At 25.9% G+C, this 136,066-nt stretch overlaps 1 protein-coding gene across 2 annotated transcripts; it reads right to left on the bottom strand.

The window, feature by feature from the left end:
- Positions 1–42,131: 42,131 nt before the first annotated feature.
- On the bottom strand, positions 42,132–125,943 carry LOC112603877 (lachesin-like). 2 transcript variants are annotated; one of them, XM_025352674.1, is made up of 9 exons: positions 125,839–125,943; positions 106,238–106,347; positions 80,193–80,302; positions 72,917–73,102; positions 71,235–71,427; positions 61,917–62,045; positions 52,083–52,202; positions 46,335–46,505; positions 42,132–43,827 (listed from the first exon to the last, which is right to left on the bottom strand). In XM_025352674.1, exons 2-9 carry the CDS (start codon positions 106,275–106,277, stop codon positions 43,550–43,552), a joined length of 1,227 nt encoding a protein of 408 aa, XP_025208459.1. In that variant the 5' UTR covers positions 106,278–106,347; positions 125,839–125,943; the 3' UTR covers positions 42,132–43,549. The 2 variants fall into 2 exon arrangements, with proteins under 2 accessions (XP_025208459.1, XP_025208460.1); XM_025352675.1 differs by lacking the exon at positions 61,917–62,045.
- Positions 125,944–136,066: the final 10,123 nt, after the last annotated feature.

The following is a 136,066-nucleotide window of genomic DNA, read 5'->3' as shown; positions in this document are numbered from 1 at the left end:
AATAAATAATAATTATTATTATGTAGTGAGTTATTTCTATTATTAGTTTTCATTTTTGCTCTAGGTCCTAATATATTTACATGTATATTTTAAATACTGAATAATATTTAAATTTTTTTTTTTTGTGGTAGTTGTATGTTTTTAGAGGCTAAGTATATTACACGTTTTTTGATTCGTTTGAAATTATACTCTGTTATCAACACACATTTTTTGTACTTATCTAAATGCCCATTAATCTTATTTTAGATAATGAATTAGTATTATTTATTTGAATTTTTTTTTATTGCTCATCTACGGTGAGAATAATCAAAATCATCACCGATGCACGTCCCCGAGGTACTGTTCAATATTTATGTATATTATATAACCGTCGTTCGATTATATCACAATTCCAAACAGCCGAATTAACACCCCCTAGACGATTATTCTAAACATGAAACTACAAATTTAGTTTTGGACTAGCTTAAAAATTATTTTTGTTACGATTAATTTATTACCGTGTGATGATCGTCCTAGGTTTAGAGGGAATTTTAAATTCCGAATTTCGATATATTGACACAATAATCGGTTTCACGTACGGTATTCGGGATTTTCACAGGATATTTTGTGAGACAGGTACGTCGGAAATGTAGGCGGTGCAACACGATTGTGCACCTTTTACCTAGTTATCTTTAAGTTCTTGTTTTTGTTGAAGGTTCAGCTTCAGTTGCCCATAAAATCGGTGGAAAAGCGACATCAGATGATTTATAATTATTGAGTATATAATCAGTTGATTCAAAATTATCAGTAGGGTTATTTTCAATTAAATAAGCAAAAGCATCTAAGTGAAAAAAATTATGTTGTATTTTTTCAAATATAAAAAGGTAAAAAGTGCGCAATTGTGTTACGCCCAGGTGTAGGTATACTTGGCATACTTTCTTTTTGATACTCTAATTTTCGTGTGGTTTTATTTGTTCATCGTTATTTACAATAATAATATGTTGTTGTTACAATACTGTATGATAATAGTAATAATAATTTCTGGTTTTTGTTTTTTTTTTTGTTTAAATGCGTTATTTTTAAAATAAAATGTATGAATAAGATAATTATTTACAAAAAAAGTTTTATAAAAATATATCCGGTACTTGAACATTCATTACACTACGGAGTTGATAATTAGATCGTGTTTAAAGTTTTTGACTAGGTACCTACTATTTTATTATAATTATTTCAAGACACCTTTTTTTGGCACCTCCGCTTTTTCTACGATCTTGGTTTCTGTGATTTCGCAGCTGCTATTTTTCGCTCGTTTGCATAAAAAAGTGTGAGGCCAAACTTCTGTTCTAATTATGCACGTTATACAGTACACCTACTGAAACGTACCAGAGCTATTAAATAATAAAAAAAATAAGTCGTACAAGCTATAGTGCTTAACCCGTAAGTTCAACCAAATTCTAAAATTTATTAAAATAATGTCAATGATAGGCACAGCGTATGTACACTTCAAGACTAGTCTTAGGATTTTTTCGCAAAATTCAACTAAATGAAGGCACTGCGATCAAAATAGTTTGTAAATTTTCTCTGTGACTGTTGATTTGACATGATTTTCACTTTAATCACTAAATATATATAATTATCGTACAATTTAAATCAGTTGACGTCGTCCTAAAAATGCAGTATAATATATGATTATTACATATCGAATTTAATCGTAAAAATCCGTAAATAGTCAATATAATAATATGCTTATTACTGTGTGAACAATAATTATTGTGTATTATTTTTTTTAGTTTCGTTACCACGGAGGTGAAATGTATGTAATTTATTTTTTAATTTTTACACTTAAAAAATTTAAACTATGATTTACCTTATAAGACATGTTTTAATGTAGAAAAAAAATGGTTTTACAATTTCATACTGCAATGACAAAGTGCCAATAGCATTTTTAAATAGTATCCAGCATTGAGATTTTAAAGGGGATTGATCAGTATATATTTAGTATTGGAATATATGTTAATATGAAAAGGAAATTTTTCTGAGATTTGAAAATCATTCTACTCGCCTTCTCCCCCTGTATTTTTTTAGTGTATTGGAAGGTTGGAATTGGATACAATACTTCTCAGTTCTCACCAATATTTAGAAAACTGTTCTAAATGGTTTTTCCTTCACATTCCGCCATCAATATCTTAAATTTTGATCAAGTAAATAAACGGTTATTTTTCTAACATCATATTATGAACAGTGATATAATAACTAAAAATAAAATCATAGCAAACAACTAAATTCGTAAATTTTACGAGAATCGTATCAAAAACGAATTTTCACACATAACTTAACACTATTTTTACTACAACAATAATATCATAGTGCTCGTTTACTTGAAATTAATAATTTAAAATAATTATTCAAATATTTTTGTCATTTAAGTTGAACCAATCGATCTAGTAAATAATAACGTTGGCTCTAATCGATATTTGTTTTTGTTCAATATTGAATTTTGCCATAATATCCAGGTTTCCTCAAAAGCATTAGATTTGTTAGCATAGTTGTAAGAAACAAACATACTATAACTTAAATGCTCTCCGTCATTGAAATTAGAAGTGACTTTGACCACTTGAAGGATCGTCTTCTAAAATCAAATAATCGTTCCGAAGATAGGTATACTCGTATACATAACAGATTCTGTGCATCATTAATGTGATATAATATATTATTTATGACGTTCAATTGAAATAAGTAGGTACTTAATATTATGTATTGTGCTATAAAGTACTTTCAATAATAAATTTCTTGTAAACATTATTATATTATATTGTAGGTATATATAAATATGTATAGGTACCTACAAAAGGCATAAGTAGTATTAAACTTGTCTATACTATAATACGAATATTGCAAAAATATAGGGGAAACAAATTTGTTTAGTTGAAGTTTTCATAATGTATGTTTAAAAAAATATCTATGAATTATAAATAATTGAATAGAAAAAGTAATTCTAAGTGGATATATTATGTCAAATTCCATTTCTAAAAATACTTCATTCCTTATTAGTTTATATTATGTGAGTATATTTTCTTAATTTACTTAATATAATATAAGTAATTTATTTTTCTATAAAAATTAAGATAACCAATTCTTGCCAAAAGTATTGTAAATATTAAATTTTTAATTATTACGTATAGTAAATATTTGTTAATAATTATACATTATACTTTATTAACTTAAGCCAATACAGCATATAGTATAAATAGATTTGAGATGTAAATGTATAGTTAGCTTCAAATAGTTTATTTTGTGTATAAAATAGGAGCATATTAAATATATGTTACTATAAATTAAATTTTTTTATAGTTATAAGTATCATAAAAATACAACATGTACACATAAATAATTCATATAATATTTATTCGATAAATGTTGTGGAGTTTATTAATTACTTATACCTACTTAATTCTATTTGTCGGATTACACGTATACCTTAAATATACAATTTTCTATGAATGAGAGAAAATTCGTTTATTTTGAGAAGTTATGCACCGAAATATCCTAAGTCATCAAAATTTTAATTCACGTCTAATACTTTTATTTATACTACAACTCTTACAGTGTATCATCTCTATTGTCATTTTAATATTGTTAATACTTAAAGATCAAAACTCTTAAAATACAATATTTGTTAATCGAAATAAATTCATAACAAGTTTGATTATATCATGATAAATATGGTAATATATCATATAGGTAAAAAAAACACGATAACCGTTGTTAAAATAAAATAGATTTCATTTATGTAATATACGGAATCATTAGAATAAAAAAAATAAAATAGTTAACTAATGATATAAAGTTATATCCCGTTAATTGTATTTAATTTATTTCATCGTTATTTTTATATTTTTGCTAAACTTTTAAACTACTATGTTTATAAATGAAATAAAAGTTTATTAAATTATTAGTTATATAATTAAATATTGAATAATATTTAAAAGTATGAATAAATAAATAAATAAAAAAAATATAAAATAAAATTAGATTTTTATAGAAAGTAATAAAACCAATTTCAAATTTTATATAACTCGGGCAATGAAAAAGTTGTCATAAAAATATATAAGTACTCAATCGAATTTTAGCTTTTCTAATTAATTAATTTTATTTTTAATCAAATAAAAATATAATTGGTTAATAAAATACAAATTTATTTGTCATAAAATTATAGTGTACTAGCTTTTTGATCAATTTAATTCTCGAGGTGTGATCTCTCCCATGTTTTATTTGTTTACCCTGCTTTGCAGGCCAATCGCCTAATTTGAATAAATTCCTTTAAAATTTTTATTAATTCGTTCAACCTCCACTTAATTTTCAATACAACACATTAATTTTTATATAAATTATAATAATTTTTATTTTGAAATTTGGTTATATCATAATAATATTAACTACTAGTTTTATTTTATGTATAATATAGATTAATATTATATTTAACTGATTCAAGACTTTAGAATTAATAAGATTATTATTTTAATATTAATTGTGATATAATAATAATATGAAATTAGTGTTTTTTTTTTCTGTTTTCTTGTAGAGTTATTAAAAAATTCTTACAATAGTTAATTATTTTAGTCTTGTAAAACGGTTATCAAAATAAAATGTTGTACATAATTACATTATAATTGACAAGCTATCGTAGTTAGTAAGCTAGTAGTTATCACAGATAAAAGAATAATAAAAAAAATTATCAAGGTATGTAAATAATAAAAAGATAATAATATCAGATGTACAATTTTTGTTTTGATATTATCCATAAATTCATGAATACTATAATTATTTTTAAACATGCTGTGATAAATACCTGTAGTTGACTCTCTAAGTCATCGTACAACTACAAAATAGATTAAATTAATCTATCGGAACATATTAATGTTCTGGAGTATAATTATTAAAGAACATATAAAATAATATTTAACGAATAATTACGAAATCATTTTAATCCGTTTCGTACTCTAACTTTTGTATTGAGTGTAGTTCATTGTACATTTTTGTATCACCGTCGTCATTTGCCAACATGTTTACCTATATTATTCACCAACGTTATTGGTTCACAAATAAGATTTTCTATGTGTCACTTACCATTTTTACGCGTGTCACGTAGGTATCGTTTAGAACCTAAACTTAGATCCATTTGCTTGCACACACTGAGCAAAACACCAGATAAAACGTCGTATCCATAGTCAAAACCCCGTAAATTTAAAATTTTTGCATCACATCAGTTAGAATTAAATTAATACACGACTGATGTATACGATTGTTTTCATATGATCCTAATATTATTTATGGACAATTCAATTATGTATAAGTCATGATGTGCTGTCGACTCGCAAGAGGGATAACGATACAACGTCAAAAAGTTCTAAAAGTCATTATACTTCACTGAGTTGTATTAAGTGCTGTGCAGATAATGTACGTAATATACGCGCCTTTATATTGTATATGCTTATCCAGATCATTTATATTTAGCGCGTAACATTGTAATACGTTCGTATTCACTATTTCAAGAATTATAATATACGTTATTCAGTTTTAAACAAAAAATGTCTGTAATTGTGATAAATAAAAAAACAAAAGAGATATCTGGTAGAAATTCAGTATTATTTTGTTGATGATTACTCATACATACTTATATTTTAAACATTTTAATTACCTATTACTTATAAGACATACATTGTTGTTAAAAATATGCCATACATGATAATATGTTCTGTAGAGTATATGATATATGCATTACCCAACAATTGAGTTGACGGATTGGTTATCTTATAATTTATCAAAATAAATATTAATTATTATTTTAAATGACTTTGATTCATTAGTGAATTGGATTTTAATTTTCAAATCACATTTTTTTTAGAAATAGGTTTTAAAGACTTCTTTTAGAATAAGTCGTGCAAATAAAGTAGTGGGTAAAAGTACCCAAAGGGTCTGCTCACTGGTCAACGAAAACTATCCAATACGACATTATTATTATCGGACTATGGTCGAGTTCATCTCAGGACAAAATGGGTCACTGTAATATATTATAATGCATAATTGGTGAGTCGTTTCAAACTACATAAGATAGAGGAAAACAATCGTTTCGTTTATCACAGAAGAACCAACGGGCACGACGGAAAACGTTTGCTACATAATATTATTATGTTAATAATATTTCACCCCCTGGCGAACGAACGACTGTCTGTATGTTTTTTTCGACGAATATGAAGGCCCGCGGATTGACGACGGATGCGTTGCAACCGCTACCGCCACCACCGACTTATGCCTAGATAGTAAATTGTGAGTCCTACACGAAGTGTACTAATATTACATAGGGTGATCCTTTTAACGTTAGACACTCGATGTTTTAAGACCCGTTTAATTTTTAGAAAATATTGTCTTGTGTATATATTTAAACAATTACAAGACAACGTTAAAAACACAAATTATAATTTATTATATATTATTGTTACCGTTTATTTATTTGTAAAGTTATTATTAGTTTTAAATGTTCACTAATAGTAACATACATATTAAATTTTATACTCCAAAGCCATAAAGGTACTTTCCTAGGAATTTAAACAAAAAATCGAATTTCAAACTATTAAAGTTGTTAATTAGTTGCACAGCTTATAACTTATAAGTAGGTATAATTAAAATTATGGTTAAGTTGACCAACATGCTGCCCAATATTTCTCTGCTTATAAACTCTATCACGCATCAAAACTTTAAATACTTGTGAAGTTATAACTACCTAGTTAACTGATCGATTGAAATCCGATATTTGTACAACGAAAAATACTCGAAAAAACTTTCAGTATTGTGGTAAAATATTAAAATTAAATTATATCTGGTCATTGAAAAAAAGTAAATAAATTTAAAGTTTTTTATGAAAGTATATTTCTTTTTATTAAAAATGCTGTTTTCATTCCACTATTTTTCAATTCGTGACAATATTTCTTAAACTCGTCAATAGTCTTGGAAATCACTTTTCAAATGTGCTTTACATCAAAGTTCACCCTGTATATTATCATAATGTACGAGAAGTCCCAGATCCAACGATATTGGATAAACGCACGTGCTATATTAAAACGTAGGTATCTGGATATTAATATTATATACATATGAATTGAAACGACGACGCGGTGAAATAATATTATAGTTCGCGCCTTCCTGGCCCCATATATACACCTAAAGGTGCACATTGTATGTATAATATTAATATATCATGATCATACATATACCGGTGTTGTGCGTCGTTAATATTTCGAATTTCAAACGTGTTTCTGTGATTTGACGTTTATTATTTAATATAACAGTTGTTTTGCGCTCTGAATAAAGTGATGGATACGCATACTTACATGTACGCAACACGATATTGTAAGTCTTTCAGCGATTCGTTTTTCTTCGCCGGTTGAGTATGGTTTTCGGATGGCGGTTTCCAGCATCATCACGCGTTGAAGTCGATCGTGATCGGCGACTCTAATTAATGATTTTCCGTATTGCTGTAGATAAAATATAGATAATTGTATGATAATTTAGGTCTCATGATTCGCGCGTATAATGTACACGATGAGAAACTTTCGGCGAGTTCGATTTCCTTCCGGGTTCACAACAATGAGCCTACTAAATTCGCTACTATTTGCCACATGCCACGCTGAGGTATGCAAGTGGATTTTTCGAAATATTTCCTATGTGAGATGAATAATTTATTTCCGAGCTAAATAATACTACATAAAGTTGAAAAGATTTTTATATTTTCTGTGGAAAAATCAATGGTACTTGTTTCTGACGTCTAAAATTATTTACAGAAATAATCGTAATACATACATTATACTTACTAACCACAATAACGTATTGATTGCGACATGTTTAATAATCACTTAAAAAATACAATTGTAATTCAAATTATTTACTGATTCATTACAATGATTGTAATTACAATTTTTGCGTAGTCTTGATCACGAATTCAGATAACCATTTTTTTCCTTTTCTCATGCGGTCTCTAATAACAGGTAGAACTCGCTTGAATGTTTTCCGAAACTACATTACTTTTTCTTACGTACTTAGATTTTGACCGCAGTACTTACGACGTACAATTAAAAAATATAAATTACTTTTGCGCGTTTTCGTAATACAATCAACATATTTTTAAATATTTATTCAGTGAATGATATTATATTATTAATAAAGGACGTTAAACACGATGCTCTCAAATAATAACATAAGTCGGGAGTGGTTAATTATTTTTTTTTATTCACACCACATACATATATAAATATATATATATACTTATATATTATAAAAAATATGGTCATAAAACTTGATATTGTTATTATTTCAATTAACAAGTGTATTTTTTATGTATAGTTTACGATGTGGGGCGTTTTTAGAGAGAATTGCAAATTGTCAAAATCGATGTAGAAGGATAACAATATACAGCGTTGCATGAAGTCATTTATTTATTATTGCGGTCCCGGCGGCGTCGAAGGGTTTTGATGTTGTTATTGTTTTTTTTTTTTTTTTTTATGAATAATCGCGTAATGCGTATACATACGTCGTACACGACGAGTAATAAAAAAATTAAACAAAAAAAAAAAAAAAAAAACGTGTACAGCAGGCGAAAACATCCGAACTTATACTCAACACATTCATGTCACGTATGTTTATCAATCGCAGTGTTTCTCTGATTGGTCTCAAAACTAAAACGTTTTACCACTATATCATCAAAACAACACCCGGCATATCTTGGTCGCTGAAGTGTTTACACATAATACGGTCGTCCCTGTGCAACCACAACGCTCTAAGTTAATTTAATATATTATATTGAATTGTATCTTGACCGGAGACAAACAAAATTATTATCCTGCGTGTTTGTTTCGCACACAGACAAAGAGACAGTCGTCTTTATAGTACAGAGCTTAGAAAGATATTTGGTACTGTGTAGATAATAATAGATATTTTTTCTACATATTTGAACGACGAATTGACTTATTCTTTGCTATTTGAAATTGAGAGATAGCCAATAAGGTTGGGAAATAGATTTTTCAAAAAAATAAAAAAAAAATATATATATATTAATTTACTCAAAAATAGTATACGAGAATGATTCAAAACTAAAATATAGCATACAATTACATTTAATGTATATTAAAATATAATTATAATCTCAATGCCGAAATACTTCATCGTCTATACAACCAGTTAAAAAATCGATTTAAATTCTAAGCGGAGCGATAAAGGTATTTTACAATGATGTGTGTGTGTGTGTGTTGTTTATTTTGTTGAGTGTATGTAAATATAATAAATTACTTATGAAATTATTTGATTTTTAAGATCGGAAATGATTTCTAGCAGAAAATTGGATACATTTATACTTTAGAGAGGTCGAAATAAAAATTCTCACTACCTTTTTTGTAATCTAGTTGGTAAAAAAAGTAAACAAAATCGATTTTGTTTTTTTGGTGTAATTCGAGAACAAATAACCGAAGATATTAAAAATGTTTATGTTTCTATTATTATTATTATTTAATATTTATGATTAAATTTTCAAGATATTTTGACTCTTTTTTTTTTAGCTATTCATAGACACAGACATTTTCGATTTTTTTTTTTTTAAATCTCGATTAAAATGTATTCACTAATTAGAAATACTTGAAAATTAAGAATCACGCATGTTTTTTTTATACTCGCATAAATATATTAAGAATATACAGGCACAATATTTTTATATATATTTAAAGTTAGAATTTTGACTAAATTTATCAAAATTATTAAACATTGCAAACTATTTTGTAGTTGGAAAATTATAAAAAATTTTGTTTTATACCATCAGTTTTGAAAAATAAATACGAGATTTCTTATAAGTAATTTAAAATGGAACCATATAATTAAAAAAAAAACTTAGAACGACAATTATTTTTAAAGATATTTTACACTAAAATTTAAACGATCAATAACGGTATTAATTATTTTATTGTAGTTTAAAAACATTATTCCTGAGAACTTAAAACTTATGTAGGTACCTATATTACATTACTATACATTTTTTTTATACACAATGATTTTCTTAATTAATATTAAGATATTATCTATTTATATTATGAATTTATTTTTATAACTTTATAGTATTTACAGAAATATATTATTATATTTTGAGTTATATGAGTTGATAATATATGATTTAAGTATGATTATTAAATACTAATAACATAATTTGTATATATTTTCAGAAAAATTAAATCAACCTATAGTAATGCTAAAAATAAAATAAATAGTTTTGATAGTTATATAAAAAATCACTTTTTCTGCTAAGAATCGTTTCCTTATACGAGTACAATGGTTAATAATTGAATTTAAGTTTAACACACCCATATAATGGTGATCCATTCGATACTTAATGTACAATAAAGCGATGCTCGCTTGCTTACCTTTTTTTTTTCTATACCCTAAATTTAAATTTTTTCTGTATTATTATTATATATCTTTATATATTAACAACATTGTTAACTTAATAAATATAATAATCTGAAGTTTTATTAAAATTGTGCTGACTTAAAAATACTTGTTTTAAATCCATTTATTTAGTTTCCATATCAATTGGGTCTTAAATGTAAATTAGAAAAATTTTACCCAAAATTTTTATGATTCTTCTAATTTACATCCTTTAATTATAGCCAAAAAAACTGCATTCGTACTTTATAAATGTTATCAATTATACTAACATTGAAATACTGGAACTATGTAATTTGCGATTTGACTTATACTTTTCGTACACGATTTTTGCCGAAAATATTCACTTTCTTTAGTACTTATGTCATTGTTTATTTCTTATACTCTTACTCGTAACACTAGGTTTAATAATACATTTTATTTTGATACAAATACGCAAGAAATAAAATAAAATCAGTAAAAGAATAATAAAACTACAAACGAATTAAAAACTAATTTGTCTGTATCATTAGACTATGAATCTTCTAAATCTTTTAAAACATATTAAATTTCATACTTGTTAATGCATAGTTATAATAGTATTTTATATTATTTTGTATTGTGATTCTTTGTGTAAGGGATACAAAAAGCAATTGAATGTACAATCTAGATGTTTCAAACTTGAATATAGATGTTTATATAAATTTACGATTTTAATTTTAACTGATATTTAATTCAATCTTCGATCAAACCAAGTCGTTACAGTATTCTAATAAATGCGCATATTGAATTGTCAGATAAATCTCAAACATCCAAATGATACTCGGAAACAAAGCCGAAAATATTATTATTCAAACAGACTAAATCGAAGCTAAAAACCATAAAGAAAACTATCGTATTCTCAGACCATTTTTGGAATTATACCGCCCCCCATAAAGGCTGTTAATGGTAAAACATTCAATCGTGTGTGTACGTACTCGTATGCAGTATAATACTCGTATTATTGTACGCAAAATGCGTTTGATAAACATTTCCTTTAATTTATATATATAATATATATTTATTAAGTAAAATATAATATTGTGTTTTATTTTTGAAATTAGATTTTCCATCGTAGACGAAAAAAAATATTATCATTTACGCCGTCAAACAATATGCTCGCCACAGTCTAAAAACGTGTTATTTTATCGCAAATAAAAGTTTATAGACGTTAGTTTCCTGCGAATCGAACGAAAAACCTGTCGGTTAATGGTATGATAATAATATACGTCACATGTACGCTCGTTCAAGCCATTTACGGAAAACGGATGGAACCGTTCGACCGCCGCTGAAACAGACGTCGTAAACATTGGAAACTTTTCAGCTCGTAAACACATTTGACCGGCGACGGGCGACGTTATTGCTATACTGCTGTTATCGCCGAACGATCAAATACTTGATAAATCGTGGCATAGAATCACGTATTGAAAGTAATATTCTACGAGTGATTTTTAGTTTATAAATACATTTAGATAAAAATAAAAAGGATTAAGTTTTAATTGACAGAGTTAATTCATACAATTTTACTGACACATGTTGATAAATAACTAAAATAACTGAAATCACAAAACCCAATCATGACAAGAATGAATATCGTTATGATCATTATGTTATATTTTAAGTAGATATCTTAAAATCATTAATCTTAACAAAAAATTCTCTGTTTAAATTAAATTATAAAGTATTTTAAAAACTGTACTGAACCTTTCATGTTAAAGATCCCTTTGAATCAAAAATCGAAGTATTATGCCATTGATGCGTTTACAATAATTTTACGTAAAACCTATGTACAAAGGTATACTTGCCGTGTGATCAATGTTCGGAAATTGCTTGCATAACATTCCTAGAACTGTACCCAACGCTGTCCAACCACGTCAATAATTCCACACGGCTACATCATTATAATTTTTTTTCATTTTTCGTACTTTTCACGATCTATTAAAAGTTTTCAATAAGTAAAATTAACGACGTTGTAAAATCAGATAACTAAAATTAAAACTAAAGTATTAAGGTTAATGATAATTAATTGATAACACAATATCGTATGATCATATAAATTATTTTCATTAAATTTAATTTTACAAATTATTAAAATTTTAATTTCCATTATTTGGTGAGTATGAAATAGATTAACATTCTATTATGGGTTTGTAAATAAATATTATTACTTAATGAATAATATAAAAAAAATGATTTTAAGAAATGTAATGTTATAGCTTTTATTAGGTATACCGTATTATATAAAACGAGTAGGTACATACATTCGAGGAAAAAAAAACCCGATCAGAATATAATATGATTGTATATTTTTTGTTTAAACTATTTAAAATCATAATATATTTATTTTTATAGGATTTCAAAAGAAAAAAAAATAATAATTATAGGTTACTATTTTTTTTTTATAATTTATTTAATACACTTTAAAAGGGCGAATGTAAGTTCCTACACGAGAGTAGCAGGTAAAAAAAATACACACGTTAGTTCCTACACGGCGGAAAAAGGTACGTATGTAAGTTCCTACACGGTAAAAACCAGGTACCTATGTTAGTTCCTACATGGCGGAAAAAAGGTGTAAATATGTATATTCGATGTATATACGAATAAATACATATATGATGATTATACAATATAATAAAAATCGTATAATGCATTTTAATTTTAAAAATTGAATATAATATAATATAAAAAGTAAAAAATATAATAAAAATGAAAACTTATATTTTATGAGGTTTATTTCTATAACTTAATAATTTAACATAATCGTATTTATTTATTTTGCTTATCTATAATCTGAAATTTTTTCATTTATAAAATCTTCTTTTTCGGCGTATTTTTTACTGATTTTTGGTTTTGGGTTATTTATTCTTATTTTTATATACGTATTTACTTGAAAGAGTTTGAGAATTTCAATAATTTTAAAAATATTTGGATGTTGGTGATAAAAATTAGAGTTAAAATCTGAATGAAAACTTTCACAAGCGTTTGTCGTATGGACTCTATCAGAACATTGCCGCGCCCACATTTTCGGAGGAAAGATTGATTCATTTGATATATAATTGTCTACCAAATAATTACAAAATTCGGTTATAGTTGCATTTTCAGGTTTGTCTGCCATAAAATATTCTGTAAAACATTCTGCCACTTCCTCTGGATTGAGAAAAGGAAGTCCAAAAATATGTACTAACCATTTTCCTACATCGTCATTTGCAGAATTAAATTGTGGTGCGTAACCTAAATTTTGAATTTTGCGGTACCAAGCTTGGCCCAAATGAAAACGACATCCAAACACCTCTGTTTCCGGAAAAATTTCAAAAACTGCTTGATGCATTGCTATTTCAAAATCTAAAATAATTTTTTTAGGTATTACTCCAGCTATTTTTATTGTTTTCAATAATGCAATGTAAGTCTTTTTTTCTTTATTTGGCAATAAACAAAACATTAACGGAATGTACACTCCATTTTTAATGCCATGAATCGTGTATAGTTGCGTATAATATTTATCACTATAGTTAAAAGTACCATCCATATATAAAACATCTAATTCTTTTAACAAATCTATATTTGTTTTACATGAAAAAATAACTATTTCATTTAGCGCGTCATTTTCATATAAAAATAACTCACCTCTATTTGTTTTTATGTCTAATAAACTTAATATTTCGTGAACTTCTTTTCTTGATGTTGGCAGTTTGGGGAAACAATGCATTCTTGCATTATGAATATTCCTTGCTATGAGTTTTAAGTCGGGTGCAATCAAATCTCCTTCGTTAACATAATTTGATACTTCTTTTCGTATTATTTTTGACGGTTTTTCAACTATAGAGTCTACAGCTTTTTAGCATTGCTTATTTGTTGCCGATTTAAAGTGCTATCACTTGCATGGCGGTGATCAAAACACGATTTATCTGTATTAATTAATTGGGCATTTTGACCCAAAGTATAAACTTTTGCACTACACTTATTTATTACACAACGCCACGTAATTTCATTTTTTTTTAGATGTATGATGCTTAAAAAATTTAAAATTATTCAAAACTAGTAGTTGTTTGCCTTTTTCACTCAACATGAATGATACATTCTCGCTCATTGTGAATTTGTATAACTGTATATGATTAGTATAAACGGATATGTACGGACACTCAGATGTTTCGAACAATACTAACAAAACTTTTAAGAGAAATAACTAGATGTACATTTTACTGTGTATAGTTATAAGACTTATAACTAATTTTAAGATTATCAAATCAAAATCAAGTTCTGTATCATTTTTATCGATGATGAAAAGTCATAAATATTTTGTATGTCAAAAATATAGATAATAAGATATTTTATCTTTTTCCTTACGTCGAGTCGGTATAGGGGAAAATATTATCAGCTTGTAGCTTGTCGTATTTTCCAGTGATTTCGTATATACATTTATAAGTATTATTTATAAGTATATTTGAATGTAGTTACCTATATTAAATAGCTATACCAGCGTATAAAGTTTCAATAACAAATCTAATTATTATAATATGCTTATTTGTGAAAATGTGTTATGCGATTTGTATTATATAATATATAATCATCATATATTTATTCGTATATACATATTTACACATATATACACATATAGGTACACTTACATGTGTACCTTTTTCCGCCGTGTAGGAACTAACATAGGTACCTGGTTTTTACCCTGTAGGAACTTACATATGCCCGTGTAGGAACTAACATATGTAATTGTTTACCTGCTACTCTCGTGTAGGAACTTACTATTCCCCCTTTAAAATTGTGTTCTAGATTCGACAGTATTGAATATTCCATTTGAAGAATAAAATACAATATCTTTCAATGCGTTAAAAATACTTAAAAGTATTTTTACAAAAATAAGTTACTAAGTTGCAATAAGTAAGTTTAAGTTTGTTAAAAATTTGTTTGAAAACTAAAGCGCTTATGATGATTTATGTTTGAAGATTTTTTTTATTTTGACTTAAATTTTTTTCATTTAGGTTTGTGAAATATCATAATAAAATATAATATTTTTTAAACAATTCTTAATGAGAAAATATATTAATATTAAGTTCATGGTATTATTATTTTATAACCATAAATATTTCTATGACCAACCACAATATTTATAACAAAAAAAGTACACTTTTATAGATTTACGTTAAAAGTGTATAGATATTGCGTATTATACAATACGAGTATTTTAATGTTATATGTGCCCATTTTTCGGAAAATTTGTGCATAACATGTGATTTTTACTATAGACACAAATTTCCGATTTCAATTACGGAGAAAGGAGTGTAAAGTGATAACAAAAAACATGTTTATAAAAATTAACCGTGACGATAATATGTTATGTAATGATAGTACGATAAACATAGTCAGACAAATGAAAGAAAGAAAGATTGAACTTAACAAAATATCATACTGGCCACGCGACAAGTGGTGTTGTTGTTGTTATTATTATTATACTAGGGTGGTTTAACATACTGACTTTTTATCACTACAGAACTGTTTTAATATTTATAAACCTTCGAAGTTTTTGTTAGCCAACTTTTGAAACACAGACGATACAATTCGTGGGCCAAGTAGGACGATGTAAACAATTTAATCACGAAAAAAAATAAAATAAAAATAGAACGATAAAATTTATCACGCGCTCATTCGCAAATAGAATTTCGCCGACTACATCGACGCATTCTTAAAAGCAGCTATTGTGTAATTAAACGAATAAAATTGAGAGACAATTTGCGAATTCATTGTAATTTTGATAAAAAAAAAAAAAAAATAATAATAATAAAAATCTGTGTTGTAGAAAGTATTTACTACTTATAGGAATTGTACTGCTATTGAAGTAGAAAATAAGAAATCAAATTAATGAATAACATCTGCGGGTGTTAAAAAGCATGACGTTACAAGACTATTGCAGATTGCAGTAGAGAAAATAAAATCAAAATACTGAGTACGTATATAATAGGAATTTTCGTCATTTCGTGAATGGTACAGAATAGTGTGAATTTATTTTATATTAATAAAATTATTCGTGTTTTTTTATTGAAGATGATGAATTTTTTGTAGTGCTCACAATGTTGTTTCAACTGCAAAAACTGTTTTAAAATATATATATATATATTATATTGTATACAATAATATAAGAGAATGCATCGTGAAAGTTTTTTTTTGTCGTTTCATTATTGTGATTGATTGATATAGTTTGATAAAAATACTTATCAACGTTCAAATTTTGAACTTGATATAAATTGTCTGTCTAAAAATTCATATTTTCAAAGCAGACTGCAACGATGTACGGATTATTAAATGTGCGTAAATCGGTTAAAATTGTATTTTCATTTAGTTTTGAGATGTTTACAAAAATTTAAATAAAAATGTTTAGTTTATTTAATTCGCTATATTTTGTATTACATTTTTAAACATATGCTAATTTACTTTTTGGCAGTGAAATATTCAAAAATGAGCAATAACTAGTCACCATAAACGAACACAATGATCCTAATTAAATAATATATACAAGTCATAAACTAGTAGGTACCAAAACACGGTGTTATATATAGACAAAACAAGTACAAAACTATTAAAACATTTCAAAACGTTTCAACTACATATTTTTAAAAACATAAGATTACAGCTCTTTTTGCATATTGTTTTTTTTTTTTTTTTTTTGTTTCGTTTTGTGCCCGTCAAACCATATTTGGGAGATCAAAAGAATAAATTGCAGCAAATCGTTTAGATATTTACGATTGACAACACACAATGCCGATGGAAATCGACTGGGACCGTAATAACGCTGGCCGATCAACTTCAGTGCGAGGGAGTAGAGTATATGGGTTTCCGCTCCACAGGGAAATTGTTTGGGTGATGGTGGAGGCTATAGAAAATAGCGTCCTGTTTTCACGAGTCCCCGTCGGCTACCAACGACGTAGTCGTGATCATACGGGGAATTCATATTCCGCTCAATTCATAATAAGTTTACGTGTGCTACACAAAGGTCGTTGGTTAATGAAACAACCGAAGCAGAATTACACGTGTAATAATTCAATTAAGCTGGCTCTGATCCTATGCGCATGCATTTGGTCTCGTATGGAGATCTTCAGCCGCCGCCGTCACCGTATGTATTACAATATGTCATAATATTGTGTGTGAGCCACCGCCATTAAAGCCACAGACATTTAGGTCGACAATACGGTACCATATAATCTCACGAAGCTGTCACATCCATTGAGTATTATCTACGTTTTATACGATACATACATTTCGATTGTTCTGCAGTATTTTACAAACGACCTGAAAACGATATCGTGATTATTGTGTGTCGAACCCATTTGAATTGACAAAAAAAAAAAAAGAAGTATTAAAGGTATGCAAAATCATCATCTAACGATAGTTTTTATTCCAGAATATTTATGTGTAGATAACATATAAAATTGTATTTGATTGCAAAGTAAATAATCATAATTTGTACTTGGGCTTATAAATACATTATATACGTGATAATATATACACAAAAAAAAAAAAAAAATACAATTACAGATTATGTTATGTTTTCGTATACTTGTATGATTGTATTTTATAAAAAAATACAACAAAATATTATTTGTGTTGAAATTCCAAAAATTTGGTCTAAGAATATTGTTACCTATGTTGGTTTTGCATCAAATACAAACGTTCTGTATCAACTGCATTGATGAGCGAATAAACTTAAAAACTTAAATACAATTCTAAGGCTCCAGCTTAAAAGTAATTTTAATTATTTAAAGAATGTATAATAACGCAATATTTTTTTATTTTTGAAAAATGTATTTTTTTTCCTATTTTACCTATTGCCACGGTAGTCTCAATATCCAAACTATATAAGTTATCTGACATCATAATAATATTATACGGTTTAAAAGGTTAGAGTGGATAAACTAAAATATTTGTATACTTTTTTTTTGAACAGAGAGTACCTTACAGTCCAATCCTTACATAAATTCAACCCTTCGCTACTCACATAAACGTCGTTTCAATCCATTCATTTGCATATTTAAGAGTGGGAATATATATATATATATATGTATGTGTGTGTGTGTGTGTGTGTATGTGTGTATACGCGATTGTTAGAAAAGTATCGAAAAATCCGTACAGTGCATACGTGCTCTTAGAATTTGACCAGACATCGTTTCCGCAACGCCGGACAAAAATTATCCGTACACGATTTATGGTGATTGAAATAAAATGTAATGTATTTATAACAATACAAAATAATATATATATATATATATGTATATTATATTGCTGTGTTGTTATATATGCATAAGTGCGCAGTCAACCGATGGCTGCACCTCGACAAACGAAGTTTACACGGGTGAAAAGGTACTTGGGTATTAAATGCGATTGTATAAATATATATTTCACGCGTGAATCGAATGGTGCTATTTTTTTCCGTCCGTTTTTATTTTATTTCATTGGTGACATGCGTCTCAAACACATGATCTGAAGGGTTTGACGATACGATTTGTTTTGAACACATCGAGACGAAAAAATTTATTATTATAAACCGCGTCGGTTCACGTTTTCATATCGCCGCAAAAATATTACAAATAGATTGTTATTATCGTTATGGGCGACTGCTACCGCTGCTGCCGACATCGCTTTCATATCATTTAAATCGATTGACGATAATTTCATTACCATAAACAGCAGCAACCGTCATCGCCACCGTCCGAACCGAACAGATGATAATGTTTTTTTATTACGATATATATATTTTATATTATATAGGATGTCCGGTAATAGCGCTGAATTACGAAAACACAATTAAATTCGTACGTTTTTTTTCGAAATTCAATTTTCATATTGTAACTATTGTAATCGGTAACATATCCGATTTAACTATGAATAATAACACTGGATATAAGGTCACCTATAAAGAGACGCGACATCATTATACCTACATACATATGCAGTTATAGAGTCGTTTTTCTTTGAAAATAAACAGGGAGTTTCCGTCACTACGAACGAAAATTGTCACAGAAATGTGTTTTCTGAGTGACTGGCCTGTTTTGAAAGGTATGGATATTAATGATTTTTTGGTTCAAACAAGATGTGAAACAACTTGTCACCGGCTGTACTAAACGAAGAATTTACCGAGCGCAACATCTCATTACGTGCGACAACCGTTTATGATATATACAGTGGAGTAAGGCGTTTGTGAACGGGTCACAGAAAGCTTTAAAAACCGCCGACTTCAATACCACGCCCAAGAAGGTGTGAGATGTTATTCTTTACACTTAAATCGGAAGCTCTACACTTCTACAGAATATTATAATTTACGTAATTTTTTTTTTTTTTAAATTTATGCGTGCCGTTGCGTTTTCTAACTCGGTACTACACATCGAACATCCTGTATAATACAGATTGTACATTAAACGACACTATTCACGCTATAGTTTTCGAGTTTATATTTTATATACGTGCGCGCGTTATTGCAGTACAAACATATGTTTATATATATATATACATTAAATTTGAACACGTGGCAAGCGAAGGTAGATATGTTTCGTATAATATAATATGAGCTTTAATAATAATAATACGACACACAACATATTATATGGTACGGATGTGCCAAAACATAATAATAACGATGATTAAAATAAAACATCAACAAATAACGCATTTATGTATATAGTAATAATAATAATAATAATAATATAGTCATATAGTGCGTTCATGTACAACAAATGTGGACGAACGTTGTAGTAATGGATATTACAAAATTACGTCGAACCGTGTATCGCGAAAACGTGGAGCGACAAAATCAACTCGCCTGTTTTCACGCTCTAAGTACCTACCAGTAATACAGTCACGATATAATAATATATAATATCGTTATTATCTCTCCCCCGTCGCAATATCGTAACCTCTCTGCGCTCCGGCAGTATTTTCAGTAGCTCACCCGGAATTCTCTCTGGGACGTGCCGAGGAGTAGTTATTCAAAAATGGCTGCGAATAAATCATGTATTTTATGATGTGCGTATGTAAATATTATACAATAATGTATTACAATACGTCTATACATATATTATACCAGGTAGTGTTTATCGGAAACTTGTAGACCGCGGTTTTGAAATGGCGGTCGTGCGATACTACGAAAACGATAACAATATTCGACAGTAGGCTAACAATACTGTTCTACGTATTTAAAACAAAAAATTATAACGATTTAACCGTATTGAGGGGGAAAAAAATTAAAATGATACTTATAGTATGCTTTGATAATGTTTGATGTTTCGAAAAAAAAAAAAAAAAAAAAAAAAAATGTTGATACGTACAACGGAAACCGATTTCATAGGCGGAATGGAAATTCGACGAAGAAAAATATCACAACGATATAATATATTTTAATGTTTTATTTTATGCGATATAATTTTTATTATTGGCCGTATCGTCTTATTCCGCTTATTTTTTTATACTGTTTGACTTAAATGATCATTTGTTGTTTTTTTTTCTATTAAACGACTCGGTGTCTTGCGCGTTTTACGTTCAGAAATATAGTATTACGGTTTTCAAACGTTCCGGGAAATACAATATTGGACTTACAGTTTTCCATTTCAAAATTTGAAAATAAATATAAAATACTATGCAATTATTCGTTTACATTTTTCGGATCATTTGATGATAACTATTGAACAATAAAATCGAATTTAATATTAAATTCTTCACAAACAATCGATAATGGTAAAATGGTCATTCGCGGTGTGGATTCACAATATACTTAGCATTAAGCACTATAGGTATTAGGTACATATATTATTTTGTGTGTTATAGAGTATTCGCGGTGTTTTAGAAGCGGATTTTGACTTCACCCCTCCTCCTATCGCTGATATTAATTTCGCATACTGAAATATGATTTGTTATTAAATCGGATTTGTATTTTCTTTGAAAATATTTTGCCGACAGCGCGCGTTAAAGCCGATAGTGTAGTGAACAGAAATTAATCGTAAAATCGAATCGGACGTAGAATACAGTTTTAGAAGACACAGATCGAATAAAATATATTATGTTAAAACGTGTTCAGAGATACTTACCGTGAGCCATATCGTATCCGTTAAAAATAAAAAATAAAACACAATATTTTAAGATCAAACGTTCGTTTTCACTATAATCGATTTGCTAAGTTAAACAAATATTTAAACATCGAGTGCATGCAAATACGCAGTGGTCAAAGAGCGACAGCGATTTGGGTGAACCTATACTGCCAAGTGCCTGCCTATATTGGTACTGCAATCCGTGGACCATTTAACGTCTCGCTTCATTTGGCTCTGTAGGAAATTATAATGCGTTCCCACGGGAATCACATTTTGGGTACCGTATCAACGTTAATTTTTTTTTTTCAAATTTGAAAACGATTTATTATCATATCTAAAAACATTCCCAACCGAAACTCAATGTGTCACGAATTTTGATCGGTCTTAAGTTTTTTTTTTTACAACAGAAAAAAGTAAAAATGTTGATCCACACCTAGCGGTTTGGTTATTACTATTATTATCTATTTAACGTTAAGTGTCGAGCTTAGTGTAATTATCTTACGGGATGGCTGTGCGCTTTAATGAATTTATTTCCGATCAAATAAAACTGATTTTTTTTTTTACATACATTTTACTGATGATTTATTGTTTATTATTATGCTGTAAATACATGTATTTTTTACTCTATTATTTAAGAATATTAATTATTAAATTTAAATTAATTTACATGACGTGTATTAAATCGATAAAATTACGTATTATAATAATTTATAACTAGTAACTAATAAGTTAGGCTAGGAACTCCCAACTTCTATAAGTTTGCATGTTTTTCAATAATTTTCAATATATAGCTAAGTAATATCAAAATGTGTTTTTCAGTACTAGAAGTGTTTAAAGCATTCATTTTTATTTTGCATATTTTGCATATACAGCTATGTTTTCCTTTTAAGTGCATATTTTGTTATATTTGTATTTGAAGTACATATTTCAAATATTTTATTAAAACAAAAAAAAATAATAATAATAATAAAACAATATAACGTAACGTAGAAAATAATATTTTCTATGTTCTATACAATATTATTTAATATTAATTTTTTAGGAATTGAAAATAAATAGATTAAAATAATTAAATAATCTATCTACTGTGTGTTTTCCCAACTATTTGTGTGTTGTAAAAAACATAGTCAGTCAATAAGGAATACACAAAAATATATGGTCAGTTGATGTAAATTCGTTTGTTAGTGCCGTTGTTGTACTTAAGTATTTTCGTCTAGTGTTAATATATTTAGTATAATATTCTAAAAACAATTTTTTTATTGTGAAAATTAAATTAAAAATGTCTTATTTAATAAACAAATTTATATTTTTGATTTTTTAATAAAAAATATGATATTTTTAAGAGCATTTCTAGAGCATTTATTATAATTGTTAAAGGCATTAACGCATGCATATTTTAAGGTTTTTAAAGTATAAAGTCCCTTGTTCTACTAATAATTATTAATAAGTATATAATATACACCGTATAAATTGATCTAAATTTTTTTCTAACACAACTTGAACTAATTATTATTCTAAATTATAATTTTTTTTCTTGCATAAAGTACTACTTACTACTCGTAATAGTAAGCATAGGTCCTACACCGAAGCAAATACATCCGAAAAACAACAAATCTACTGCTATAGCATATGAACACACAATAATATGCACAAACGATTATAACGTCTCAAATTGACCATTCATCTTATAGCAATAGATACGGAGTGTATTTTTTGATATTTTTAAAGGTATTCACTATATATGCGTTTTATTTGATTGATTATAGTTTTTTTTTTTCAAATTGAGGAAAAAACCTGAAATATATAGTTACTAATTTGATGAGTTTTTCACATTTTATATAAATAAATTTTTTTATCTATTCGACAAATGTGACTGATTCCGTGGTGATAAAATTAAAAAAAAAAGAAGAAATTTGTTAAATCAAATATAAGGTATAGTTATTATTTCATTAATTCAATATGATAAAAGTATTATGATAATAATAATGTCTGATTAGTGATTTGACACACACCAATGCCATTTGTGGGTCAAAATAATTAACGAATTCACAGTATATTACATTTTTTTTAAATTATTTTTTCGATTTTTAAATGTTTTTCAAAAAAAAAAAACGATTTATACATAGGTAGGTACTATCGTGTAAAAATTTTAGCGAACGGGAATAGGCATGAACACCATTATATTATATATTATAAACGTGACAATGTAAAATTCAGAATAATTTCATAACCATATTATGAATGCTTATTTTGATACCACATTATTATATGCATATATAATATATACTGTCGATTCTTCTATATATTTAATTGGAGCAAAGGATATGGAATTTTTACGATTCCATGACCGATTCCCGCGAAATTCGTAATATCACGTGGCCACAGATGCCAATCGTGTTTTTTTTATAGCAAAAACTTTTTTTTAATATAAAAAAAAAAAAAAAAAAAATTATCTTAAAACAAATAAATAAACGATTATATTATAAATATAATATACTACATACATGTACGATATGCCATAAAACTAAACTAATATAACAACAGGTTTTTATTTTTAATTTAAATAAAAATGAAAATGCTGATTTGACCGTAGTAGTTTAATATTGGTGACATATACAAGTATTACGATGTACAGATGAAAGGTCGAAGAAGCTGTGTGCAACGTATACAATTTATTTCAACGTGGTGGTTATGAATTCGTAAAACAAAAGAAAAAAAAAATAATAACTCGAACAAATTGAAAGAAGTTTTGAGTATTTTTTATTGTCTTATAAAAAATGTTTACTAGCCGAGTGGTGATATTTTCCGTTTAGGCGTGAACAGAATCCCAAAATATGACTTCATAATGTGACTTGTAAAATTTTGCGGGAAATCGTTATCGCATTCATTTACACTACGCCAATACGTTTCAAATCGGAATAAATTCGTTCAAAATACAACGGCTCGCCGCATAATCGAAACGATGCAATAATAATATCAATAATAATATTAGTCGATGAGATGTACTTTATAAATAAAATATATTATATTATGATATCGTTATTGTGTCGGTGCAGTGTTACATTACTAAACGCAATAATGTTATTATTATATTATGTACGCTATGGTATAAAATAGCAATGGGGCAAGACGTAGCTTCGCCACAGTCGTTTAGCGCGATGTCATGTAACTATTATTGGCGATATCGATAAATCGTCATATTTCGCGTTGTGTGACCGTAGTTATATCATATTTGATTCAGTCCTATCGGATTTGCACGTCAAACGGTGGAGACGCGGAAATACGTTCGGAAATTGCACGGAAGTGTCTAAATTTATATAGGTGTATTACACACATGGACGTATATATATATATATGTTTACAGATACACGCCTATGACCGTTGTGAATCGACGTAAGTGCTCTGTGTCACATAACACAAGCACACACAGATGCTCCTCCTGGTCCAGTATAAATACGACCGCGTGACTTACGATCTGATATATATTGCTCACGTTCATATACGATACACGTCATGCGATTATTATTATATACTATGTGTGCGCTTCGGTTCAGAATGAAATTACCGTCGATGAATTGCGTGATATGCTCGTTGTCGGTACAGCCCGGAGAGATCTATGCGCGGAAATGGAGACACGTGCATACCTGAGCACTGATCGACCCACAGTGATGGGGGGGGGAGGATGAAAAAGAGGAAGAAAGAAGTAGAGTTATTATAGGTGGTGAAGATTTAGACGACAACCGAAATAGATCTAAAGGATGGAAAAAATGCAATTCGAACCAAACCTACGCTAGTTATAATATAATGAGTTTTATTCGGTTGGATTATTGTCAGACCAGTATAGTCGCGTTTTTAAATACCCTACCGTATACATAATATACTCTTTACTAAAATCGCTACATTTCACTTGTTGAGTAAAATAATTAGGAATTTGTTTTGTGTATTATATGTCGCAGCAGCAAATTATCTATCACGAACACTCTTCAAAACGCTTTAATCGTGTATGGTGAGATTTTCATCAAACCAACTAAAAAAATTCGACCACGAATATACTTAAATAATGACGTTTGATATTACGTGGGAAAAAATACAGGAATAAAATAAAAATATAAATGCGTTTATGATTTTCAAATTAATGTTAGACGACAATCACATAGTATGAATGAATTAAGATTAAAATTAATTTCCGGTCTGAAAAATTAAAGTCGAGCGCGTTATTGAAATGTTTGGTGTGAAATATACCAGGCTATCGGATAAGCTATTATTAACTTGCTAGAGAGTATTAAATTCAAAGGTGAATATATATAAATTAAGAACAACAACTGTAACGGCATTGTATAGTTGTTATTTAGATCAAACTTTGATCATTTTATCAAAATAACACCCCTATTACGAGTCTGTATATTCTGTTTCATTGTAGAGGATGATTGATCTATCAGTAAGGTATATTATTGATCACAGGTGACGGGACAAAAAAAAAAAAAAAAAAAAAAACAATGATCAATAATGATTTTCCGTGATGTGGCAAAAACCAGCTGGAGGATTTTTTGACGTCGGAGACGGGTTGCAATGAAAATATTACTGATCGGCGGGGGTAGACGCCGTGAAATATGATTTTACTAAACCGTTTACCGGGTTAACTGCCGGCACCGTGCGGTCGATTTTGGACGATCTCCAAACGACAATTAACGCGCGTGTGTTATCTGCAGCTCGGGAGACGACGTGTCCGCACTCAGCTCGGGGACTCCACACCACCGATCATCGCCACCACCGCAGCGATGTCGTGTACATTCTCAGAGAGAGGTTTTTAAGTGATAATAGTAATAATAACAAAATGTGACACGGTGCGCGTCGGAAATTTCGTCCGATCGCAATGTTACGTATAATGCGTATTTAGTATTATCATTATTGTTATACGGGATAGCGGGTTGAAGATGTCGGTGAGTATTTTGAATTGCGACGCGGTCGATTAACGTGTCGCACGGCGAACGCGATGCTGATAATGATGACGACGACGATTATAATGAAATAATAAAACTATGCGATGTGTGGAAAGAAAGAACGAGTGGGCGGCGTGGCGCTGCAGTTATTCATCAATTTGGCTTTGGAACATTTAACGCCGCCGTTTCGGGAGAGACTTTGGCAATGCCGCACCGTCCATCCGCGGGGGGGGGAGAACCATTCGCGCGCTGCTTAACGTCTGGCACGGGCCCAAAGGAAATTGAATGAATCTTGCGGTTTTCCGTAACCGATACAGTTGTTCGGTCGGTCTTTTTTGAATAATAATAATTCTCGGCCGAGAAAATAGATAAGGCGCGCCGCCACTGTATCGACGGGGGCGAACGTGAGTTATTGTCGTCCGCGTTCGACACAATATGCCGCAGCGGTAAAGTTGGGGCGGCAAAGACACGTGTGACCGGGCACGTTAGACCGGAACAAGCCGATTTCGGTTTTATCATGATAATAACATTGTGTTTTGTATATCGCTAAAATAGCGTCTCGTCAATACGATACGCACGCGAGTGAGGTTAGGTTGTATAATTTGTCGTTGTAATTACCGAACGCGCATAATAATATTATGCTCGATATAATTATATTAGTGCACAGTTATTAATATACACATAGGTATTGGTATTACCAGTGCGATATCGTGATATACGTATTAGCTCGTCGGTGAATATTAAACACGCAGTGAGGCGTCTTATTTCGTCTCGTGTCGATTTGTAAAACGACACAACGCCAACGCATTTGTCACCCTTTCGAAGTCCCGACTTAATATTTCGAATCATTTCGTCTTGCGGTACCCAGCGTTTCGCGCGCGTATAAGTACTTTTAGAAAAAACGTGTTATAATTAATGCAAAAAACCACAGCGCGTTTAACGGTCATATAATTATAATAATAATGTCCATTGTGTGCAATATTATCATACCGCGATTTTTCACAATCTCGTTTTGATATTTTCACAAAAAATTAAAACAGCGAGGCACGTAGGAAGTCTCGTAAGTACTTTTTTTGTTGGAAGTAAATTCTATCGGTGTTATGATACTTTGTGTGTACTGTCTTCGGTCGACATTGTTTCTGATCGCCAGTTTCGTGTTATGTGAAGAACGTTTTAAATGAGACTCAATTTTATTTTCAACTGTTTTATTTGATTTGGTTTGATTGTCTATATATATATATATCGTTGTACGTGTACACATATCATGTTTCGGAGCCATCTCCAGCTGTTTATTTTTGTCAAAGAACTTTCGATGTAATAATAAAATGTTTTGTATTCTCGTATATTTCAATAAAATAATAATTCTACATTATGGATGTATGAGTATTACGTAAATAATTATGGTATAAACAAAGTGTAATGTAGCGTAATACGTATAATATAGTTTTAAAATAATCCACTGAGAGTGGCGTTACGGTGACTTCGCTCAAATAAAGTTCGTATATATTAAATATATATATAAAAAAAAATTATCGAACTATTCATTTTGCTTAATGCTGTATAGATTTGTGTATCATATTTCTTAAATCAAATGATTTAAGAATTTAAGATAAAATAAAATAGATCTGCGTTACAGCGATAAGTCGAAACGGTTTTATATCTATCTACCTATGCATTAGATTATAAAGTTTTCAACCACTAACGCGATTAATATTTGTTATTATTATATTACGAAAATCATCGAGTTAGTTGTTAGATTTATTAGTACTATACTTAGAATGGTGATTCACCAAGTATGTTCATTTATCTTTTGATAATAAAGTCATTCAAATTCTGATTTTTTGATTTTTTTTAAGTATAATTAAAGACCATATTTTTAAATACCGAGATTCTTATACCATTTTAGGAGTGTCCTGTGGTGATAAAAACTTATTTTTTCAAACAAGAATCACCCTTTGTCTTGTAAATTATTAAGCAGATGACTTTTTTAAAAGAAATGTTGATGTATATACAAATCGAAAGAATAGTTTCTAAGTGGTTCATTTTTAAATATCAAGAATGAAGCCTAAGAGTTGAAGACGTTTTTGGTTTTAATTTTTTAAATTACCTAATAGTGACTTCCTAGTTAGTATAAATTTGTTGCAATTTTATAATTTAATAACATTTACACATTAAAATAATATTTAAACTAAATAATAATACATATTTTTATATTTTATATAACATCGTGATTATAGACCATTATCTTCAGATATTAACACATATAATTTAATAACTATAATAGGTACTACTAATTTTTTTGTTTACAACTTGTTTATGACTGTAATATACAGTAAAAAAAGAAAGTTTTTATTTGAAAAAAGTTTGTATTAATACAGAACACTCTTTAAATGGTAGAAAAAAAAATATTTGAAAATATGAATATAATTATAATTTATAATTAAAAATTCCGAAAATTAAAACTTTAATTAATAAATCATTAAATTATAAAAGTGTAGTGAGTATTACTATTTACTTTGAGAATAATTCCATACATTAAACAGAACTCAAATACAAAAATCAACTTTCTTTTACTTAAACACAATATACTATAATTAAAAAAATGTCTCAATCAATATGAAATACGTTCTTTATTTAATTATTTTCTGATAAAAATGGATACATTTTTATAAATTCGAAATTGTATGTATTTATTTTTTATTATATCATCACAGATGTATAATCATAAATAATTTAATTTTTTTACTATTTTATTGATAATCTAGTTGATTTTGAGGAAAAGGGTTTTATATTATTAGAACAAACCTATAATTATTGTCAGATGGATATAATATTATATTACGATTTTGGCAAATTCACATTATGTGTTTAACAAGTTTTCTACTTAACAGGATCTTTAAAAATAACATAATTTAGGAGTAGGATTAAGTATAGTAGTATACACCTATCCATAAAGTCAATTCAAATGGTACAACTAAAAAATTAGATCCTGAATTCCTTTTTTCGACCAGACATTAGAACAATCGAACAAATTTCAATTTTATTTTATTTTTTTTTAATTAGGTACTAAAAAAAATATAACATAGCAAAATAATATATAAACTTGTATATTATATTTGATTAATCGGATATAAATAAAATAAGAAACGGTGGGGGGCGGTTATAGGACGTAGACATTAAATTGTAACTGGAATTATTAATCAATCATTATTTCTATTACTTACTGTAAATGTTTATGTTAAAATTTGTAATTTAAAATAAATAAATATAAATCCGATAAACAGAACACAAGACATCACTCCCGTTTTTTAATAACCATCACGAGATGTTGGTGACAATATATAGGTAACACACAAAATATCAATCCCATAATAAACTGAGAAAACCGTTTTTCTTATGATATAAATATACTTTTCTAGTGTTTTGTTTGTAATCAGTAAGTATAATATATCATTATAATATCAGATACGTGTGTGAAGTAGAGTACACGTGCGTGGTTTTATACGGCATTATAATGTACTCTGTGTATACACGAGACATACGAATCCAATTAACTACGACGTTTCTATGATATAATGCAAAGGTATATTATATGACGCAACCGTATTTGAGTATCCTGATCGCTTCTTCCGAAAACAACGACGGACTTTGTATTTAATCCGATTGCGGACACCTTCCGTCTGTTAAGACCAGGACGTCAATTCAGTGCTGTATTTAGGCACTGTTATTAATTGTCTTTAATCTTTCGGACCGGGTAAATCTTGACATTAAGGCCGTCCGAACATACATTGCAGAGTTGTACGACATTGTGAGGGCGCGCTCACCCACCATCACAGCCGTTCAACGAACTTAGTTGAATATTTAATTGAACAGACTTTGCGACTTTCTAAAACGATGGCGCCCATTTGGATTATCTCCATAAATCCTACCATTCACTTTATGAGAAACGAATTGACTTCACGCTTAGAACGGTTTCTTTTAGGAAGTGAAACGCAGTGGTCTCGTATAAGTACTCTTGGATACATTTTTATTGTTTATGTATGCATGTGTTTGTTTGTGCGTGTTAATGATAAGAAAAAAAAATGTCACGTTTTATTTTATTTCCGTCATGAATTTCCCATTAACGCAAACTTGTCTACGTCGTCAGGAATAACGTTAAAGACGTCCCTTATTCATTTTAGTGACTTATTTTTTCACACACTAATATTAAAAAGTTCGTATTATTGACACATTTTTATAACATTAAAAAAAAATTATTAAATTAGATACTATTATAATAATATATATTTTTACTATATTATATTTTATTGTTATTAAATTGTAAATGAATAACACTTTACCGTAATATAGTATGAATTATGAATAGGTTTATGTATATATAAGTATTATCTTAACTAATCTTAACATTTTGAAAATTCTATTGTGTACCTATATCAAAATGAATAATATTTACATACCTACAAGTTTTAAGTCCTTTCTGAATAATGTTTTTGAATTATAAAAAAATAATTAACATATTTTTATTTATTGTTAAATAAGTAACTTTGTCCATACTTACACTTAAGATGTCTATAAAAGTAAAAAATTGTGTTTATATAATTTTTAAACATAAGACTCGTGTCTTAGCTGAATATATAAATCAGCATACAGACTTATTGTAATAAATGAATTACTGATTGTTTATTTAAAAAAAAATAAAAATATTATTTTCTAAATTGTTGGTTCTACTTATGAACTATTTATGAGGAATCTTATATTAAACTCAATATTTAAAAAAATATATATTAAGTTATAATAACATAAAAGTTTGGATTTTTTTTTAATTTTTACGAATTTATTCGAAATTCTAACTTCATAAGCATATAAAAAGAAAAATGTATTTATGTTATTTTAATTTTTTAATACACATATAATATCAACTTATGAGAGATTTTGTATACATTTTTTAAGCTTATTGACTATGAGAAACTTATTTAATTTTAAATAATTAAAAAAATTGCCTAAATGTAAAAATTGATTTATTTACATAATTGACACATAATTACACAAATTGTACATCAATTTATTTTACTATTACTTTATTGTTTTAATTACCATTTTTTCTTTTATTAATGTAGTATAATCGTAGAATTATTATTATTTTTTAAGTTAACTACATGTGTAAAATACAGCTAAAAAATATAATTTCATTAAAAAGTAATCTGGAAATCAATTATATTAATAGTAAAGTTTTTTGTTTGTGCCATTTTATATTGATTGATATTGTGATTTTTTTTTTTTTTTGATATAGCGATACAATTTCAGTAATTATAATATTATACATAATACGTTCATTATGTCATATGCCCATTCACGGCGTAGCTATTGAAAATGTGAAATGATCAAATGTTTGAATATACGTGTAAACACATAAACAATATTCATATTTCATAGTCCTCAAACGTGAGCACTCATTAGGTATTTTCTAAATTTAATGTTTATACATATTTAAAAAAAAAATTATACACGTATTACAGTAAACCATCTAAACTAATATAGAAAGAAAAACTATTTGAATCATTTATCTGAATAATATTGTAAATAATGTAAATACTATAAATACATATTGAAAATTTTAGTTAAAATAATTGCGAAATTATAAACTATACAATATGATTATACATAAATTATAGTGATTATGATTTTTTATTAGGTGCACTTTAAATTTCTATTCGCCATTTGTCTTTATTTGTTTTTGATCCATGTGCTGTTCTGGTTTAATTTAAAGGTTGACATCCTTTCACATAATTTATACGCCTAGAGTTTCAAGTAATTTTATTCGTCTAATGTTATATTCGCATATGTATACATTATGCATATCAAAAGGATCTTGTAACTTATATTATATATCACACATTTTGTTATATATATTTATATATGATTTTCGTTTTGAAATGTCCATGTTCATAATATAAAGCTATATATTTCTCGCAGTATTTATTTCACCGTGAATAAACAGATTCTGTTATTTTTTATTTTATTCCACAGCTTAGAGTTGAGATATTTATTTATATTATTAAAATGTAAAATATTGTCGTAGGCTGTGATTATTCATACCGAACGCTATATATTTATTTATCTTGTCGTTATGATAATATAATATCACCCTAGGGTATAACAAAACTAATAATTGGAACCTGCTTAGATTGTTTGCGATCAATTCGTTCAAAACCATAAACAATGCAATATTTTTTATGATTCCAACTATCATATTCCCGATGAGCACATAACTAACCAAATGCTTTGATATTTAATTATTTGATTTTAAGACTAGGATTCACTTTACTTAAACGTTCATAATGTATGTAGGTACAAATTATACACGCAATTATAATATTTAATGTTTATTTTTTATTGTATATAATTTATATGCCAAACGTTTTGAATTTAAAAAATCTCGTATTGTATTAACTTTCTAAAGAAACTACTCATAGTTGATACAACCTGAATTTAATTTAATTTAATATGAAGTTTTTTTTTTGATTTTATGATTTTTTTGATTTTCTTTAAATACAGCTATCATTTGATAATATTATATTTTAATAATATGTAGTTATATTCATTAAATATTGAACTATTGATATTTTTTTGCGGATAATACATGTTAGGTATGTTCAGAGAAGTTATAGGTAGGTATACAGTCCCAGCACACAATGTTTATGTTTTCAGAAAACCTTCTAAAACTCTTAAAATGATGATTTTATATTACCTACTAAAGATACTTATTATGAATTATCACATTATGAAAATTAATCTGTTATAAAGATAAAAATAAAATTGTTGTATAATGTAAATTAAATCCCATAAATTTATAAATATACATTTTCAATAGTTGATAATTCAAAATATGATTAATAATTAAAAAAAATATATTATCATAATATTTCAAAATGTCAGAAAATAAAACAATTATGGCAATTTAAATTTAAATTCTATATAAATGTATATCATCAAAACAATTTTAAGCTTACTCTTCTAGTTTCCTATGTTTTTATAGCATTTTATAAAAATATATGTAAATACCATTAAAGTCCATTCCCTCGTAAGCTTTAACAAATAATAGAATGATGTAAACCTTTCAGTTCTCTAAATAACAGAATAAATAACAGAAAATAGTTGTTTTTAATGCATTTTTAATGTACCTACTACCTATCTATTTAGTTTGTGACAGTGACCTCATTGTTTTTATATTTAATGTTTATTATGTGTGTAAATTTAAAGTTAAGATATTGATATATACTACATTGTTTATAGCATTCATATTTAAGTTAATAATGACATTTTTGTTTTTCAATAAATATTTCCGTTCTATAATATGAAAAAGATGTAATACTTATGTGTTTAAAAAAATTGCTATCAATAAATTAATTTGTGTACTTGTATCAAAAAACAATAAATAAATAAATACTCATCTTATTAAAATTATATTAAAAAAATCAATTAAAGCAAGTAAGTATATCATAAAAAAAAAATTAAAGCTCCGATTAATGGTATTATTTGTACTTAAAAAGTTAATTACTTTAAATAATGTACACACGTTTAACATTTTTTTTTTTTATAGTGTACCTATGCTGTAACTGAGGATCTTATTTATTGCTTATTTAGAAAAATTCTATTACCATTACTAGTAATTTTTTCAAACAATTTATCATTTTTACTAAAAAAATGAATGCTAGAGAAGGTATTTTCTGTATATTTATACAATCTTATAATTAAGCTTATGAATATTTCTACGATATAGATTTTTCTCATTCATGTTTATTAAGAAACACTGTGTGACTTGCACAATTCAAAATATTAAACGATTGTGTTATGTTATGTAAATAAAATACTTCCTTTTAAAAATATTTAATCAAAGTAGTATACTAATTCTACGACTTGTTTTGTAGAGTTATGATATTCTTTTAAAAATTTTTGTATTATGAATGTCGCAAGATCTTAAATTTTAACAAAAATATTTAAATGCGTTTTATATATAAACTACTTAAAGTGACAGTAGTGCAGTAGATTCGCTGCACTACAATAGTGACTGTGGCGGTGAATATTAACATATAAATGCGTTTCGTCACCACCACCATAGATTCGCTGCCTTTACTGAGCCTACTTTTGTTATTGTTATTACTACTACACAATCGGTTGGAGTGGAAAACGACGGTCCGATACTTGCACGGATGAGGCCAACACAGTGTGTAAACACTCGTACTTACGCGGTAAAGTACGATCTCGAGTGCGCGGCCAATGGATACCGTGGCTGTATTATAAATTATAATATTAGGAAAGTGTAGGTCCGCGCGACATTCAATGGTAATTCATTATTTCGAGTCGCGGTCGACTGTAGGTACACGGAATTGTTGAGAAAAACAAAATAACATTATGAGTGGCAAAAGACGAACATTTAAAGACAAACTTACATATGTTTTTTTTACATATTAATTTACGATAAATTTCTTCACCATCATCCTCTCTTTCAAGCTGAAATAATCGATTATTATTATATTATATAAATACGTAATTTACATTTATCGCATGCAGATATAAACATAATCTATCGTGTTATGTACTTATGTGAAATCTATTCTGTAGTGTGTATATCGGCCACCGTAGAGGGATTAAAGGAAGTCCGCCGTTGAGCGATTCATTGTCAGTCAGAATATTATTGAGAAGTGTTCCCTATTAAGGGGTGTCTATAAACAGTGGTTTTACCATATAACTAGTACCTAAATACTATAATGTCTCAATATTTCATTTTTTTTTTTTTTTTTTATTGTTGTTAAGGAGATCAGTAAAAATGTTTACTGTTCAGACTTAAAACTCCCTTTCTTATGGTTGTCGTTGTTTTCATGAGCTTTAAAATCTTTTTTCACCTTTTATTATACTGTTTAATCTTACCTTATAAAATATTATATTGATCTTTTCTCGCAAATACTCTTATAAAAGTAATGAATAGAATAATAATAAAAATAAGTGTTAAATAAAAATTATTAAAATATATGATTTATTAAACAAAATATAGTTATTATTATACTTATAATTAATGTCAAATGAAATGAAACTGATAAACTGAAATTTTTGAAATATATCAACGAATTTTTAAGGCATAATATGTTTTCTATAAGATGTGTGTAATATATAACAAAATATTCTCTTTTTTTAATATTTCATTAGTTTTTAAATATAAATATCGTTTTGATAATAAAATTCCATGTAGTAACTTTCGGTGGTTCATTTTCATAATATATGCAATATTATGAAGTGTAATATGTGCATATAAGCCGTGTACTTATGTACATAACGAATTATTATTCTTTCAGTCGCATGCTTACTATTATGTTTAGTATCTACCGCATGCAAGTCTATAATATATGATACGATCACGCAATCGTGCTCTAGAACACATTTTTATTTACTGAATGTGTATATTTTGTGTTCACCATGTTTTTTTGATCTATTCAACAAATAAGACTTTTGAAAACAGATTTAAATTTTATCAAGGTCTTTACTCTACATTGTATTTTTATTTTTTTTATTTCATATTTTTTATTACTCATTAGAGAAATATATTATATATATATATATTTAATTTTAAATAATATTATATCGAGAAAATATGGCAAAAATTAAATTAAATAGAAATAATTGGGTTGAAAAGAAATTGTTACAAATTTAAATCTGTATCGGAATTCACATTAAAATGAAATAGGTATACGGTAGTCGATGTCCAATTGTGATTAAACGTATTGCACGTACACACTACTTATATCAATCCATATCTACCATAGTTGGCTATAACATAATACCATGAATAATTTTTAATTAATTTTAACAAAAAACTGCTTATAAATTCATACCAAGAATAGCAAAAGCTATTGTTATATATTCATATTTTATTAATACAAAAATATTATTAAAAAAATGTTGGAATTGTATTATTTTATAATTTATCTATAACAATATGTCATTATCTAACATAAAAGATCCTTTTTATGCATTCCATTTTTTTTTCAGTAAATATATAAATATTTCATTCTTTTGATTATCATCGGATTTCATTAATAACCTCACAAAGAAAATATTAATAAATAAACGATAATACTAATCACGGATGGGGATTTTTTTTTAAAATAATATTAAGCTGTGGATTTATATATTTTTTGTTTTGTTTATTTTAGCTTTACAATGAACAATAAATTATCTTATAATTTTTAATCATATAATTTAATTGACAGTTAGTAGTATAAACTTTGATTATTTTTAGTTTTTATAATGTACATGTTTTCTCTAACCCATAAATTATAAATTTAACAAAATTCATTGCCAAAAAATTAATTGTCTTCAAAAATTATAATCAAAACAACTCAAACATTTTTCATTTTATATTAAATATAAATGTAATCGTTATGTTAGAATCTTTATTAAAAATATTTAGTAACTTTTCTGTCACACGAAGAAAATAATAATATACGTATATATCTTCATTTACAATAAAATATTTGTTATTTTTTAACGATAATTTGTTTCGTATTAGAAGATTAATACAATAACTATTTATAATATTAGTTAGAATATAAAGTTAAATATATAATATAGTAAACGTAGATGATAAGAATATGGCGAAATATTAAGATTTTAAAAACATGTTTCAAAATATAAATGCATCAACAAGATTATTAAAAACCGTTTGTAACAGGTATTCGAGTACTGCAATTACCCTTTAAAAAATAAAACCATAAAATATTTATCAGTGGTCTGGGGAAGTCGACTGAATTACTCAAACTACGCAAATCTATTCTTTTCACTACCATCTAAAATAAAAAAAAAATAAAAAAATAAAATAAAAAATATCCAATCAGTCTCATTTGTTTTTCGAGATCGATGTATAATATTGTTAAAGGTTATAAATCAATAAATACAAATAAATAAAAAAAAATTTAAAATAGTATACACAAAATGTGATAGTAAATTGTCAATTTATCTTAAAACTATGATTGTTTGGATATTCTTACAGCATCTCATCGTCTTCTACAATATGACAACATACTATATTTCACACGAGCGCTCTTGTATTAGGTATATGTATAGTCTACACGCGACGTGTCAATGTATCGAAATGGGTATCTTATCGCGGTGGGACTGCGAGTGATGATCGACTCGTTTACGATCATTTATTATTTTTTTTTTCGCGATTGCCATCAACAAATCCGACACAACGACAAAATGGTTTCCGAAGAATGGTTGTTTCTTAGGTAATATAGTATGAAATAACGTGTGTGTATTATACCAGGTACGACGACTCAGACGCCATCGTCTCCGTAATATTGAATGAAGAGTGGTTTTCGCATTCATTATGGCACCGATCGGTGGTTGACAATTATAATTAGACGGCAGACGGTCTAATTGAATTTGCCGGATATACCTGTCATGGAGAAATCAGCTGACGCACACTCCCGCGTTTCAATTATATATAGTCTACGGTCGACGAGGGATTTATATTATACGTTTTCACTGCCGCGTACTGGTCCCCGTCATCGTTCAGCGATCGTCCTCGCTCGCCAGTTGTAAGTATACGCGTGCGCACACTTTATTATGACGTACACATTAGTTCGAATAGTCATTTGCACGCAATCTATTTCGACGAAAGAGTTAATAAGCCAGAGATTGGCTAAGATCTCTCATTGAAACACTCATCCGTGACCTGTTTACTCAAACGTCTATAATTGTCGTATGTGCACATTTCGATGATATTATGGTAACACATTATTATTAGGCTTTTAATTATCCAGGACCACGAATTCACCGGTTTCAGATCGGACTTTAAAGTAAATAATCCAACTGGTGTGCTTACTCGTGTAAAGCAGATAATATATTGTGACACATGATAATAGTTATTAACACACAATACAAAAACAATAAAAAAATGTCTTTTAAAAATAAATATAATTTTTATTTCTTAGTTCATGCATATTTTGAATCATATCGGTATTTCAAAATTTCGATGTACAGATTTTCGACTTTTTAGTTCCCTCTAGACATCGAAACACTGGGATTTTTATTATACTCGATACTATAATATAGATATGCTAAATTTTATGTGATAACGCATCAGATAATAAATATTATGAGGTTTAGGTAGTGTATGTTACCTCAGTCGCAGTTGGTGTGCGATTTAACCGTCCGTTTATACGCGTTTTCGAGTAGTACTTTCAGTTTGTAATTCTTTGCATACACAACGGTAACACTGCCGGCAACATGAGACGATGTTTTTTTATAAAAAGTTCTTGTTATTATATAATATTCAACCATCAACTGATAATGAAAAACACCTGCAGTTTCACAGAGTTCTAATGCGTGGCGTGTTGGCGAAATTACGTCGACGTTTATACAAGAAGTGTTAACGATGGGTCGATAAAACTAAATACAGTCCATAAGAAATGTGCGTATATTAAATTTAATAGTTTTCGACAACTTTAAGTTTTTTTGGAAACATCACTTAACGTGTTCGTTCCACTAACATTGACGACGTTATGGTCAATTTCCATAATTTTATAACGACTTCAAAGACATCTTGGTTATGAGCATTTTGAAAGGAAATTGTGTTGTAACATAATGGAGCTGTGATAATATTAATTCTTATGCGAGCCTTTGATACTTTATAATGGCAGCCTAATTACGTAGCGTATATTCAATTAACACATTTTAATTTAAACGCATCAACAGCATTCATTCTGTGAACTATTTACATATAATACATCGAGCAATAAATCAAACAAAGAATTTCTTAACAACAGTTTACGTCTACGTTTAAATAGTATATGAAGATGATTTATAAAACAAACGATCACGTTCTGTTTGATAATGGAATATTTTTGTGCGGGCACAATGTATATATTTTATGGTACATTCAATGTACAAATATGTATTTTGTATGTATATATAAGGTGATATCACGATATGCTCGCGTAAATATAAATCGAATACTTTATATTTTAAAGTGTTTGAAGTGTATTTTTATATAATATTATATGAGAAACAACAACAACAACCGTCTGCGTATTAGTGGATCGTGCACAGTTTGGCGGAGACAGGCAAAAGTTCAGAGATCAGTATTATTCATTTTAAATGTGGTGTTTATATGAGAATCACGTTTGTATGTTTTAGAAGATAATATCCCATACTTAGGCTTTAAATTGAATATGTACTCGCAATCGTATGTGGAAAGCTTTTTCAGACAACCCAATTGAAAATTCCAATGCTTTCACTCAGTAATCGCTCATTTGGTTTTATGGAAATTCTGAAGTCGTACGTTTTGGAAAAGCTCATTTAACAGTAAGCTCAGATTGTGACTGAATTTATGAGGGTTAAGCGCATTTTATGGAATCCCGATATATTCTTTCATGCATCGAATTCACACTGATAATAACAACAATAACAAAACAAATAACAATATAACAATATATAAGAACAATAACAAGAACAGCATTTTGGCATTGCTGTTAATATAAGTTGAATATAGTTTAAATCTCCGACTGACGTGTATTGAGTAGACGAGTAAATCTTTCCAATTTCACTAAAGGTAAAAAAACTAAATTATCTAAAGCTAATTTCAGTCATCCGGTAAAAATTGAAAATAATAATAATAAAAATGAAACTCAAATATTTACAAATAATAAGAATAAACAGATTTCCTTAACATGTATTATTTATTATTAAAATTTCTTCTTAAATAGTCATATTAAAAATTTAATAATAAATATTAATAAAATGTGAGCAATGTTTTTTTTTCAAAATTAACTTACGGTGATATCTATTAAATAAAGTTGTCGACATGTTTTATAAATTTTAAATTTACATTTCAATGTTTTGACTTTTGAAAAAAAAAAAGTTGTTTTGGATTTTTTTTTATTTCTGTTTAATACTACACTGTGTAATGATTTTCTTCACAGTATTGTTTTAATAAATAAAAATTAAACTTATTCACGAATTTATTTATTATAACTGAAAAAATTACTTTTAAAATACTAGAATATTTTAAAATTGAATAAGGCGATGTAACAATGATCAAATTTTAGTATACTTACCTATTTCTGATTTTAAGTAAGTATCTTCAAATTACGAAATCAGCAATAATTTTCTTCTAGATATTAATACTCGATGCATTATTGATAGTTTCTTCGGTGTAGGTTCGTGTAAATAAAATTTGTTAAAAAACAAAAGAATGATTTATAACAATAACAGACGATGGAATGATTTAAAATAAATTGTGAACACAATTAAATCGAAACAAACAAGTTATATAATAAGGTTTATAGAATACGAGGGGGAAAGAAAAATCAAGATTTTTCAAAGAGAATTGCATTGGGTGATTCCTATAGGTTCGAAATGGTCTTTTGGGGAAAATTGTTATCTGTAAAAGTCCAATTTAAAAGAAATGCGAAAATGTTAAATGTATCTTTACTACAGTAATGTATTTTTTTTATATAGAGTTAAATTGCACTGTAGAGTTGACAGTGAGAGGAAAATAATATTTCTCGTCCTTTTCACTTGATATATTATATTTTTTAAATGAAAAATCAACAATTTATTATGCAACGTATATTATTAAGTAAGTTTGAACTCCTTAACAAAATAAAAATAAATCTAATATTATAGAATGTAGCTTAGGTATAAATATACTATTATTGTATTTAAATGCATTGTTATGTTAATTATTCAAATAAATAAACAATCAAAATTAAAATATGTATTAATTTTCATAAATGATAAATATTTAGAGAAATTAATCCTATGTATAATTTAGCCCTCGTCTGCAGATTGTTATTTTCGTTATTGGTATAAAATATTTATTTTTTTATAATTTTAAATTTAAATTTAAAAGAATATTTAATATATATATATATATATATATATTTATAAATCAAAAATATTATGATATAATATTTTACCTCAAAATGGTGGAAATGACCTGATACTTTTAATTTGAAATTCGGTAGGCTACGATGTTTAATATATTATAATGATAAAAATATTTAAAAACCAATAAGGTTTTTATCGTGTTTGCTGTAATATAATATAGAAAAACACAAGCGCCAAAGTCATAAAACCGGAATATAGTCTTGAATACGGCTATCGTTCACGTTTACGCGTTTTGGTGTTAACGGTTTTACAGACGGCTATAATATATAATACAATGAGTAACATTAGTTTTAATGAGTGTAACAAAAAATGTTTAATGAATAGAATAGTAAACATCATTAGCAGAAATTTTTAATTTTACTGTACATTTTATGGATGATCGGTTTGATGATCTGTCTTGAGACCCACTCGTATAGCTTTAACGACAGCAGAGTAATCTTGAATCCTGCTGATTAGAAACTTATTTCTTTATTAGTCAACCGCAAAGATAAGCACTCCAAAATAATAACAATGCAAAATTTATGAAAATGTTGTAATCTTATATTTTCTTGTTAAACAATCGTATATCAATTATTCCTCTTTAAGTATTCATATATTCTATTTAATGTAATAATATAATATAATACACATAATAATAAAAATAATAATAATAATAATAATAGTAATTTTATTATAATAATTATCGTAATAATGAGTAATCACAACAAATTGTTAAACTTATTATATAATATTATGTTATGCATACCTGCGAAAGAGGAACATGAAGTCTAGAGACCGGGATAATTAAATTAAGGCTCTCGAGACATAGGCGCCTAAATTACATTATTGTTGTAATATTAAAATAAAAACACCGAAAGACGGCGCTACGTTAGACGTTGTAGAATTAGCAATATTTAAAGTGTTTCGGAAAAACGCATAAAAATTAAAACATTAAAACGTTCTAAATCTACCCGATCGATAATCTTCCGAAATTATACTACATACAAAATGTGCTAAAAAAATACTCAAGACAAATGTATTAATATACATTGTGGTTGAAAATTACAATCGATTGAATGGGTGTCTTCAAAATATTGCCTTTTAGCTTCAATTCATTGCTTCTAACGGTTATCGATTTCTTTGCAAAAGTAGTTTTTCAACAAATTTATAAGTTTAATTCATATTAACACATTACGAATGACAACATCAACTTTTTCAAATCCCCAGAATTTGAATATAGTTTCATCATGGGAATAATAAAAAGTCACGATAATCCAAGTCAAGCAAATATAGTGAGATTTTATAAAATTTGGGGCACAAGAAACTCAAGTAAGTAAAAAGTTAAAGATCGACTTAAAGAACTATCTTTTAAAGCTAACTTTATTAGTTAAACATTTCCCATGACATTTTTTTTATCGATTTTCAAATGAAAGTTATACATACGAATCGTATAGTTATTATGCGAGTATTAATTTATGTTTCATCAAATAACTACGATTTTAACAATACTTCTTATGAATGTTTTGAGATAAAAATTTTAATTTAATTTCATCATACAGAAAATTTTATCTTGTTTATGTTAATATAAATAAATTACTAATTGCGTTGTAAAAGTACCAAATGTATACAAATTTTAATCTGGGTTTTTCTTTAACACACTTCACATGCATATTATTCTAATTTTTATTATGGTTTTTCAGGATAACCAATTAGACATTGAGTGCATAGATTTTCAAATAATCTAACCATGCACAGTGTCACATAATTTCTGCAGGTAATGCACTAAATTTAGTAGATGGGAAGTCAACGATTATATATGGGTAGTTATAGACTTAGGTAGTCAGGATAAAGGTTTAACAGGTATTCACACATTATGGGACTCAAAGGCGAAATATGGGCCTAAAATAATCATTTTTTTTCTCAGGTTTTTATTGTTTATTATAATAATGTTATAATATATTTTGTTATTATCGCGATTTCGTTAGTCCTAAACGGTAACAACGCGGTAGTAGAGTGTACTCGCGGCTTAGTCATATCAGTGTCGACGAACGCCGGTTAGGAAGAACCACGTGCGCCACGTTCGTCTGGCAGACGCTCATCGCGAGCTTACCAGACGGGAACCACGTGTCAGAGATACTCAATAGTCTGGTAAAATGGTGGGATCAAACGGGTGGATGCGCTTGGGCTGGGTGTGGGTGAATATGTGTCCGTGTGGTGCCTATGCTTGGTCCGATTCCTGTTGTCAGCTTCTCCATTTCCACTAATTTTACCATTACTACCACCACTACTTCCACTTGCACCACTACCGCCTGAAAAATTGTGAGTTTCCGTGTATAATTCCGGATAACGATCCGATAGGTCACTGAATTCGTCGTCGTCTCCGTGGTTGTCTAGGCCCCGTATCTCTGTGAATAAAAACAATAAATGGATTTTTACGACTTAAAACGTAAGTAAATATTATGCAAATTGGCTAACCTAAACGATATTTAAAATAAAACCGATTATTTTCGTAGCACAATATTGGCTGATAAATGAAGTATTTTTCTACTCATTTTATTCACCACGTATAATTTAGATTTTAAAAATGCCATCGAATAATAAGTTAAATAAAATTGTTTCTGTTGCCCATCCAGTATAATATACAGTGTATATACTACTTTCTAAACTACAAAAATCATCAAATTTATAACCTCTTAATAAAATTTATTCTCCTTTTTTTTACCAGAAGGTTCAGATAACAATAATCTCAACACTAAATTAATAATAATATCATTCAATTCACCGTGATATATAATCACTATATAGTCGTTTCATACGCTTCGAACATTTTTTTAATATAAATAAATAAGTTTGCTTATTGTATCAAACTCGTAATTGTAGAATTTTTGAAATAAAAATATATTAATTAATATAAAATACAGTTTAACAGTTGAAAAATTGACTAATATAATTGACCGACATTAGCTAACTAATAATATAATTATGTGTTTACATGTCATTTAATTATTATTATCAGTTTTTTTTTATTTGGGCATCACCTTAGTACGATCCTTTTTAAAAACTGTAACTTTTTGATTGTCCAAGTGCGTTCAAAATTATATTTCTGAAATGCTTATTAGAGCATAATTGCGTCTGTCATTTAATTCACTTCACTCAGATAGATATTTATCCACAGTGATAAACGTTAAAATAAATTCAAATCGTTTAAAAATTTTAATTTAATTTTCTTATTAAATATCTAAGCAATTTAGATCGTTGAACTAGAAAATAATCATATTTATGGACAACAATACTAGAAACAGTAGGAATTACGGAAAATTGATATCTTGTAGATATTATTTAAAAACCAATCAACAACAAGTTTTTGATGTAATTATTAATAAAAAAAAAAATAAACATATTTAACTTATAAATTAATAAAATAATTGAAAATAACATAATAATATTTTAAAATATCACAAAACAAGTTTTTAATACAATTCAATTTATCTAACTTGTGGTGAATCCTAGGAAATTTAGTTCATTTAAACTGAAATGTATAAGGAATATGCACTATAAAAATAATTTTTAGTTCGGAGCACGTAATATGGGTTATATTAGGGTGACCATATTAAGAAAATAAAAAAACGGGACATCTGAAACGTCTACCCCCCCTCCCCACCCCAAAGAATGAGTTTACGGAAAGAAATTCATTGATCAAATATCAACAGCGAACAGTGTCAACTAACAACTATTAGCGATAAACGCGTAATGCCTATAAAAGACGGAAAAAGACGGACAACGTAAAAACGATAAAGAACATAATAGAATTAGAATAGAATAATAATAATAATCGAATCAATATAATTATAATATTCATAAGACTACAGGCTTGTCGTCCAGTTATCGATACCGTAATACGGGTATTCGTAATAATTGAAAAACAAAAATAGCAGACGACTGTCAGCGTACACATACTTTTATATTTAAGGAATAATAATAATAATTGTGTAGCGTGTGCGTGGTTTGGTCGGTCGGTGCGATAAGACGACGACGACGACCGAAATAGTCGCACAGCTGAACATGGTGTCTGTTATTTATAAATTTGGTTTCTAATTTTAAACATATATATGAGTAAAACTGTTTTATATTAATTGTTTCATAAATCGATATTTTTTTCACAAACATAATATAATAATATTGAAATAACGGGATTAAAACAGGACCATCTTCTAAAAACGGGATAAAAAGCGTCCCGTTCGAAGTTTGTCGGGACAACGGGACATGATGACCAAAAACGGGACAATCCCGTTTTAAACGGGACGTCTGGTCACCCTAGGTTATATATTATGACTTATTCTTCTTTTATTGGCATTTTTCAATCATTATATTATCCTAATACTACTTTAGGGTGAATTCGGAAGATATAATTTTCTATTACACTCTGTATAATCTTTCAGTTCACCTCCGGAGGATTGCTCCATAAAGTCGGAAAGTCATGTTTGTAACGAAACTTGAATAAAATTTCACAATATTATTAGTCATATTAAAACTTTTAATAATGTTCTGAACACGAAACATGGTCAAATTATAATATCACATCGTGTTATTTGTCTAAAAAACAACATAAAAGACACGTATAATATATTATGGTAACTGATATGGTTTTTGATTAAATGGGGTGCCGGACCTAAAAGTTTTTATGCAATAGGACGTTAGTCGCTTATTCATACGGTAACGCAGTAAAATTATTTATTTCATCATCTCAGCGCGCTAACAGATAAGTTTCCGAGAGTAAACAGTAACGCATGCCTCCCCCCCTTTTACCACCTACCCGCTCATAGCCCGACAGCTATTAGCTTTTATTTCTTACTATCACATTTTCCATGCGGTTTACAAAGACTTTGATTTTCAGGTGCTAAAGATCACTTACCGTATAATCGTATGCTATTTTCCACTTCACCGATAGAATTCTTAGCTATGCATATGTATGATCCCAAGTCGTACTTCTCTACCGATTTTATGGTCAATACCATGTGTTCCTCGAATATAGACTTGGGCGTGTTGTTTGTTTGATATTTGTCACTTGTTATTACCATGCCACCTACATAATATTACATAATCATTAATTGCTCTTTGGTGAAAAATATCATAATATCATTGTATTTTAATTATTTTTACACGTTTAATAACGTTCAATGTTTAATATTTATCATACGACAAAGTAAGAGAAAATATAAGAGCACGATGTAAACAGTACAATGATTTGGTGTTATTTCTGATTATAGAGATGATAAATTTAAGTGTTTAAATGATGATCAACTAATATCGAAGAGCGAGTGTTACAAATTTCAGACGCACACTAACTTTTTTATTAATAAAAATGAGAAGACGGTGCATCGTATAGGCAATATAGTTACATTACTACGTTCGTGTACATAATAAGCTATATAACACAACAATTTTTATTTTCATAAAATCAATATATTTGATTCGAGTTAGTTTAAAGTCAAACTTTTTCTTTGAAAATATTTAAAAAAATAAATATTGTCAGCATAAATTAATTATTATCATTGGCTTTTGTAAGAGTGGAAATCTGAATTATCAATACAACACCTAATTAATTTTCTTCCGCTACCCTCATTGTATACGCGTGCTTGCATTAACTGTTTAAAGTATTTAATTTTTGAGCTTTTTCAATATAAAACTATATATTTTTTTTTTTTTATTGTATTTAAGAAATTCTTAAGGAAATCGTGGTGACAATAGCTATGCATATATAGGTACCAAGACGATGTATTATAGAAAATGTGTGCAGAATATCGCAAAAGCCATGTGGCGTATTGTGCGTTATTATAAACCGTTATACTGTAATGAAACCAAACCAGATGTAAAAGGAAAATGCGAGAAACATTCCCAGGGGGGGTTTTATCGTCTGTCGTGTACAACGATACTACGTAGTCGTTTGTCCATAATTTTTCTGCACTAGAATTATACCACGCGTGACGGGGACCCTCAATGCCACAACATTCATACAACTCACGTGTGCATCAGATAAGAGCCACAAAGTCTACGAACTAGGGTAAAAAACATCTTTTATTTTCGGATCTATGACAGGTATTAGTGAATATACCACGTTTCGTTTTCCACCATCGATGACTCGTGGAAAAATAGTGTTGCACACATATTATAAAATACTATTATATTATATTATGTATGCGTCAAAGTGATGATGAGGAATGATACCTGATATCAAGTTATCTGTGTAGAATATGAGTTTTAATCACAAAAAATCTTCTAGGAATTCGGTACTCGAGTTTAGAATTTTATTGAATCGAATACCTTCAAACACTCACTATAGTATGTTGTAATATGCGTTGTATTCGTAAACTTCGTGGGATACGTGTCATTTGATTTAATTTGTGACAAATTGTAGAATTTTTCCAGATTGACTATATCAAAATAAATAAGCACAAAGGTTTTTAATAAATACGTCAAGTATGCCTGTATGTATAAGTGTGTGTGTAGGCACGCAATTGTTTGTCGTTTTTGTTGTGCAGATGCGTATTTATAAATTTTATAATATTAATACATGAATGAAAGCGTAGGGATTTAGAGTATATTAAAAAATGTATTTGACAAGACTACACATAATATATAATATATTATTCAGTAAAGTTATCATGTTTAAAAAAACAAAACAAAACTTTAAAATTTTTAAATTATTAAAATATTTACAACAACAGAAAACTATTTTTAAACATTAAGTGAATACAGAATGTAAGTAACTATTTCAGACATACTCTTATTAAAATTATTGACAAGAAAAATAAAAAAAAAAATATATCTTATAAGATATAATTGATTTTTAAATTATGTTATGAATAGTACTACAATAATAGTTATAAAAACAGTATTTATTTATTAAATTTAATTAACAGATTAATTTCAAGTACAGTAATAATAACAATAGTGAATGAAGTAATAGTTAGTTAATACATTAATTAATAAGCTTAATAAATAGATTATGTATAGTAAAGTTTATTGACAAACCATTGAAATTGATTTTAAGCATTGTACAAAGTTTAACTTTGAATTTGATTGCAAACAGTTGTAAAATTAAAATATTAAAATTACTAATTTAATTATTTATAGTATCTAAATAATTTTAATATATTAATAAATTAATTCAAAACATATTTGCCTTATTATATTTATTGTTTATTATAAACATTATTTAAATACCTATTTTAAATCGATACTGCATAAAAAAAGTCTATTATGTTCATTATTGTTTAATGTTAAGTGCATTATATTGCATTGCAGTGAAATAATATAATATAATTTATTAACTTCAGTTAATTGCAATAATCAACTATTTAAAATTAAATAATATTTTAAAGGAAAAATGTCACGCCACTAATTTAGAATGACAGTAAATGTCAACATATTTAGTATAAATCTAAGGGCGAATACGAGTCAACACTTTCTTTTTAGTGTGTCGGATATAAATAATAATATTATAGATAAGATAATAATATTGCATATAGGTGTACGCAAACTTATCTAAATAGCATACGTGTATTGTATTGTCTATGGCCAAAAGCCAATTTCTAAAGGTTTCCAATATTGTTCAGAACTTTATTTTCCACAAAGAATACGCTTGTGGTTCAGTTATTTAAAGAGAACGGATATATACTCACGATATAATGGCCAAGAAATAACCAGATTTGAAATTCGTGTAAATTGTAAAAGTCACCATAATTCTAATAATCAAGTATCATCTATATTAAGAAATGCATTTGTATTAGGTTCCATAAAATAAGTCCTTAATAAAAAACAATGTTTGATGGCTATAATAGTAAACAAAAATGTATCATCAGATTTTGTGATGTTGATGTAACATCGATAAACAAAAAATGAATACATGGCTGAACAATATCACCAAATGTAATATTCAATTTTAAGACTAAAATATATGATAGAAAATAACACTACCTAAAATTATTCTCGTTAAGAGGTGTAGATATTATCAAGTTTATTATCAAGTGTAGATAATATGTAGGTATAAGCCATAAGGTATTTTAAAAAATATATATTAATCAACACAGTATGTTATAAAAAACCAGTATCACCCTAAGTAGATCATAGTGAAGCTATGAAAAAATACTACAATATTTATGTTTCGAGTTTTCAACGATAAGGAAATTTTTAATTTAATGATGTACAATTTTTATGGATCGCTGATGACAAATTATTGCAGTTAAATATAATTTTAATTTATCACCAAGATAATTAGGATAAAATGAAACTTATGAGACATGTTGTAGATATATATACAATTGTACATAAAGATGCCTATAGACTGAATTATGTATATTACAAACCAACAATCAAAGTGTACTCAGTGACGACAAACCACAGAACGTTTTTTTTATTAAAACATAATATTGACGTTTTAGACTTTTAGAGTATTTTATGTTTTTATGGTATTGTTATAAAACTACTAAACGAGAGCAAAGACGTTGGATGGCAAATAAAAAGAACAAACAATAGAGTCGGTATAGTTGGTATAGTAACGACGTATTTCTCTCCCTCGCTAACTTTCACTCACAAACTTGACTGAATCTGAAGCGACAAAAATATTAATATTATATTCTTGGCTTTAATAATTAAACAGGGACAGTCAGGCGGGCAGGCGTGAGCTTACTTAATATTCCTACAGTGGTGTGAGGTCGATTAAAAACATGACCGAGGGTATTTTGGCAAAGCCATAAATGATCCCAGGAAGGAGGACTGGTTTTTAGCCAAGAAGCTGTCATTGCCAGTCCCTTAACCACTTTCTCGGCCAAATAAATATATAATAAATAAATAAATATAAAAATTAAAACTAACTTTCTTTTATTTGCACAATTTTTTTACGGGATTCACTCTCTTATCCTTCTCGACAAGTAAAAACAAATCTGCGAAAAAACAGGTAAATCGATAAAAATATATTTTACTTGAATGGCTTATAAACATCTATAATCACCAGCCTTCGGCGACCCTAACGATTCCAAAAATATTTTGTGTTATTGTAATATATAGAGATTTTTATTCATTGTAAAATGCATTCATAATTTTAATACGGCAGTGAACTCCCAACGGAGGATGTCACGAATTAAAACAATTCAAAATTCCATTTTATTAGCATAATATTGGCACAAAAACTTTTTTTTTTATTATGTTTAAATGCAGTTAAACTGTTATTAAAACACGAAAAAAAAATTATAATTTATAACTTTAAATTTACAGTTGCGGAATAAAATAATATATTTTAATTATTCCCGCATTAAATATTTATTATTAATTGCTTACCACTAATTTAAAATAACAACAAAAATATTACTTCAATTTAACAATATTTTAATGATGTTTATTGAATATATGTTGTTTATATGTCAACGTAACGGTTTTGACACGATTTAGTTATTAACATTCATATAAATGTGTATTTGTCATTTACTCAAACAAATTAATTTATATCTGGATTCTAAAAGTCTGATATTATATTTGCACATTAATATACATTATGTTTTCTATTTTAACTGTGAAATTTAATGTAATAAGTTAGGCATATTTTACATTAAATCAATATTATTAACAGATTTTGGAAAGTTTCAAATGTAAATATGTTTTTTTTTTATTTTTGACATAACGTGATTTTAAATAAATTATTAATTATAAATGTAATTTTTAGTATTGAAAATAAAGTTATGTTTTATGTACCATCTATAAGTTTGTTTCAAGTAAAATAGTCAATGTTTCTAGAATCATTAAAATATTAATTTTTATTTAGCGTCTTAACGTCTATTCGTTATATACAAGAGATAATATAAACAAAAATGATTTACTCAAAAAATCATAATGCAGTAAATTAATTAAAAAAACAAACAATAAAAAAATACCATTTAAATACAAAAATCAAATAATTTATCTTGTAATTTAAATGATCTTATTAAAAACTATATTAAAAATGAAACACTTGAAGTATTGATATATTATACTGCAATGTATATTATGTATTTTTTGTAAAATAAATATGATTTTTTAATACGCAATCATACTCATTGATTATACAATAAAAACATATAGCTAGTTAATTATTTTTTTTTTTTTATTTTTTTAACAAAAATAATTTAATTTGTATTCAACACATAATATATCAAACATATATTTATTACATTTATTCACCAAGGTATAAATACGCATAAACATTATTCGAGATAGTTTTGTACATTCAATTTGCGTTTAATTTAGTGTCCATAAGGATTATTTTTAATTTTGAGAATGGAAACATTCACAAAGTTCCTTCAATTTATTTGAAAGCTATCTCCGTTATTATAATACGAATGGGACAGCGTAGACCTTATAGCTAGAACGTTTTGCAAATCGCGGCTTTTTTGAACCCAGATTAAGACCCCAAGGATTATGCCAAAAACCAATGTAATCAATTAATTTGGCTTTTTCAAACCGATTCACGAGATGCAATTTGTTTTTCGGTTTCAATTAGCATATCGTAAAACGTTATAATTTAACGATGTATTATGCGTTCAATATAAACTGACATAACCGTACTAAGTATATTGAAAAAATAATTATAATAAATATAAATTCGATTGATATAATTAAAATTACTTACCACCCTCTCGGACCCAGTAATTTATAGACTTTGGGGATGCTTCAACGTTACATTCTAACTTGACATCAGTGCCTTTTGGAGCACCAACCAATTGACTTGGCGAAGAAATCACTGGATGGACTATAAAATACAAAATAAAAATATCAATTTATTACGCTCTATGCTTTGAAATCTATAGTTTAACAAAAGTACTATACATATTAAAATAAAATGTTAATTAAATGGTTCATAAATATAATTTAGTATTTCATACTAATTTCGTGTACTATAATATGTTAACGTACTAAAATTGTGTAAATTAAAAATCAACGTTCTGTGACTAAAAAAAAAAGTTCTACTGCGAGTACAATAGTATAATTAATATTTGTATTAACACGTTATGATGTGTACCGTGAATATAGTATATAATCATATCTCTATGAGTACCGATTACGAAGACACGGTCGGGTGTGTTCCGACCAAATTATAATATTTTATGAAATTTGCAACGATAAATTCCGCAGGTCGAATAATTTGGATGAATTAATTATTTGGCCGCGGGTAAGTCCCAGTTCAATGGCGGTGTAAAATAAATCCCATTTCCGCCGCCGTCTTTTTCCTGTTTTGCCGACGATTGTCAACCGGATGCGTATAATACGAGTATACATGTACATGGTAAGGCGCAAGCGTGTTATATACGTATATGTAGAGATTTAATATAATATTATACGACGTGTATACCTATAATAATGCGTAAACACTCGTGCGTCGTCAACCACGCTAGCAAAAGATTCATCTTGCTTGTACCCTCTCTGAACTACCTCCAGATTTGAGCAAGATTACGGGGCGATAAAGTTTTAGCACACGCGTGGAGAAAATCGCCGCGGTATGAAACTTTTTGGATTTTCGATTGACTTACTCCCTACCCACACTGTATATTAACCTCGCGAGCGAAACTTTGTTCGGCGGTACCGATTAAACAGTAATGAAGGTCGTCGTCGACGTCGTATCGGGACAGAGAATAAATTAGAGTGAACCGAAGGGAGTGGTGGTGAAATAACAAAAGTATATACATAAGTATGCACACTACGCGTCAACTTGAAAAGCAATGAATGAAAAAAATAAAAACGTTAAAATGATATTACCTACTCTATAATATGCGTACACCACGGATTAAACAAAAGCAAAAAATAATCTAGGTAGTCCGCAAATCTCGATTACAGGGTTAAGAAAATAAAATAAAAACAACACAAATAATTTAAGGATACCATCAAAGAGAAGAAGAATGTTTAAATATAATGCATGGTAATATGTATATATATATATTTTAGCAAAATATTATTTTCTCAAAATTAGTTTTGTGAGCACATGACGGCTGTATATTACGGGTAAAAACGGTGTTTAATTTGAAGTTTTTGTCGATCTAACGAAACTCCAAAAGTTTCCGACAAACAGCATTATAACTTTTATCTCTTTAAGGTTTTAATAGAGCTATTATGGTAAATTTAAAAAGATTTTACAAAGTTTTCCCTTGACGTTTATCCTTTTGTTGTCTACACGCAGTGTCAACTATTTAATCAAAATCAGTTTTACGAATTTTTAATAACTTTAATAATACGAGTACAGCTATCTCAAAACGCATAGTCAGGCACCTATAAGCAATGACGGTTTCAGATTTAGATTCTGAGAGCACGTGTGTATTTTTTACATTGTTTTAGGAACAATAAGAATGATTCAATCTTTAACTCTATGGGTGGGTTTTTAGTAGTAAAATAAATAAAAATTTGTTTAGCATTTTATTAAATAAAAATTTTTAAAAAAAAATAAAAATAATCAAAAATTAAAAAATTAAAATAATTGTAAAATTTTATAAATTAGTAATCATGTAAAACTTTTTTTAAATAAATAATTGTGGTGAATTAAATTTTGTACCAATATTTATGTTGGAAATATATTCTTTTTCAAAATATTTAACCTTTTTCTATGGTTGTTGTTAATAGTTGAAACATTTTTAATTTTTTCGATTTAAGTTAAATAAAATTAAAAAATTAAAAAATTTCAAAAACTGAATTCAAAATTACTTGAAAATTTTTCTTGAAAAAATAAAAATCGTTAATATAATATTACAATTTATTTTTATTTTTTTCTTTAAGTGATTGAAATTAAAGATAATATTTTAGGACAATTCATGGAACCTTTTAAACTATTTATGAAAAAAAGTCAATAACGAAATCCGCGTACGCTCACTATACTTAATAGTGAAAGGTTAAGGAAATTTAAAACATATATAATAACCTCGGTAAAGTTTATAGTTTATAGGTATTTAATGTATATAAAAAAAAAACTTAACAAATGTTTAACAGATTAAAACATAACTATAATACATATAATTTCTAAAAGAAAATATAAACTTTTACAATAACTACTTGAAATGAAAATATTTATTTTTTAAATTTAATTACATTTATGAAAAAAAAAACCCTAGGAGTTCGATAAATAATGGATATCACTTATATTTTAACTATATTTACAATTTTTACTAATATGGATAAATTGTTAATCTCGCGATACACATATAATCTAATATTACACAAAGAACTATAATTCTGACAATGAACACGTTTCAAATTACATACTTAGAATATGGCAATAAGACCGATGTAATCATTTTATTTACTATATAAGATTATTATTTTTATGTGAACAATAAAAATTATATGTCTATCAATATTTTAACTAAGTTTTTTTTCATAAAAATTTATGTTTAGCAAAACAATAAAGAAACACAAGTTCTATGAAATACTAACGCTATATAAGCTTAAAACTATTAACTATTTTTACATACTCCAACCATAGTACAATAGATTACAAAATTCAAAATAATAACTGATATAATACCATTTATCAATATATATATATATATTAATATTTTAAAAATGTGGATTCTTGTGTGAGAATTTTTTTTTTCTTTGCATTAAGGAGTTACCGTTTATGGCGTAAACTACTTCAATGCACTTCTATAACTTTTTATCAGAAAAAATAAAAAGGGGTATTGGTACTATATTGGTCCGTACTATTATAGTTTATTCTACTTACGAAATGAAAATCCAAAAATTCTGTTGGTCATTGTCGACAACACTCTTTATAGTTAGATTTTATGTTTAATCTTTAAGTAATCGTACAGATATTGGATATATCCCAAAAGACCACGAGTTGACAAAGAATATTTTTCAACATAATAAAGCGCATTCTGTTTTTAAATTTAAAAAAAAAAATAATACTTCTATCATCAGTAATTTTTATACAGCTAATACTTCAACAAAAATGATTTATTACTATAAGAAATATCAAAAAATCTCGTTTCTAAGCTTTTTTTATTTCATGCTTTCGTCGAAATTTTAATTAATATTTTAATTAATATTTTTGATATTTTTACTGACAATAGTAATGTACTGCAGTAAAGAGAATATAACTAGTTCATATTACTATTATTTAGTTATATTTATATTATAGTAACAAAGTTCTGTGAATAGCTCTGTGAGTAAATAGAACAAAGCTAATTAATAACTGTTATGACGTAACTGTATTGTGTTTAATAATATGTCAATAACGTAATATGATGTTATTGTACAATATAAATTACATATTGAAATTGTTTTCCTTAACGATAAATAAACTGAATTGACAATATCAGATTATCATACACTATAACATTAACCAGTGTTTTAATGTCAAGACAACAGATAGATAATACCGTTGAAATAACAGGGTCAGACCTATTATACTCGTAGTAATATACATGGCTGGCTTACAACTGTTTTTGATCAGTGAACAGCTTATTGCTTATATTTTATTTTAAAGTAGTAATGTCGATCAAGATTGTGGGATTATTAATCAATTGAGCACCGGACAGTGATAACACTTTATTGAGGAAGACATTTTTCGAATTTCCTTTGAAAACGACTCTCAATGGGGTCGGTTAAAGTCGTTATGTATGTGTGTACGTGTATTTTACATTATTTTTTATTACCCCGCCGACGAGTGAGCATGCTTATGTTTTTATGTTATATAATATATAATTTAATAATGGTATAAATTATTCATGTATGATGGTGGCTTGTTTAATACGGTAATTTGACATAGCACCATTTAATTATTAACATTGTGGAGTGGCGATGAACGGGGACGACTTAAAAGTCTTATTCGTCCTCTGCGTGCCTCGCAACCAAACCGAGACCGAAGCGAAAGTGCTTCACGTCTCTCGCGCGTCTCGCCAGCAATTTATCAATTCGCCCGATCTCCGGACCTCGTTTACAAGCATAGTCCGGCTGCGGCTGCGTGCCGCCACCGCCGCAAAGATAATATATATACATTATATACACCACAGTATTACACACACTACACATACACACATACACACTGTAAACACTAAGTTATATATGTGTATGACTGTGAGTGTTTGACTATGAGAAACGTCCGGGTAAGGAGTGGATGAAATATCTGACGTGCGGGCGCTGGTGAAACCGAGACTGTTCATAACGGACGTGACGCACGACCCGCCGCGCATATCTTCCAAAAACGTAATAAAACGACGTCGGTGGAAGTAGTAATAGACCACCTGACTAAACGCCACCGCCTCGTATATATGTACAAGCTCACTTATGCATAAATAATAATATTATACGAGCTAATAATATATATATATATATATATATATTGTTATTTGTTTTATGCAGTAACAACTTTATTGTGATAATATGGTTAATGGCTTAGAAACAGAACATGAAAAAAAAAAAAACCTCACCAAAAATATTACGAACAATAAGTGTATAACCGTTACACACTTGTTGTCCACAATAAAAACTGCCATTTATACAAATACACAAAGTAATCGCCACTTATTGGTTAACTTTAGGACCAGAGTATTTAAGTTTATGAACCGAATGAGTCAATAAGGCGAAAGAACATTTGAATAAAAATACATACATATAAAAAATTTAATTTGATTAACATGTTAATCAGGTGAAGTAAGTCTGATTGATTTAAAAATACATTAACCGCGAACAGCACACACATTTGCACACCTGTACACGTAAATCGATGTTTTATAAAGATGTCAAGCAGGCTTGTGCTTTAATTGACATACGCCAACAAAGTAACAAAGTCGTGATGTAATTTTCGTATCGATTCCATTGTCCAAATCGAAATGTGCATAGATTGAATCGATAACAATAATTGCAGTGGTACCTAAATATAGTATGATGTGAAACTCGTACGATTAAGTTTCAACGATGAAACACGCGCGCTTCTAAATGATCTTCAGAGTTAGTGTAGATATTCGGTGGTACAACATTGCAAGCAAACAATGGTCTCCTGGGACGTGTGTGATGGGGGTGAAATTCACGTTTTGACAACAACAAGACGACAAGACTTAAGTAGCGGACGAACAAGTGACGGTCGGAGGCGAGGTGAACTCATCTTCACCACCTCACATAGATATACGTCGTACATAGGGGCGATAACAATTAAACAGCGAGCTCCGAAAATATTTTTTACGTGCACGATGCGTAAGTGGAATACAGAGCCCGGATTTTTGAGATACAAAGCCCGGATTTTTGGAACATAAAGTCGCCGAGGAACGCAGAGAGTATTTGTTGTCGTCGTCGCACGTGCGCGATCATTTTCCCCCTCAAGGCATGACGTTTAACGGCATGAAAAAGTTTTCTACTCTGTCGGAAGACCACCATCAATTGACCCAACTGCGAACACCCCACAGGACTAATGTGATTAAGAATTACGATACTTCACCCCTGTAAGCACGTATCTCTCGCGATCTACGTGCGAACTTAATTTAAAAAGCGAATATCTGACTGTTTGTGTTATTATGACAATTATACCCATCGTCTTCGAGTTTTTGCACGTACAAACTATCTGTTTAACCCACCACTATTTTTTGAAATGATAAGTTTTAAAAAATATTATACATTTAGAAAATCAATATGATTAATTTTGTGAAATAAATTAATGAATAGTAAATCACAATTCTTATATATATATATTTTTTTTTTTAAATGAATATTTTATTTGTTATTTGTTTACTATGACTAAACTCTATACCCCTTTCAATCCTTCAATATCTACCTCATACCCAACATTTTTAATAAACACGTACTTTTTTGAATTATTAAAAAAAAATTTATAATGAAATATTTCCATACTAATAACAGGGTGGGTTCCACGCCGATTGGGAAACCTATTTTCCAGTGTACCGAAATTAACTATATAACGCGCCGTTCAATGAACATAGATATTATGTATCTCAAATATACGTTTCGTAAACGACGAATAAATATAAATTTAAATGTATTTTCAACTAAAAATAATAAAATATCAATAAAAAGTAATTTAAATAGATCATGATGTATAATATGTTTATTTAATTATCAATTGTATAGACGAAAAAAAAATATAATGCATTTTTGATTTGTTCATCATTTTCTCTCGAGTATGTGTTATACTGTTATTCCACAACTGGATATTTTTTTCGAGAAACTCAAATTATCACTCTCACTCTCTATGAGTGTAGTAGTTAATCAATAGGGTATAATTATTAGTTATATAATATTTCAAATGAAAACAGTTTAACAACACGACAATTAACTTAAAATAACTGAAATAATATAAAAAAATAAAAATTATTTTAAATAGTTATTGAATTATTCATAAGACTAGGGTGATTTTTAGAAGACTGGTAGGTATGTATTAAAATTGAAGCGATTATTTCAGAAACCGTCATACGCCAAAATGATGAAAAATGTGTTAGGTTCAGATTATTGTTTTATGAAATAAAACACTTCGTTTAGTGCAAAAACCCGTTAAGTATCGAACCTCTATGGCTGTTTAATTTTTGGTCAAATAATGAATTTAGTTCAGAAACCCGTTATTAAATGGTATTGACGGCTTTCTACAGAAAACTGGAAATTTTAAAATTTGTACTAAACGGGTTTCTGAAATAATCGCTTCAATTATTAGAAAGTGTTAAATATTTATTTTAAAATCATAAAAAAGTTATTGTAATTATATAAATAATCAAATCCTGGGTAATTTCATAGGGATTAAAATAAATAGTTTTTTTTTATAAACACATTAAAAATATTTTTAAATACTACACAAATGATGTATAAAAACTTAATTAGTTAATTTCCTGATATTAATTAATATTTATCGCTAGTTTTACTTCTATAAAAGTTTAAAGGAAAATTGTATTATATCGCATTGTATTGGAAATATTATCATGTCCATCATTACCATGTGTAAATCTATATTTCATTATTATAAAATTAGTTTGTAAGAATAAAAATAAATCACAAAGATCACAAATACCAGAAATAAGAACTTTTTACTAACACAAAATAGATTAGGTGTGATGCAAAGCGTTTTAACTCTAAGAGAAATTATTATAATTTTGTTGTTTATATTTTTAAAGTTTAACCCTAGTTTTCAGTACCTTTCTATATTATGTTCTTGACTTCACTAAAGAATTTTTGTTTTGGATCTGAAAGTTTCTCATGTATCAGCTATATTTTAACATAACTGACTTTGAATAGTCTTAAATTGTTGTGTAAATATAATAAATTATTTTAATTATATAAAACATTGTACGACATTTGTGGAATATTTTTCTTCTGTTCATAGTCTTGTGAGTAGGCAGTTGAAGTGAATATTTGTAGCTAATGTTGCCAAGCTATTTTTTAAAGATAGTATAGAGTTTTTTATTTAAAAAATAAACCATGTGAAAAATATAATTGATTTTTTTTCTAAGTATTGTTTAGTTGAAAATATTCCAAAATTTGGTTCAATATAATTTTAAATTATAATGATTCTTGTAACTACAAGTTACAACCAAAATTATTATATACAATATTTTGATGAAAAATATAATGTGTTTATTTTGTAAGTAATGACTAATGGATTACATTTATATATATATATATATTGGCGTTCATGTATTACATTTGTACATAAAGTTCTTCAAAATTAACTATATGTTATTTAATTTATTTTCACATTATTTTAAACTATTTTTATTTGTTTTATTTATTTATATATATATATATATTATATCTATTTTTTCCAAAGAAAAATGTACAGTCTGTATTTCTTTAAACACAACAAAACAAGTAAATGAAATGTGATAGAAATACAATTAACAATAATTTACATAAAAAAAAAAAAAAAACATATGAAAATATGATGAGAAAAGTTATCCGGTAATGAAATTCTTCAGAGAATTTGTTTTTATTTCAATCAATTTAAAAATAAATTTTATAAATAATACTTTATTATGAAATTTAAATTGTGTTTAGTTTAATAAAAACATAAATATTGATTAAAGTTTAGAGAAAGTTCAACGTGAAAATGTATTTTCATATTTCCTCATTCTTAGCGATTTTTGATTTGATTAAATTAATAAATACAGTTAATATTATACTATAATTAAATGTTTAACTAAAATTTAAAATGCACTTTAAATGTTTTGTAAAAGTTTAAATTGAATTCAGAGGTTTTGAAAATTGTATTAACTCAACTTGATCACATTCGACAGACAACTGACAATTATTGGTCTTCGTGTAGAACTACCCCAAGTACAATTTTATTTAGATTACATAATATAAATAAACCAATTAACAATAATATTATGTATTATTTGTTTATAAAACGTGTCTGTTGGTATAATATTGAAGTATTGAAATTAATTTCGAAGTGAGTTTAATACTAATCAGCGATTTGTAATTCAAAACGTAATTTGGTATTTGCACGACCAACACCCAAAATATACGATGAACATTTGGAAATATGCGAAAACATGATTGAATTTCAACGGAAGTAAATTAATTATACTTTGAATTTATTCTCACAATTTATTTACGTCTTAACCACCTTCTAAAACCTAGTGCGGTGTTTTTTTCAGTGACATTACACCAATAAAGATGAGGGGTGAAACCCGAAAACCCGGAAACCCATCCATAATGCGACTAAATGTGCATGTGCACGATAATTTTATTTTTCGTAAGTCGACGAGGAAATAATAAATCGTCTGAATCTCTCTCGATGGGTATTCATTTTAATTTTGTCCCGCGCTGTTATCTGGTCGGTGGTACGGGTCCATATTATACTTAACGAGATCTCGTATAAACTTTCTAATTGTACCACACAACATCCGACTTCTTATTCTCAATCACTGTAGGGAAGGGGCGGTTTCTTAAAATATACGCATTGTACGCGCTTCGAAGACTGTGGGCGGGTTGCGCGTGTGTGTATAGTGTATACAATAAATAGTGTTTATATATATGTATAGTGACTTGCGGTGGCCAGTCTGCGTCATTAATTCAACGTCCCTGCGAGGTCCCGCCTACCCATTCCACCGCCCGTGGACGAGAAGTGCATCGAAAACCGTACGCCTGCAGCACTTGTATACAATTTCTCGCGAACAAATGTTTTGTTATTTTTTTTTTTTTTCCATTTGCTTATCCCAATTAAATTGAACTATGTACACTCGTTTGGTAGTTGGATGGAGGAGAGTCCGGTTGTGTTTAGCGTTTTTACAGTTATTACACAGTTGTCGGTGTTGTCACCCTTCCAATAAGGAATGCTCGTTGTAGAAAATGGAATGGTGCGATGGGTCCCTTGGTCCCCTGGCCGAATGAGCTACAGTCTTCGATAACTATTTTCAAACACTTTTATCGAATATGACCATTTATACTTATCCAGTAGTCGATATTTAATTTTCATATGATTGATTTACAAAAGTACGTTTATCCATAACTCAACAACAATTACCCATATTATACTTACAGTGAACGCTGACCGTGATTCGTTTGCTAACAGAAGGTGGCACTCCGTTTGACCCAATACACAGGTAAGCTCCCATCTCGGATCTACTGACCTTGGTCAGCCGCAACATTTCACCCTGGTACGTGGTAACTAAAACGCATTTAAATAATGTAATAGCGGCTTCTGTATACTGTTTAAATATTATATATGTGTAGGTCACAGTACATTTATCATGGTTTAAGTAGATAAAACAATAAATTAAACATGACATAATGGAGGAATGAAAATATTTTGATACGAGTAGGTATTAACCAACAACAACAAAAAAAACAGTTATAAATTTAAAATAAATTTAAAAAAAAATCAATTTCTATTATTTTACATTTTAAAAACAAAATTTTATGTATATTATTTCTATAGCTATTAAACAAAATGTATGGAAGAAATTTTGATGTAATTCTTAAAGATAAATTTGATATAATGTTGTAAGTTATGTGCACTCTTTGTGATCAACTCTACAAAATTCAAATCAAATTTCCTTAAAATAATACAAATATTTCCTGTACCATTTTTAAACGATTTATTTAACATCAAAGACTTAACAGTTATAGTTTAGACAAAACTCGAAGTCCACAATTTATTTTTGATAAAAACCGGTATAGCATGATAATAGATGAATAAAATCCATTATTTTATCTTTTGATGCATTGAGATGAAAAGAACCCATTTTCATCTGTTCTATAGTTTTTTGTTAGCTTAAATAAATATGATTTTATTTTCACTCTCACTCACTTTCATGTACATTTTGAAAACAAAGGAAATCTGACACCCAAAAAAAAGTAAATTATTTTATTTTTATTTTTAGGAAATATTTCAAAAAATAGATTTGATTTCCGAGAGTGGAAAAACCTGTTACAAAACTGTTAAGCTGCTTACAAATGTTTACAATAAATCAAATAATCCATTTTGATCTTTGATTACAAGCTGAATCGACTGATATTGATATTTGATTGTTGAAAAAAACAATAATATTACTCTGTATCGTCATCTTTTTTGTGTCAAAGTCTTTTTATTTCTCCAAATTATTACGATTTATATGGCATAAAGGAATTTTACAGATATTTTCAAATAAATAATTTGGCGTTTACTGTAAAACTATTGTCAAAACCTATATTTTATATTTTATTTGTATTTAGATTTATTAGAAAAAAAAACCCATTAATTTAATATAAATCAATGATTTTTCCGCCAGTAAAATTTAAAACAATAACGTTAATAACTATTAATACTTATTAAAATCTTAAATTAATATCATGTATCATAATAATATTAACACGATTTATTATTTTCCAAGTCTATATCTAGGTATATTTTATTATTGTAGCAATAGTAATCATTACCAATACCTACAATATTTATTCATTAAAATAACTATTTATGTACGCCATTATATTGTTTTTTAATTTCAAGTAAAAGATTTTTTTTTAATTAATTTAAATAATACATTTCTTAGTTACATATTATTCTTTTGATTTTTTAAATATTATTTAGAATTTAATAATGGTAGGTATATTTGTTGGATAATGATATAAAATCGTACAGATTGTGACAGTATTTGTGTTACGTATTATCTAGGCATTTTTATTACCTATGAATTATGGCTCACGATCGTATAATTTATACAACATTAATGTAGATAAATACAGTAATATATAGTTTAAAATCGTTTTATCTAACGTTTCAAATGATTTTATGTAAAACTAAGATACATGGTTAATATTGTTTTCAAATTTTTGATATATTTTGATCAGATTTTAAAGAGGATTTCAAAACAATAATAAACAACGATTGCTTTCTTCAAAATGGTTTATTTGATATGCATTCAATTCAAACATAGACTGAAGGTCTTCATTGTATTTCAAATCTAAATCCGTTGTTACATATACATTTGTATCAATGATTAAAAGTATTTTAAAAAGAGTTAAACAAAAAAGTACCGTAATAATAAGGTAAAAAGAGATCACAGTTCTAAGTTTTTACTCGATTAATATATTATTAACCTTTAATATATTAAATGTATATACCTAAATTATTTATATGATATAATATGTACGTGTTTATTTTATTATAATTTTAAAATAATGCAAATGTTTAGTTCAAAATTAATAATAAGTTGAAAATGAATAGACCACTTTGTAATTATAGTCATACTATTCATAATATTCTTTAGTGCAGATTGTTTGTGTTGCATGATTTGACTATATTGATTAAACGCATTAATTAACAGTGTAATATGTGAAAGCTAATAACTCATTTTAATAATAATTAATAGTTATGATGAAGACGATAGATAATTAAATTAGTTACTCCAACACATAGATTTTATTCACATGAATGTATGTCAAATTAAACAACGACGGTAAAAAGATAATTAAATTGAAATTTTAATGCGATCTATCAAGAATTATAATGCTTTATAGTTTATACAAATCTACAATAATATAATTTTCAGATCTTTAACCCCACAAAACGTTTCATAGACCGGATAATAATATTAAATTATTGGATATAATCGAAACGAGTCGACAACGGAGTTAGCTTCGAATAATACATGTACAATGTACATGCGTGTTTATATAATTATATATATATATATATATATATGTGTGTGTGTGTGTGTGTGTGTGTGTTTGTGAGAGAGACTATGGATAACTTTTTGAAAGGAGTTTGGTTAAGATTATTGAACCGTGAAACCCATTAAAATTACCTATCCCACGTCCACAGTTTTTGTTATTTCCCGGGTATTAGTTTTAATTAAGCTGCTTACATTCCCAAGATACCCCCGTTCGTTTGCAAATCAACTGTTCTCCTAGTCCGTATCTCTGGTTTCCTTCGCAGGTTTTCCAATTTACCGTTATATTATTTACATTGATTCATATCAATAGTAGTTTTTACAGTCATATTACTAATAATAGTATTAGTAGTAAGTAGTAGTAGTAGTAGTAGTGGTGGTGGTGGTGGTGGTGATGGTCTTCTCAGGTCATTTAAATTAAAGCCATCAACATAATTAAATGTATTTTCATAAAAATTGTATTAAAGCAAATATGATAATCTTTTGATCCCAAAGCTCGCTACTGCTATGTACTTCGTTTTTACTTTTAGTTATTCTTACCACTACCACTCCTTATATTATACCCATCTGTCCCATCTACAATTGTTTATTTTTCTTAACCTGTTTTCTTGAACCGCATACACTATATTATATTCTCAACAGGTGAGATGCAGTTATGATAACGGTTCACAATACTTACGACATTTGGTTTCAATGCGGAATTTATATAACATGGCTTAAGAATATATTTTGTCTATAAATACAATTAACAATTAAGGGTATGAAATTGGTTAATAAATGATAAAATATTATATGATTATAAATTTATAAACAGATTAAACAATTATGAACATGAAGTAGAAAAATAAAAATAAAACATAGATCATAAATAATTAATAAATAGTTACCAATTTTATTATTAGATAAGTTAGATAGCTAAGTAATATATAATATTTATGTTTCCAAATTTTAAAATAATATATAATTTATAAATTTAAAAACTGCACTAAATTGAATTACAGAACTAATATGTTAGCTTAGCCCGCTAAGCTTATTTTTTTTATAAATACTTAAAAATGCAATTAATTTGATAAATTTAAAAGTAAATTAAAATTATTAAATTAAATATATATATAAATTCAAATTGAGTTCATATTTAATATTGATTATAAGCGTTAAAAAATTAAAATAGTTAAATTAATTTTCGTTATGTTTATTAATATAATAAATTATTTGAATAGATAAAAACTGCTTAGTTTTACTTTAGTTTTAGTAGTACAGCCAATGAAAGTCATGAGGAATAATCAAACCAGCTTTGTTAAAGTATATAATCGTAATGTTTATCGTATATTCGTATTAAATAATTTTTTCTCAATGACATAAAAACTATTAACAGATAGAAATAATAATTTTATATTGTGCATTTATCACAATATGTAAATTTATATATATATATATATATATATATATATATATATATGTATATATGTATGTATGTTAAAGAAAGATATTTACGTATATTAATATAATTACAAGATTATTTTTTAATTTATTTTTTATGAACATTTTTCGATTATGAAATAAAATATTGATTAAATATGTAGATCCTAAGTACATATTATAATTTATTTTTACAACAATCATGATTAAAACAATTTATTATTTAAAAATCAAAAATTATTTTACTTCAACAATTTAGAAATGCATATAATGTTATAAAAATCAAAACTATTGCATGCAATAATAACCTAATACATTATAAGTATGCTAAAAAAAATCTATCTAATTAAAATTTTATTATAATATAATAATTATGAATTAATGATATAATAACTAAATTTTTAATAATTAACCTTATTCTTATACTTCTGGTATAACTACTTGTATGTATGTGTGCATTTAGAAATAAATAAATTTAATAAGATCTATCTATTAAATAAAAAGTATTAAATATTTTATATATCAGTGCATATAAATATATTATAATTGATTAGACAACAAAAAAAAAAAAACTATAAATAAGTATTTAAAACAAAACATTTTAGGAGGCTTGAAAATGGAATAAGCAATGGCAAATTCTTCTAGTATTATAAATATGTATACATTTAATTTAAATATATTCGATAATAAATACCAAATATACATAACGTTTCAAATAATGTTTTTATATCAAAATAATTATTTAGTAAATTACAAGAAAAATCTTATGAGTTATAATAGTATACTAATATATTATGCGCATTATTAGGAAATAAATCGATTGAATTTCATTTGCCATGTTTAATTTAAAAAAAAAAAATGATGGGAATAAAGTCATTTTTCCTTGTGAAAAGGCAAAGTTTTTCAATGAAAACTTTTTACTAACCTATACGTCAAATTTTGAAATTTTCATACATAATATAACTTTACGTTAATGCTCCGGTGATATAATATAAAGCAGTGAACATCTTAGATCTAAGAAATATGAATGAAATTATGTCTTATGTATTGGTGAACAGCATTTTCTTTTATTCTTACATAAAAACTCGACTAGAGAATGCAAACAAAGTTTTATTGGTAATAATTTTACTTGTTTTCATTCAGTCATTCGCCATTGTAGAATACTAAGATAAATTATATCAACTTTTAAACATTAAAGAGCTAACTTCATCCATTAAAGAGGGTTGAAGAATGTTCATTAGGAGTAAAACAATAATTGTAAACCCTGAATAAATTGTTTTTGGTTTCATTACAATTAATTGTAAATAATACCGTTGTTTAACCAACAACCTATTTTCAGAAAACACAGAAGCATTGAAATGGTTGTATAAACCTACAGATGAAAATTGAAAATAGAAGTTTTGTAATTGAAAAATAATTGATACACAAAACATATTTGTAGTTTATTTGGTTATTCAATGCGTTGAAATATTTCTTTGAGTAAACTAGTCGTACAAGTATTACAATCAAAGATAATTTTAAATTTAGATATAATAATAATTTATGTTGATTTCGTTTATTTGTAAAAGAATACAGAGAATCAGACAACAGTTAATTTTTAAATGGGTGTGTTATATGTTATATGTCGATCTTTATTAGAATAACCTACAAAACATAATTTTAGTAGAAGGATACCTATAGTACATAATAATTGTGTTTACATAATATGTTACTGTTGACGTTAAAATTTTATAAAACTAATAATAATATTAACTAATTTGTATTAGAAAAAAACTAAAACTAAATTAATAACAACAAACAACAACTATAATACATCATAGAAATGGATAGAAATACAAATCAAACACAGCAGGTTCTCTTTTATTTAACTGTAATTTATTTATTTGAACTAACCCGACTTTCATTTATGATAGTGAATCAAACATTTACAAAAATCCATATCGTAATAATAATTATAGTCAAAAAATGTCTTAAGTAACCATATATGAAGTTTTAAATTAAGCGGCCGACTAGACTTATATGATAATGTTCTAATTGGTATTAAGTTTTTCTATTCAGACATTTAAAGGATTAGAGTCTATTTGAACAAGTATGAAAATACATTTATATTCCTAGTATTGATATTTAGAAACAATTAATAAGTGATGAAACACATTTATTTATAAATATTACCGCCAATGTGAATAATATAGCCATTGTGTACAATGCTCATTATATTTAGGTAAAACTGAATCTGTCTTTTAAATTGGGAACATCTCTCGAAAATTGTTATACAATATCTAGGTATAGTTTTCGTTTTTCAGTATCCAATTGTAGACAACGGAAATTTTTAGTTTTTCTTGTTAAGTAACAAGTATTCTGACAATTATAAACTGTTAACGTCATTGGTATGTTTGTTAAGTTTAACTTATGTATACATTGATTATGTACCTAAACAATTCCTGTTTGAAATTTTATTTATACGTATCTAGTTTTTATTTATACAACTCGGGTACATTATCAGAAGAAATGCTTGAAAAAGAAAACAATGTTCCATTTATTTAAGCAGAATTGCATGATATAAAATTAAATGCTATATTCAAATAAAAAAGTTTAAAATACTCATTGTTTTTTTTTTTTTTTTTTTTTAATTTTTTTTTAATAATATATTAAATACGATTAAAAATAGAAATTAATTATTATTGAAACTAGTACACTTATTCATTACACGAGTACCATAAAACGTCGTACACAAAAAAGGAACAAGTGAAATATAATATATATATAATTACAATATATAGGTCCTCGTAATTTATTTTGATCATTGTTTTATTGATAATATTTTAACGTCTTATCTTAAGAAAGCGTCCTTTTCAATTTGAAAAACAGTCCAAGAATATGAAATTTGGTATTTTTTAAAGTGCCTAGTATTATTCCGTTGCGTGTTCCGTAAAGATTCCGGATAACAATAAGACGTTGTGGGTTCGATTAAGATCGAGAGGAAGTTAAAAAACTAATATATATATATTCACAAGAAATGTTAACGATGACATTGAGTTATTTTTTGTTTTTATTTTTCCCACTCCCAAACTCTGGCGAGGGTTAAAAGAATCATCCAAACCATCTAATCCATACTTTTACCCTATCTCGGTTGCATCGAATTCCATTGTTTTTGCCAACTGGCGATATATTTTTTTGTTTCTATGTATTTCAATAAGTCTTTAAAGTGTAAAACGAGGGACGGAAGAAACTTTTATCTGAAGTTCAAAACTGAGACTAAGAAGGATCGATTATTTTCTTCTTATTAATATTTTTTTCGTTCACATTCATTTTCAAACTAGAGTTTCAAAACATAGTTTTTTATTATTATTATTTTATTTTTATTTTAGATGTTGGGAGAAGAGCGGAGCATGTCTGGTGTCTACGAAGTATAATGACAATAGAACTATTGTGATCACGTCAAGGAGCAACTGCCATTCGCAAAAACATACGTTTTTGACAGGAACAACAGAGACGACTGCACAGCGGCAGGTAACAACTAGCTTATTAGTCGAAGAGTTTGACATAACTGATTCGACGGAACGCTAAGTTCATCCATTAGAGTTTAACAAAAAATCACTATCATAATTAATTTTTCCTCTTAATTTTATTTCGTAATAGCACATACTTCCGATTATTGAAATTCAAATAGAACAGACGAGGCCGTTGAACTTGGAATATTATGTTCAGTTCACTAGTTGAAATATAATTGACAAACTATAAAACCCATTAATTGAGTTTCATACGAATCGTATTCATAATCAATAACCTATAATTAATATATGCACGGAAAGTATAAACAAAATTAAATTTTAAAAATAAATTCATACAAAATAAAATAATTTTAATAAAAAAAGTTTGCAAGTATGGAAAATGCATTTTGTTGACAAGTTATATATATATATATATATATATATATATATATATTAGTTCATTAACTTCTCCAAACAGCTTTTTTGTTTAAATCAATAACGGTTGTTTGTGTAATGTTAATATAGTTTTTGACTTTCACATACTAATACAATTAATATTAAATTCAAAATATAATCTAAATCTAAATGTCAGTAACCCCATGAAATAGGTATTGCTCTTTTCCGAATCTAAAATTAAAAGATATGTACGTATCATTATAAAATTATAAGGGTTAGTGAGTTTTTAATTATACGTACGTTACGTTGAAAAAAGAGTATATCATAAATCTGAACGATCGAATCAAAGAATATAAAGTCAAATCTATATTCTACGTAAGTTAAAATATGCTTTTTATAAATTACGTGATATTTATATAAAATTAAAAACAATACAAGATATACAAATTTAAATAGTTTAATGTGTTAATACTAAATTATAAAAATGATAGTTTTACACAAGCTTAAAAAATATCATGCTATGCGAAGTAGAGAGGGTGTGATCTATTGAATTAAATTATAATATTTATCGATAATGGAATCGCGTATATTGCACGAATCAATTAGTTTTAGTAACAACGCAGGATTTCTAAATTAAATCAACTTCTAGTTTGAAATTGATAAAACTGTCAACAAAATAGGTAAATATTTCAATCAAAGAAATAAATTTACAATGGTAATATATAAATTTATCCCGTATATAAACTTAAAAGTGGTTTTGGGAGAGAGTTTGAATGACAATACATACATAAATTATAATCCTTATAGAGTTGAATGTCTTCTTATAGGTACACTTCTTATTCTGTCTCACACACTTTCTCTCTTTCTCTCTCCCTAGAGGTATAAAATATTCAATTTTATATTCCTTAATTAAATTTCACGATAATTTTAACTAATGTTATCAGTACTATCTACTGTTATTATACTTAACTTTTCTAAACGTCATACACTCTATTTTAATTTTAAATTATTTAAGAATTTAAAAAAAAAAAAAATTAATTCTTGGTTACCATGTATTATTATAAAATAATATATATATATAAATTGTATGAACGAATTCTATTCAATAAGTATTCACAATAGAATAACCAAGATTGTATTATACGTACAGCTAGATATTATTTGTGTTTTCAACTTTTTATTAATCAAATTATTGAATTATTAAAAATTCGTTGTTTTTTTTCTTAATATTCTAATAGTAATGTGATTTTTTAGCATAAATATTAAACAAATGATGTTAGCTTGTCACAAACTTAATTTTTTTATGCATAAAATAAATGAATATCTAAGTTATCTTAGTAATTGTATAAATTTATAGACAAAATCCTTAAAAAAAAAAAAATATATAACATTTCGACCAACCTTTAGTTTTAGTGCTACTGGCGTCTTTAATAACTATTTCTCGTCCATCTTCTCTTCTCCACAAAACATGTGGTTTTGGGTAGCCTTTGGCTCTACATGTTAACTTCACAGTTCCTCCTTCAGGTACCATTACATCTCCCGAAGTGTCTTCGTAAATAATATCAGGTGGTATAACTACATCCAAATATCCCATCTAATAAACAAAAATAAATGTTAACGATTTTAATATTATAATTATTTTTTTTTTTTTTTTGATTTTAGCAGAAATATTGTATTATTAATCGTGTTAATACAATTCTATGCATCATAACGTTCCTGTTCATTGGTCTGTAGGTAAATATTTTTTTCTGAAGTACTATTTTTATTGAAAATTACATTTTATTCACAATTTATGATATATTAGTAAACTAAGAATGAAAAAAATAAACCTATCAGAAGAACTAATAATAATATTCTTTTTACCAAATCGTTTTCTTCGTTCGCTAAAGTAGTGAATAAACCAAGTGTAAAGATTAGCAGTTTTAATGAAATTTTTTAACGCAACAAGAAAATATTACTGTGGGGGTCGAAAATAAGTAAAAATAATGTTAATTTATTTTGTTTCCATCGCTCTACATTGAACTTAAGTTATAATAGAATTCGGAAGTTATTATATTTATTTTGTTCAGAAACAAATTATAATCAAAATATATAAAACTGCTGTAATTAAAAATATATATACAACCATATATTTATAGAATTAAACTTACTGTGTACTCAATGCATTCAAAAAACGTAATTCAAAATTAAATGTACGTTTAGGTATTCATAAATATATCTAACACATATTCAAGTATTACAAAACCTACCATTGTACAATAACTATACTTAATTAAATAAAAGTTATCTTAATTTTATAATATTTAATTGTTATTACTTATTAGCATTCAAACAAACAAATTAAATTAAATGAAACTTAAATCATTTAATATAAACATAAAATAGATAAACTTATTTTATTTTTTTTTTTTTATTTTTTTTAATGTATACAGTAAACGCTGCTTATAAGACTCCTTTTAAGACTAGCACAAAATTAGTCTTATAACCGAATGAATCTTATAAGTAAAATGGGGAAAAAACCATACTTATGAATTTTATTTTTTATCTTGATTTTATTTTAATGTATTTAAATACATACATACTGCATATTACTGATTAGTTATAAGTGAGTCAATGAAAAAAAAAAAAAAATTAAAAATTAAAATTTTATTATCATAGAAATTATAACATATTAATCAAAAAGATTATAAATTATGTATACAGTATGTTCATACTACATAATTATTATTTAGGAAAAAAATTGTAATTCTGTTTTGTTTTAGACTACGAGTATATGTTCTTATATTACGGAAATAAACAGCTCGTATTCATATTCAACATTAATCACACAACAATATTACGATAATTGCAATTAATGTGAAATATGATAAAATCTGTTGTACATATATACATTATAAAAAATGAATCGAAACCAGTAATATAAAATATGAAAATAAACGGCGTCCACTGTAATACATTATGTACATATTATAGCTAATAAAAACTGTGACGTTAAATAAATATGGTATATTATGAAAAGATCTTTTCAAATAATTTATTATAATCTTATATAAATACTAATTATTACGTTTAAAACAAATTACCTGACTTATCATTGGATCAGTATTAATTTGACACATATATTGACCACGGTCTTCTTCTTGTACGTTTTTTATATGTAAATTCCATGTCGAATCATCGGTACGAGAAACAGACACTCTAGCATTATGCGTAATGACATGGTCATGTATAGCTTGAATAGCTTTTGTATCGGCTTTCACCCAACCAACCTAAAATAATTATATATACATCTAATAAGTACATAGAAATATAAAATAAAATACTACAAATTAACAAAAAATAAATCAACCTATAAAACTATAATATTATATTTTCAATTTCAGAAAAAGTAGTTAATAATATATGTATATATTATGCAAGTTGTATAAAAAAAATTATCCTAACCTATTGTATAGTATATGTATAATATTTTAACCTTGCATTAAGTAGATTATTGTAATGAATGTGTTAGATTTCAATTCAATATTATAAATATTTAGATACATATTAATATATTTAAATAAATTTATAACTATCCTTTTGCAAAAAAAAAAAAAAAAAACGAATCATATTATATTTTAGTCACTAATCATTATAATTGTACTTTATAGCTATCTGCCGACGTACTGTAGAATGGTCTGAATCAGTTTTTAGAAACACGGTTTTTTTTAACAAATACCCTTAAAATTAGTTTAAATATTTTAAAAGTTTCTAGGGTTAATATTATTTGAAAAATAACTAAATCACAAAAATAATTTGAAAAGAAATCACTATTTTGCATGAAAATATTCAATTTTGTCAAAATTTGAACTTCGTTCATAATAAATGTTTATAGCTTTTTGACAACTTTTTTTTTCAAAAAAGTCCACTTTTAATAAATGTGTTAAATTTAAATTCAATAATATATTGTTGTACAAAAAAAAAAAATGATTCTGAGCGAAGACTATCTATTAATCCATTTAATTAAATAACTTTCATAATTTGTTTTTTTAAATTGATATTAAAGTAATTTATTTAACTATTGGTATAACGATAAGTTGTTTTAATATTTACAAAAATGTAGCATTTAATATATTATTAGTATTTAATTATTATTATAATAATATTAAATATAATTTATACCAAATAAAATTCTTAAACCTTAGTTATAATAACTGAATATTTTATAAATATTGTTTGTTCAAAATACTTGTAGCATGTAAAAATTTTTATGGTTTTAAAAATTATATATTTAAATGTGTTAAAAAAAAAAAAAATATCTAACATGAAATATACAAATAAAAAAATTAATTAATTTTTAATTTTAATTTTAATATAGTTTTTAAATTATCGTAATGTTAAATTTTGTGGAAATTCTTTGAAAATTTAAACAAAAGTATAATTGTTAATTAATATTATTTCTAATTTTATTGCTCTACGATTAACTTATACGAAATGTTGTATTACATTGTGGTGCGTTTCAACTCACCAAAAAAATTATATCATCCATCAATTGATAAAAACTTACTGCAGCGTGGTCGGAGGAAACTTATTACGATATGTTATCTATCAAGAAAAAGTTTTATATTCATAATGGATAAATTTTCTCTAGCTGGAGATTAGAGCACTGTGTATTAGTCGATCGGTGGTTGCTTTACAGTAGAAATTATCAACACCAATCAAGTCGATTAGTTCTGTGCATACGTCTGGAAAATCATCTACTCCTTTAACGAAAATAGGCAGAAGGGGTTTAATGATTGTACTAATTTCTCGTTTAAGAGCTGAGCTCAGGACGTCTTCAATGGAAGGGTCGACTGGTTGATCCATTTAACTGAATACTTCAAATCGATATTTGGTTGAAAATAGTTTTTTATTTTTATGCTGATTCTTTTTGAGAGAAATAGGTAGATCAGAGTTAGTATATGACGAGTTTGAGTGATTTTTTTTTTTTTGTGTCATCCAATTATTATTTAATGCAAGTTCAATGAATTATTACAGATGTTTTCGTTATTTAAACTTGAATTAGAAATTGTATTAAAATTTTGATTTGCGAGCTTATCGATCTTTGGCATTAGGTTAGTATTATTTTTGTTCGTAGTTGTTGACATTTTAGCAATCTATATAGTGTGTGGTAATTAGACTAATCGGACTGACAGCGACGGCCTTCAGATTAGATACAACAATCAGAATGTTGTGTATCTAGACAGTATTGATTAATATAAAGGTACGACTAATATTATTATATTTATAAGTAACAAACATTCGCATATTCAGTACACGCGAAAAATAATAAAAAATTAAAATTGTCTATAGTTAAATAGATATTGGATATTATATTTATACTGTTATATGAAAAAAAATGGGGAAAAAATTATTGTTATAAATTTATAAAACTAATAAAACTGCTTAATATCTAAAATATCAATATTTTCGATAAATAATATTTACAATTTAATATTTAACAATAAAAACAGCTGGTAAAAAGATTTATAGATCTTTATCAAGTCTGAAAATGTAGAAAATACAGACCAATTGTCTAGTAACAGAAAAATAAAACAAATTGTGATTAAGGAATATATTATTTTAATATGAAGTTATATTTGGAACAAAATAAATATCAAGCACTAAGATATTGAAACAAAAATCTTAAACATTAGGTTTCAGTCAAACTTATGAAAATTCCGCAGCTAAAGGTGAAGCCTTTGGTTTTGCTAAACTTTGAGAACAATCGGCACGTCTTTTGTCGAACAGAGCTTTAAACAATCCTTAAAGTTTACAGAATGGTTCACAAAGTAGAAAGGACATTTTAAGCAGACTTACACTATCATTCGGATAATGGTTAAAAGTGATATGTATTATGCCTTAGTAAACATTTGCGATTGTATTGACCAGTGTCCGTTTTTATTTTTGTTTATTATTAAATGTGAACAATGTGTTTATTAATATTAGTACACACGTTTAGAAACCTTAGTATAATAATAAATTATGAGTAATTAAAAATCCAGGTTAACAGTTATTTAATAATACATTTATTTAATTGTCTTATTTATTAATATTTTTAAAAATAATTTTAAAAACAATTTTTGTTGACGTTTCCTTGTTTTATATTATTATTATTATATTATATTTAATTAATAATAAACTCATGAAGTTATTTATGAATGAATTCAATTTTGGATTTTAAACACAGGTTTAAAAAATTCTAATAAATTTCAAAAAATATAAAAATTGTATTGTTTTAGAAATAATTAAAAAAAAGGAATGCAATTATAAAAAAAGAAAATAGAGAATTATAATTAAAAAAACGTTTTTAAGACAAAATATTCTATATCAATATCCATTTCTTTCATAAAATACATATGTATATGTTTTATGTAATTCAAAAAGATTCTAGTTAATAAAATAATTATTTTTTGGCTATAGCAAAATAATAAAAATCATTTGAAAACTTTCCTTTAAAAATTCAAAATTGTATTTGTGTGTGAGTTTGGGTGTAAATATTCATGTTATTTTTACTTTTATAAAAAATGGATATAAACACTTATTCATTGTTTACCTAAATACATAAACTTATTTTGAATTGTTTTAAAAATATTTTATGAAAAACTAGTATTTTATACCAAACTATTAAAAATCAAAATTGAAAATCTTAAAAATTTTGAACAGAAAGATAATTTGAAAATTTTAAATTTCGAAAAAATTCATCTAAATTAAAATTTTTAATTAATGCTAATTAAACGCTATAAAAAGAAACTTATGAAAAACATTTTATTATAGTATATTCATGTTTTTTGACAGAAATACAAAAAAAAAACAAAATCGATTTTGTTTAAAACTATTATTCCTATTCTCCCGCTATTTTTCCAATTATCAAAGGTTTCCTAAAAATTTTATACTTTTGATTTCCCAATATACTGACAAGCTCAAATTTTCAACTAAAAACTACTTTCATTGTTTAATAGATCCAAGAAAATTTTTCACATCAAACTCCAGTGATAGACTTGTTGTAAAATTAGTACTGTCACCAATTACAACTTAAAATATACAATGCATACGCAGTTAAGTTTTAAATTGTTGTTAACAATTTACATAATATGTAAATACACATATACACATATTATGTGTGTAAGTTATAGTTTATTATATATTATGTTTGAATCAATGTACTTTTAAAAATGTATTATATTATTTTGACATTTGTCAATAATATAGCAAATGAAATATATGCTTTATAATTAATAATCAAGTCACTAATTTATCACGACAAACACACAATATGTGATATTGTTTGGTTATTTTATATTATATTTTCACTTTCAACAGTCTTTAAACGCTATGATAAATTTGTTTTTTTCATAATTTGAACAATTTTTAAAATTGATAAATAGAAAATTAAAAATTAACATCTTTTTTTTTACTAATATTTTAACAAAATAAATAGCCTTAACTTAACATAAAGCATATAAATAAAAAAAATCAACCGCAATTAATATCATAAAATCCAATTTTCGTGTACAAAAATTATATTTTTATAAGCCTTTAAGGTAACTAATTACATAACTGGCAAGTAACTAGTAAAGTATTCATATTTATATAAATATATTATTTGCAATACATTTTATTAAATTTTTGTGATTTATGTATAGCATTTAAATAAATATTCTACGCAGAGTCCAATAGGTATGTAATTATGAACACACGAATCAACATACACTCGCATTAATGTAGAATATAGGGGTCAATTTATGATGTTAATTTAAATCGATAAATAAAAACCATCACATTAAAGCGATATTGATTAGAACTTAACTTTACAGTGGTAAGAGATTTATTTTTTCTCCCGTATAAACAATAAGCCTAAATTTTAAAAATTACAAATTCAAGTTTTTATTTAATTTTTTTACTATACCGTAAAATTTATAACTTTTTGAGAACTATTTTTTACCAGAAAAGCATTCATAAAAATAAGATACTAATTAAAAAAACGTTGTAAGACTAGTACAATCCTTCACTCAAAATCTAAAGTAAATTATTTAATTAAATTGTAAACCATTTACATGCATCTTCAAAACTTATTTATAGTTAGTATAGTAGGGGTTTTATATTTTATTAATTATTGAATTTCAAAAATACTAATTAAACATCACTTGTCAAGTTTATCCAATTTCTCACCAGGATAAATCCATTGACTAAAGTAAAAAATGCATAATTGAGTACGTCGATTTAGTTGTTTATTTTGAAAAATAATAATACAATTTTTCTTGACGACCAAAAATCGTTAAACGTGATTAATCAATACGACAAAAACATTATTATTGTTTTTCTTTATTAATTTATTATCGATCAACTCTAGAATTTTTTTATTTAGCGATTTCCTCCCGAATAATATAAAAGTAATACTAGACGTCGAGACACGCGATAGTCATAGTACACTTTACCACACCACTGTGGATTCTATATCTAATAACTAGTTAATTCGGTTTGCCTCTAGAACGTTAATCCAATTAAAATTATCTCATTTTAAAGTCAGAACCCTAAAGACATATTGCACTACCATATATATCTATGTTTAAAATCAATAATATGCATTTTGCCAAAGAACTGCATCTAGCTTATCGATGTTAAAAACAATAAGAGTACCTATTTCGTAAAGGTCTCAGTGAACAACTTAGCTAAGAGATACTCTTAGAAATAAGTCTCTATTTCTTCGAAGATACCCGAATCTGGTTGTCAACAAACCTTAGAAAAAATTTCCGTTTTATCCGAATCGAGTGTGTCATTTTATATCAATTTAACCAACGTTTGTACAGTCGTTGCCATAAAAGTGTCATAAATCACTCGCGGGTTGCATTCGAATTGCTTTTCCGGTCGTATCCTCGCAATTGGTGTATGCTTCAAGTACACCATCGGCCACCCACCGTCTCCACCGTGAGCGCACATGTGAGGCTATTTTGGTATTCAAGGAAGCTAGCAGTATACGGAATTTCGTCTCCGGATATTCCAATCGTTTGCCATGCAAAACAGGCCCACCATGAAATAATAATAACTACCTGGTCTTTGCAATAATATCTTCTACCCTTCGTTATATTACACGTGTTACTTGTCCTGCTTTATTATTGGTTTAACGTCTCTCTCACCAACTCTCGCTTTTTCTCTTTCCCACTAGTTCGCTGTATTTTCGTCGCACGCAAAATCATTTGCCCACCAATTGTTACCCTACTAAGAGAAAAACTCGGCAAAACATCCTCATACACGAAGTTTGTAATGTTCGATAACATTTGCTTTTATAGTGTAAATATTTACACTATCTATGTTCATATTATTATATTTACTTTTGCCTTTACTTTGCACGTATCAGGATCGAAAATCATTCTTTAAATACATTTCACTCGCGTTTCTTCACCGGTAATTTAACGTCCATTAAAGTTAATAATACCATTCATTATTAATCATGCAGTTAATTGTTATAATTTTTCCATCAATAATAAAATAACTAAGTATTGGTTATCATTGTTTAATTATTTATACATAAACATTTAAATTAAAAACTTGTTTAAATCATTAAACATCTCATGTTATTACAATGATTGTAATTTAAATTTTATATTTTACAAAAATTTACAATAATAACTAAAACATATTTAGTTGGCTATTTGATGTAAATTAAGAATTAACTTTCTAATATAATATTATTAATGGAATTAATAAAAAATGGAAAAATAATATAAAGTTATAATTATAATTAATCTTAGTTCAATGATCATAATAATGTAAAGTAAAGTTATAAAATATGTTTTAAGTTTTAATAAAAAAAAAATTCACCTGACATAGGCAACTACAATAACCATCATAAATTATTTACATATTTGATATCATCATGGTAATTATGACTTCAAATTGAAAAAATTGATAAAGTTTCAAATGATTTTTTTAGATATATTACGTGTAAAACTCAGTAAGTACATCGCATCAAAAAAAAAAAAAAATAAATAAATAAATAAATAAATATATAAATAAATATTTTTAGTTGTTTATCAGGGGTTTTTGAGAAATTAATAGTCATACAATATACATTATACATTGTACACTAAATAGAAATTTATTGCATAGTATTTTATGGAATTCATTAATTGTGCTTTGAATAACTAGAGAACATTAAAGGAGTATCTAACTAGACATTTTAATGAATCTAAGAGATAGCTAAGAGTTTGTAACCTTATATACCTAACGTTATTTACAGCAATATAATTAATTACGAAGACCTAAAGAATTTCTTAATCCAATAGCGTCTAGATACCTTATGAGAATATAATATCATATAAATAAAAAAATAATACTCACTCTATAACCACCTAAGCCATGCACGTAACACGTAAACATAGCTTCTCGGCCAACCGGTACAGTAATGTTGCCAATGGGTTCAGTGAACTTTGGTTGATATCCATTACACCCTGTGAAAATGATTTTTTTTTTCATATAATATATTATAAATTTAATGGCCTGTAAATTATAAAATAATGTTTAAGAACTCTAACATAAATGATAAATTTGAAAATGTTTTAATTTTATTTAAATTAAGTAAATACTGATTTTCATAATAAATTACACATTTAAATATTTACTTTTATACAACAGTACAATGGTCAACAGAATTAACTATTTTAAGTTTTAACATATATCGTTGTTTGTGATTAATATATTTGTTTTTATTTTTTTTTTTAATAAAAATACTTTAAACAAATAATTTGTGTTAAATAACTCAAAGCTTTTCAATTCTATTGAACAATTTATTGAACGAAATAAAGACTTTGAAGTTATCTTAAATATTTGTAACAAGTTTGAAACTTAATTAACATCAGTACATCACTATAAGTCTATAACATTCAATATTTCAACTATTGAAATAATTTTAAACATGCGATATATCTTAACTACAAATTACTATACATATTTTAATACAAAATGCTTGACAAAACAATACTTTTGTAATTATAGCATTCTGTTAGTTTTATTCTACTCACTACATTAATATAGTACCTATGCTAGATATTTATTTTATATTATATAAGATTTAGTTAATACAATAATTGAATACCTACTACATACTAATATCATTAATTTGGGAGTAATTAAAGATAAACCTAATTTAATAAAAAATCAAAAAAAACCTGTAAATGATATCTCACTATTAATTATTTATCATAAATAAATAAATATTTATTAATATAATGATTTATAAAAGATTACAATGATAAATTATAAAATACACTATTCCCAACTTAATGAAAATAATATTTAATACATAAAATTACACATATGTATGCTCATAGTGATTTTCATAGTAAAAACGTATTCAGTTTTTTTGAAAAATATTGGCAACGTTTCGAACACTATTATGTTATTGATAAGCTTTGATTTATTTTTGATGTTAGATACCGTATTATGAAGTTATATAACAATGCAATTCATTTTTTTTTTTTTATGAAATAGTGTAAAAAAAAAAAAAAACATAAAACAATAATAAAGAAATACAGTTTGTAGAATGAAATATAATAGCAACACTAAAATATTACACAGTTTGTTTTTTGTTAATGTTGATTTAAATATGAACTTTATTGAAATAAATATATTTGCATTGATGGTTCAAATAAATTAATGATCAAATAATAGGAATGTACTTGTTATTGTTTGAGGTATAATTCTGTCTGTTTATAAATCGAATGGAATTTGAGTTTTAGATATAGAGTGGATTATTATAATGGTTGTGCTAAATTAAAATTCAATGATATATCATTGTACACTAAAAATGATTCCAAACAGAGATGACCAATTATAGAAAAAAAAAACTAAGAATATTGAAAATGTATCACATATATAAATAACTAAAGAGTAATTAAAATATTTTGAAAATTTTATCGTAAATAAAAAAATGAAAGAGTAAACATTATGTGAAAATTCAAGTGTTTACTGTTATTTTTATTTTGAAATACAATAAAACATCAAAAACATTTTGAGGAAATATAATTATTTTATGGTTAAATATTTAATGTCTTAAACATTTTAAAAATTTCAAATACTCATGAAAAATAGATTTCACTTTCTGGTAAAATTTTATTTTATTTTATACAGGTTAAAAATTTATAAAAAAACATTGTTATATTTAAATCTTTGGTATTCAATACCATTATAAATACCTAGTTTCAAAATACGTAATTTGTTAACTTTTGCGATTTTCATAAATATTTTCAAAAATCTAACTTTAAACCTTTAAAAAAAATGTAGTGACTATAAATTTTCGATATTTTTTAATTAAAAAATTATCAACTTATAAGAAGCTTAGCATCAAATTTCCAAATAGTTTTATCATTTATATAATTTGTAATCAACATCTCTAAAAAAAAAAGAACTAAAAAAAATATAAAATGTCTTATGCCTATAAATAGTTTAAAAATAGTGGAAATATTTTCAACATGTTATCGTAAATAAAAGAACGATAATATAAATATTTGGTGAAAGTTTCAAGTATTTATAATTCTTTGTTTATGAGTTACACACACAAAAAAAAAAAAAACCACATATCATTTTAAAATCAATCCACTTATCACTCTACTCTGAATCTAAGATTATATTATTAAATAAACTTAACTGATTCGATATTTTCAGGATTTTTATCAAAGAATTATCCACCCGTACCAAATAGGGTATTTTGAAATAAAAATAAGGGTATCGCACAACTCTCTTAATTGCTGTTTAAACAAAAGATAAAAGTAAATAAACTAATAGTTTAGATGACATTTTTATAATCTTCACGTACTTATATGCATTTTATTCGAATTTGTTTTTTGAATGTAGAAAATCTTTATCTTAAACAAATGTTATTGTTTAGTACATATTAACATCATTTTTAATTTAATCTAAGTTATAAATTAGATCAATTTTATTTTAATTATTTATAAATATATGTATATTATTTTAGATTCTTAGAGATGAATAAATTTATTGATTTTACAATAATGTCCATTTGTTTCATGTATATATGGTATGCTTTTCAAAATATTTTGATAATTTTTAAGCTATTTACAGATATTTGACTTTTAGGTTTATTTTAGTTGTCAACTAAATAAATGGCAATAAAAGATTTTATAACGCCGTTAATTTTTTTTTTTTTAATATATCCCAAAGTTTCTCATAAATTTTCAATGTTAGAATAAAAAATAAAGTCGAGCGTAAGTTTATGGTAATTAATTTATAAATTAAAATTGTATTATTAAATTCATATGGTGTATAAGTCAAAAAATAATATGAAACATAAATTGGTATTAGTAAGAGAAAACTTAGAGAGATATTTGTGAAAAAAAGTTATTATAAACAATTAGAATAAATAAGTACCTACTAAATCATTCTAAACTATTCAACATGTTGTACAACAATATAATTTATATGTTAACTAAAGTTTATTTTTAGTTTTTCATTTTCACCATCAATTTTTATCGTATTCAAAAAATTCAAAAACATTAAAAGGCATAATTTAAATCAAATTAAATGTCGAGCCCATCTAAGAGTGACATTATCAGTTACAATTCGCTGCGGATGAAAACTTTATACTAATATTCGATATTTTAAGAAAATAAACAGTTGTTTGACTGTATACATCTTTCGGGCAGGTGCCGATTAATATCAATGACGTGAAATCAATCTTACAAAAATATCTGACAATGGACTGTTATAAAAGTGGTTATTTCTATTATTTTTGAAAATGATATTGTGATGAATTGGTTTTGAATGAGACGCACAAACAAGAGGATATAAGTATAAATAGCTTGTTTTCAATTGTTGTCGTCGAAATAATTACAAACGGACTTTTCTTCATCTTCCATGTTATTAATGGTGAATTAATGTCATCGGTTTTTTTTCTCAAATATTAATTTCAATAAAAATGATATAACAAAGGGTTGTTTCATCAATCCTTTATATTATTGCTGTACACCTAAAAAGTAAATATACAGTTTGTGGACCACTTATGTATTCTTCGTTCAATTATGCAAAACAGGCTGTTTTCTACTGACAATAAATTTTATTATAACCAACGCGAAGGTCTCCCATTCAAATCGACACTTTTTTTTATTAATGGAATTTCTTTTGATTATATATATAAATAAACATAAAAAAATAAAAATAAAAGTGGTAACAGATTGGCAATTGCTTGCGATTGAATTTCGAAAACTTTTCTCTCTTTGTTATGGTAATTTCGTCAAACTGAAGGTTCTTCGTTGATACTGCTGTAGTGTAGCATAACGGCAGTTAACGAGTCGACCGCAACGCACATCTAGTTTATTTACCATCAAGAATAGTATTTAATTTTTATAATTCATATTGAAAACTTTCGTTCCTCGAGATACCTGTTAGCGATATACAATATGGTTAAACAGCTGTTGTCGGAAGTGCAGAGTATATACCAAATGCATTTATGCCATACGACTAGCCAGAACCTATACACACATTAGCAATATTTTAATACCATATATAGCCGTCTCACATCTCCTATCGATTTAGCTGAGGGACACAATAAGCTAACATTATGGTTTTTGTCTTGGTGAGATTTATTTGTTCAGGACATTTCCTGTTGGGCTTAAATTAATGGACTCCGCCGGACCTTGACCATATAAGATCCCGTTTGGACACGGTGCAATGACTTTTGGCTGGAAAACGATGGGCGGGAAGTGGAAGAGGACGAATAGCAACTAATTTCCCGGTTTAAATGGAACCATGTCAACTTTCCCATAACGACATAACAAAATAATCAAACTTTGGTTCTTTATTTATTTGAAAAAATATATATATATATATATATATATATATTTGTGTGTATATACAATATTTTGTATCTTAAAATGGTCATTAAACTTATCGCTTGCTTTGGAAAACCGTAATTAATGATGCGCAAGCCTTTTGAAAAAGCTCGAAATCAATGTTTATAAAAGTACTGATCTATTGTTACTTTTGAAATTTACACGTATCATATTAACTGATCAATTAACGATTATTATTATTATTTTTTTTTTTTATGTAAAAATGTATGATACAAATAATAAATAATATATAAACCTCTAGCCATAGATGAATATTTTATTTCAAAATGTTCAATGTGCTATTTATATATTCATGATCATAAGCTACTTATAATGATATTCTCAGTGCCGTATATTTATTGTGCAAAACAATTCGATGTTCTACCTTAGTTTCACTTAAATATCAGTCTTCTTTATAAAATAATATACTTTAAGTCTATTACGATATAAAAAAATATCAAACTAGCATTTAAAAAAAGAATATTTATCTAAACAAGTATAATATAATACGATATTTTAATCAGTTTATAAATAAATAATTTTTCCCAAATACCAAATCATTCAATACCATTAATAAAAAAAAAAATACAAGTGCTTTAACAATTAAATAGACAGCTGTATAAATATATATACCAAATAAAAATTCTTAAATTTACTTTAGTTCAAATAAATTATCATAAAATTACGCCTGTACTATTTCATTACAAAAATTCAATCAGATCTATTTATACACACACACATGTATATATATATATATATATATATATATTTATGTACATTTAATTGAAACCCGTCCTATGTTATTATAATAATGACATTTTTTTAGTCTGGCTTATAATATATAGTTCAAATTCGTTTACTACCAATCAAAAATATTATTTCCCCATTATTAACATGAAAAATTCAATAATTTTTATAACTACTGTAAATATAATATGGTTTTAAATAACATAATAATTATAAAACTTGATAACCTGTTTTAATACGTACCTACTTGTATATTTAATTTCGCATAATTCGGAATATTTTTTTTTCAATGAAATTTGTTATTAAGTTATCATAAAAATTTTAGTAATACCTATAAACATTTTTGAAGTTAGAGGTCAAAGATGATAATTTCAATTAGATCATTTTTTTGTGCCACTCATAGGATTACTAACCACATTTGTTAGTAAAAAACACATAAATCGTTTTAATCATTTACGAAATATCTTTTATTAAGATAGTTTCTGTTAGAAATATGACTTAATATATCAAAAATAACAGAATATAAGTTTTATTTATAATATACACATCATACATAGTATAGTCAAAGATCAAATTATTTAATTTTAACTTATTAAGAATTTTCTATTTAGAATTAATTTTCATTAAACAATTTACAAAGAATAGAATTTGTTTTGGATTTCCAAGTGAATGATTTTTTTTTCATCAATGATAATAGGAATTATTAATAATTACTTCTCAAGTTTTAATACCAAAATTTTATGTAAAAGCTAATAATTTTTAAAACTATTTTTATGTTCCAAGCACATAAATTATTAAAAATTAAACTTATAATTTTCGTTAGAGTACATACTTCTGGAAATAAAATAAGTCATCTTATTTTATAGCACCCTGTGGGTAAAAAGAAGGTGGGTGGTATTACATAATAATCGTAAATAATGTTTGTTTTAAATGGTAGTAACATTTTTTGAATAACTAAAGGGGATTTAAAAAGAAAACAAATAATTTTTATCTCAGTAAAAATGTGAGTTTTTTTTATATAAAATCAAAAAAGTTAGGCTATATAAAAATGACTTTATTTTAAATATAACTTGTTTAAGTTTTCATTTGAATAAAAAATATTGATGATTCATTATTGTTATAGTAATTACAAAATTAGTTATAAAATAGTTATATAATTGCATTAAAATATTAAGAATCAAGGTTATTAGGATGTTTTACCAAATTCATTCAATAATTAAAACTGCGAGTTATATAAAAGTCGTATACAGGATAACCTTTGAATAAAACATTTTTTTCAAATTACACCAATCATAGAAATGTGAATTTTTAAAAGAAACGAAAATGAAGGGAACGTTGTGTGTTTGCAATTATAAACTGAATTATTTTATAGCAATCCAGCACAATAGTCCACCTTCATATCTTCAGCCTTTGCCTCCTAAAGTGGTTTCGAATTATTTATGATACAACAATGTCAGTAAACTATACAATTTGTTTTGTGCGTTAGATTTACAATTCTTTTTAGTAAGTTGGTATCGTTTCATATAAAATAAATCATTTCTTAACTCGTAGTGCTCTATACAAAAAATGTATTCCTAAACCAAAAATGCATTTTGAATTATATTTATTCACCAATATGTACGAAATCATTACCAGATTTAAATTAAATATTTATAGCATTTCAAACAATATATTAGTGGAGTAAAAAAGACAAAAAAAATTAAAATAAATTGTTAAAATATAAAATTTTAAATATTTAACAAGTTACTAGACTGTAATGGGTATAAAAAACAGTTTACTGTTGTTTAAATACTAGATGATTATCAAACAGAAATCTATAAAATTAAAAATAATAATTTAAATTAAATATAAAATGTATGAATTTATTGTTATGCTTTATAATAAAATATTAGTTGGATAAGAAAGTTTATGTATTACATACAATCAATCTAAAATTTAGGTTAAGTCAATCTAACGATTGCACAAAAATACACAACAGTTATTACGCTTTTAGTTGCATATTAAAGGATATAATCTAAAATATATCGAAATTTCAAATAGTTTCTAATTTATTGTTTTCATAATAAATCAAAAGCAATTTTTTTGATTTGTTTTGTTCTGTTATATTATTTTATTATTATGCAATACAATATGTTTAAAAAAATTAAGACCATATTTTTTAATTAATAACTATGTAGAAATAAGATTGTTTATGAAAAAAATAATACTAAGTTACCTTATAACTAGCAAGGTATATTTTTTTATCGATAAAAATGACTTTAGAATGGTACATTCTTAAAATATAACTTACATATTATAGATCATAATCATAATAAAATATAAATTATGAAATAGCTCAGTTTTTATAAAATATCATTATTTTTTTATGAATGTATGTAAATATTTTTTTAATACTAATAAATAGAAGAAAGGTAAGTAAGTATATTGAATTCCACCAACGAAAGCAATAAAAATTAAAATTAAATTAAAAATAGTATATCATTGTAGTATGTACGATTTATATTAATTTACAGTACATTTGCATTGATGTATATTTATTATATATTATATATATACACACGTACGGAATAAATAGATTGTACCACTAGTACATAACTATTGTAAACAAAGGAAACAGCATTTTTTGTTTGTAGATTTCTCTGTATCAGAAAATCATCACTTGTTCCACGAAATGCAGTTTCGCCAATTCTATACGACGTATAAAATTACAAAATAAAATACTTTTGTTGAGTAATAAATCATGGTATGACGATGATTGTCAAAACGATATTATTTACCTAACCTTTTAATTGTATACAATCACATTCAATTATCTAAAAAATTATCTTCTGTAAACTATAACTATATATGTATAGTTTTACCTGTTTCAACCTAGTCCAGTTTGCAGATGTACGCTGCAATGGATATAAAAGTAGATATTATTCATTTTATGAGGATCTACACATTTTCGAGGCGACGGCAGTAAAGAGTCAGTTCGAAAATTTTGCACCTGCGTCGACGCCAGCAATATCCTGACACTTGTGACCGGAATACACATTTTACACGACGTTCGCGCAACACTGTGACTATGTCACTCCAATCATTACCGACAATAGCACAACAGAAGAGCTTATTTCGACGAAAATATAATACATTAATATTATTATTATCACTATTATTATTACTATTATACATAAATAAAGTCACGCCATATCAATGTCACAACCGTTTTATTGAGTGTATGTGCACTATACACGACATGAACCCATTAATCATCATTACTACCAAATATTTACAAGGTGGTTCTAAAGCTATTTAAGGTGAATACAATAAGTGACTTTTCAGTAGACATTTACCCGGTATCAACTATCGGTTTCTTAATTTTGATGACCACAAGGTCAAAGTTTACACAGCAAATTGAAAGGTCATTTAAAAAACGATGTGCTAAAATTTAGAGTCTAAATAATATTTTATATAAACCATATAAGCTACAAATATAATTTTTAATCATTAAATTACTTTATCTCCCAATACTCTTATAATAATATAATATATTAGAGAGTACTAGACACAATTCATATTACAGATACTAAAAAACATTTCTTTTACATATTAGTCAGGTTGGGTTTAGTCATAATTTTTTACATAAAAATAAATTAACTCCACTAAACATGTTGATTTTTTTTTTTATACATACATATATATATATATATATTTAAAAGACATTATAAATGGCTATAATTAAACACTAAACAGAACATATTATGATATAATTTAGCATAAAAAAATTTTTCTATGAATAACAATTGATAATAATAAATAAGTTGTAAAAAAAGCAATAATACGAATTCCGAATAAAATTTTAACACTATGCCCCAATATTGACACTATAGTCATAGTGAACCTTTAAATTTTTGAATGTAACGCACTTGTTGAAAAAAAACAAAGAATGTTATAAAAAATCAATAGTAAATAATAAAAATCTAAAAAAAATTTTTAATAAAAAATGTAATTACGTCGTTATCTACAAGTGAAGTATAAAAAAAAATGCCAATTTACTCGTACATATAAAATAAAATAAAAATAGTTTTTAAGTTATAACAAAATGAAATAAAAATATATCTGTGTCAAACACATCAACGAAATCGTTTTTAACTTTTTTTGTTTACATACATATTCATATGTTATAACCTAATAACGTTGGATGGATTTATATACTAATTTAAACTGTTCAAATTTAATGTAATAAATATATGATGTTCTGTCATAAAATAAGATATAGATGTTTCTACTCTGTACAGGAAGTTTTGACTAATAAATACATCTGAGGTCTTATTCCATGAAAATGTAGACAAACCTCTAACAGTATACTTGAGCGTAGTCATAAAATTTATATCTCACACGTTTTCAGTGATAAATTTGATTTAAGATAAACTAGTATTATAAATTAATTATTTAACTTAATTACTTTTTTTTAAATTAATAAGCCACTTGTAGACAAGTGCCAGCACACGTGATCAGCTTAACCAGACAGAATTTGACTGGTGAAAAAACGGAAAAATTAATAGAATCAAAAATACCACTAAAATATTAGATGCAATATTAGAGAAATCACCATAAATTCTATAAACACCATATATTTCGCAAAACTGATATTAAACAAATGCATTAAGTTTTTATTTTTTAATGTTAAAAATTAATATGTACTGAATAAACTTAAACTGTGATTTAATAATAATAATAAAGGTTCTATGTTCATTGCCGAGTCCATAACAACGCGTATCTGATATGCAGACGGACCTTTAACGAGAACGTTATCGTTGAAACAGCGGTTTCCTTCCGAAACACATCGGTAAGAAATGTGTTTTTAATTTTTTTTTTACTTAATGCTCTACGACCAAATTCACAGATAAGATACATTTTGCACCATCTCCCAATCTCCATATAATTTCAAACGAAACGTATACAATTGTTGTTTTTGTTAGCAGCAAAGGTGAAATATGAGAAATATATCACGGAATGTAATAACGCACAAAATCACATATACGACACCCAGTTGTTTCTTTACTTCTAATTGAACGTAGAGAAACAAGAAAAACTTTCTTTGTCATTAGTTTTTTCTTGTCACTGTTCCCCGCAAAACTTCTTTCTATTTCATTTCATCGAACCACGCACCAAGGTGTGGTATAAAATTTTACCAGACGGCGCTGTTCGAGGAATTTCAAAGATGACATACCGGACTCGAAAACGATTTTTTTAAATTGAGAAATTCTCGAGAATCCTTCGGGTGTAGAAATCTTTTGTTTTGGTAAAACGCAAGAAAAGAGGAAGAGAAAAACTTTTGATATAATAATATAATGACCAACTTTTTTTGAAGACCCGTTGTCGCTCGAAAAAATTCATTATATAGATTAAAATAGTTATTTGACCTAAAAAAAAAAAAAACAGCCGTTAACATTCAGTCATTTGAAGTAAACGAAAAATCCTTTCTCATCATTAATATTTAAAACAAAAACTTGCAATCAGTTTTCCATGTCCATCAATTTAAAATCGTATAGACATTTTTACTAAGAATTCTCTATTGAGTATTAACATTTCAAGTTACTACATAATTTTACATTGTCATGAATGACTTCATCATAAGTCCATTCATCAATTTTTTATCTAAAACAATACGATAGATAATTAAAAACTGTACGTACCAACAGCATATAATTTAATTAATTTTATAAATCAACTAATTAATATTACTGTAGTCATTGTTTAGTTATATCAATGAAAAATAGTTTTGATAAATATTACATTATTACACCCTACATTATTTTATATACAACTAACTACATTACTTTTTAATGGTATTTTATTTGCACACTTGTGATATATCTAAACATTTTGAAAAATAACGTAATGATCCTAGTGGTTATATGTTGAATTTGTTAAAAACGATACATTCTGACGGAAAACTATGATAATTAAATAATATATTATGATGGATATTTTAAAATTATTTTAAAGACTATATTATGAATTATATAATTTTAAATACCGATTATATTTATAAATTTATATTTTATATTCAATTTCTATTATGGAATATTGTAAAACTATCAGAATATATGCCATTATGCCATACTATAGTACGGTATAATAATACTATAGATGAATTGATTATTATCGACCATCTATGAACATACTAAAGTTGACATACATGCCATAAACATGCACACAGACTTCACTGAAAAATCATAATTTATCATGTATATACATAGATATTTTTGGTATATAAAAACAAAAAAAAAATACTGACATCATTTTACAAAACGAAGGAGAGGAAGAACGTTTTAATTAATGAACATAAACAACAATATGAGCAACAACAAAAACACCCGAGTTAACCCTACAGAACCCCATAATAGATAGTGAACGGTTTCTGTAAACTTTTTCCTAGAGCTTCATTATAATTTTCACACGAGTTTGGTTAACTTACCAAACCAATTACCAGTTAACTGAAAAATCTAATTAGTTTAAAAATTAACATTAATTAAAAATATTATCCAGACGAGTTATAACTAAATAATAATATAATATATTATAACCGGTATCTTAACGAATAAATTTAACACAACAAATTGTATTGTATAAAATTGTATTTTTACACAAGTAAAATTATCAAAATACTCACAAGTCCTATACTATCTGGCAATATAATTATTATAAAGACAATAAAATAATTAAATTATATAAAGATTTATTACGTATTTATGTTAAAACTGTACACAGCTATGATAAATAAAAATTTTTTTTGATATTATGAAAATTTCTATGTATCAACATAATTTATTATCCAAATAAATGAAAGAATATATTTCATGATATGCAATAAGCAAATCTAAAAACTGAGGACCTTATTCAGCTGTACATTGGGATTTGGGTATACTTTGTCATAAAATAGTTAACTGTAATGAAAGTGTTAAATTTTGATTCAATAATATATTATTAAATACAAAAAAAAAATTTGACTAATTGATTGTAGACAGGAGCATCGCCTATTTGCGTAAAAAAAAAAAAATTAGTTTTGGGTACAGCCCATTGCATCAAATTTACCTGATATTATTAAAATAAATTAATATATTTTTTTCTCAAATAATAATCAAATATTAATACAGTTTTATTCAAATAATAGTTAATTGTGTGATTTTTAAAAAAATAATAATTAATAATAAAAATGTATTTAAACAATAAAAAATATTTAGTGAATACATACTTTTTTTTTTTGAAAATTATAAATTATCGATAATTATAGTTAATTGCTCGATTTTTTTAAAATAATTATCAATATTATAAATTCTTCAAATAATAATTAATAGTTAGTAAGTAAATATTTACTATCAATATTTTCAACATTTTTAGAAGATGTATATTATGCTAAAATATACTTATGGACATTTTCTACAACCATATTTCCCCCTCTAGTGCTTGTCATGAATTCTATTCTTATAATTTATAATTCAAATATTATTTAGTATTACGTAATTTTATTATATTAACTATCGAAGCAAGAATATTATATAGACATATAGTGTAACGAAACGAATGTCTGATAAAATCACACAGCAATTGTTCTTTAGACGAATGACGATATAACGGAGCATCTACATTGGATAACATAATAAAATTGATATAAAACTTATTTTCTATCTTTCTACGTAATAATATACAAAGCTTTAAAATCTATAGACTTATAAAAATAACTTTATTATACATTTCAGACACGATGTCTTTTAAATATACGAATTAAATAATTCGTAAATGTAAAATTTTTACACAGGTAAATTTGGCGTAATTAGGCTGTCGGAAAAAAGGGCGGTTCCATTTTCCCCCAAAAACGAGATACCGTTTTTCTCCGTTATTTATTTTTCTCCACAAAAAAAAAAAAATGTTGGTTTTCATTTTCCTCTACATTATTTTTGACTAAAATTATGTCTATTATTTTACTCTAATATTTTAGCCAGTGTTGTAGAGTTACATCCTGTATTATAAATATATAATTACACAAAAATGTAAATAATTATTTACATCACCAAAAAAAAAAAAAATAAATAAATAAATAAATAAATAAATCGACAAATAGTAAATAATGCATATAAGCGAAGAGCGATTGGTGATTTATTCTCACGACCAAAAAAAATAATACTTTACGAATTTGGACAAAGTTCTGCCGACTGTTCAAATTTTGATAATACCGATATTGATAAAATCAGAAAAAATATTTCTGTAGCCCGTCAATCTTTGCTGCCAAACTTGTTGAAAAATATTGAAGTGTAACATTTAGCAATCAATATTATAGACATTAAGACTAGTTTCTAAGGAAAATTTTTACTCGTTAATTATGATAGTAAAAATGTGTTAATATTTTCTTGTTACCAAAACTTAAAATTTTTATGTGAATCTGAAAATATTTATTGCAGTGGTAAATTTACATACATTGCCAAACGTTTTAACCATTTCTTTACAATACATGGCTTTAAAAACGAACATTATATACCAGTTGTGTTTTGTCTTCTAGTTAATAAATCCACTGATATAAATTTTAATACATTTTACCATATTATACTTAAATGTATTGAATTAAAATTGGCAATAAATCCAAAATCAATCAAAATTGATTTTGAGCAAGCTATTTATGATGCTGTTTCTATGGTATGGCCTTATACACAAACAATTAACTGTAAATTTCAGCTGACACAATCTTAGTTTCAAAAAATTCAGTCTTGGTTTATTTCAAGATTATGAAGAAAAAAAAATCTGAAATTGGTTCTTGGATTAAAAATACGTTTGGGCTCATATTACTAACTCCATGAGAAATTTCTTTATGTTTTATTGAAGACTTTATGAACATTATACCTAACAATAATAGAGTGAATTAATATGCTGACTATTTAACAGACAGGCAAATTTCAGAAAATGCTTTATTTCCACCACTTATTTGTGCAGAATTATCATCTTCATTATTACGAATTACTAATGCGTGTAAGTCATTCCATTTACATTTAAAAAAAAAATGTTTATTAAGATAAACCAAACATATTTATGTGGCTCAATATTATGAGACAAATTCAAACTAATATTTATTGTAAAATAAGAAGTATTCATACTCCAAAAAAATCAAAAGACTATCGAGCAAACAAACGTCGTAGAGTAATCAACAATACAATTCTTAAATTGCAAAATGGAGATATTTTTAGGTATGTTATTACAAAAATAATATGAATTATATTATATCTATTTTTTCTTTATTTTTAAACAGGTATTCATTTGTTACTGAAATGTCTTATAATTATAAAAAAATATAACTTTTATATACGTTTTTTATTATTTTATTTATTGGAGGAAAATAAAAAGTGGAGGAAAACAGTCAAGAATTATTTTTATTTTTTTGGAGGAAAATGGCTACGGCAGAAAAAGGCAGTATACCTTTTTTTATTTTGGCGCAAATGGGTAATGCCCGTAGACGGTATACTAGGTAATCTCTATTGCTAAAAAATATTTTATAACTAATTTTTATTACTATATTACCTAACAATATGATAGATTTGACAAATTGTTATTTAATACAAATTGCATATACATATTATATAATAATTAAATATCATCGTAATATAATATATTTTACTGAATTAACTCATAAGTAAATAAGGACGTAATATAAACAATATAAATAGTTTCGTGGTATAAATTTAAACTAAAATTAGTCTAAATATTTTTAAAGATGCACATTGTGCATAAAAATATACGTAATAGTAAAAATGTTCAAGTCCTTTCGATTTATAGTTTTTAAATTATAACAAAAAAAAAAAAATAAAAAACTTTTTCAATTAAAATTTAAATTGAATTTGCTTAATATGAGGCACTGATATTTTAAAATTTCTGAAAGAACAAATATTAATATGTTGTATAAGATACCTTATATTCATTTCAAGTCTTGAGTACTAGAATTAAAAATTGTATGCGATTTAACCACACGTATGCAGTGAATTATACTTTTGCTTAACCTAAAATTTAATTTGGATAGACTGACGACTATTTATTTACAAGGCTTACATTGTACGAATTGAAATTATTAAATATAAAATTAAATTAAAATATAAATTTTTAATAATGATAGAATAAAAATGATAAAATTAGTTATATCTAATTAGGTTAGGTTAGGTTATATTAAACACATATGCATTTAACTACAATATAATTAATTAATTTTAATTATTTTAATAAAATGTATTAACATTTGAATTTCAAATATTCCTATAAAAATATTGTTGCATATATATATATTGTTTATTAACTACAATAAGTATAATAATTTTAAAGATTTTCGTATTATATTTTGAAGTTTGTTTGCCGAGATAAAAAGCGTTATAAATATAGAAAAACAAAGATAAACCACAAAAAAGACTTTTCTGAAAATATTTGGACATTAAACAGTTTAAAGTACCCAGAAACTCGTTTAAAATATAATTAATAAACTATTGTGTAGTGGGTGAGAGTTTGGTTTTATAAAATATCACAACTAAATACCTAAATAATAATATTTTAGCCTTTACTAAAAAACTATTTTGAACACATTCAAGGTAAAATTGTTTTTTTACAAGGAATTATTATTTTAATATATTAAAACAACTTTAGTATTTTTAAACCTGATTCTACTTAACCACATGATACACTTTGAAGCTTCAATATGAATTTATTCTATACATCTTTACCGTTATTCGAATAATATTGAAATAAACTATGAAGTAAGTCATTTATACTCATAAATTTAAAATGAAAAAGTGTAATTAATAAATAATACTTAAGTATCTATAAAACCATGAACTTTTGAAATATAAAGTCACACATGTCTTAAACAATTTTGTATAATTCATAAGTGTATTTATAATCTATCAATAGTTCATTGGCATATTATATAATATATGATAAGATTATGCAAATTAACCTAACCTGGAAACGAATTAAGATAAGAAATTTTCGTTTCCTATTACTAACTAAATTAAGTAGGTTAAAAATAAAAGAAAAAAACCAATATTTATTTATAGAGTTAATTTTTGATTTTTAAATAAAACAATTTAGTTTATAAAATTGTAAATTATACTATTGTCTATAAATAAAATACGTATTATAATGTACAAACCATATAATAAAATTAATTTTTAATAACTAATTACCATTTAAAATGTTTTTAAACTCAACTAACAAAATATTTTTCTTTAAATATGATATAATACGAAATTTATTCAAAATATAGTCCTAATTACTGCCGAAGTTGCTAGAAATCTTCCTAAAAGAGCCATTGTTCATTTAGCTCATATATACAACGCGATTATCAGATTTTTAAATAATTTTAAAATTTAACCATGATCCAAAAGCCAAATGAACTGCCTGATTCTACCATACACTACAGACCAATAAGTCTACTTCCATTCTTTTCAAAAATCCTAGAAAGACTACTCCTCAAACGTATTGTACCATAGATTGCTCAAACAAATCCTCTCTGATTACCAATTTGGCTTTCGTACCTCACATTCAACCATACATTAAGTTCACCAGTTAGTAGATGCAATTTCTTACTCTCTTGAAAAAAAAAAATTATACTGCACTTGCTCTTTTTTAGATATATCTCAGACGTTTAACCGTGTTTGGCACCAAGGTCTTTTATATAAACTGAAATCTTTCCTTCCTTCGTCCTATCTCTTACTTATCCAATCTTATCTCACAGATCGCTCATTTAAAATATTTTTTGGAACTGCCATGTCTGAAATAGCAACTATAAACACCAGAGTTCCTCAAGGTGGTATTTTATCTCCAATACTCTTTAATATCTTCGTCTCTGATCAACCCACATCACCAAACACCTCAGTTGCAGACTATGCTGACGATAAAGCTATTATATCGATTAATGAAGACCCTCTTCTGGCCTCTTTACATTTGCAAACTAACCTCAAGCTGATAGAAAACTGGTACATTAAATTGCAATTTAAAGTAAACCAAAGTAAATCAGTTCACACTACTTTCATACTTAGGCATGCTCCTTGTCTAAATGTACTACTTTACAGTAAAATACTTTGGTCTAACGTTTGATTAACGTTTAACTTAGGTTCAAAACATACGGGAAAAAGACTATCCCTAAACAATAAGCTACGTATGCTGAAACATTTAATTGGTAACAAGGTCCACCCCTATCAATATTAAACTCCTCAAATATAAATCCTTATTAAATCCTATCTGTACATACGGATTCCAGCTATGGGGAAACGCTAAAAAATCCAATCTAAATAAGATACAAGCTTTTCAAAATATGATATTAAGAAAAATAGTAAATGCCCTCCATATATCTCAAGCCATACTCTACATATAGATTGTAACTTAAAAAATGTTCATGATGAAGCCAAACGTTTGTATAAAAAATTTCATCACTGTCTATCTACTCATTCAAATTCTCTCATCAATAACTTATCATCCCTCACAATTCCAGGTAACCCTTCAAGACGTCTTAAACGTAAATGATACAGAGATCTATTGCATTAATAATAATAATAATAATAATAATAATAATAATAAAAAATAAAAAATAAAAAAAAAATATATAATAAATGAAAAATAAACCAAATTGAAAGTTTCATCACTGGGTGGCTTCTTTCCTCAAATTATCTATCTCATGCTCTGTTTTTTTTTTCTCTTAACACATATACGTATTATGTCCATGATATGATATAGATTGTACATTTCTTCTAAAAATAATAATATAGTCATATATATTCAAGTAAAATAGTAATTTAAATCAATTTTTATTAAAAATATGATATATTTTTGGAAAATTAAATATTTTTATACTATTTAAAAAGTGTTTTTAACAACTTGTGATGATATCAACTTTTTCATTGAATGAAATTCACCGTTTTTATTGAAAATAACAGTTAATGAGATAACTTTTTTTAATATTGATGTACTTGTTTATAAGAATTGAAATTTATTAGCTCCTAATTTATTTAAATTCAATTACTAAGGATAATAATTCAAGGATTATATTTAAAAATTATAGAATTTAATATTTAATTATTATAATTTTATAATTTAAAAAAATTTTCTGAGTATAAATTATAATAGACTAAATATTACATTTATTTTACATTAACTTAAATAAAACCGCAATTGAAAACTTTTAACCTATTTTACATAAATTAAGTAATTTTCAACTATTCGTTCACATTTTTATTTAGATACACCAATACTATCAAAAGGGTTTTTTCTTAACAATTTAATTTAAATTTTAGGTGATTCTTATTTTAAAAAAAAATCAATCTCTATTACAGGATATTCCTTAAATTTTATAAAGCTACTTAAAAATATGATCATTAATTGTACTTAAAAAGTTTACAAACTAGATAGTTAATAAATTCATTATTAAAATATAAAAGGAGAGTGAGCATATTTAGTGAATACACAGAGTAGTAGCTCTATGACATTATAATATACAAGTATATTAATATTTTTATTTTTTTTTTTAAACGTGTTTAGAAACTATAAATAATTATTTGAAGCATACGTAAATATTTGGTCTTTAATGATTTTAATAACGAATTGTATCATGAAATAAATTAAAACTTAAAACAGCAGTAATTTTACAATTATTAACCTCTTTCTTATAATCCATTTGTGCGTCAAGGTGGCTAATACATTTTTGATTTTTATATTTCAAAAGGAGATATTTACCATTTATCAATCTCCTTTTTTGCAAATACATTTTTTATTAGAAAATCATTGAGTAAAATGAGTTCAATAAGTAAGGGAAGAAAAAAATATTGTATTCCATCTATAGAAAAACAAAGTACATTTTTATTTTATTCATAGAAGTTTCATTAGTTTTTTTATTTGCTGATTTTTATTTAGAAACTTAAAAAAAATTAGGAATTTAATAAGCTACGATAATCCAACACAATTGATTATATACAATACATTTCTTAAAAAAAAATATAGTTTGGATGATTAGGACAAATTTTTAATTTAAATTCTATTTGAAGTTGCGAATGTTGAATTTATTGTGACAAAAGAATTTTTGAATCAATTTTGTAAAAAATAACGATTTAATTTTAATAAAATAAAATTATAATAATTAAAACGACCAACCAAAATATATAAATAAATAACATTAACTATATGCATAATATTTTTTTATTCTATTAACATGTTTTTTAAATGCAGAAATTATTTTCATTAAAATTTTAATTATATTGATTTTAGTACAATATATTATTAATGTACGTGGCATTATATTATATACTTAATATATAAGAAATATTTATGAGTCAAATAATACGGTTAATAAATAAAATAATGAACTTTCGTTAAAAAAAAAAAAAATCAATATGGAATTTAATGAGATATTTTAACTTATTATTGTTCTTACTTTTTTAGTACCTACAAGTATAATTTTTATTTTTTTTGAGTAATACACAATATCAATAAATAATTGTATAAATATGCGTATAATATTTATTTGAAAATCAAATAACATTAAAGGTAGTATTAAATATTTTAACAAAAACAACAAACATTTCAAAAATTTTATCTTTTGAGGATTGACTAATACAAACCAAAAAAATAAAAGAGATCATTACATTTATGTAATATATACCCATTAATACAACTAAAAATATCGATAGGGAATACTATCCTTACATAAAAAGAACGAGTTTGAAACAAATTCTAACTCACAAGCCGTTCATCAAAATCTAGATGAAGTTGAAGTATCATTACGATTTGTTTTTGGGTGTGTTTAGATTTGTATTTGTCTTTATAAACGAAACATTCTAACCCATAGAAAAAAGATCAAATAAAAACTAAAAAATATTACATCCCCAACACGCGTCGTTTGATATAACAAACGGTTAAAAGTTGCAGAGATTTTACCCTTTGGTGAAGAACATCCTTTAGTGTTATCGGTCGTCTTATCTCGTTGTCAACTATATTCTCTCCCCAAGTCCCTTACCATATCAATTTCTAACGTCGCCGAATACCCATGTTTTATTTACTATGTGGATAGATGACAGAATACAGAGAGAAACAACATGGAACACTTTTTTTCTTTTAACAGCCCTGTCACATTAGAACCATTATTAATCTTCGTTTATTATTAACTATTTTTTTTGCAAATAAAATGGTTTAAAGGGTTTAAATAAATGGCGTGTTTTGTATTTCTAGTTGATAAATAAAAAAACCATATTATAAAATATTTAATAACTGATCAGCCTGAAAAGTATTGTGGATCACGTCTCATTCTTAAGAAACTTTGCATATAATGTCAGCAACCAAATTCTTAACGACAAAAATACTGTCAAGTTTAATAGACATTTTTTGTTTCGTTTTAACACATTACAATATTACTAAAAACTTTTAATCTTCATATAAGTCGAACCAAAAAGTTACAACGTACAGATGGATTCCATATGATTTTTTTCTCGTCAAACGTTGATACATACAGTGAAAAATAAAATCTATATAGAAACTAAGGCAGAAATGAAAAAAAAAATTAAAAAAGAAAAATTTCTTACAAACAAAAATACTTTTTAAAATAAAAGTAAAATAACACATTGAGAAAGGTCATTTAAGAGTTGAAAAATTATCTATCCGTGCAGTCTAGTGCATGCAATTTTTTAGTATAATTCGCTTATAATATAACATTATACAGTTTAGTGTATTGTTTTAAATTGTTATACACATAAACAAAAAGACTTGAGTAAAGCAAAATAGCAGATGTAAAGCTCGAAAAAATTCATTACAAAACAGAAAAAGGCATAATTGAATGTCCATTGCTATCATCCAAGACGACCATTTAAACTAAGGCATGAAATGCACTTATCCACATAGACCAAAACAAATAAATATGAATAATAAACTATAGTCAAAGGTTGAATTGAAAGTACTCTAGTGTATGTGGGACATTTAGGTACTTCTAAATTATTCATTATATGAACCTATGTCTAATGTATCACTTTAAGAATCAGATCGACTGTATGATGAATATTCGATAAAATGAATAAACAAATACATAAGTCAATAAATACTAGTGATTTTTACTTATTCTCTTTTATCCGTAAACTTTACACACTATGATTATTAATAAGAATAGGTATATATTTTTCCGGATACCACGAAATATATCATTATCCGTGTGATTTGTCGGGTACAAAATCATATTATAGTATATGTTTGAAATGGCTAAAATGTACTTAATATTTTACACTTTACACCGATATAACGTGTAAAATGATTTAAACGAGATTCTTTAGTACTGCTTCATGAATAATGATACTTTTAAAAATTATATGCGATAAATATTACAGCATAACACAGCGATTTTAACCATCAAAACAATGATTTAGGCAAGGTATATTTTCACGTAGTTTCTGCGGCAGCGCCTGTTTCAATAATTAAAACGAAATCAAACGGTCGTTTAAAAGGATTTTAACGGATATTTTCCTTGGCTTTGTGAATATTGCGCCTTTCTCGTCTTCGACGCCTTCGTCAATCCCCTCTATTCATCGCTTTACCGTAAAACAAAAAAAAAACAAAACGAGCTCCGGCGTCTCTCTAACTCTCATCCACTGCACGGCGACCCAACATCTGTTGCAGCGCCGCCGGTGGTGGTTGGATATTAATAATAAAATTCAAGACCGTTGCCACGTTAAGTGGCCTCCCCCTCCCTGACGTCATCTCTCAATCCGAATAATTTAATTGCCATAGCGGTCCCCATAATTCTTCGTTCGTCCATCCGTCTCTCTCCGATTCCCACCCTTATTTTCGCGAGATATCTTAACGCGTCGTACTCCGTCGTCGACGTTTCAATGTTTTCTCCTCATTTGGGTTCAACGGAAGGGAGTAATATTTTACCACTACCGCTACCACCGTCTCGTATACTATACATACTATACGACCACATCTGTCAGTAATATCTCTCTTCTTTTTACCAAAACGACGTCGAGCGACGGGTTTTAATTGCCACTTTCCGACGCGGCCACCCCATTCCAAAAATATTACTCAAAACGTTTTTAATGATTACACAAGTAAACAACCCGCACTTCCTCAATAGCAAAATCGTTTGCACACACACGCGCGCGCATGCTAACGGTGATAGGGTAAATTATAAAAACGTCAAGGGTGCAAACCGTTTATATGTGTGGTGGGAGAAAAGGAAAAGAGAAATCGGCTTTTCGGTACTTTCCTACTGAATTTTCCCGCAAAATCGCTTTAAACCCTTTATACGCGCTGTGCACCGTATGTAAACTATACAAACGATGAGCTTTGATGAGACAGAAAAATCGAGCCAGTGTGTCACAGACCATGTATGGACATACATGGATATCCGTTTAACAAAACGCAGTCCAGTTGAGAGACATGAAAATATACTATACACGCGCGTAAGAAAAACATAATATAGAATTGTGGAGGGTGCAAGAAAATTGTCGATGACGACAACAAATGACTTATGTATGATCATCGTCATCTTCACCACACAGTCTATTGACACAGTCGTAAACGCCGGGTTTTATTTATACTGATACTTGAAAATAATATTTTATTAAAAAAAAAATAATAACCGTTCAGTCTTTAGAGATTGTGAAGGCGATGATTGAACGGTGGAAAGGTGTAAATACCCACTGATAATGCGACTGCAGATGACTTTTTTTGTCATAAATGTACGTGTATATTGCATGCGTGATTTTCAAGTAGGGCGTGTTATCTCATCGTCACCGTCGTTTGGGTGTATTCTGTTAGCATGAAACCTACACGAATGCACGATTGCTTGAGATTCGAGTTATCATATTATATTAACATACGTTTTATAAAAAAAAAAAAAAAATAATAAAAAGTTACGTTGTATTGTATTATTAATACGTAACAACAACAAGGCATTCGGTTATTTTTTGGATCGATAAGCATTCCTTTTGCCTACAATCAAGAAGAGGAAGAGTAACATCACAATACGTTCAAATACCATCTCGTTTGAATATATTTGATTCTTTTTATTTTTCATCTCGATTCTGTGAACACAAAATCACAAGATCAACTTTTATAAAACGTACTTAATAACCTGGCTTAGATAAGAATATGTCTTTTGTGTATCGGTATTTTTCGATTTTATTCATCGACTTATGTACGATTTAATTTTGAATAAATTAAAGCTCTATAAAATTAAAGGTAAATACATACGATAAACTAGCTACATCAAGATTAATTCAACGGAGCAACTAATTCGTATTTATCCGACATTTTTACGAAAATCAAAACAAATGATTCTAAAATACCAAATAAATGGAAAGAAAAAAAAGGATATCATTGAACTTAATATAGGTACCCAATTGAATTAAAAGAAATGAAAAAAAAACACAATGTTATGGACCACTTGCAAAAACATCACATAGGAAATTTCATATTTTTCTAACAAGAGTACGCATTGGCATTTTCAACTCCCATACTCTTACCTTTCATCCACGACTTGTATTCTACTTATCGTACTGATCGTACAAAAAATCCCGAACGACGAAAAGCGAATAAAATTAAAAATATCTAATAAAAATAAATAGATAATAACAAACATAATATATATAATATACATTTATAAGTTTTTGAAACATATGATTCAATAAAGCATAAGTTACTCACCTAAAACCTATAATTGTTGTATATAAATATATAATATTAAATTATATTTTGCGATTAAAATATTTATTCTATTTATACTTTTTTTACACATTTATAGTAATGTATCCAAAGTAGGTAACTAACTTTGTAAATTGTATTGTATTATAAGTACTTTTACATTCGATTTTAAAATGTGAATAAGTATGATTAAAGTCTTTAAAGGTTAATTGGTTTATTATTGTGTACGTTTAAAGAATACATTTTTAGTACCTACCTATTTAATCCGTTATTTTAATAACACATTTTAAAACTTCAGTTTGTTTTTCTATAGGTGTACTTAGCTTTAAAAAACTTTGAAATTCAAAACTTTTAGTCGTGACTTAATGTTTTTTAACAATAAATAATTTTACAATATTATTTAATCGTACATAACAAAATTTAACTCATAACGTTTATTAATGAAATATGGATTCTCTCTAATCAATCGAATAAAATTTAAAAAATATACAGGATTGCATCTAATCTAATCTTAATTTCAAAGGCAGTGGTTTATAAATTAGTGTTCATATAAGTCATACTAAGCCATATAAAGAAAATTTAAAAACATTTGTTTTGCAAGAAATATCATTATTTATAATTATATTTTATCGATTGAACAAACAACAATTTATAAAAGTATTTCTCAGAAAATTAGTCATTTTATTTCAGTTATTGAAGCGTTTTAAACCTAATACTTACGTTAGTATTCAAACTTTTTTCGGCCACAATTCATCAAATAATTTTTAAAAGAGGATTTACTTTTTCCAAAACACTCGCTCAAACAACTTTAACGACATTAAGGCGGTTTAACGATTGTCGAACATTTTATTATCTTCATAACGCACATAAGCTTGGCTGAAATTTACTACCCCCTCGACAAATTATATAAGCCAGCACTATCCCAATAAAACATGTTATTTAATCACATTATTTTTGTTTGCTTTTGGAAATTAACGAATCAAAACGACTCCATAAAAGTTGTTGCTTTAATATCTAAAGATATACAATGATTGTAACATGTAAGCATGGAACCACGGGATTTAGCCATTTAGACCATCATTTAAATTTATTTAATATAACACTGGAAAATTAAATATAATAACCTGAGTGACTAAGTAACAAGTAATAATATAAACCTAGGAAAAATTCAAATAAATATGTATGATAAATATTAGATTTAATATCTGTATCTATATTTTATTATTATTATTTATTTAAGAATATTATTTTAAAACCATTAGTTTTACAATGTTTGTCTAATAAATAATTGTTTAATAATCTAATGCCACAAGTTGTGCACCTGTGCACTATACCTTATATTTTTTTAAACAACTGTACTTATATTAAATATTTCATATTTGACTAATTTAACTTGAACTAAGATTATTATATTTAAAAACTGTACATTCATGTATACTGCTATAACTTATTTTAATGGTTTTCATTCTGAATAATTTATCATAATGACAACATATGCCCAGAAACAATTTTGACATTAATTTAAATTAATGATATTGTTTGGAAATTTTTAAAACTATTAAAAAGAAGACAAAAGTCAAACATCTTAGTTTTCATTCCAGCATATTAAACATAACCAAACATTTGTCGGTTTACTTATATAATGCAATATGTTATATTACGTATAATACACGCTATGAAGTATCTATATAAAACATTAAATTTGAAGTGAAATTTAATAATTTTTGTTAACATTTAATAAAAATGTAATTAAATAACCTTCAAAATATTAGAATAATTTAATTTATTTCTGGAGTATTCATAAGTAATTATATAAACAAATAAAAAATACCGGCTTTCGAACTAAAACTAAAATATTAACTTTTGAGAAAAACTGTTTTATTTGGATTTGATAAATTATTATTAATATACTTTAATATCCCTAAAAATACCATGAATACTTATTATACTACACCTTTTAGTTAAAAACTTTATTTGTTTGATAAATTCCTAAAAATGAGACTTTTTACCGTCATATCATTAAATATAATTTAAAATATTCAACCGTTATTGTGAATATAGATAAGTAAAAAAAATGATTTATAAATAATGACTTACCATTCAAGACAAACAATAGAATAACTGAGTTCCAAAACATTTTTTTTTTTGAATTTGAATTGAACTCCAAATCTAGTTGTTGTTATACCGCATGAATTAGGTAAATCATTCTGTAACCATAATATTGCATTTATGAAAGAAGTATAGTTTAACAAATAGAAACTGAAAAAATGTAAAAACAAATAGGTACTATTAAAGTATTATTGTACTGTTAGTTGAAGTAATTAAATAAACTATTTATCTTATATGTTTTTACCGTGTTATTTTGTTTAATTGATTTTAAATATTTTTATTTATCAAAAACAAAACATAAATTAAGATCAAAATTAAATTAGTTACAGAATTAATTAACTTATCTCCTATACGCTTATGTAGCTTGTGTTGAAGATAGGGGAGCTATAATTACTGCTAAATATAATAAATAAGAACTTAATTTAAGTATAAATTAATGATAAGATTCAATACTACAAAATCGAAAAAATCTAAAAACTTAATTTCAAGATTTTAAAAAATATTCTTAAAAGAGAAGAGAAGAAAAAGTCATTTTTATATGGAACAATCTTACAATAAATAAATAAAATAAATATTAACGATAAGTAAATAAATAAAATAAATTAGGTAGATACAACAAATAACAAAATTGTAACAAACATGCATATAAGAATAATTGGTCCGTGATAATACGTTTTAAATTATGCAAGCTAAAATGATTTGAAAATTAAAATAATTAATATTAATATATTAAGATGCATGTTTTCAAGGTTATTTTAAAACATTCTAAATAAGATAATGTGTATTCAATTTTTTTTGTGAAATCTTAAAATTTAACACAAAAAATGTTTTCATATTATTTTGTCATAGTTTAAGGAAAGTGCATATTATTTGAAAATAATATGTATAATAATATTGTGTATTAGTGCATTTTTCATATTTTTCCAATTGAATTATTTATTGATAAATATCCTATTTAATTAATACTTAATATTTCCTAATGTAAATTATCTATATATTTAAATACCTTATTACGAGTTTATTTTTTCATTAATAATCAACCTTGCTATCAACAACCGTAGGATTAGAAATTTATAATGATGTCTAGATTTTATCTTGTACAAAGAAATAAAAATTAGTGCGAGTTACAGTGTTTATTATTGTAACGATAAATATTTCGTAACCGAGTGCATCGTCGACTGTCGTGTATCTATTTACATATATAATTTACCGGAGTTTTTTTTTAATTACCAATGTTTATCATGCTTTTTTAAAAATGCTTAAAATATCAAATAATAAACGTATGATTCAATACTTGCATGAATACGTAAAGTATATTTTCTACTGATGGAATTATTGTATACTCTTTAATCTGAACAAAACCTAAATAAGTGTTGATAACCGATAGATGATTTATTATCACACAATAAATAAAAATTGCATACTTTTAAAAATATGTTAGTAATCTTATTTTAATTGCAAATTTTAAGGACTTTTGGTTTTTTATTTTATTACATTAATTATATTATACTAATGATAATAACTCATAACATTTACATTGTATAATATAGTAATTATATACTTATGTCTAGTGATATCGAAGCATGATTGTATAATTATTAAATTATCTTTTCTGTCATCTTAATTTGTTGGTTCCTTTTTTCAAATCTTCGAGAAACCGTTTAACATTATACCTTTAACAGTATATAATTTTTCTTACTACTCTATACATATTAATAATAAGTATATTATTGACTTATTTTTTTCGTCTTGTGCTAAAATCCATGATTGCATTCTAACTTATCTAACTTATGAAGTCTGTTATAATATTTTAATAGTATGTCATCATTATTGTAAATTGTTAAGAAAAAACTGTTTGTACACTTTATTAATATTATTAATATTATTTTCAAGAAATAGTATACTAATTTTAATTTGATGTATGTGATATATGTGGAGCTATAATAAACAAATACTGAGTGACTAAACTCTTACCCTGAACTTCCTAGTTACGCCAATAGTAATAGATGGGTGATTAAATGAATCAAATATGATTATTAAAATACATACATTTTTCTTAATTAAACTTTCTTTTTTTATTATCATTGTAAATAATTAACTTTATGACTAAAAACATAAAATTATTCCTATAATGAATAAAATATTGTAAATTATTAATTTATTATTGAGCAATTAAAATTTTAAATTAAATACCCAGTTTAATTTGTCATATAAAAATACTCAAACGTTCAATAATAATATGACAAATGAACCATTAGATTAAATACTTTAAGTACACATTATCAAAAATTAGAAATAAAACCCACTTCAAAAAAGTTTAAAACTGCATTTTGCAATGATACTATGGTTAATTAATGAAATTTCAAAACTTTTAAGATCACTGAGACCTCTACATATATTATTTTAACGACATACTTAATTCAATTATAATTATCCAATTATTTTTAACAAGTTCATTTTTCATACCACTCGTACATTAATCGATAATATCCAATTTCCTACTATCTTAATCTACAATTTATATATTAAGAAATACTATATTTTATACATGAGATCATTAAATAAAAACGAAAAACCAATCTTAGACACATCAATATACGCAATTGTAAGTTAGTTTTTATAAGGTTTTTATAACGATTTGATAATTTGAATACGTATTTTTAGTATATATCAATTACTTTCATACCTAAAACTATTAAATATATATACAAAAATCAATATCAGTTATTGAAGAGAGATATAATTTAATACTTATTAATTTCGAAGGTACCGTAAAGATGTTTTATTTCTACATAAATTACAAAACAATAAAATAGTGTGTCCTTAAACATAAGATCAATTTAATTCTCTTGTTTCACAAATAAATACTAGAATACTAATATCACTTTATTGTATAAAATTGTAAAAAAAAAAATATATTTGTCATTATTATACTCAACATTTAGATAAAATGTATTTTTTAGTTATATGCTAAATTATTAAGACACAATATAAGTTGGTACTAAATTTATAATAATATAGTGTATCGATAAATATTAAAACTAAAATTGTAGTTTTTGCTTTTATATCGTTTATATTAAATAAATAAAACCAATAATATAAAATGATTGTGGACTTAACTTAAAATATATCATTTTTTAAATATATATTTAAGGGTTTGAAAATTTAATTTATACAGCTAAAATGTAATGACAATATTAACACGGTAAATAATTAATTTATAAAATAAATGAAAAAAACCATTGTATGAATTTTTAGAAGTTTTTATATGTACCAATTTTTTGGATAAATGTTTTGTTAAAGACTCTTATAATTTGGAAAAATAAGAAATTATTATATTGTTAAAACTCTACTATGGAATATATTTTTACATATAAATAATACAATATCTAATTAAATATTTTTATGATATTCTATATTTTTTAGTTTTAAAACTTTTTTTGGATATTTTTTATCAATGATACTTTTTTATTTATATTCAAATAAAATGAAACAGTCTTTACTATTTTCGACCAATTAGCGATAATGACCACACTACTTATAGATGTATCATACTATAAATACAAAAATACAAAGAAACAACACAACTTTATTAAATTATAATAATTTAATAATATTATGACACCATTGTTTAAGGATTGTATTTTAAACTTAAATAAATTAAAAATATTTCAGTTTTGAATTGATTAGACAAATTTTATTTTATTTAGATACCATCTTACAGACCTAATTTTTTTTTTTATTGACATTTTATATGCACGTAACGAATGAAAAATACTTTTTTTCTTGAAATCGAAAACACGTATTGGTGGCTACGTCAATTTCAAATTCGTGATCAGAATACCGTAATTGTGACATTTCAAGAAAGAAAAAAATCGACTTTACATATACGCTAGTCTTTAAAGATGCATGTACGTAAGGAAATTCTTAGTTGGATAGGGAAAAGAGAGGCGAGTAAAAACACGTTGCTGAACTCGTCTAAAAATTGAAAAACATATTAAATCGATTTCAATTCAATGTTAGAAGATAGATGCCCTTATAACAAATATTCTAATGCAAAATAAAAGATATCCGAAGAAAATTTCAAATGCGAGGAGTACAAGTCACAAATATAAGTGTATGCCTATATAATATACGCATACTAGCCGGTAAGGTATAGGGTATAAAAATATCATCAAAGAATTTATACGAGAGCTCAACAAATCAGTATGTATGAAAATAATAATAAGTGAAAAGTCTAATAGCCATCGTGCGATAATTTGATAATTAATGTTATAATTATATTACAATTTCATGATTAAATATACTATGTATAATCGCAATAAAATATATTATTTTATATCAATTATTTATATTTATTTTTGAAAACACGCATCTTTAATTTGCATAAGTTATATCGATAGAATTAATGGTAATTAGTCTCATAACATTTTTTCGGGAGTGAGAAACTATGGTTTTAAATTATTAAAATAAATTAAACTTTTTTTTTAAACATTTAATTTTACAGATATTTTTCATATCTAATGATCGATAATAATAATTCAAAATTTCTAATGAATATTATAAATTGCTAACATTAAAAAAAAAAGGTGAAATTAATGTATTGCGATTGCAAGAATGTTCGGTTAAACAAAATTTCGGTTTACGCTAATGTACTGATTCTTTATCAAAATGTTATACAAAAGACGATTACAGTAAAATAAAAGCAAGGCGAATATACGTGACTTGCGAATGAAAAATTATAACTATGTCTAACATCAAAGGAACTTCCGTTCTATCGTCAATAAATGTATTAGGATATACTTGATTTTACATAAGATCGTTTACATACGGGGTATAAATTTATATTCCAGGATAAGTTATTCTAATCACAATCAAAATAACAAAAATAATGATATTAACCTATACATGTTTAACGAATATCAATTTTTTTGTACTGCTTCAAAATAACTAATAAAATCATCTTTTTTTAAATAAATGTTATAAATATTCAATTTCATCAAAATTTGCATTTAAAATTTCTATAAGAAAAAATCAAACATTTATATTTTTGAGATTTTCTGATTTCTTTAATAAAAACTTATAGTGACCTAGTTACATTTTTGTTTCATAAGTAACCATTATCTTTTATTAACATTACATACCTATATCTATAAAATATGTGTCTAATTGAAACAAAAAAAAATTAAATTTATTACAATATACATATAATAATTGATTATTGATTTTTATACTATAATAGTGATATGTCAACTATATCAAAAATGTTTATAAACTATTCTAAACCCGTAAAATAAAAAAAAAATACAAAAAAAGCGTGAAAAGATTTGAATACAAGGTCAATGAAAAAATTTTAAACGCAATATTTTATCATTGATTTTAAACACATCCTAAACTCATAAGTCTATATCACTATCATCAATGAGCACTCAGTCATTGTCTTATTCAGAATGAATTCTTATCCTGTTCATGGTCTAATGGAAAAATATTAATTACTAACATTATAGACATTTAAATAATTGAATATGAACAATATCTATTAGAGTTTAAAATCAGAATAAAAAATTAAATATATTATGTATTCCATAATAGTTTAACAGAATTAAATTATAATAAAATATTAAAATTAGTCCTCTAAAAAAAAAAATGTATTTCAAGCATAAAATTATAATTTTTATTATTTAATTATGTATTAGTAACTAAATAAAAATAAATTAGTATTTTTCAGTTATTTTTGGCTGTCAAATTAATGAAAAAACAATCATTACTTACTCTATATAAAAAGTTGGTGTCTGCATAAGTGATCATAAATTTAATAATAACCGAAACTCAAGATTTTTTTACGCTATATTTTTTTAAAATTGCATATATACATATAAAATATTGATTTATTATTACTGATTTATAAAATACTAATTCTAAGTAAAATATATTTAATAAAAAAACGTTTATAACGTAATAAATTTTATAAAATAAAAAAAAAATATTTTTCAAAGACTTAACTATCTAAAGTCTATTTTTTGTAATATCTATTCGTCCTAAGCAATAAATAATAATAATTACCTATTTAATGACTAGGTATTTCACTTTACGATGTTATTTTCAGATTATTAAATTATAGGCATTTCAAATTGTAATATTATTATTTATATAAGAGCCGACGTAAAAAACTTTTAAGTTGTCATACCATCTATTATTTTAAAATAAATATGAATTATTTGGCTTAGGACGAAATTATGATTATAATAGAAGAGGGTATAGTGTTATGGGGTCTTTCCGTTTGCTTTGGCCGTGAAATATTATTTATTACTGCCCAATGTCTGTGGCCACGTAATAACCCGTAGACGAATCCAATGGCTGCGAAAAAATTGAGTTTAGTTGCCAAAAAAAAAAAAATAAAAAAATAAACCAAGGGGTAAAACAGGGTAGATGAGCAAGGCGGGGTAAGCAAAAACTCGGAATCAAAAACTTATATCTTTATAACCAAATTAAACTCGGGGCGCAACCTGATTAAATTTTTTTTCTCAAAGCGCGGGACGTAATAAATATTGCACACAGCACCGCCAAAACTAATGATAAGTAATAATAAAGAAATATATTAATAAATAAATACATTTATAGTTCACACAGAAAGTTTGAAAAATGTAAACGGAGTTTTTCTTTGACAGGATTTTTTGCAAACTTAAAGTATTCTACTGGAGCTATGCTATATTCCTTACCAACCTCGATTCAACTGCATTATATTAAGTCGTTATCGTTTTATTCATTTAACTAAGTTAAGCAACTTTTTTTTCCTTTGAAAAAAGGATGGCTTGTACTATTGTAATAAACTTTTTCCTTTAAAATAGTTATTATAGGTCTTTATGAAGTGTTAGTTGAATAAGATGATATCCGTCCAATACGATTATTTAAGTAGCGGCCAGAGAGAAATATAAATGTATTACAATGATAACCTCTATGAATATTATATAATTTATACCCAATAATATACCAATATAGCAAATACACCATAGTTTGAATTTATTAAGCTAGATCACATACTAGTGGTTTATGAAATTTTTGTGTTTTTAATCTTTATTAATTATTAATTCAAATAAGTTTCAATTAGTCGCGGATTAATATTTTTGTGGATTCTTGCCCCTATAACCCATGTATAAATAAACTCCTCAAATATACGTAATTAATACCATTTTACAGTCATCATAGATGATAATCTTATTTGAATTGTTCTCATATACTATCATCAAATTATATTTTAAATTACCTATATATTTTGTTTGAACTTAAAAAAAAACGTTTTCACTGTGTTCTCATACACGTGTTTTAGCGACGAACTAACTCTCGATGACGGACGCGATATGGAGGGTACCTATATAATATAAAATATATATGGTACACAAAACAACAAAATAAGTATAAACGATGCTATACTTGTTAATTGAACATTGTTCGGCGACAATATATCAACGGCAAGCGTGACGGGGGCCTCTGCTGCGGTGGCGGCATCGGTATTAACGGCGGTTCCGGTATTACGACGGTGGCGGCATTCAATTCTTTTATGCGCGTCACGGAAGCAAGCCGCGAATTTCACGTGGAGACCCTCAACAAATTGGAGGTGTATATCAAGTGCTCACCCGCGGGACTCGTACACGGGGGCCACTAAAGATACGCCACCGCCACACATCACGCGCGACGTCGAATGTGCAGCGTCGTCGGTGGATTTATTTACCAAACTGGAGTCGATGTCCGAATGATATATTTACGAACAGTAATTGAACGGGAAAACGCCGAAATGTAGCTGCTGTAGATAATGCGTAAAAACCACGAGCCCAGGAAAACGCGTCCGTCGGGACATTAAAAAGAAGGAAATTTACCGTTGTGTTTTTTCACGTCGATTGTATCTGGAGGTTATGTTATAACGCCAAGTCTATCTCGATTCACATTGAATATAACAACATATTACAGTTATCCGCAAAATATTATTGTTGTGATACTAGAAATATAACCCAATTTCGCCATAGAAAAATGAATTAATATATAATTCAGCGCTGTATTATATGTGTATCTTGGTTTTAGTGAATATCTACAGTTCACAAAAAAATTGCATCGGTGTTATGTCTCGCTTTGTGAGCAACCACATGTGGTAGATTGAGTATAATAAAATAAGTATATTTTTAATCTGATTCAAACTACTTTGAAAACTTCTTTTACTTTAAAAGCAATCTAAAATTTTCGTAAAAATCGATCAAGTAGATTTTGAATATATGAACTACAAACCTACAAATATGTATATATATATATATAATATAGGTATTAAGTATATACTTTATACAATTATAAAAGTATCTTTGATTTCTATAACCAATGATAACCCAATACATAAACAAAAAATATTTAATTTTCATGATAAAAAAGTAATTCCTGTTTGAGCCACCCTATATAATTTTTCATGTAGGTCGAAAAACCAAACTATAAACTTTCTCCGAATCTCAGTGTGCAAAATTATATGTCCATTAGATTAGTGGTTTCAAAAATTAGCGTATACTAACAAGCACACAATTATATTTATTATTTATGTATTATAAAGAAAAAAGATTATTATCATATATTTTAAGAGCACATATTGAAGACTGTGTTTATGGACAGAAAATTATACATTTATACTATAGATTTTAATATAATTTTGTTGGTACCAACCTCTATAATTATAAATATTGCAATAACACATTTTTAAAAACCTAATAAAAATAACAATATCTTCATGTAGGTATCAATACAAAATCATCCCAAATACTAAATATTCCAATAGTCTGCAGTTTTATTTTTAATATTTCGTCATAACTATTATTTTTAGTAGATTTTAAAAATTAAAGTACTACATTTTTGATTATAGTCCCCGCATAAAAAATAAAAAATATCTTATAAGTAATATAGAACTAGCATGTTAGTCAAAAGTAATCATATATTAAGTATTCAAAAACCTTTTATTTTTGTAACTCGCTTTTTTTTTCGTTTGGAAGATTAGACTTTAGAGACGAATATTATTTTACATTAAAAATGTAAAATACTGAAATGAACCCATAACCAAAAGTAAAGTAAATTCTTATTTTAAAGGTGTATTTAAACTAAATATCTTATAAGAAGTATTATACTAATATGATAGGATATAATATCTAACAAATTCTTATTACATTTGTATAGAAACTATATTTTATACAAGCAAAAATAAGACTAAAAAATTCCTTTTTCTAAATTAACTAATAATTTGTATAGTTGTTTATCACCGTTCCAAATACATTTTGATAAAACAACATTATTCTACTGATAATTTTCTATTTTAGTAAAAAAGAAAGCATTTATAGATACATATTATATTTATTTTTGTTCAACTATTAATAATTTAATTTATTCAAATCGCTTTTATCTAAAATAATCGCTGATAAAAACCAAAATAAAATATGTTTTTTTTTTTTTGTGAGTTAAAACTCATCAGCTGAATAAATGAATTATTATTGCAAATATTTCTGTGTAATAAATATATTAAAATATCAACGAAAGCTTTCTTTATGTATTTAAAAATAATACATATTCCTATTTATTTATGAGACGAAAACATAAGTGTGGGCTTCAGTATAACAATACAAAATGCCTTTGATAATATTGTCAAAAAATATTATGAAATTAATATATATACTTATAATAAACTTTTTGAAATTTAGAGGAATATCTAGTAGTAAAATTAATTTAAATGACAGTTAAATTTAAATAAAACTCGTTATAATTTTATCATTGATGTAATTTCAATCAAATATTTTGGAACCATTTTTAATCAAAATTCGAGATGAAATCTTTAAACTGTACATATAATTAATATAATTATAATTTTTTTACCAATTTAAAGTGTTAAAAAAAATGTTTATTATAAATTATTTAAGATTATTATACATAGATTTAGTGCAATCCAAATTAAATTATGGTTTAGTAGTATGGAGTGAATCCTCAGACGAAAATATATATATTATATAAACAAAAACTTAATGTCGTAATAAACTTATTATTGAGATTTATATTAAGAAAACCATATTATGGTTTTATATTTATATAATAATTTTAATATTAAAAATATAATTAATCTATATAAATTCTATTGTATTTTTAGTTAGAAATATTTATGCTTATAAACCTAAACATTATTATCACACAAGATTCAAGCATAAAGTAAACCTTAAAATATTGGTTAATAAGAAATTGTTTTGTGAAAAAAGTTTTATTAGTACTTATGTCAATCTCCTAAGGCGATCAAAATATATTATGTATCTAATTTTCACTGTAAAAGTTTGTTTTTAAATTATGTAAATTATCTAAATTCAAGTAATTAAAAATTTGTTTATTTTGTACCTTACACACAAACTGGCATTTTATTTGTAATTTATCTAATTTTTTACTTTTATATAATGTTTAGTTCTATTTTTAATCAAGTATAATTGAACGTGTATAATTGTGTTATTAACTTTCTGTTCTTTACACAATCTCGCTTATTGGGATAGCTTCATCGAAATACTCTATATCAAAATGCTTTGTACTTATTATTATTATTGAGACTGATGCTGATTTAATAAATAAATATAAGATACATGTTTTTTAATTTCAATGAAACTTCATTAAATAACGATAAAAGTATTTAAAAATATGTGTTTACAACAGCATATAAAGCAAATCAATACTAATATTATAATGAATTGTATTTTTATTTTCAATATTTATAACATTTTTGTGAACTATGTTCTAACTTAAACTTAATACTGTTTTAACGATTCCAATTATTAAGTATACTAACTATAAGAAAATATATCTAGAACAATAAATAACAGATAAAAAGTAGAACCCTGTAGAACTTCATGTCATTTGCACAACGAAGTGCAAATACATATATTAGGTGAACTGGTACATATACTTGCGTATTATAAAATGCAACGATAATAGCTTAGTGCAGTGTACTAAAGAAGTATTAAGTAATTATAAATTTTAATACTTAACAAAAATATAATAATATATTTTCTATACGAGGAAAGAAAATAGTATACATCGACCAATTGAATGTTATTTTTGGGACGTAAAAGTGACTAGACAATAAAATAATACATTTATTTCTAAAATAATAATAGAATCGTATAGATAGATACATTTTTTTTTTTTTTTTTTTAAAGCAGGTAAAAAAATTATAAATAGCTAATAACTAAGATACTTGTACTATTGTTAAAACATGAAATAAAATAAAAAAACAAATAATTTTAATAAAAATGATGTTCTTATAGATATGATGTTACTTATAATATGTCAACTAAATATTATCAATTCTCTCATACAAATAATAATCAATACATTATTTTAGTTTTCAATGTAACAAATTAAGTTACAAAAAACACACTTTTTAAAACATTTATTAAATACTATATATCAATTATAACTTATCAAATTGTTATAATAAAATGGGATACCATTAATAATATTTTTTTATTAATTAAAGTATCTTTATAATTGGAATCCCATTAACAGAAACACAAAATTAAAAATAATTTATAAAATATCTAAAAGTATCCAAAATGAAATTTTGACAGGCTATCTCATTATTTGATGCACGTATGCAAGTTTATTTGTTGATTGTTTTAGGAATTAATCAATAGTCATGTATGCTTTAAAAACGTTTCACAGATAACACGACATAGCTCTTTACTGTCACTTAAATCAGAAAAATGCTTGAAGAGTTAACAATTAATAAAATCAAAACCATTGATATGCTGTACTAAAAACGTAATCAAATATAAATTGAACCTTTTTTTTATTTCTTAAGACTTAAATATTATACAATAAAAAGTTAACTATTGATTTTTATTAAAAATAAAACAAATTATTCTATACTTATTTAAAACATATTTTACAATATTTTAATTTAATTTTTGAAAATTAGATGAAAAACTATGTTATATAAAAAGATTTATCTCAATAAATAAGAGTAGAATTTCATCCTGTAATTATCTTACATATATTTAGAATCTATGTTCAGCTCTATAATCTTACTCGTGTTTCTATTTTCACAGTCAACACCTAATAATTAGCTGACCACTAGGCTGATAAAACAAACCATAAAACAACAGTTTCCCTCTTTAATGATAGAATTTTTGAAATATAATACCTATGTTTGGTTTAAGGTAAATTAGGAAATTATTATAGATGTATATAAAAAAACAACTATGTAACTTTAAAACAAAATATCTCACGCACCGTGTCGATTATCTGTTGAAAACTTTTTATAAAACTGTGCTACTTCTTTAGTCATGCTTTTAAGTTTGTTATTATTCTACAACAGAGTTCATAGTATAGTTTAGATATAATCCACAGTGAATCTCTTTTTGAGGTAAACGATAATCTTGACCAAGCTAAAGACTTAGCTTGACAAAATGTCCATTAAGTTCATTTTGAGATTTAAACAGTGAAAATCATATAACTATATAACTACTTTAAACTTATATAGCACTAGGGATAGATATTAAAAAATATATCACGAGTTTGACCACAGTATAAATAGATGCGATATCATTATAATATGTAATATTAATATATAAAAATATTTAAATTATTTAACAATTTAGTTGTAATTATTTCAAATATAGTTTAGAACACATTATTTCATTTCTATTTATAATAACCTTTTAACGATATATCAATTATTATTTTTAAAAAATTCTATGAAAATAAAATAATTTCAATAAAAATTGTTACATGCAATCAAAATAACTTCAAACACAAAAATATTGAAACAAATATATATATTAATTAATTAACAGTTATCGTAATAATAAAATATTATATTTAATAAATCACTCTGTAGTTTTGGATAAGTTGGTAGTTTTATTAGAAAAAAGAAAAATGTTTTGAATATAGCTGTTTGAAAAATAGTAAAAATCAATTGCTTATAATGCTTATATTGAAGAAATATTGAAAAAAAAATTGAATTTCAGATGATATAATGTACAACAATGGTTGAAAGGTAAAATGAAAATATCATTAGACAATGGTTATTATTTCAACAAGTTTAGTGTACAATTCTATAACGAAAATAAAAAAAATAAACATAACAAGACAGGTTAACGGTCGGGTTTTTTTTTTACTTTACCACCTTGAAATGCCAAAAATTGACTTGTTTCCATTTTTTACTTCTACTTAGAGGCTATATCTAAAGTCTACCAATTACCAAACGTATCGAAAAATACCAGACAATAACTTGTTTCTTCAAAACAAAATCATCTAATACAATTATTATAATGATATATTTTTTTTTATTGTCAACTTTTAGCTCAATTCAAAGACAAGTACAAAAATGAATGTATAACATTGTGTAGATTTTTATTTAATTCCAATAATTGGCATGAAACTCAAGTAACAAAAATAAATTGTGTATTGCTTATAGCTTTTATGATAATTATATCAATAAACATTTATAGATTTTTTTTTTTTTTGAAATAATATACGTACAATTCATCAAATACAGAATACATAAAATTAATAATTATAATGATGTAAGAATTTAATATGTATTAAAATGTGAGATGTATATAAAATATTGTAATTATAATATTTATAGATATACATTAAACCAATTATTTAATGAAAACACAAAACATGAAAATTATCAATTTTTAGATAATATTAAATTATCTGATAATTTTACTTCAATTATTTGTATACAATTGGAAATATAAAACCTGTTAGTCTTCTGATACAAAATTTAGTATTTCTACTTATAGTCAATGTTACCATAAAAGAATCATAAACAAATTTATTGTAACTTAGGAAGTTAAATGGACATAAAAACCAAATATTATCATTGTTTTTAGTTTATTAATCACGATTCTATCAAGAAATAAAATTTATTCAATTCACTCTGGTATACTATGTTCTATAAACGTTTATTCTATATATTTATTTTAATTCATACCACTGAATATTTTAAACAAGAACTTACTTTATGAACAATATTTATCTATTTAGAGATTATTGTGCTGAGTTCAGTTGTTCGTGAAAAATGTTTAAAAATTCACATAAAATTAACTAATCAGTTTTTATTATTATAAATCAAATTTACTTATCGTACTTCAGCTTGAGTCGTAAATATTCAGAAAAAGAATGTTATTAATATTTAACGATGTAAAATTACTTTTTATTTTATTTAAATAGAAATTTTTAGCTTTGATATTAACTTATATTTTTTTGTATCAACTTGAATTAACGAATAAAAAAAATTAGTTAACTTGGTCTAGCAATGTTTATATATTATGCTTATTCATGTTTGTTTGAATGACTGTTCAAAATTTATTGAAATAACACTATGGTAGCTTATACTTGTTAAAATATTGTAAATTAAACTATAAGTCTTAGTATTGTAATGAATTACACCGGGCCAAACCACCTGATACTCGAAATTATACATCTTCTCTCGAGGGGAGTCATTGAATAAAACGAACACATTCACAACAAAAGCTTCGAAAATATTATGTACATTTTTCCATAGTCCCAAACGTCTCGTAACATAGTGTTACCAAAGGTATTATATGATAGGGATTTTCCTTTATAACAGAACATAAATTTATCTTATCCAGAGTTACTATCAACTAATCGACATACAATTTAAAATTCTTTATCACAAACACGAATAAGAAACACATTGAATAAATATTGACATAATAATAATAATACCTATCCATGCAATATTGCAATATATATTATAAATTAGCTGATTGATAAAGTGACTTTTTATAAATCATGTAAAGGAAAACATAAATACAAAATACTTACACAAATATTATCAAAATATGCTTTGAATTATGAATAACAACTTAAATGAATTTACCAACACTTGTACATTTAAAATCGTACAACTCAACAAATAATAGAATATCCTGAAAATACTGAAAAATCTTGGTAAAAATTGAATCAGTCCAAGGTTCGGAACGAAAATCTAATTTTATATAGTACGAGTATATTCTGATAAAAACTCGTTTTCAATTTTTAAAAGAATAAACCAAAGTTTTTATAAAATGGCATTTATATTTAAATGTGTTAAATAAATAAAAACTGATAAAAATCTATGTACTTGTTATTTGAATAACTACTTTTTAGTTCATTAAAAAATTAATAATTTCCAATAAAAAATTGACAATAAGTATTATGTACTTGATAAATTTCTAACAACATTTAACACATTTTTTTTTTTTATTAATTAAAAATCAAATTGAGTTTTGTCAATACCATTATGTAACTATTAAAAATTTGAAAACTCAGAAATAGATCCTATCTAAATATACCAAATAATTATTTAATAAGATGAAATAAGACACAGTGTTATAATATCACACTACATGGGTATAAAATGTTTTGATTTAATATTAGGTATAATATAATATTATACATAAAAGTGTTTTTTTTTTTTTTTTTTTTTTATTAATAAAGTAACATCAAGTTTTTGTAACTCAAATTAATTTAACCATGATAACTTCAATTTTTCTGATAACTTTTAGTTTAATATATAATATAAAATCTATGAATAACCTATATCAATCAATAAAATAACTCAAAAAAATACGTAACATAAAATATTTATTTTTTGCCTCTTTAAATTAGAGTTATCCAGATAGATTTATATTCATAACAAATATCAATAAGTACGAGTGTTATTTATATTTCGTAAATTGAGATTAACTGTAGAGACTAGAGAATAACTGTTGAACATAACACTCTTGTGTTTTTTTCTTATTATTATGTAGTATTTTCAATGTATATAATAATAAATATGAATCACAATAGTTTGCCTTAAACATACATAAACGTTAGAATATTATGCTTAATGGTCACAATCATAGAAGTAATAAATATATACATAGGTACACGACATATACAGATAGAATTTAGCGTACTCTAAGAAATGAAAATTACACACTCACACACACATCATCTCAATTAAAGTACCTAGATACAAAATGTTTAAAATGCTAATATAATAATATTTACAAGGTAATAAAATAAAAAAATTACCAAATTGCAACCAATTACTACTCTATCAATAATTAAATACTTATGACCTAATATTATAGGTATATACTAAATATCCATGTATTAATTAAGCATTTATAAAAAAATGTATCATTTTGTGCTGTATCAATATTATATAACCAATAATTAAATCTATTCGTGATGCAATCATTACAAGTTTTCAACTTTAATTTTAATATTTAAGTACATCAAAATAAATATTTATGCTGCTAGTTTATATCATAAATACAAAATATGATTTGGGAGTTTAATTAGAAAATCAAAAATTGTAGCAAACTATTTAAAATGATATTAATAAACAACTTCTTAACTTATTATGTTAAACGTTCTAACGATTTGTTGTTTTTATAACCATTTATTTATTAACGTCAATTTTTTAGTTTTTTAGTTTTATATTTAAAGTATACTCATGCTTATTTTTTTTTTTTTTTAAACACTACATTTGCATTACTAAGTGTTATTTTCAAAATTTAACCACTCAACCAAAATGTGTTAATATTTTTTTCCACCCCAATGCTTGTGAGTCTGTCTAAGGTACAAAAGAGCCGTAAACCAAGAACTTATCACGTTTTTCCATCAACATTGTCGATACACTCTCAACCTTCTTATCATCGGTGCCGTATAATATTTTCACCAGAAAGATAAGCCGTTCTATTGTCAAGCTCATTGCCCCAAATGACAATAGGCAAGGAAAATAAATAATATTAAAAAAAAGACGCGTTACCAACATCAATGATGAGAAGCCTAAGTGAGTATATATATTTTTCGTCTTTTATTGTTATTATTAGTTTACACATTTTTGTGGTTTCCAATGGTGATGTGAAAAACACGGACACAAAAGACACGCGGGGAAACACAAGTTTAACTCAAGGCTGGGAATTACTACAAAGATAGTGTCGACGGATTAAATTGAGTTTGTCCGTTGACACCACAACATCGGAAGAATGATGACATTTCAAATTTTCAACATCGTTTTCTTCGGACGCCTCGAAAACGACGGGAATAATTCGGTAAGAAAAATCGCTTATCGCCGTTAGACCAGATGGGGTCCCCTACTAGCATAACAAATTATAATTGTTATTTGTCCCAGTTGAATGATTGTCTGTCCAATTTACCGGTTCAAACATTAAATTTAAAAAATCTCAACAAATATATCGATTATCATCAACTAAAAGATATATAAAAACCTTTATAGTTCAAATTAAAATAAATATCTTCCAAACGTAAAACCAAAATATAATTTACATTCAATTTCTTTTTCTTATAAGATAATATTTATATAGACAGAACTTAAATTATAAATATCGAAAATATCGAAAATATCCTTACAAAATTCTAATAAATTTATTTTCATCTAATTATGAAAAAAATTAAAATATTTTCGTAGTTTCATTTATAATACTAAATATAGTATAATTTATCTAATTTATTAAAAAAAGCTTATCTACCCATAGTTAAAACAAATAAAATAAAAAATATAATCCAAAAACACAACAAGTTATTTAATACATTACATTAGAACTTATTAGCATACATATAGAGACGATAACAAATTATAATAGTTAACATATTTGTGCACATACTCGAATCTTATGAATATAATATTATGAACGAACATTTAAGAATGAATAAATATAAATAACTAGCTGACCCGGCAAACGTTGTTTTGCCAAAAAGTGTTTTTAAATATTAAGTGGACCCGGCGAACTTAACGCCTTCTGATAAACTTTAGAGTGATAATAAAACATATAGTTCAAGAATTTATTGATTTATTTGAATTGAAACAGAAATCAGTTAAATATTAAAAAGTATTTGTGGTACGGGTGTTTAGAGTTTTCCAAAATTTTTTTTTCGTAATAACCTTCTCCTGGAAATTACGAACAATTTAAAAAAAAATTGATCCAAATCAGCCAAGCCGTTCTCAATTGATGAATTGTTATACATTTTTGGCTCAATTTGTATATATATATAGATTATTTTTATAACAGTTTTGAGAATATTCATCTTTAAAAAAAATAAATTGTGAACATTTAAAAAAACACAAGACTTATAAATACAATCTATATGTATTAATCATTTAACATAGATATTACAGACGAAATTGTTTTCAGATTTTCTTACTACCCTGAAAAGTAAAATTTGTTACCAACTATGAAATACAATAAATAGGGAAACATCGCAGTATCGTAGTACTCAGTATGTTAAATGAATCCTACTATACGTACTTAACTAAGATTTTAATTTTTTTCTTAAATATTAACTAAAATTTAAATGTTTAATTTAAATGCATGATAATATACGTAAATAGATAATTGAAAAAGGCCTATTAAAAAAAATAGTATTTTTTTTAAACTTTTGATGTATAAAATTAAAAAAATATATTTTTAATATTTAGAATACATTTTTTAATTTACTGAATATATATTAATAAACCATTTTACATTATTCATAAATATGTTTTAAGTTTAAAAAATGAATAGTTTGTTATTTTTCTAAAAACATAAAATAATAAGATGCTGGTGTCATGTTAAAATATTTTAATTATATTGATTTTATTTTGTTAAATAAATATATTTTTTTTTTTTTAAACATTGGACAAAAAAACTTTCTGTAAATATTTATAAATGCATCTTGGGTATTTCGAAATTAACATAGATTTTACACAAACATTATATATCTAATATAATATCACTGTAAGTGTACCATAAACAATAATGACAATTTGTTGTTTAATATTTCTCGAACACCACTTAATAATTGAAATAATAAGGCATTTTCGTTATAATTATTCTAACGCTTATTTTTCTAATTTTTATTGCCTACGGAAAACAATGTACGATAAATTGATAAATGTTAGTAGACAATATAGTCATTTGGAGTTTCTAATAAGATCTACTGATACTTTTATACATATTATTTTTGATGTAAGAAATTTATTATATTTAAACAAAAAAAAAAATTTTTAAAATGATTTTCCAAACTATAAACTGAATAAGACTGTATTTGTTTTTATATTAGGTAATAATAATATATTTTATACAATTTGTGATTTTTTTACTGAAAAACAATAAATTATACAAAACATAACGTAATATTACCTAACACAAACGACTATTTTCTAAGTTATATATTTTATGTTTGGATATACCTACTAAACTTGATGGGAGGTATAAAACAATATTATAATATATTTACCGATCAAAATCTCTAATTATTACGATAAGTTATTGATAGATGAAAAAAAAAATGACGTGGGTCAATATTCCTACATCTATGCCAATTTAACTGCATAGAGGACTGTATATCTCCACAAAATGTATATTATTTACGATATAATTTGATTATATTATTACTCGGGTTCGTCATCGTTGTATCGATGCATACAGCACAATAATACAATAAGAGTTTCGTCTATTTATTCACGACATGAAATCATCATAGTTTACGTGCATTAAGAAATACTATTCAAACAGGTACTGTACCTCAGAATCTCCATGATGTGTGATATCTGCGCGACTTAAACCACGTGACGTGACAAAAATTCAAATAGCGGAGCGCATTACCGACTAGCACACTATTGAGACAGCCGGGCGTCACTGCAGGCGGTTAAGTACAACTTGCCGAGGTGGCCTCCGACGACGACGGAGCGAGCGCCGCCTACACATAAACACGCCCTCGCGCCGCCGATTAATCTCGAGAACCTACGGAATAGAGTTGCATCCTAGAAATACCTAAGATAAGGCAAAATTTAAAAAAAAAAGTTTTTTTAACTATTACTTTTTATTATTCATTTTTTTTCAACACGTTTGATACGAACATTTTCCGAATCATTTTATACAGTATTAAGATTCATTTATATTTAGCAAAAAAAATCAAAAAAAATATATATATATATATATGAATAATAAACAAGTATAAAATCATGGCTTATAGACATTTTTTTTTAAATAAATGTACAGACCAAAATATAATATATTCTTTCAAAAACTTAACTCTTTATATTTCTAATAAACTTTTAATCACAATAAAACCACGTATACTTCTAAATTAAAAAATTGTTACCAAATAGAGTTAAATACATTATAATAATATTTAAAATGTAAAATATTTATCGTGACGCATATCATATTATTGAATGTAATGTGTACATCAAACAAATTAAATTAGTTATTAGTTATTTCACAATAACGTGGCATTATCTATAACACCATTATCAGTAGTTAAGTTACTTACATTCAAAATCACTGGATGTGAACAATTTTCAAAAAAATAAAGTAATAACTTTATTACCATGACGTAATTTAAATTAGAAAATTTAAAGCATCTTATTGCCTAAATGAAATATTTTTCAATTGTGTACATTGAACATTAAAAGTCGCAATGTTAGACATACGTAAAACCAACTAATTAATAAACTTAAACATTTAAATTAAGTCAGTAACATAATAATATATCCTTTAATAAACAAATAATCTTAACTTTATGAATTAATTTCAAGTGTATATATTTGTATGATATTTATTTAGATTAACAAAAATAGTATGCCCAATTTTTATATAATTTTTGACTAAACAAAAACATAAGAACTAAAATATTTTTAAAATATCACACACAATTTTCAAAATAATTCTTTGTGCTATAAAAATAATTACCCCTTAAAATTCCAAGATTTCTCCCTTATATGAGAAAATTGGACTTTTGGGTATACTAATCAAAGTTTTCCTTCTTATCGTGTAAATCACCTAAGTTTATAACAAAAAATAAAAACTCCAAAAAAAAAAACTGAAAACTAATTAATTAAACAAACTGTTGTAAAAATCTACCTACAAATACCACCCTCACACAAATCTATCTGATATGTATCTATCATAATTATTTTAATTCGTTGTTACACGGATTAGTTTGTTAGGTTGTTATAGTTTTAAGAATTTGATTGATTAATTAAGTCCAAAGATATAAGAAAAAACACTAAGAGCTTAATATTACAAGCAATTTTTTTTTCATAAAACTTTGACAGTTTAATTAAAGGACATTGTTTTATATTCTATTTCTTGAACTTCACAAAATACATATAGATAAAATAATTAAAATACTCTCTTACTAATAATTTTTCCAATATTTAAAAAATCATACTTCAATGATAATGATAATAAAGTTTTAAAATCATCTTGAAAAATTTAGTTATTAAAATGATAATAATTCTTAGGAAGTTGTATTAGGGTTTAATTCATTTCAAAGAATAAAGCGTCTAGGTAACTTTAATTAATTTAATTATTTTTTTTTACTAAAGCTTTTAAGTATTTAGGATGTAATAAAAAGTACCACAAATATTTAACAGTTTCCATTATTATTATGTATTTATAAAAATTTTAATCATAATTCATGATTTACTTAAAAAAATTTAAGATAAACACAAATAAAGAATTTCTATCCTAAAAAATGAAAATTTGAATGAATACGTTTTAATCAATTATTCTTTGAAAGTTCAAATTTTAAAATAATTTTAGTTAATATTATATTCTTTAATTTTTTTTAATTAAATTTTTTTTTACTAAAATATAATAGTTTTAAATAAAAAAAAATATACGTTGATTTAAGTTAAGTGTTATAATATGACTAGTTCAAGTTGACAATAAGCTGGTTATCATTCTGACTAAATATTTTTAGTAATTATATTCTTAATCTACGCGTTGGTTGGCGTGTCGTATATGTAATTTCGGTTTCAACGTCTTTAATCATATATAATCATGGAAAAACTGCAGTTTAATAGTGAACAATACCTATTTTAGAAGTTCAATGTTAGAGTAACATACATTATGAATATGGTATTGCTTATATCAAAATGAATAACTTATAAATAATAACTAAATAACTCTTTTTAGTTTTTTGGAAATCAAATATCATTATTGAGACATTTTTATTGGACCAATTTGAAGTAATAAAGGACGGACTTAATAAAACCACTAATCCGAAGAAAATATAACAAAATACACAATATTTGGCATAACATAATTAAGTAAGATCAATTATTTCATGATTATATTTTGATAGATATATACTGTATAATTATTACCAATTTGTGTTTTGTTTGTCCTATTTATTTTAATAAATCATTTAAACTACTAAATATATTATATACATATATATAAATACACACTCGATACAAGAGATACCAGAATAATTACCAAAAAAATAATTTGAAAAAACTATTATTAATCTTATCTAAGTAACTGCGGCATAGTTGATAACACAAATGAGATTCGTCACTAATGTTAGTATATTTTATACAAGAAATATGATAATGAGATAATTTCATGATAAGAAAACCAAGACTCAAGAGTCCTTTTTTTGGCTTTCGCCAACTCCCTCAATAAACCCTATTTGTATAATTTTAATTGTTCTATTACGTTACCATATAATATAATATATGTCAATAAGCATATTATATTAGTTATTACCAAATTATTTATTTAATTACAAAATAAAAAATTTATAATCACCAATGAGTTCCTTACAATTTATTACAGTCTTAATTAAATATGTGAATATAATAAAATTTTAGACACAGAGTACATAACGTGTCGTTCTAAATGAAATATTGGTTAAATGCAATACAGTTTTAAAAATTTTATAACAACTCATTTTAATCAACTCTGATTGCTTGCGGATGATGTTTAAAAATTCAAAAATTATAATTTTATTGGTTACTCGATAACCCATAGGTATATGGTTAGTATAATATGATATAATCGCGCATATGATTAATATTTGTATAATATAAACGATCATGCATTTGAACGTATTTTTTAAAACTATTTTTATGCATAATATTATTTATTTATTAAATGAAAAAAGTTTACAAATTTATATCTACTTTATTTTATTTCATAATATACTATGCTTTATTATATTTTGTTTTTTAATTTATTCATTCCATATTCACTCCAAAAATCATGGGTCACTAATCGGAAAAATTAATACACACTGGGTAAATAGTTTCAACATTTTGATAACTGTTGCATACACACAGAAATTTATATCTATTTGATATTTATGTATAATATATATATAGTATTTGTATGAGTGGAAAAGTTGTGAGTATTCGGGAAAAGAGAGAAGAAGAGATAGGGATTGAGAGAGATCATTTTGATGATATTTTTGTTAATCACAATTCACGATCCGTGAGTATCCACGTAACGTTGTCCATTATAAATACGAGTATTTACAGTGCAAACATTTTATAACATACACGCGCGGCATGCGCACGCATCGTATAAATATAAAATAATAATTAAAGATCCATAACGGCATATTCATAATGTAGCCATAACGACAAGTTATGATTATATATATATATATATAATATATATCCAAATATCGGTTTAATACCGTAGGTTTAACGCGGTACCTAAACTAGCTCTAATACTAAAATAGGTAGGTAGTAGATACTTATTATATTATAAATAGTATATAGAAATATACCAAAAAAATTCTCTAGGTCAGCTCATAAACTGTGTGAAAACAAATGGCTTTCTATCTTTTCTACGTACCTAAAAATATATTTTTATATATATTATTTGCATACCGGAACCGATAAAACAGTAACAGCGAAGCTTTCAATCACTTAACCGAGATCACACACCCCTTTCCAGTTTCCAAAGCTCATTAACAAACTCTTTACTATACACTCTACGACCGCTCTTTGATTTTTTGACCGCTGTCGATGTGCTTGTTCGACACTAACAATATGACCATTGCTTGACGTACCCGCAGTCACAACTAGTGCTAGTCTGCATAGATACTACACGGTAGATAACCAACCAAACGTATAAAAAAATACTTTTTCTTCTATTTCATATTTGAATACCTATTTATTTAACCATCAACAAAACATAGTATCATTTTATTTTATTTAAGTTTTTTATCATTTATCCTAGAAAAAAAACTGATCATAAATATATTATATTATTATACAATCATAATACTACACTAACTGTCCTACACTTAAATCATTAATTCAAAAATAAGATGTTTGTGATGATTTAACTACTTGATTACTAAGCGATATTATACAAAAATATACCTACTACATAATACACAATATATTTATCATAAACGTAAAACGATGGTAGATCAATACATAAATATTAGATTTGTATGCTTATTTTTTTTTACCCCTTGACAATTGGTAGTTTCTATTTTTAAAACTAATATGATTTTTGTCAAAATTTATTCATACCATTAAACAAATCGTTATATATACTGAAAACAGTTAAAACACGACTGTTATGAATGGGTGCCACGTGTACAAAGGGTCAATATGATGACCAAAAACTACACTTTTGATAAACTACAATCACAAAATGCACATATTGTAACAACTGCAGCCTGATTAATTTAATTCAATTACATTGACTTTCAAACTCAAATATTAAAAGTTTTAAAGTTCATAAACGTATTTTATAAAAAAATTAATTTAAGTTTCATTTTTTTTATCAATTAAAATCATTATCGATAAATCACATTAATATATAATATTTTAAATGTACACAATTTATTATTATATAATAATAAAAAATTCAATTAATTATTAAAAACTCAATAACCATAGAGATATGCATAAGGAAAATACGTTTTATTGAAATACATTAATTATAAATATCATATGTGTATATATAAGGTATAAGTTCTTAAAGTACTGTATTACGATTGTCCAAAATGATATGTAGGTACCTAATTAGTAATAACTTATACAATATATAAGCTGAAAATTGTAATCTATGTAATTTATATTCAACATTTATGTAATACAACTGGTGATTAAGTTAAGATTATATACTATAAACTTATTCTTATCCATACTCATTAAAAATTAAGATAGTTTAATAATTGTTTAAACGCTTTAATTATAAAAATGTGGATTTATTGAAACTTAAAATGGTTTCTGTTAACTATAAAGTATTTACTGGGTCAAATTTCCAATCTATAAACAAGTTTTATGAAACTTTTAGAAAACTTTTAGAGTTCTAAAAAGTGTATTACTAAAAACATAACATCAAAATTATCTGTTTAAAATTTTAAATTAAACTTGTGTAATGTAATCATTGATAGTCATATACGATACATCAATAAATGATGAATAAAAAATATTTATTTTAAGTTGAAATTACTTGTTTAGCCATATTTATTAACACATAATTTTAATTTTGAACAAATATCGTTTCTACGATTAATTAAATACAATGTTCAAAATATTTTATACCTACTTATACAGCTGTCAAAAATTAATCGTTTGAAGAGATATTAATTATTGAACGGTGGGTGGATAAAATAATTTAGATAATGGAAAAGCTCATAAAAATAAACTGTGCGATAAGTAAATATATAAAAAAATACTAAATCAATATTAAATATTATTTAAAATATAAAGATTTTTTATCCAACCGATTGTATGAATTAAAGAACGAACTAATATTATGTAATTTATAACATTATAAACGATTTAGTGTTGAATTTTAATACAACATTATCATAAGTATTCTAAGGAAATAAAAAATTGTAATTATAGCCCAGTTTTATATTATTTATTAAAAATTAAAATTAAAAAATAAGCTATCATTCAATATGCTAACTATTTCTAGTTTGATACGTTATGGGAATATAATAAATTATTAAAAATACGACAGTACGAAATTGTAAACAATAGGAATGGAAAATGATTTAAAGGTCTTCATAATTTTTTTTGGATTAATTTGGCGTCATCTTGGTAGAATTTTAGAAACGCAAGAAAACAATATATAAGGTTTTTCAAAATAGTTCAAATTGTTTTCCAATACTCATCTTAAACGACAGAAGACTGCAAGATAGCATAATCCAAAGTAATTTTGTCGATCATAATGGTCAGACGCACGATTTATTAGATACCAAAATAATAAAATAATACAGATATTCAAACGAGTTTGTAAACGAAATGCATGCAGACAAGGAACGGTGGGATAAGTAGACGTAAAGTAAACGGTGATGAGTGGAAGAGTATCTTGTTGGTAGATCGTCATTGCAGGGGTATGTATTTAATGTGAGTGGTGGCGGCGTCGGTGGCGTTCTTAAAGCTTTGTCTCTCTCGTTCTATACATCGACGACCCGGCGCTATGATGCTCGAGGACGACGAAAGGAGGAGAGATACGATGGCAAACCGAGAGCAGCATACAATATACATAGGTACCTGCAGCCCGGCACGAAGCCTTTGTATTATGCGAAAAAAGCGACGATATACCTTAAAGCTCTTACTGCAGCGGTGGTACAAACAACAGAACCAGCAGCAATATCCAGGCCGCCGACCGAGCATGAACCGATGCCAACGCGGGCCACAAAACATCGCGGGCGGACGGAAAAGAGACACGAGCACACGCACATGCCAACATTGTAGAGAGCGAACAGGAGGCGGTGGCGGCGGCGGTAATGCGGGAAGAAAGAGACTCGGCCGATAAATATCTCTATCTGCACAATATAACCTCATTAGCGTCCCTCGTAATCGCCTGATGAGCACACGGCATTGTCTTTTGTTACGATTTGCCATTTCCTGATGAGTGTTAACCGCCGTACACCAAAGGCTTATCGAAAAAACCCATTTATGTGTCGGAGACTTCGAAAACACAAAAGACGATGACGTACACGAATCGTTCAACCGCGTACAATTCGACGCGTGTTCTTGATCTGCGCGTACACACGACAATATTACATCATTGCGCGTATATACCTACATATTGTTATTATTATACATATATTATATTCAACGACGATATACAGGTGATATATAGGTGTATAATAATTGTACATAGTATAATATATACATTAAAAATACGCATACTGTTACGCCCGACTTAAACGTATATACCTACAAGTGTGTATGTGTACTGTGTATAATGAGTGTATAGATATCGATGGTTTTAACCACCACAGCATTCCCCGCGCACAATCCATCCGCCGTAGTCTAAAGTTGTATTCACATTGTTATTTCCTTCCCTATCCGTCGGGCTGCAGCACATCATTCGAACGAGCTATTAAAAGCGGCAACCGATGTTGCCAGGCAATGCACTGATGTGGGGGGGGGGGTTGAATTTTACTAATGGTTTAGTGATCTGAGGCGATTCGCCATTATACGTAGGTATTATATATTATACACATAATATACGTAAGTATTATATTATGTGTTCGTATTTGCCAACCTACGACATTTTCTATATATTATATTTACCATGAATACCTACGCCGCCTGAATTACATAGGGCAACTAAAAAACAAATAAATTAGTTCCTGTTATGTTTTTACCCACGAGGAGTCTTATGTTCTGTCACGGAATGCATACACATTGTATATTTAATGGTATGATAGGTAGCTAAAAATTAATAAAATTGATTGTTGATTATTTTAAACGATTCAATTTATTAACATAATATGATATTATTTGTGTTTATTTTTTCACTGCAATTTAATATAGCCTGCTAGACGTTTCATACACGAAATTTACTAATCTAAATATAATTTACATAATACACCCAACCAATATAGTTAATAATTCGTTGTCTAATTTAACTAAATATGTTCTAATTTACAAAACTAAAACGCGTCTACATAGCTCATTATAATGTATAACAGTAACTTAATGAGTTTTACTCTGAAAATAGGATTTATAAATTTTGTTTTCAAAATAAATAATATATTGAACCAACAATTTTCACAATTTTTACTTCTGTTAACTTTTAGTATTACAATATAAGATTTATATACAAATTTATTAAATATAATTTAATATAATATAGTTAAATAAGAGATGGAGCGTATTTGAAAAATCTTAATTAATAAAATAATTTATTAAAGCCAAATATATTCAAATTTAATTGTTTTCAATTCATATCAATTTGATAATGATCAACAATATACTACTTGGACAATACACAAGCAGTAGGTATAATAGATCTTGTGCGGTGTAACATGTGTTTAATTTGGTTGTGAGTTACACCGTAGCCCGTAGGTTTTAGTGCGTACAACAGAGAATTTATAAAATGACAATTATAATAAATGCTTTGATTGATTGTACAATAGCATACTTAAAGCAGGACTAAATGGAGCATATCGTAGGGCAAATTCTAATAAAAATAATGGTTTGTATAAAACAAAAAGGAAAAAATACGTCGCAAAACGTAAGAAGACTTGTAGCTTGTCAGTATTTCCGTAATGTATTGCAGGCTATCGTGACGTGTTGTCCAACGATCCGCGAAACCAACACACTACCTACGCATCCCATCGCTGCATGTCGAACGCTAAGAACAAGAAACTTTAGTATCTCAACAACCAAAATCAATTTTTTATGTAAACAAAAAACAAAGTATTTGACAAAGAACAATAGGTACGTTTGTACAAAACTTTAACATCCGTTAGTACTATATAAATACTATATTATTACTGGAAAATAACAAATTATTTTACAGCCATGACTAGGAGTGGCCGTGGATATAATTTTTAATTAAAAAAATGTATATACTATTTACATAATACATAATATTACCATATATTAATTATATGTATCTATGTATAAATACAGTGAACATATGCAAGTATTTTAAATAATAATCAACTATTAATGGTTGCATTATTTTAATGAGAAATTTATTTATATACGATACAAGCATATCGCACAAACTATACGATAAATAATACATGTTTATTCGTGTATACAATAAATTTAAATTGTTATTTTATTAATTAAGGTATTAGTTGTAATTGATTGTAATATTTATTTTTTTTTTCATACAAACAAAATTTTCAAAAAACTATTAATTATTTTACTCCCAATTAGCTTTTATGGTTTGATATGTATATATTTATAATAAATATTAAATCAAATCGGAATTTAGTGTTCTTTTTCTTGGTAACAATTTTTTTAATAATCCGTCTTACTAATAAATTTAAAACGAAAATTATAGTGGTTACATAGTAAATTGCGATTGAATGCGATATCACAGACATATCGAAAATCTATCTATGTAATTTTTAAAAGTTTTTTTTAATTATTTTAATATTTTATTGGTTATTTTATAAACGAATTTCATGAACTATAGAATCATCATAAATATTAAAGTATGATAAATGTATTATTTATACCTACATGAAAAATATGGCTGTCATCTAATATACTTCTTAACAACAAGTATTTACCTATTACATAATATTATATATAAGTATATAATCTTTAATTTTAATGCCCAAACATGGTATGTTTTTATGAATATCGAAAGTCTAAACGTTGTATGGATTTTAAATATCGAACAAGTAAAAATACTCATGCTATACTGTTCAAAAATTACAACTGAATATAAATATATAATGCTATTAATTTATTGGATACATATAGTAATATATTATTCTATTTGAATTTTATAAACACTATAAAAACGTTCATCGTACGAAGGCACCTCTACGACTGTTAATAAAAATTTATTACAGTTTCCCATAATAATAGAGCGCATGAAAATAGATTTGTAAAACCAGATAAATCTTCATAAAGTAATCGCGTAATCAATAAGTCTATAAAAGCCATAAAAAAAATAATATTTTTGTAAGCTTTACGTGTAGTACTTAGGTATTTATGAATACCTAATCTTCAGAATTTTTAATGAATGCATATAGTTTAAACATAAGAATTAAGAATTA

The sequence above is a fragment of the Melanaphis sacchari genome, unplaced genomic scaffold (genome assembly GCF_002803265.2).
Source record: "Melanaphis sacchari strain LSU unplaced genomic scaffold, SCAv2.0 Contig112_pilon_pilon, whole genome shotgun sequence".
NCBI lineage: Eukaryota > Metazoa > Arthropoda > Insecta > Hemiptera > Aphididae > Melanaphis > Melanaphis sacchari.
The sequence above is the reverse complement of the archived record's forward strand: the minus strand, read 5'-3'. Positions and strand labels throughout refer to the sequence as shown.

Excerpts from the sequence above, each read along its gene's own strand:
- LOC112603877 (XM_025352674.1), bottom strand. The coding sequence starts at position 106,277 with ATGTTTTGGAACTCAGTTATTCTATTGTTTGTCTTGAATG. Across the intron at positions 71,428-72,916 it reads CTGATCCAATGATAAGTCAG|ATGGGATATTTGGATGTAGT; the intron begins GTAATTTGTTTT and ends TTTGTTTATTAG. Across the intron at positions 62,046-71,234 it reads CAGTAGCACTAAAACTAAAG|TTACCACGTACCAGGGTGAA; the intron begins GTTGGTCGAAAT and ends AATGCGTTTTAG.